We start from the raw sequence: 143698 nt of genomic DNA, 5'->3' as shown, positions 1-143698 counted from the left end.
GAGAGGTGGTCTGAGGTAGAAAAAAGCCCATCCAAGCAAAAAAATAATAACTCCTCCACTGCCAAAAGGCCAAAACAGTTCATTCCCTTTCTTTTGAGGCAAACCCAGCCTTTCCAGACCTCATCCCAGCTCGTGGGGGATGAGGAGCACCGAGCCCTCTTGCTGCAGCCGAGCTCAGCTCCCAGAAAACAACATGTTTGCACACGAATGCTGTTTTGTTGTGGGAAAAAACAGACGGCTCCAGCCAACAGCTGTCGCTGAGGAGGGGCTCTGAGCGGGCATGCGCTGCACTAATTACAGCCACGTAATTGTAACGAGAAGTGCTGTGGGAGAGCAAGAGCAAGGCGGAAGGAGGCTGATTTCTCAAGCCTTGTAGCGTGGGGTATGACCAAGCAGAACTCTCTCGTGGGTCTGGCAGGACAGAGGGAGGAAGCAAACAGGGCCCCATCGCCTCTGCGTTTCTCGTTAGCCTTTGAAGCTGCCGCATCTCAGTGAGCTCTCCACGACTCATGCCATTAGCTCTATTTAAGGGTTGGGGAGTGACATGTTTATCCAGACACTGGGAACAAAACACGCTCACTTTTTTGTTCAGTCTAGGGTATCTTATTTTAGTTTAAGGAAAACAGCAATGAGAGGAAGAGCAAATATAACTCCCCAGGAGACAGCAAGCCCACTGTGTCTGCCTCAGGAGGACCTGTGCCTTGGACTTCTGTAAAACTCAAACCACCGACGTCCTGCGGAAGGAAGAAGTCAACAACTATCCATGGCCATGCAGCCGACGAGGAGGGAAAGTCCAGAAGAAGCATTAACCACGAACAGGTCCCTGGGCTGGGAACCAGGAGATCTGACACTGCTTCTCCAGTCCTGGCTGAGCAGAGGTGTGGGTTAACTGGGAACAAGCCCTGTTCCCTTCCCACACATCTGCACCCTGTGCTGCTCTTTGGCTGTCTGAACCAAAAGCTGTCCTGGACAGGCACTGGCTCACTGAACGTACTTCCACACACTTACAATATAAAAACCAGACCAAGCCATTTTTATCCGCTGTAATGCTACCCACCTCTAGGAAAGCTTCTGCTCAGCTCCAGAGTTTTGGGGGCTGTTCCTACAGCTGCAGCAACTTGGCTTTTGTGGCAAAGAGGAGAAAATCTGGCTTTCCTTTGGAATCAGGTCATTGCTCGCTTCATGTCTAGTAAAGGTTGATGGAGAACTTCAGATATGTATGAGGATGCATGAACATCCCTTCACCTACCTGAAAAGGAGAACATGGGAGCTTGCACTGAAGATACTCGAAAAAAGGAGCTCACACAGAAGGAAGAGAAAGGCAAAGAGAGACCCGGGAATGAGCAGAAGGGAAGAAACTCTTGGACATTTTCTTGGATATGTTACATTGAAGGATTTTAGTTTATAAAACTACAAACCCTGGAATGCATCAGCTTTGAGGACATTCGATCTGAAAACAGCAGGATGCCTGTCTGTCTCCTTGATGCCCCACTGCCAGCAGGTAATGAGCTTGGTCACCTCACGCAACCCGTGTTGAACAACAGGAGCAGAGCATAGTTGCAGCACTCAGGAAACCTGCAGTCCTGGGGAACTCAGTGCTGCATCTGCTGAAATCGCTGTGCTGTGATGGGACCTGTTGCCCGGCGGCTATGGTTGAATGTGAGTGACAGGATTTGTCCCCTGGCACCAAGAATTGCTGTGAAATGTCCCCAGTATGACTGGTTCAGAAGAAGAAGTCTTTAAAAGTGCAGCTCCCCTCCTCCCTACCTGCCTCTGCTCCCTGTTTCTTGCTGTTGTACGTGGCTGGGACTCACCTGAGGGCAGGCTTGCTGTAGTTTCCAGCGTTCATACAAAGTCTAAAGTTTGTCTAATCAACAAGGTTTTCAGGGCACTGCAGGGCTGGATTTTCAAGCACTTGATGCTCACTGACATTTCAGGAAAGTCTGGCTCTCATGTAAGCACCTAATAAGGCTCAGAGGGAAGAAGGCAATAACACTAATAGCAGCAGCAGCAGTGATCCCTAATATGATGCTGGCCTCCTCCATAATTGCCTTTTCCCCACTTTGTTTCTCCGGCGCACCGACAAACCGATCGGTTTAAAAACGTCAGCAGCAAAAGCCATGCAAGCGCACCAGCTTGCTGCTCTGGGTTTGCTTTGCCTTGTCCATCAGGTCATATTCGCCCATGCCTGATAGCCTAGGGACATCACAAGTCTCTCGTCCCAAGTATTTCTCTCTTGCTCCAGATTGGGTTCCCAGAAGAGATGTAGACCTTGTGAGGGCGGTGGCCAAAAACCTGGCACCTCATTGCTCATTGCAAGCCCACCAGCATGGGACTTCATTGTGCTTGCAGGCTATGCTCCTGCCCGGGGCTCTGCAGCTGCCCCTGGTACTGCAGATACCCTTTGCTGCGCCTGTGAAAAGCAGAATAAAATGCTGGTGGGTGCTTGGAAAAGGGTCTCGTATTTTGCTGCAGAATATACAATGTTTTTAACAGCCGAATCCAGCTTTGCCACAAAATCTGGCTACAAGCTGCTGTGGCCAGAGAGTGTTGATTTAGGAGAAGAAAAGGCCGGATCAGAGACTGATGAGCTGAGTTCTTGTTTAATAGGAGAATTCAGTGTCCACGGCTTCCTTGGCTCACCACTCCGGCCCCAGGCTTTGCGGAAATCAGGCATTACTGTACTCCTGACTCTGAGGGGGCTTCAGCCCACATGCCTCACATACAGGCATGCACATCTGCTCCAGGGGCTGTGTGCATTGGCAGGGGGTTTGAGTGGCAGGGAGGCATGGCCGGGGTGTTCACACAATAGGGAGCCTGGGGCGTCTCACCTAGAGGTGCCAGTGTGAGCAGCAACAGAAGCTGCATTCAGGTGGCAGAGGGGCTCTCCTGGGGTGGCACTTGGGTCCCCACTGACCCTGGGGTGGGTTTTGCTTGGTTAAATAAATTTCTGATTTCACCATCCCTGGAGGTGTTCAAAAAACATGTAGATGTGGCACTTCAAGAGGTAGTTTAGCAGGCATGGTGGTGTTGGGGTGACGGTTGGACTTGATGATCTTAGAGGTCTTTTCCAACCTGAATGATTCCATGATTCTATGCCATCACCGCCTTTTCCAGAAACAGCCTGTTTTCCAGCTAGTGCTCCTGGAGCAGAAAGGTGTTTACATGGAGGCATCAACGTCCACCACCCATGGGAATGCTTGGCGAGGGAGGCAACTCCCACTCCCAGCATCTCTGGCTGTGTAAGACCTGCACTTGTGTTTGGTTTGCTTTCAGTGGCAACGTGGGTCCATGCAGGGTGCGAGGGTGTCACCACTGATGGCTCGGCCCTGGCGTGGTGAGGGCTGCTGGTGTCTGGTTGGCCAGGGGGTGAAGAGGTGCCGGCTGACCTTCTCCTCTGATTGTGTTCCTCTGCTCACTGAAGACATAATTTCAACACTACAGTTTCCCTCATGACCTTTACAGCTGCTGGTTTGAAATTATTTTTTGGCTTCTTGTCCTGGAAGGGATTTGGTGTTGGAGATGAAGTGTCTAAACATTTAACCCCTGTTCTCCCCCATCTTCTCCTTCTTTCCTTCAGCACCCAAGGGCCTTTTGTCTGCTCTTGCCTTGAGATGAGGAGGTCAGGTGAGTGGTTCAAGGTAGGAGGACCAGACCAAGGTTACAGCCTTACCTAGAAGATGCAGACATTGAGCTCTGAGTGAGGGAAAGCCCTCTGGGCTCCCCATGATCTGTGAAGGAGAATAGAGCCCAGAGGCTCCAGACCAGGGTGGACAACAGCCCTTGAAGATGTCCCTGCCTCCTATGGAAAAGCTGTGTTCTTTGCCCTGGAGTAGATAGAGCATCTTGGAAGCTGAGGAGCCCCAAGAGACATTCACAGTAATAGATGACATATCAAGGTCCCATCTAACTTATGTGAAACCCCAAGGGTGCATCTGTGATGGTTTGGTCTATATTGGTAATGCTACTTATTCCTGAGCTCCCTAAAAAGCTGAATTTCCCATTCCTGAGCTCCCTAAAAAGCTGAATTTCCCTTGAAATTATCTCCTGAATGTGTAACTTGAGTTCACCTTTGGGGTCCATTCCTCCAGCACTTTGTATGCCCTGACCTCTTGCTCCCCAGTCTGGCTTGTTGGTCTGTGATGGGACCTGTCCCCTTTGCCGAGCAGAAGTGCCCTGCAATTCCATGGTGGGCACAGGGTAGGCAATGGAGAAGTAAAAAATAGGGCAAAACATCTTTCCCCTCAGCACCCCTTCCCTTGAAAGTCCTCCCCACTCCCAGAAGCTTTCCAGGCTTGCGTGACTCTCTGAAGCGCTTTGACCTCCTTTTTTCTACCTTGGCGGACACTTTATTCGCTTCCTACAAAACTCATTGTAACTATGCAGGGGATGTCTTTGAAGCAGCAATCTCTCCCCAGGAAGCAGAGAGCTGCTGTCTGGCCATAGCAGACACAGGAAATGTGTACAAACACATGGAAAGACACAATTTCAAGCCATGAATTCAATCCAAGTGCGAGGAACTAACGTTTTTTGTGATGGCCCCTTTGTGCAACTGAAAGTCGCAGATGTAAACAACAGTAGTAGGCAGTGCTCAAGCAAAGGTTACAAAACCCAAGACATGATTATTGAAGCCTTTGAATGATCCATCAAAGGATGCAATATAATAATGTTCTTATACTCAGAACTGGGGGAGCTGGGAAAGGCTGTGCAGCATAGAAAGTTGGTTACAGAGGACTTGGAGGAGTTATGTGAACTGGGCAGGAAGGCAGACAAATGTGGAGACTGTTTCATGATGGTGATGCTGCTGCTTTTGCTGAGAATAATTAACACCATGAATGTATAGGTCAAAAAATGGTGACATGCAGGGAAATCGCCTGCTGCGTGAACAGACGAGATGCTTGGTAAAGTGTAGGTGCGAATGCAGATTTAGCATGCTTGAGGATAGAAAGGGAGCTGGAAAGCTTGCAGGCAAGTCTGGGCATCCTGATCTGCTAGGGCTTGCTGCAGGGTCTGTCCTGCACCTATCCTGGGGCTTGTCCACCATAGGGTCAGCAACCAGTGCGACTCCTTCTGCTCCCAGGGCCAAGCCCTGGTTTCACTGAGCTCAAGGAGAATTTGTTTCTATTGGATTCCACAAACATGAGTCATGGCACGACCAGAAATAGATATTAATGTCTGCATTGAACACAAACAGGGCTGCAGAGTTTTAGGTGTCCACCACTGCAAGTATTTGGGCTGCATGCCTTGGAGATGTACCTCAGCTATGGCTCTGCTCCCAGGAGCACTTCCTCGCCAGTGCTGATGTGGGGAAAAGGAAGAGTCTGAATGGGCTGCTTGGGGAGGAAGATCCGATTTAAAATTGGTGTTATTGCTAATATCTGTGGTCATTTTGCATCTCTGAGCTCCACTGTATAGTGTTCATTTAATTCCTGTGATATCCTAGGGACGATGGATAGCATCAGTAACCCTATGGACAAACTAAGGAGTGAGGCCTTTGAAGGGTGGTTTAGTGCGAGTGGGGCATTTTGATCCATATCCTACTGGGTACCATTGAGGACCAGATGCTGCAATTCAGAAAAACCTAGTTGTGGGGTGATACTCAGTTCTACTCCATCCCACATAGGAGTCTTCCCACCCCACCACAGGTGTCTAATGTACCTGCGATGGGGAGAAATGGCCTGTCCTGTGACAGGTACCCACTCGAGGGTCAAACAAATCATGAGTGTTTTCCCTGGATATCTACCATCTCAGCCTCATGGAGGAGATGCCTCACCTCCTTCCAGGCTCTCCATCTTGTCTGGTCTGCTGTGGGATGTGTCAGTGCAGCTCATCAGCCCATTAGAGATGGTTGCAGAGGTTTTTGGAGTAGGACAATGCACAGGGGAGCCCTGAATCTACTCAGAATGCACTGAAGGGTGACTGGGGCAACTGTGTGATGTCTCCAACAGTGTTTGCACAACATGAACCATAGAATGGTTTGGGTTGGAAGGGACCTTTCAAGGCCATCTGGCTCAAACCGCCTGCAATGACCAAGAACAACTTCAGATGAATCAAGTTGCTCAGAGCCCCGTCCAACCTGGCCTTGAACATTTCCAGGGATGGGGCATTGACCACATCTCTGGGCAACCTGTGCCTGGGTTTCACCACCCTCATTGTAAAAAAGTATTCCTTATATCTACTCTAAATCTACCCTCTTCTAGTTAAAAACCCTCACTCCTTTCCCATCGCTACAGGCCATATTAAAACACAAATTGTCCAGGACTGTGATTACCGCTCCAAGCTGCTTCTATGATATTAGTATTAAGAAATGATGATGATGAGAGCGATAAAACTGGCAGCAATGACAGCAGTGCATGATGCAGGACACGTCTTCTGGGGGGACGTGGAAAGGCAGAAGATGGCTGGAGGAAACAGGAACGTACAAACGCCATCTTGGGAGGGCTGACTTCGAAAGCGCCTTCCCTACACTATTTCCCAGCTGATGAACACAGAAGGATTTAACAACATTAACTCATTAAGGCTGACAATGTCCTGGGGGTGTAAAAGCAACAGGGCATCCTTGCATTTACATCTCCACAGCTGTTTTGCTGAGCGTTGCAGGGATGGAGACAGGGAGAGGTGTTTCGGAGCAGTTGCTTTTCCTCCTCCACGGTTCTCTCGTTTGCCAGGCAGACTGCGTCCGACGCAGAAGCTCTCTGTTGGTGTTGCATATTGCGTGGCCGTAGCTTTTTGTGCATGGGAGATAAAATGCCCACTGTCTAGCAGCTCATTACCTGTCCTTCGGCAGCATTAGTGGTTAACAGCGTAATTAGTTTCAGCGGCAAAAGGAGATTTCGCAGACCCAGGAGAGAGATTGTTAATCTTCTGGCATTTCAGACAACAACAAAAAGTATCAAATTGCTTGTTAGAAACAGCAGCAGAAATATTGCTTGCTGTTAAACAACTTCTAACTAAAACACTGGCCTGAGGTGCCTTTGTTGTGTTTGTGAGTTATGCTAAAGAATAGTGATTTTAATGTCACAAAACGTCTTCTAACTTCAATGGCCAGGCAGCCAAATGTCCAGTAGGATCCTGATGTTTGTTACTGCTTCTGGGTAGTTTGTTACTATGCAAATATCTGCAAAATACAGCGTTCAGGCTCAGCATCTGAGTCATCTCCCTGCCGCGGGAAGGTGGCAGATGTTATAGTGAGGAGAAGAACTGTGTCACTGTCCTTTGCTAGATGCGTGCCCAGAATTTGTCAGGTTGGGCCTTGAATCAGGGCAGGACATTGCAGGAATTGCTGTAATGCAAAATACTTGCTGAAACAGGTAATACTGTGCGTTTGCCATCTTCAGGCCTTCCTCCGGAGTCTGGGTGATGGTCATCCCTACCTTAGAGCTGGCAAATTGGAGCTCAGAGTAGGCAGCTTGCTTGATAAGGAAAACCCTTTGGCCAGTTTCTGGGTCTTAGGTCTCAAGGATTGGAGCAAAGACAGGTGGAAGAACACCTGAAGGTCATGTCCACGTTGTTGCAGACCACCTGGAAGCTGTCCAAACCATCGTTTGGTGTTTGATCATGACCCAGAGCCCAGCCCTCCTGGCCCTGGTTGGCAGCTGCAGCCAAGGACTGAATGCTCCAGGAAAAGCGTTTTCTGCTGGTGATGATGCAGACTTTCCTAGATTCGTGATGTGTTGGTAATCTTGTGAGGAACACCAGACGACTCACATTTCCAGACTGAAGAAGGTCACATAAAGTTCAGACAAGCTTTGGGCAAATACTTGAACTTCAGGATGTTTGTATGAACCCAACCTCTGACCTCGCAAGCCTCACGTTTTACTAATTCATAAATATTGAGGGACCAACATATGTGCGTGTGCATTGTGGAAAGATGACCAAATTGTTACAAGAACACAAACTAACAGAGATGAGAGTTCATTACTCTGGACTGTTGTGTCCCAACACTTGGCAGAAGGGGAAGAAACACTCTGGATCTAGATAATGCCTCCAGAAACATGTCTGTCCCTGAACAAAATGAGGTCTGTCACTGCTAGGACTCAAACAACTCAACCCCTTTGAGGAAACGGTCCCTACACCCTATTTATTGTCTTGTGTCTGAGTACGGCTCTGTCCCCCTGGGGCAATTTAGGGACTGTGTGAAAAGCATGCACATTATTCCTGAAAGCATATGGAAGACTGGCTCATTGTTTGAAGAGGGGAAGTGGATTTTGTCATCGTGGCAGTGAGCTGAGGATGCAAGCACCAGAACGCAAAGCTGCCCTCGGGGTCCAGCGTGGGCTCGAGGGGGTGCTTCTGGCTTTTGAGAGGTTGTGACTCTCCTCTGGTCCTTTGCCTCCTGTTCTGGGGGCTTGAGTCTCTCAAAATCAGAAAGCAAAATTACAAGCTGTTTGAAGGTTAGCTGTTGCATGCTGTGTGCAGTTATATACATGTATGTAAATGCCAAAGGATTGATAGAAACAGGGAAATGGAGGAAAAATGGAGTGGGGTTTGGTTCCATAGAATCATAGAATGGTAAGTGTTGGAAGGGCCCTTAAAGATCATCTGGTTCCAACCCCCCCACCATGAGCAGGACATCTTCCGCTAGACCAGGTTGCTCAAACCTCCATCCAGGAGCTCCAGGATCCTTGCAGGGCAGAGAGGGGGATGCCCAGCAGCATGCAACATTGGTGCCCAGGACCTGGAGACCCAAGGGCTGGGGACCAACCCCTCTGGCAGCAGCGCCTGCTCAGCCTGGCATGCTGCTTCCCAGCTGATTTCAGGTTCCTTGGCCACCAGCGCTCGCAGCTCTGCAGGAAAACTGTGCTGCATCTGGCCTTGCAGTCTGTCCACTGAGCTTGGTGAAGCGTCGCTAGCACGTGGCCATATGTGCTCATTCCACCCAGAAAGGGGTATGGAGATGAGAGGGAGAGAGATACTTCAATATGGCAAGTTAAAAACCCTTTCTGATGAGCCCTGTTTCCTGCTTTTCCACTCAAAAGCAGCGTGTGGGGAAGGGCGCAGCAGTATTTCCCGACAACTCGCTTCTGGTAGCTATAGAAACTTCAAACACAGCCACAGTAACAAAAATACATCTCTTCACTGGAGCTTCCTTCCCTTGTGGGTCGTGGCTTTTTGCCAACAGGAGCCACCCCAACCCTGGAAGACCCCAGGGAGCCTCAGCCTGGGGTTGGAAATTTTTTTACAGATCGGGAATGAGCAGTGTAATTTTATTATCTGGAAATGGAGAGATGCAGAGGAGAAGCAGGGAATATTGGTGACCGACTGGCATTGACTCAGGGGAGAGATCCACCCCTAAACAGTGCATTTATAACAGCGATGAGAGCAGTACGGCTATGAGTTTGCTACCAAATAGATGGATATATTGAAGCAAAAAGGCTGCTGGGAGGGCAGGGATGCCGGCGAGCGGCGGATGCCAGGAGCAGCTTGTTGGCAGAGGCCCGGCGGCAGCCTCCCGCCTGCGGGTCTGCCAGTCTGGTCTCTGGCTTGGATCCGCACGGCTTCGTGCCGCGCTGCAGGCATCCGAACGGCTTTCAGGCTTTGCCGCACACCGAGGGGCTCGGCAACTTGCTGGGACATGGGGAGGTTCCCTCCATCACGCCTGATGGGCTGAGATGTCTGCTGAGATGATTTGCAAGGACACAGGTGGAGGAGAAGGGGGGTTTTTTTGACATTCTCTGGCTTTTCAGGAAATGTGTGCTCATTGCAGGCAGGATGGTGAGTGGCAGAACCTCCCGAGACATCCATCCCAGCACATATTTCCACGTTCAGATGTGCTCGACAGCTCAGCAGCCCAGTTTTGTCCCAGATTAGGGGCAATATGGGGCAGAGAGACACCCGCAAAGTGCCAAGTGAACAACTGATATCATTGTTTGATTTCCCCCCCAACAAATAAATAGAGAAGCAAAGGCCTGTGATTTGTGAGCAACCTGAATGCCAGCAGATTACACTGCTCTTGATCTTGCCTGGTGCTGTGTGTGAAATCGTGGTGGTCCTTCAGCAGCCCCCTTGCTGGGAGCTGCCTTCAGCTGCTTGGGCTGGCTCCACAGCAGCAGACATGCCAGCAGACAGGGGGGTCAGCACAGAACCCCATTTTCTTCCCTTGCATATGGTTCATATGGACTAATTTGGTTAAAAGGGCACTTACAGCTTTTTGGGTTGGTTGGTTACTTGCTTTGCTAGGGCTAGCAGAAGAAAAATGTTTTCTTTTACCCTTGTAAGGGAATAACAGGCTTATTTTCTGTTAGCATGGACCCACTGCACGTGGATAAAGCTTGGGTGGGCTCCAGAGCAGACCTTGCAAGCTCGTTCTTCTGCTGCTGCTGGTAAAGAGGGAGTACCAATGGTGGTGGGCTTGCAGCGTATCCCACCATGTGGCTTCCCCTGCCAAGTGCTGCTCACAAGGGAGGGCAAAACCCTGGCCCTTGTCCCGCCATCCTCCCCGCTGCCTTGCAAAAGGTTCTGCCCTTCTCCCAGCCCTTTGGAAAGGTGCATCTTCTTCTTTCTCTTTAGGGGTATATGAAGTGCTGTGGGTCTCCTGGATCAGGGCGAGACCCTGGAGCAGGGTGCTGTCAAAGGAGGAGGACTACAGGGACCCCAGAAAAAATTATTTGGTAGGGCAGGAAGAGAGGGGAACCCTGTCATCAGAGTGGGAGAGGATCAGGTATGGACCACAGAGGACGAGGTGAAAATGTTGCAGGAACTGGTGTACGGGAGACCATCTCCCTTCAGCCCGTTTCTTAAAAATACAGCTGTTTCCGCAGGTGCCTGCAGTGTCTGTTCCCATGCATTGCTGCCCTATTGCCAGGAAGTTCTTCCTAATAATTTTCCTAATTGATGTCTTTCTTTGCTTCAAATAAAGCTGGCTTCCTCCTCTCATAGCCACAGCGGATGCGGAGAACAATAGGTACCATGCCTGCTCTGCCCACCCTGTGTGACGGGGACTGTTATCCTGCTTCCTTACCGCTGATGCCGACCTCCACTGGGAATGGAGCAAAGTCAGAGAACCCACCAGAGGGAAAAAAGCTACTCCTAAGAAGGGATTTGGAAAATAACTTTGCAAAAAAATGGTGGAAAGCAGCAACTGAATGAAGAACAATGTCTACCGCTGTTCCAGGACAGGCACAGCAGAATACTCATAGGTATCCACAGCACAGCTTTCATAAAATTAATAGAAAGAAAAGAATCTCATAACTGGCATTTCTGCGAGCTTCGGGAGTTAAGATGCAGCCGAGGGTGACCAGCATGACAGAGGAAAACCGTGACCAAGCTTCGTGTGCTGTGTCGCGTTGCTGCGAAGGGAAGGTGCTGCCTGGGGAAACCTCAGCCCAGGAACCCTTGGCAAGGGAGAGATCGGCTTTGGGCATCCAACCACTGATGTGAAGCTGCTTCTTGCGAAATATGCAGCTGACTCTATCCAATTATCACTCTGTCTCTGGGTAAAGTAGACAAAACCTGAGCTTGTTTGTTGGTTTGTTTTTTTTTTAACAGCAGATGGTGAAAAAGTCTGCAGCCCCCAAATCTTTAATCCTTTCTGCGTTGGCTGTTGCTTCCAGACCATGTCTGGTTGTGCTTTCCTGGACCAGCTCCAGTGCATCTGTATTATCCTTCAGCTGCGGTGCATCGCAGCGAGTCGAAGCGCTGTGCACAAGGAGAGGTGTCACCTCCCAGGCATGCACCCAAGGGTGGCCCTCGCGCCTGCCCTTTCCTTCCCAAGCAGCATCCCAAGCCGGATCCCATCACAACCTCCTGAGCTATTTTCTGGGGGTTAAAGACCTCTCCAAAAGCTATTCCCCAACTTGGATTTGGGCATGAGTTATCTGTTCAAAACACAGCTCTTTACTTCTCTGTTCTTACAGAATTTTTTCTAGCTCCCTCAAAACAAATGCCATGAATTTATTAAGGTTGTTTCTAATTATCTGCCTTCCAAAAACCTTGCAGTCCTCACAGCCCGGAGTTATCCACACACTTTATAACACACTCTTTATTCTACCATCCAGGTTGCTAATGTGAATTTTGAATAGATGGGGAGCGGGTGCCCCTTCAGATCCCCTCACAGCCTGGCAGGGAAGGTCTGAAAGCAGCTTGCTGAGCACAGGTTTTCTCCCCTCTGTTGTGTCCCCCCCTTTCTAACCTCACCTGGATCAGGTTTCCCTTGTCTGTTTGCAAAGTTGTCAGCCAAGACGGTGCCAGGAGCCTCCCTGGAGTGAGAATCTGTCACAGCTACAGCTTCCCTCCATCAGCCGGGCTGGTTTTCTTGTCAAAGAGTAGAAAGGATTGACAGGAATTTGCTCTTGAAAAATCCCTGTTGGCAATTTCTCTTCCCCTTATTTCCCTCTGATCTAATACTTCTGCCTTGCTTAACAATTTGTACCGGTAGCTTTCTGGATGCTGAGATCCAGGTCATGGCTGGGATGCTCTGGGCACTGCCCGAACACACCATCTCACTTGGGTCTTGCATTGCTGATCCCAAACTGGGATCAGTCTGGCACATTTGATTTACCAGCTCTTTTGTTGGTGAAGGCTGGAGGGGGACAAGAGATGCCTGCTCCCTGCGCAGGCTGCTGCAACACCAATAGATTTGTTCTGGCCCTGGAGGACAATCTCCCCGCCATGGAGGCAACGTGCTCCGAGGACATCTGGGAGAAGCTCCCTGCTTTTTGAGGATGTCGCAGAGCCTTTCGATGCGATGCCAGAGGTTAATTGTGTTTAGGTATTTGGCGCTTGGTAACATTTATGAAGGATGGAGAAAACATAAGTGACGGGCGTATGTTCTCAAATGCTCTGTAACGATGTCAGCCGAGGAAGATTTACGTAGGAGCTGGAGCATATGGCATGCTTTATCACCGCGATCATCTGCCAGGACATGTGCCGTCACCTAATTACACACCCACATTTTCTCTTCTCTGCTTTCCATCTTGCCTTATTTCTTGCAGAGGCATCAGCCATGGGTTTTTTAGATGGAGCATTGAGTGGTGCTCCATCAGAGTGGCAGGACATCCCAGACAAAGACAGCGGGAAGAGGTTGCCTTCCTGGGTTCGGTCTCCTCTCATGCTGGTTGGCGTCTGAGAGCTTGCTGAGGAGCTAATGCATCTCTTAGCTCCCATGTGGCTAAAATCCAGCTGGACTGACTCCTGGGGAGATAAAGAGCAGAGGATAAGAGCAATCGGAGAAAATAGATATCTACTTAACACGTCGCCAGTTCCAAGGTGACACAGTGTTCCAAACCATTCCTACATGCTTGTCTAACCTGTTCTTAAAAATCTCCAGTGATGTAGACTCCTTTGCTTCCCCAGCTAATCTACACCCCTGCTTAGCTGACCTTGTCATTAGAAAGATTTCCTCGAGTCTCACCCAAATGTGCTGCACTTTACTTCACCACTTCTTGTCCTACTTGCAGTGGACGTGGAGAACTGTCTCCAAAGGCCTGTTCTACCTCTGAGGACTGTTGGGAGGTCTTCCCTCAGTCTTCTTTCCCCATTTTTCTCAGAGCTTAAGTTAAGTTCTCTCGACCTCTGATAGTCTTTGTTTTACCCCTTTGGGGTCTGCCCAGTTTGCACCGTGCTGCGATGGTGCTCTCCAGCTAAGACCTTGCAAGTAAGCCATGCCAAAGGAAGGCTCCATGTGCCTTAAATCCAACATTTGTGTTAACTCATCCCGTTTTTAATAACTTTTTCAGGAAAGAAAAGATCAGTGGCTTCCATGGTCCCATTGTATCACTGAAGAGAGGGACAGACACTGCGGTGGAGAAGACAGGAGGATCTGCCCATCGTGGTGGGATTTCTGACTGCCTGCAACCGTGGCCTTGCAGTTTGGGAGAAAGTTTTTCCAAAGTGGGAAAGAAAAAATCTTTCATGATAAAATGTTTTGCACTTGGAGTCTGATTTCAGTGATATTTTCAGACCTGCTTTGTTTTCAGTGTGTCTTGTTTTGCAAGGATGAGGACATTTTGTGCTGATGGAATTGTTCGGCTTAATTGCAGCTAAAAGAATGTTGATGTTTATATTACGTGAGTATTAATTTTAATCTCCAGTGTTAATCACTAGCAATGTAAACAATGTATTGAGTATTATCTTTGCCAGGTTGTATTTGTATATAATTTAATATTTACAACAGGTGTTTAATATTTTATATTCTGTGATAATGTTTCTCTGTTATTGTTCATCAGGGACAGGAATAGAAATACAGACTTTAAATGGCATCGAGGGAGTTTTGATTAAACATCAGGGGCTTTTTTTCTTAAGGGAAGGGCAGCGAAGCACTCGAGCACTTTGCTGAGGGTGGTGAGGAACTGCTGTGACCCAAGAGTCCCCAACCCTGCTGCTGCATCAGGCCATCGCCCCAGTTCCCTTTTGTCCCCGTTTTCCCCATGGAGCAGGGAAACTCCAGAAGCAGCAGCCTGTGGGAGGGATTTCTGATAAAATAGCCCTGAAAACTCATAGATTTGATTGACCTAAGGGAAGTATTTTCTTTATTTTGCAGAAAATGAAGAAGATCAAAGGCAAGATCTGGACTGGCTAGATTTTGTGTTGATTGGGACTTTAGGGTCCTTGAAGTAGCTTCTAAATCAACTGCCCATAAAAACCACGGTCCAATTTCTCCTGATCCGAAAGTCACCTAAAATTTAACTGGCACTCCCTGGCAGGACTGAAGACCCCATATCCAAAGCTGGATGATGGCACGTGCCTGAAGATCAAGGCTAAGAACCTTTGCATACGAAACTGTTCGTACTTTTTGCTCATAAAACTGGCCCCTGTGCCTCAGATCTGCTGCGTGCCTGGAGCACCCAACCCAGGCACAGCATGGGAGCTGCGGTCATTGTCACCCGAACTTTGGAGGGCAGAAGAACCTGCTGTCATTCATCTGCTACATAATAACCTGAAGGTAGAACACTTAGTGGAGATGTCTAGTCTTCAACATACAAGATGCTTTAGATCCTGCAGGAACTTTATTTTTGCTTTCCAAACAGCAATGGCGTTTAGATGGCCGTGGCAAGGGAAGGACACCAAGGGATGGTGACAGTGTCTGTGGAGTAGGGTGTTGTGTCACAGGCTCTATGTTGTGAAAGCTTTGGGAATAAAACCACAAAAGATTCGTTTCTCAGCCTCTGTGTCTCAGCAAAGATACGTAACACCAGTGGTGAAAGCATTTATAGGCCTCAGGGAAGGACACGACTTCAATGGCATCCAAATTGCTGAGACACTCAAATTACTCTTGAAAAAGTTTGCCTCTTCTTCAGCTTTTTGAGAACTTCTAGAAGTTTTTCCTGCTGTTTCCTTACCCGCTGTGTCTCTGCTTGTGAGATGCCAGAAAATCACACCAAGCTGAGGAAACCTGGCCTACATTTCTGCTGTGTCCTCTAAGGCTCCGAGCTACGGCAGGACAACGGCCTTGGATCTGAAAGAAGGGCAATCCACCCTGTTTTCTTCAAAAATAATTTTGAGATCTCATGGAAAGAGTTATATAAGAACTAAACAGCATTATTATTTTTCACAGCTTAACGACACTTTTGACATTTTTTGACTTTCAAACTAGAAAGGTTTTTTTTTTTTATTATTATTTTCCTGGAAGTCATTTAGTTAAATTATATTTTAATAGTGTTTCAACAGACTTTAGTACAGGAATTAAAGTAGTCACAAGTTATGCACCTAAGCATTGATTTGCATTATATTTCCCCACAAAAAATATATATTCAGTGTTGCTATGAAACCAGAGGTTTTGCTTAGATCAGATCATTTTGTTCTCATGTCATGAATAAAGGAACTGAATGAACAATGCACCACTAATGGTTTTCACTTTAAGTCTACTTAAAGAAACCTTTCACCTCCCACACTTTCCAAACAAATAAGGTCTTTTTAAAATGGTTTTGGTAAGTTTAGTGCTCCTGCAAGTGCCTTCTGCAGCACAGCTGGGAGAGGCAGCGAGAGGCCTGCTGGGGCTGTGTGTTGGCCTGGCAATTTGAGTTTTGCAATGATTTATGCCTTCATTATCTTAAGGGGTGTTTTATGCTTATGCACCAGTTCCCCCATCAATAGCAGGGGACTCTGAGGTCCTCCTGCTCCAGGGTAGTGAGCTCTGGAGGGAGCCCAGTGTGGCACCAGGATGTTGATGGTGAGACGCTGATGATGAAATGTTGATAATGAGAATATAATTTTTGATCGAGTAGCTTTTTCTGGTTGCTTTTTTGAAGAAAGCTGTGGTTATGAAAGATTCACTTGACTCCTGGAGCTGGGTCTGTAAGGGTGAAAAAAAAGAGGTGCAATGCTGGGTTAATATTGCCTTGGGGTGACGATATGCCTGGCCTTGGGCAAGGCAGCCAGGTTCTCTGTTTCTTTTGGCTGCTTGTATATACGTACAGTGTGTATCTATATCTGTATCTATATCCGTATCTGTATCTATATCTATATCCATATCCATATCTGTATCTATATATTTATACATATATATAAAAATGTATTTATACATGTTGTATATGTAAATGTATGTGTATACTCTATAGCTCTGACAAAAATTTGTGAATATATGACACTATATATGTACATGTGCCTGTGTGTGCATATATATATACACACACTTTTATGTATATATATACACACACATATAAGCATATTCCTGAAAAAGGACTCAAAGGGAGAAAGTTTCTCTTGCTCCTATCCTCATTTATTTCTAATTGTGGAGATGGATTACATTTATATTATTTCCTCTAATCTCTTTTATTTAATACAAATGTATCTCTGTAAGAATTCCTTCTACAGAAGAACTGTGGGCAGAAAGCTAATTTAACCTCGGTACTGATTCATGTTCCTTTCCTGGCTGCAGGCATAGCAGTAATGGGCTTGTAAAAGCAGGTTTTTTGCAGAGACACCCCCCCCCCCACTCATTTCAGGGAGCAGCTCTGGGGTGGCTCGTGAACCCCCGTCTTTCCCCTGTTAGCAGCAGGAGGGTGGCTGTAAGAATAGTGCCTGTGTAACAGCCTGTGAATGGGAAGCGAGGTGCAGCAGCCAAAACTGGAATGAAAGTCTCTTTTTAGCTGCTGAACAGGAGATAGGAGTTAAAATATGCAAGTCCATGACAGAGCCAGAAAAATGTGAGCCTTGTTAAAATTAACCAGTGAAGGCTGTTCTCCATCCCTCCTCCGCTGCCGCTGCAGTAAACACCACGGCTCCTCCCCAAACAGGAGCTGGTTTTGGGGTTCACGTGGTGCAAGCGTTGACCCTGCCAACCTGAGTCTGGTGTTGGAGGCACTGAGTGCCGCAAGCTGCAAAAATCTCCCCAGACACCTGGCCTGGTGTGTGTATGTATATATATTTATTTTTTTTTTTTACAGGTCTCTAGCTGCTCGTTGTGCAAAATAAACTTTCAGGCTGTGAATTAAAAAAAAAAACCCACACAGAAAAATTGATTATGGGTAAACGTCAAGTTGTTTGGAGTAAAACGGTGCTGTCTGTAAAATCAAAATGATTCTAGGGCTCCTTTTGCTGCTATAGATATAAGTCATGTCATGAATTATCTGCTCCGCTAATGCGGCGCTCGTGGCAAATTTGCTCTGCTGATTTAGGCTGAGTTTGCAGGGAGCCTGAGAGCACAGCCCCGAATATTAACCCGGTTCCTACCACCGTTGCTTTAAAGAGGAGCATCATTAGCTACGGGTGGCTCATTAAAGCAGGGATGAAAGCAGAGGGCAGCTCAGAGCGAGGGGAATTAACCCAGCAAGGAGCAGGGTGAGGGCTGGACATGAAGGTAGGTGTAACATCCAACATGCAGGGTTCCAGCAGAAGGTTGGTGAGAGACATTTACAGGTAACCCTTCACATTTTGGGAAACCCTTTTTCTACTCAGGCAGCAGGATTTTCCAGGGAGGGAGATACCTGTGAGTAATTCGGGATAAACCCCTTGTGCTACATGTAAACCACAACTCCAAACGAGTTTCTTTCAGGCTCTTTGCAAATTCCTGCACTAAATTTCCAGTAGTTAAACTGGCGGCCTTGTACAGGTACAGAGAAGACAGCTAAGGGTAAGGTGTCCCCTTTCCCTTTTGCATCCTCAAAGACAAACTCCTGTAAGAACCTATCTCAGCTGTTGGGGCAGGAAAGGAGCACACTCCACGCCTTTCCCCTTGAAGCCAGTGCTCATTGCTGGCTGGTTTGGATGGGAGCGGGAGAGGGATTAGAGGGTGCACGGAACAGAGTTGTTGTGATCCAAGGGAACTTTTGCGTTGGTGACAGTGGGGTGTGATACACAGTGTGGCTGTTTATACCTCCACTAGGTTAAATTAGCACCGTTATCCCTTTGCAAATGAGTAGACATTGCCATGCTGCCTCTTAAAAAAACCAATTATTGTATCTATTGGGCAGTGCATTAAATGACACCATTTAATTACAGGTTAATTTATCTCTGAATAAAGAATAAAAAATATAAAATATTGCTGTACAGTATATTATTCCATTCAATTACTGCAAATCTCTGTTTGCTGCCACAGAGGAGCTCAGTTGGCAAGCTGGCCGCACACACCAGTGAGTGCTCAGCTTTTTCTCTCCCGTGCCTGGTGAATCAGCTCCAAATGCAGCCCCAACAGCCTGATTTCTGCCTTTGATGACCTTGCTGAGCTTCAGTGGAGGTGAGATGTTGTTCAGCCATCCCCAAATAACCAGGGCTGGGTTCAGTATTGCTGCTGCTGAGCCCTTCTGAGAAGATGCATTGCTGCGGGTGCTGGAGCCCTTTGCAAATCTTGTGCCATATGTGATGCCTCATCATTGGAAAAGCTCCCGATGTATTTCCATGGTAGGCACCACAGGACGTCATCTTTGGGGTTATCGAGGGAATCCCAGAGGAAGGCGATAGAGGATTCAGGAAGAGGTTGGAGCATCTTTAAGGGACGTGGGATGATATCCCAGCCTTACTGAGGTCAAGGAGGAGTTAATAACCAGCTTGGAGCATCTTTAAGGGACGTGGGATGATATCCCAGCCTTACTGAGGTCAAAGAGGAGTTGATAACCAGCTTGGAGCATCTTTAAGGGATGTGGGATGATATCTCAACCTTACTGAGGTCAAAGAGGAGTTGATAACCATGTCCCCGGCGTAAGGGTTTCTCCTGGGGCCTCTGGTGAGGTCTCCAAGGTTAACCTGGAGGGAAGCCAAGCTGAAATCCAACAGCGGCCCAGCATTTTAGTCCTCCTAGCAAAGTTACATCATGCCCCAGAAATTTACATTTCACAAAATTCCTTGTGCTTTCAGCCACAGAAACTCAACAAATGAAATAATCACGGGAAGATTTGCCAATCTGGCATAAATTTGGGCAGAAAGAGCTGTTGCTGCTAGCCAAGGAGAGATAATTTGCTGTCCGTGCTGCTAACCAGTTACAAGAAATGTGCTTATTTTACATATGTGTGACCAATGGACCAGTAAAAAGGGGCTTTAAAATAAATAAATAAAATAGCTACGCCTCTGACCATATGCTCAGCCTTGATGTTATGTCATGTCCCATTTAGCCATGCCACGTCTGAAGTCAGTGGCAGGAGGATGCATGAGACACTGCGACGGTATGCTGGCCACGGCACAGCAAAATCATCAGGGAGATTAAGCAATCCCTTCTTAATTTGAAAAAAGAGAGAGAGAGAAGATTAAATTATTCAATTGAATTTATAATGTCATTTCTGGCAAGGTCTGCCGTCTGACAGGGCAGACATGGATGCGGTGGTGTGCCACCAGCGGACCATGCTGCCTATCCAAAGGCAGATGCTCCCCATCACCACTTGGGTTCACGACACACCCTCGGCTCTCGCCCTGGCTTGTTATAGCCCAGCAGAAGAGGAAAGTGCCTGCAAAGTACTTTTCCATCAGCTTTAAGAGCTGGCAGCGGTGCTAAGTGCCCTGATGACGCGATGTTTGCGACTGCCGTCCTGTTTGCTCAGAGCTGTGCGAAGAGGGAGAGAGGATTTCATGGCTTTGGGAATACAGAGGGCAAACACTGGTGAAAGAATAACACTTTTGTGCAGCAAACCAGAAGATACACAGCTGCCCACTGGAAGCCTTTTATACATACGATAGCCATTAAACATGCAGTCACAGACTTGCAAAGTGCAACGTGAGAGGGAGGTTATTTCTATTATTATTATTTTCTGTGATATTGGGATCTTCTGAGCAGCCTGAAATTGAGCAAGAGGTTTAGGGAGGGCTGGGAAGTGGAGGCGGGCAGCGTTCCTGCTGCTTTTGCCCCGAGATACAAACCTCTCCACGTTAAAGATGTTTTCTTCAAATACAGGTGCCATCACTCCTTCCTCCCAGGGCTATGAAATAGTCAGACATGGTGTTGCGAAGGGGAGGAAATCTCTCTTTCCAGGGACTCCACCGGCTCCGTGGCAGTGCAAGCCCTGGCTCTAGTGCATGGCTTTGAGCACATGCTGAAGTCCTGGCGATTTTGGTGCTCGAGGGCTTTGCTGAACAGGTTCGCCTTAAAGATACATTTAAGGTTAGGCATTTCCAGCCTGCGACCTGGCACTAACAGACACATCAGCACCTGGTAAAGGGTTTTTCTCACCAGGATCTCACAGTGCTTCACAAAAGCAGAAGGAGATGCTGATCTGTTTTTAGCAAAGGGTGAAGGAAATAAGAAAAATGGCAAGAGAGAGGGAAATAAAAATAAAAAAAAAATTAAAATCAAAGGTAAAAAAAAAAAAGAAGAAGAGAAAGACAAAGAAAAAGAAGAAGAAAAAGAAGAAGAAAAAGAAGAAGAAAAAGAAAGAAAAAGCAAAAAAGAGAGAAAATGAAGACTGATAGTAGTTTTGCATGATGTTGCTTTCATGGTTGATTGGCAGATGCAAAAGATGTTGGTGACGGGAAGATCAGACCTAAAGCTTTAGGCCTCATTTGTCCTTACAAACCAGCTGGAAGTGTGGTCAGGCGTGAATTAGGAGCCCAGACTCGACTCAGTTCACACTCCAAGCGACTCAGAAACAGCCTGCAAAGGCTCTTATGGACCCAAAATCCTTCTCCAGCTGTGGAGAAGATGGTATAGGGTGCCATGTGGGCTGAGCTCTGGCTCCAGCAGCTCCGTGCTTGTGACTGTCTCTGAACAACTCACCAAGTGGGTTTCCTTGCAAAGAAAAATCGGTTTTCTTTCTAGATTTAGCACCGTTGTTTCTTTTTCTTCAGCCTCACAGTTTCTTTATCATTATGGCTGGGAAAAGGGAATGGAAATGTAGACACAGAAGAAACCTGACAGTATTTAGCTTAGCAGGGAAACTGGGGCAGTTTTTTGCTCTTAGATTCGTACCGCAACTCTCATCTTTATTAGAGAGGTTGACAACTGTGCTTATTTCTCTGTGTGCTATATCTACTGTAGTAAAAGGCCGTTCCCAGATGGCAATAGCTGGCATATGGGAGTAGACACATATATAAGCACCAGTACCCCCAACAGGAACTGTCAGTGGGCTGGTCAGGAATTCTTCAATTCTAATGGGGTGTGAAACGTCACGTGAAATGCATGCACTCAATAAAAATCACAGGAAATGTTATTTTCAAATGAACTCTTTAATTAAGTTTTTTTTCTTTAGTCTGAAAGTTTCACTTCATCCTGGAACAGCAAAAAAATCCAACACAGCTGATGTTAGCAAGGTGAAAAAAGAGTATTTGAAAACTGAGGGTAGGGAGGAAGAGATAATTTTGGTTGTAAAATGCTGATTAGCTGCTGGGATTGCAAAACCATTTGTTTGGGTGCTTTTGGCTGCAAATGCGTTTACCATGAAGATATACAACTGCACTCAACCTGGGGAAAACCAGGCTGGATGCCGAGGTGGCACTCCAGGAGGAGGTGGGGTGGGATAAGCTCTTTGTCCCCCAAGGCACAGACACAAAGCTGTCACAGCTGTAAGCTATCTTTCAAAGCAGATTAGATCTCCGGCTCTTCATTACCCTGTGATCTATAGGAAAGTGCTGGTGTTTGCCCGTTTGTTTTGCATTTGGATGGTGTCGATCACGTTCACACCTGGATGGGAGGTGAGCAGGGTTGGGAAACAGCGCTGTGTCCTCCTCTTCTTCCCCCTTGCCATGAATTTCTTCTCCTCCTAGTTGCAAATCTAATAAAACACAAACCCTGTGCGTTTTGCAAAGCCTTTAATTTAAAATACTATCCATAAATCCAGTCAGCTTTATTTTGCCACAGATGGTTTTTTATTTATATTCACTGCTTTTGCATTTTTTTCTGGGGTCTCGGCTCCGAATCCCCTTCGACCCACTGTCAGGGTTTGCTCTAGCGACCACATCTGCCCTCACTGTCCTGCCTTCCTACTCCTTCCCTGCACAAGTCCTTTCACACAGCCACAGAAATGTGCTATATATTGCCTATATACTATATATTGTCTGTCTGCTATATATTGTCTGCTATAAATGGTCAGTGTGCTATAAATGGTCTGTATGTGCTATATAGCTATATATTAGTGGACACACCAACCTCCGCGGAAGGCTGTGTTGTTGTTTTCCCGAGGTAAACAGTCCAATATCCATGCTGGCTCCCGCTCAGAACGTATTAGCGTATGGATTATGTGTAATGCAACCCATTATGCAACGCAGCCCGGATTACAGCCTGATAAACTCCATGTAAGCGTGAAGCTTTGCAAAGCCGAAGCCGCCTTTAGCAGCCCTGGAGTGATAGTTACCGACGTGAGGCTGCTCGCACATGGTGTTTAAAGGCTCAAGCCCCGGGGTTTTTAGCTTTCCATTTCCAAAAACCAGGGGAACTGAGCCTCCAGCCCTCCCTCCCTGGGGACACACCTCGGTACTGGGTGCCCATAACCCGGGGGGAGGTATCTGCAGTGTTTCGGCTCCTGGGGCATGGCCCGGTGGGGACGGACGAGGGTTGCACCTCTGTCTTGGGGTGCGATGCCTTTTTGCAGCATCTTTGGGTCCGCGGCGACCTCCTCCCTCCGCTCAAATGCTGTCCAATGATCCATAATTACACAGCTGGGGAGAGGCTTGCCATAAGGTTATGACGTCTGTGTGACCTTTTATTCCTTCTTTTCCCCCAATCCAACGACACTATCTCCTTTTCCTCCCAAGCTAGAACAGCGCTGTCCTTTGCCTTTTCGGAGTATCATGCTAATTGGGTTGGAACAGAGGCTTTCATTACCAAAAGCAATAGCTTGCAAATTGAGTGGCACCAAGTGTTTCCCTACCAAGTGCAGGATTATTTAATCTGATGATAGATTTTGAAGCAGGCAGTAGAGAGGGATGAGGATGCCCCACTGGCTCGGCCACAGGGGCTCAGGGATGATGCTGATTATCTGGGAGAGGGGCATGGGCAGCGCATCTCCTGCTTTTCAGGCAGGGTTTTGAAAGCCCAGTAGTTGTCAGATCTGATAAAAGGTGACCTGCTGCAGGAACCAGCCAGTGTCAGGATTTCCCGAGGCCGAGGTTTAACCTCTTTGAAGCTCTGTCTGTCGTGGAAAACGAGAGAACCTGGAATTTCACTGGTCATTGATAACAAGAGAGCTGGTGGGGATATTAATCTTCCTGCTTTCAAGGTTAAGCTTAATTAACCTCTCACTGTTAGACGCCAGGATGAAGCCTTGTGGGAGGGAGAGAGCGCCCGAGGTTTGCTGGTTTCCATCCCTGAGAGCAACGGGGACTTTCTCCAGCCCAACCTGCCCAGTCAGCCCAGCTGCACGTGGGATCTCTGTCTTCCCTTGCCAAGCTGGGGCTGAAGGACGCAAATGGTGAAGTCACTGATGAATATAGGAAAAGCAAAATTTCCTCTGCGGTGGGATTTGCGGTTGCCATCACCTCTCTGAGCTGGCGTAGCGAGGTAGAAGCTGTAGAGCAGATGCAGGAAAATATGCTTGGTCCAGGGGAAATACTGCTTTAAGCTGCTGTAGGGTATTAGGGGCATACAAAGCCGGGCCGCGCAGTAGGGATAGAAACCTCCGGGCTGTGCTGCACCCACAGAGCAAGAACTTTTCTAATCCCTGACCTCTGTGCAGCTAATGCAGGAGATTAAGGGAGCGAGGACAGATGCTCCGCTCCTGCAGAAACACCCGACTTGGCTGCTGTGCCACACATCGGGTTTTGTCCTCCTAGAGAGCTGCTATTGAAGATGGGGAGAGAGGGAAAGCAGCAAGGAATCATCTCTGGTTAATCAAACAAGAGCGCACACGTCTGCCGGGATCAGATCAGCCCTGCACGGGAACGTGAACGCCGCCGTGCTGGATTAAGCCCCCACCCGTCTCCTGCAGCATCTTGCACCGATACTGGCCACCGCCAGATGTTTCTGGGGAAGGTGTAAGAAAATCTGGGAGCAGTCAGAATCGCCCACAACATTTTCTTTCTGCTGCCTCTCTGCCCTATTTCTCTGCCAGGCAAAGGGACCTGCGGTGGCTGCTTTGCTCTGGGCTGCGGGATGGCCTCTGTGTGCTCAGGGACGGTGGGCGCTGAGCCCTGGGCTGTGGCCTGGGCTGTGCTGCTCGCTCCTGGGGACACCGCAGTGTCCCAGCCTTTTGTCCAGCAGCACGGAGACGGCGTTAGAAAGTCCAGCCAGCTCAGGGAGGGGAGCGAGGCAGTGGCTGGAAACTCTTTGCAGCATTTCTTTTGTGTTCGAAGCTCTCCCTGTCCCCCAGCAGCTCATACTCAGCAGGTTAAATCACTTTGCCTGCTCCTCCCGGCACTAAGCTCGCTAGAGGCAGAGCTGCAGCCCCTGCTCCATCCCCAGCTGCGGTCCCAGAGGACACGGGACAGGGATTTTTCCAAGCCGTTCTCTCCAGCAAAGGCAAATGATGGGTGAAGCCAAGGAGTGGTTGGTTGGGGACAGGCGCTGGGTCCCCAGCACGTGCCCCTGCCTCGGTGGATAACTTCAGCACCTTCGTAGCCTTAGGGCAGGACCTCATCTTCACCTGCCCCCGCTCTCCCTTCATTGCCCTCCTTGACACCTGGATCCTGTTGCTCTTTGCAGGGCAAGGGGCTGGTGCCCACTGCACTGCTGCAGACACGTCTTCTGTTGAGCCTCCACGAGCGCAGCCGTGCTGCAGGGATGCTGATTATTTTTTTTCTTCTCTAGAAGTAAGATCCATCTTTTCTTAGATCTGCAAGGCTAACTGAGCGGAGGAATTGATTACCATGGGCACAAAAAAAATTCTTATCTCTTTAAATCCATAAATGACTCACACCGCTGTAGTTACGAAATCCCTGTAAAGTCCCTGAGGTGTGTTCTGCCGGAGAGCAGAGGTGCTCGAGGGGTCCTTTCCCTTGAGAGACACCAAATCCAGTGAGCGAGGCCCCATTGCCTGACGCTTCTTCAGAGGGGAGCTGTGATTTTTGTCTTAAGTGGCTCCATGCTGCTCCAGCCAGCAGGACTTTTCCCTAGCCGTAGTGGTGGAGACCACAGAGGCAGCTCGTTTTTCGCTGGGGATGGGGCTGACGCGTGTGCATCTCAGCTCACCAGTGCCATTAGTCCTTGGTTCACCATTACCCCCTGGCCTGAAACGCACGGGACTTGCCAGACCTAAACAGGCTGAACGCAGAGATACACTTGATGACAGGAAACCCGGCACAGCAAAAGACCATGGTAGCTAATATACTGCATTTTAAAAGACTGTGTGTATTTTAATGTATGCATTTAATATTTTAAAAATGGATTTTAAGCTGTGCAAAGTAACATGATGAGAGGCACTGTCCCCTGACACATTGAAACAGCTCTGGCACTTACACTCTCCCTTTCGCCATGAAAGCCAGCACCCCTCGCTGACACGCGTGTGTGCAGAGTCGCGCTACACTTTTGAGCCAGACTTTGGGACACTTTGTGTATTTGTTATGAATCCCAGGCCATGAGCAATTGTTTCATTTTTTTCTTCCACAAGGATATTATCAGCAGCCTAAGTGGATGCTTTCTCCTCTTTTTTTTTTTTTTTTTTAATGTATCCTTCTTTGTGGGCAGAACAACAGAGTGAGCAATCTGCGCGCTCCAAACAAGATAATGCAATGATATAGTGGACCCCCTGCTCAGCTGAAGATTGCTAGATAATATATGGTATTCTGGTGAGATAATAACCCGAAATGGAGCGAGTATTTCTCCCTGCAGCGTTCACATCAAATACTTAAGGTAGCCTTTTGTGGCCAGAGAAGTCAGAGGTGATATCATATGACTGGAGAACAGAAAATACTTGAAAAGGGGGGAAAAAAGAGCTAGTCATCGAGATGATTTTGTTTTCTTGAGCTTGCGAGGCTGGGAGGCTGCGGGATGAAAGGGGATGGAGGGAATAATTGGAGTTATAAAGTGTGGGCAGCAAGCTCGCTGCTGGGTGAGTTAATGAGCTATATGAAAATTAAATCCCCGGCCGGAGAACTCTGTATGAAGATGCTCTCCCTTGTGTTTCTTCTTCTTGCTCGCTGCCAGCAGGTACTAGAAAACGGGATGCAGGGTGGCATGGGTGTTGCCATAGATGACGCCAGGCCAACCTGCTGTCACCCGATTCCTTTCTTTGAACAGGAGCAGACTTTCTAGGCAAGGGAAATACGGCGGCTGCGGTCTGCCCGCCTGCCCTAAAGCATCGGCCGTGTGCTGAGTGGAGATGACAGCGGGAGTTCAAGGGTTGGTGTTGTCATTGTGGACTGGGGAAGGGCTGGGAAAGCAAGGGGATGGGTTCGAGGTGGTATAAAACAGGGTAAGATGCCATATTGCAAAGGGTGAGCTCATGAGGTTGGGGGACGAAGCAGATATTCCTCTACTCTCAGGGGTCTTCAGTGCAAATCACAAGGAAGAGAAAGACCTCGGTGCATTCACAGTGTGCCACTTCTACGCGATGCTGCTAGGGAAAAGGAAAATGTTACCCTCAACCGTAATAAGCAAAATAAAAATAAGGAAATACTTAAGCACCCTGTGAAATGCTGAGGAAAATTCTTTGGGAATGTGCCACAGAGTTTTGTCCTTTGCTCCAAAACGACTGAGTTTGAGTCGCAGCAGGTGCAGCAAAGGGTCGCGGGGAAGGGCAGGGGAAAAGGGGCCTGTTTTAGGCGAGGAGATGAAAAAATATCCTCTGTGTTTGGCCAAGGAGGTTGGGAGAGGACATGATGCCTGTCTATAAATACAGCGGGAATGTAAACACCAGGGCGGGAAGCAAACTGATTTAACTCGAAGGGCGACGTCAGCAGAAAAACAAAGCGCTCTGAACTGGGCAGGAATAAATCTAAGCGGAGATCAGCACGCAGTTATAGGATCCTGGGACGACTGGGGCTAATAGGATTGTTGGGGGTGAAAGACCTCAAAAATAATTTTGAGGCAGAGCTTGTTAAATTGATGAAAGATCTGACAGGGCCGTTTCTGCCTGCAGCAAACTGGGGGCTGAGCTGGGAAATCCCTTTCGCTGTGTATTACCATGAGCTCCCTGACTTGCATCCACAGCATCCCGGTGACCCTGAGCTTATGGTGATATTAGTAGTTACTACTAATAGCATCAGATGATTTTTATTTTTTTTCCGTGCCTGTCCTATGCTATTTGCAAAAAAAAAAAATATTTGAAATATCTGAAAATTCCTCCTTGCACCAGGCTGGATGGGTATCAGGATTAGCACGGGGGCTTCCCGGCAGGGTCCCTGCTGTAGGTACAAAGGAGGAGCAGCAATCCAAAGCCACCCATCAATGAGCTCGTGAGGGTCCTGTGCTGATGAGCAGCGTGATAGAAATGCTGTCGTTATCCCCGAGCGCTCAGGAGCGTTGACGAGCCCGTGCATGGGTTGGGTGCGTGCCTTGCCTGAGCCAGCTCCTTTCTGCTGGGCTGGGGAGGTGAGCCGTGCCCTGGCGATGCTGGGAGGGCTCAGGGCTGGTTTTCAGAGCATGCAGAGGGTAATAAAACCAGCACAGCTTCAACTGGTGAGGCAGGCATGGACTGGAGGATTTGGAGGGGTCTGGACATTGCAAAAGCGGGGTAACCAGTGCTGCAGGCTGTGTGGTGCTGTGCCCCGGGGACAGGGAGGCAGCGGGAGCTGGGAGGGACCGGGATGAAGGATGCTCGTGGTGGGGGGATGCTCAGCTCTGCCTGGGTGAAGAATGTGTGGGGGCACAGCAAAACCTCTCTGAGCTGCTGTGTACTGCTCCTGCGATGGGAACCACAATATTGCATTAGTGCTTTATAAAGCAGTGGCCCAGAAATGGGTAAAACTGAAATGGGTAAAACTGACTTTTTTTTTTTCCCCTCAGTTAGTCTGAATATTTCCTGCAAGATGAGAGTCTCCAGCCAGATGAATCGTAAAGCCCTCTTGGTGCTTTTTGGGATAGGCCTTCGCAGGCAGGTGTGTGGGCTGCCAGCCACACTTGGGATTTTGGAAAGGGTCACGCAAGGGAAGCGGGAGAGGCTTGCCTGGGGGAAAAGGGTGTTTGTTCCGCAGCAGGAACAGACCTAGGAATGATTTCCCTATTTTCTTTCTCTTAGGCAATTCAATTTTATTAATCAGACGAGGCTTGCAGATCTGTTAATTCGTTGGACTGGAATACGCTTAACCTCGTGACGCGGGTGTTTGGATAAAGCGTTTGGGAGGCCGTGCTGTTTGGACACAGAGGGGTTTGCTGGAGCTTATGCGGGGTCACTGTGACCTAATTACGATGTAAGGGAAATGCTGGCTTTGTGGATGGGCTGGGTTTCAGATAAAGCAGGACGTTACCTGGGGTATGCTGTTAGATGTAAGACACAGTGTTAAATGAGCATGTAAATTAGATGGCTCTCATTATGAAAGGGCAAGTTTGATGAACGGTTCCTGAGAGCTTTCCCCAGAATGACGCCTTTGACTTCTGCTGCTCATCTTATTATGGCAGGACGAGGAGGCTGGGCAGGCAAGAGGGATAATGAACTGCTGATAACACTGCACGTTGGAAGAGCGTGGCTTTGATGCCGACAATTAAGAGCGATCTTTTTGCCTCTGCTCTAGTAAATCTGTGCATCATTGCAAAGTTTAGCCTAGCTCCTTGGGAACATGGCAAAACCTACCACTAGGCCCTGTGGGGGGTGAAGTTCGTGTAAAAGTTAAGGCCAATGTTGGCAGAGGTTTTTGGCAGGTCTCCTGTCTAGTGTCCTGCTGAGACTGGCATGGGCAAGTGAGTCTCTCCTGGGCGTATTTATGGTCAAACCCAAGTTTGCACAGAAAGCTTGTCCCAACATGTCCCAAATTTCTTCCCAGGAGCACCCCAGCACCCAGGGCTGCCACCAGCCATGGTGGGGAACAAGTCAAGAATCATCTCCCTGCGCTTGGCTATGTCCTCGGGATGAAGCTGCTGTTTCTTCCTGCCTAAAATAACCATGACTATTAAACCTCAAGCCCTAGAATTTCTCAGCCTGATGATATCACTTCAGAGGCATAAGACAATTCTCCTTGAGCTTCCTCCTTGCTGGTACAAGTGGGTTTCAGCTCAGGCTGTGCGTGCCCGCTGTGTGCTCCGGCCCAACTGAGCACAAAGGCAAAATCCCATGTATCTTTTCTGAACACCAACGGTTGGACAATCAGAGATGCCCATCACTTTGAGAAGCAGGTTACAGCAATTTTCACATGCAGGGGATCAATTTTGCTGAACAAGATGCTTTTTGTTACCATTCCTGAAACCAAAGATGAAAAGCTGGTCACCTCCTTTGATCTATCAGAAATACACTAACAGACAGGAGAGCTTTAGGGGTGAACAGACTGAATCTGTCTTTACAGGATCTGTGCTGGATCCCCCAAGCGAGGCTGCAAAGGGTTTCCCGAACTCCTGTGCTCTCTGGAAGAGGTATTAGGAACTGAGGCACATCTACAGCCAAATGTCCCCAGGTGATGTGGATATCGTGGTTCTCCTTGATAATTTTTCTCTGGGACAAGGAGGCTGATGCCCTGAGCATCTGTGAATATACTGGACCCAAAGCATTTTCCTTTTGGACTCGTATTGCTCTGGACCAGAAATGAAAAGCGGTCTCATGCACTCTCCATGCTGCTTTTCCTCATCTCTCCTGCACCCTTAATCTTTAGCTGTGGGTCTGTCGGGGCCAGGACCACCCCTCGCAGTGTGTCTGTGCAGGTTTAGGAAATGAGGTCCCAGTGTAGGTTACATCCCTCAGCAGGAATAGAAATTCTCTTAAGCTGGAAACTACATGAATAAACCTTTAAATCGCAGCAGACCTTATGCTGCTTTCCTGACTCTGACTACAGCAGTTAGCAGCCCTGTAATTGTCACTGTAATTGTAGGGGACTTGAAACCCCTGAGCCCTGCCAGGAACATAACTTAATCTTTTCTGAGATGTTGCTTTTGGGGGCTGAGCATGGGGATTTGTTCTTCTCACGGTGGCAGGGGACCAACCCTGAGCCCAGCACTGGCGGGGAGGGTCCAGGGGCTGCTGCACCCTCCCGGCATGTAACGAAGAGCCCAGGTAAGGGCAGGACATAAGCTTGTTACGGGGACTTATTCACCAGATGGACGAGCTGTTCCCAGGTAGATCTTATTTTTCATGAATATTCCATTAGCCTTATTTGTGCACCCTGCTTGCCTCCCCAGGTCGTGTTCCTTCCCCCATCTGGCAGAGAGATTGTGTTTCCAGCTCAGCCTGTCCTTGGCGTCACATTGCCGTCACTCCTCACCTCCCCAGCCAAAAACAAGCATCGAGGGAGGTTGGACTGCCTGGCTATGGCCATGCCAGACTACCCAGGGCTCACGAGAGGTCCCAAATGCGGCACTGGGTCACCATCCCTGGGCTAAGGGGAATGGCACTGGTCCCAGTGCTGGGGCATGGCTCTGCCATCCCCTCCATGGGTGCAGGCACAAGCAGCCCCGGGTGATATGCCATGGGGTGAGAGGGACTCTGCACCGGTGGGACACTGGCTCCAGGGACACACACATCCTCCTTACTTCCCGCAAAATTGGGAGGTGACAAGCGGAGAGAGTAAAACCATCATTAAACATGAATTAACCACATTGCCTAGAGAGGCGGGAGATGCCCCATCCCTGGAAATTCAAGGCCAGGTTGGACGGGGCTCTGAGCAACCTGATGCTACTGAAGATGTCCCTGCTCACTGCAGAGGGGTTGTGCTAGATGGCCTTGGAAGGTCCCTTCCAACCCAAAGCATTCTATAACTCTATGCAAGAGATGACTAAGGTTTCCGTATCTTCTCCAGGTGTGGTCTCCTAGCATTACAAAAAGTCCTGGGAGCTCGGAGCCACTGGCAGGGTATTTGTGAGCTTTGCAGCGTGTCGGCGTGTGGACAGGCGGGTGACACAAAACACCTCAACCTGCAGCACAGGGGAGAGGGATTTGGGGTCAGGAACCTGCTGGGTTCATCTGTAGCATCTATCAACCTCCTCTGAAAAACCAAAGCCTGGCAAAATCCCTCCTCCTGTGTCATTCTTTCTTAAATGTTTTCTGTCAGTACATTTTGTTCTCCATTTTCCTCGGTATGTACTGAAGTGGGAGATTTTATAATGATTCACAGTGTTCTGCCGAGCAGCTTCAAGCAGCAACCGGGGAGTCTGTTAAATAGGCATCCAGCCCGGAATATTTTGTACACTATCTAAATGCAGCGCTGTAATTAAAAGACATGCTTGAAATAAATGACAGAGAGCTCGGGGTTTGTTGTTTTTTTTTTTTTCTTCTCCTTTTTTTTTATCCCCAAGGAAGATGGGAAGGGGTGGTTGAAGTTGCACTGAAGTATCAAAAGGCACAACAAGCATATTTTGAACAAATAGTACCCAGCAACGCGGGCCGACGCAATTGCTTTCAAATGCTAGATGTTCGGTTATCACCCAGGGAACTTTCTGTCTGATTAAGAATAATTATTGCTGGCATTAAATCTGTTTAGAATTACTCGGCACAATTCATCTCCTATCGCATGCCGCTACCATATGCCTGGTTTGTTGAGTGGAAAAATGTCTCTTTCGTTCAGATAAATAATGCTTTGTAAATATTTAGAGATGAATGTTCTGGATCAGTGAGCGGCTATTTTTTCTCTGACGATAAATATGTGCAAATGAGCTTGGTTTTGGCGGCGGCTCCGTTCGAGGCAGGCACTGTATGGGGCCAAATTAATCCCTATGTAACTGCGCAGGGGCTGTGCCAAGATGACTTCCCATGGGGATGGCAGAAGGGACATTCCTGCTTCTGTGCAAGCGGGGCAAAAGCAACTCTTCTAAGATTTTATGTCTATTAGGGGAAGTAGCTGCAATGTCTTCCAGCCAGCTGTGGTTGCACGTACGTAGATGTTTGGCAAACACCATGAATTTCCCTCGTTCCCGCTGCCAAAGTCCCAGAAGGACCCATGGGGCACGGAGAAGGACACAAGAGCTTGATCCCACATCGTGTCCGGATCTGACCCTGCTCCCCAATGCCTGGAAGAAGGGATTGCTCGAGGAGGGGGACACAGCAACCTCTCAGCATGCTCTGGATTGCCGCAAGCCTGCCCGCCACCATCGTAGGCTCTTGGGGCTGGACGGGACTGTGGGTTACTGCTCCTGAAACTGCGTGATGGCAAGGCAGCCGATGCTTCGCATCTTTCCCATTTTTCACATCAAAAGAGCTGTGAAGAAACTGCTCAGCTCAGTGCCAAAGAACATATTTGCTGAACACATATAACCACCAGTACAGCTGCTCTGGCTGGGTCTTGGTGATTCACGGAACGGGAATACAGCGAGGGCTGTCAGAGGGTGCACAGAGTATTTAAAGCAATATGGTTTTCACATGTAGTGCTTCATCCAGAGGCTTGAAATGGGATGAAATCTCTCCCACCGGTAAGACGATGGGCTCTGAGAGGGGTGGGAGTTCAACCGGACACATCCCTCTGCTCCTGAGATGCCTCCCAAGGAGCGGGGGTCTCAGATAGCGTGTCCAGAAGATGAAGTTCTTTCCCTCTGGATATGCATAAGAGAGGAGATGCAAGTCCCAGGCTTGCTGGTCGTCTTCACTGAGGTCCTACCACCTCTTTGTCTCAGTCTCCTCTTTCCTCCAGGGAAATTAATACCGGCAGGAGATCTCAGTCCTGCCTGACTCGGGCTGACTGTCTCAGCTAACAATCTTTGGATGTATATTTGCTTTGCATTCGATTAAAACATGAAGGCAAACAACGAGCATTAATGAATGCATTCATTTATGGTGACAATACGTTTTTGAGTCCTCCAATTGATTTGCCGAGCAAGCTGATAAAAAGAGCAAACCTTGCATTATTTACTGCCCCGAGTCCAAACGCAATGTCTGAATCAACGAGCTTGTTTGCTTTTGAAAATTCAAATGAGGACGACAATAATCTCCTTTCCAGGAGGGCTGGCAGTCCCTGCAGGAGGGATTTTACCCACCGCTCTCAAAAAGATGTCATGGCTTGAGGCCAACCTGAAGGACCTGGTGTAACTCGTATTTCCTCAAGCTTCAAGGTCTAGCGCATACAGGGGCAGATGCAGGGTCAAGTTGCGAAAACTCGAAACCAGAGCAAAAAGGCTTCTGACAGCCAGCTGAGTCATCAGCTCCTCGTGGTTAATTAGACATAGTTCATAATTGAAGTACTGCGTCCAGCTCTGGAGCCCCCAGCACAAGAAGGATATGCAGCTGCTGGAGCGGGTCCAGAGGAGGCCACAAAGATGATCCGAGGGCTGGAGCACCTCTCCTACGAGGAAAGGCTGGGAGAGCTGGGGCTGTTCAGCCTGGAGAAGAGAAGGCTGCGGGGAGACCTTAGAGCAGCTGCCAGCGCCTGAAGGGAATCTATAGGAAAGATGGGGAAAATATTTTCAGTAGGGCTTGTTGCGATAGGACAAGGAGTAATGGCTCTAAACTAAGGGAGGGTAGATTTAGACTAGATATAAGCAAGGCATTTTTTACCATGAGGGTGGTGAGGCCCTGGCCCAGGTTGCCCAGAGAGGTGGGAGCTGCCCCATCCCTGGAAACACCGAAGGCCAGGTTGGATGGGGCCCTGAGCAACCTGGTCTAGTTAAGGATATCCCTGCTCACTGTAGGGGGGTTGGGCTAGATGACCTCTAAAGGTCCCTTCCGAACCAAAGCAATCAGTGATTCTATGATTCTGTGATTCATTCTACGATTCTAAGTCATTATTTACCTTTGAAAGCAGGGACACTTGGCTGCTCCAGCCTTTGCTGGGTGCAGGGCTTGGCTTTGATGTCTTTTCTGGGGATACCGAGAGGGAGAACAGGTGGGAAGTGGAGGCAGACGGCTTCTCGGGGTGCCTGGAGACAGAGAAAAAACAGAAATTAAGAAATTGGAGCCACTGGGAGGGTTTGTGTCACCTCTGTTGCTCCGGGTCTTCCTCTGCACCTTCCCACATGCAGCAGCAGCCGTAGTACGGAGGGGGATGAGCGGTGAGAGCCTGGCTGACTGGAGGCTGGATCAAAACCACCACTGTGCAGGTTAACAAAAAAAAAAAGAATAAAAAAAGGAGGACTAAAGAAATTCCTTTCTCTCTCTGGAATATTGAGTCTGCAGGCTGTGTCTATGCCTCCATGCTCACCCCAAGAGTGGATGAAGCAAACTCATCCTCTGCTTTCTGCTCCAAAACGCAACAGCATGTTCAAGCCTTGACCAAAGAGGCCATTACAAAAGCAAGTCAAAGCCTTGATTTAAACCAGCTTGTTTAAATATTTTCACTCTCCCTGTGGTTAGATTCCAGACTTTTACTCCCTGATTACTTTAGCCTGGAAAAAAAAAAGTGATACATCAGAGGGTGAAAAGAAAGGCCTGATTCATTGATGAGGGCACGGCACTGCTGGACACAGGGTGTTAGTTTCCCCAGGAATGCGTTCGGATCTTAAAATGCCCTGTAATAAATAAAAGCAACCAAGGATTGCCAAGGAGCAGGGGGGATGATTTTGCCTGACCTAATGAGTTACAGGATGCTGTTCGGGCTAGTGGTGTTCAGGGGATATTTCCCGGCTGCAATTAGCAATCAGTTATGGTTGCTAATGAATAGACATTTTGAATTATTTTTGTTCAGGATCCTGAAGGGACTTTGGGTTTCCTGGGTTCCCCCTCCCTACGCACCCGTGGCAAGGGGGCGGGAGGACCCTTCCCATCTTGTTTCTCCCTCCGAAGCAGTGGCTGCGCAGGCAGAGAGGCTCTGGGGCTGCGCTGGCTCCATGGCTGGCTCCTGCTTCACCAACATATTATTTATGGTCACTACTGGCTTCCCACTGCAGGCAGCTCCTGGGGTCTTTGGGGCATCTGGTGCTGCAGAGGTGCTCGGCGAGCTAAAGCCTCCCAGCCTGCTCACCTTGATGTCCAGACCCTTATTATCTTGCTTTTTTCTGCTGTCAGGGATGCGCCTGCAGGAACCCCTTCAAAAGCCACAAACTATGATGTCCAGGGAAGACACTGGGGAGATCTCCCTCACCCCCTACAACTGACTGGCACTTGTGTCCTTCTCCTCTTTCGCTGGTGATGTCAGGCCTGGCTGAAAGCCCATCATGGACATAAGTATCTCTCCAGGGCCATGGACCAGGCACAGGATCAACGTTTTTTGCAGAAGATGATTTTGAGGAGGAAGGAGGCAGCTGACAACACATGCGCTCTTTCCAAAGATAAGCAAGGGCGCCCCAAATAACTCCTTTCTTGCTGGCAAGGGGTATTTTTAACTAGCAACGCGACACAAAAATAACACAGACGGCTGGAAATAAAGGGAACGGCTGCTTTTCTGGGAGAGGGGTTTGCTGCCTTTCATGGGGAAAGCAAGAAGCATTTTTTCTGCAGCCCTCTCCCAGCTCTCCGATAGCCACGCTGTTCCCAGGAGGTGCTACCCATGGTGTTTGCATAAACATGGCAGATGTTTCTAAACGGCTGCTGTGAAGTAACGAAGCCTGCAAGGTCAGGCTTGGGTAAAAGCGGCTCCTGGGAACCCGCTTTTACACCTTGGCCAAGCCCTACCCCACGAAAGAAGCGGTTAATTTGATGGACGCATTTGTCCAGAGATATCCTGGACATCTGGATGCCCTGGCTAACGCTGTCAGAAGGCATAAAACACAGCTCCGACTCCGTGCCGCACCAAGAAATGACCTTTTTGCAACATGCCTGCCTGCAGCCTGCCCTCCCCATCATGCAGCAGAGCAGAGGCTTCCCTGGACCACGCCGGGAGCAGGGTTGAGCCTGCCCGTGGCAGGGAGAGGCCTTTAGCATGTCCTTGAGGGTGATTGGGGTTTTCTAGCTGTGATAAGAGCCTTCATGGCTTTGGGGTAACTTATGTACATGCCTGTCAGCTGGCTTTTTCCTTAGTAAAGAGCAGCAAACAAGCTGAGGTAAGGATGTGCAGCACGTGGGGAGGTCTTGGAAAGATGCTTGAACCCCCAGGCTACATGAGGCATGCAGAGGCTGCTGGAGATGCTATAAATTCAGGTGGAAAGGCAGGCGTATCCCCATGCAGGTACACGCACACACACGTGTATGGGCAATTAAGCCTCTCTAGTGCTTGCTTCATTTTGGGAGAGCAGTCAGGAAAAAGAGCAGTTATGGAGGAAAATCACAGCCCGTGCTCATGTGGCAGCCCTGTACCGAGGGAAAATCAGGGCACCAGTCTCGCTGGCCGCTCTCCGTGTTGCCGTGATGTGAGTCAGCTGCTTCCCTCCGCCTTCCCCTCCAGGATGAGTAATTCAGCCGTGATAACCTTTAACGAGTCCCGAGGACTGTCACAGCTTCATATTTAAATGCAGCCTTGTGTTTTATTAGCAGAGCCCAGGATGTGCCAGTATAGGAAATGTGGAGGTATCTGCTGGGGTCCTAAGACCCTCCAAGAAATGCATTCATTTCCTATAGCAGCATCTGCATTCGGTGGGGAGGGAGCTCCGTAACTCAGCCTTGCTGAAATTGCAGCAACTTCCAGTAAATCTTATTTGTGTTTTAATGCTTAAAATCTCTGGCGGCTCCGAGAGCCCTTGCCGCAGCGTTGCAGCACCTGGAGTGAGCCTTTGCCGAGCTGATCCTTGTGGTGCCAAGGCCGTGCCCAGACGGGGTGATCTGGCTGCAGCCTGTCCCTGGAGCAACCTGGCAGCAGCAGTAATTTGGTCAGAGACCGTGCACCAAAATGCACATTCCTGACTCAAAACTGGTCCCTTGGTTTGCTTAGGCTGTGGACTCTCTGCAGCACAGGTTGCCTTCTAGTTCCTTTTGTTTGGAGAGGTGTCCTGGCCCATGAGTGGGCTATTTGGTGGTTCTGGGGTGCAAACAATGACCCTAAGCACGATGGGCTGAGTCTGGCAGGTGCTGAGATTTCCCCGAGCAGATTCTGCACTGCAGGCGAGGGTAGCAAACTCATACCGAGCCCTCTCCCTGTCTGACTCGCACATAAAGTATCTATACCACATAACTGACGTGCCATAATTACACTCAGGTTGGTGAATCAGACAGGCAAGCAATTTATGTCAAGATTCCCCCCCCCTTGCAAATTATAATGTACTATAATGTCATTATAGGATTATGATTATGTCTAAGAAGTAGGAATTTTGGGTGCTGACAGCTCTTTTAACTTTACTGCAGTGATTTCTTTGCCTGTCCAGAGGCAAAGGCAGGCAGCAAAGTCATGCGGGGGGAGAGGGTTGTGTGAGTGCCCAGAAGGAGATGTCTTTTGGAGGTCAGGATGAAAGGAGCTGTTGTGTGTGCATGTCTGCTGCCCGGCACGGGAAGAGCTTGGTGGTCAGCAGGGCTCATCATGTGTCGGCTCTGAGGGTTTGTTTGATCCCCTGGGGTAATGCTCAGCCCTGTGTTGGCCATCACATAGACAAGGGATGCTTCAGGCTTTGAAGTCCTGGGGTTTTGTGGAAGTGTGTGACCATTCAAGGCAGCCTCTGTTGTGGTCCTCTCTAGGCCCACAAAGGGCCTAGAAAGATGCTGGTGGTGATGCAGACAGTGAAAAAGCAGATGCAAAGAGAGCAGGACAAGACGATAGACACAAGTGAGCTGATTTCAAACCACTCCTGCTCCTAGGTGACTTGCACGTGCTGGTCGTGTTGTGCCTCCCTCACGTGTTATCTGTCCCCAGAGATGATGGGCGTACATGAGCCATGTTGCTTGGCCAGTGGCAGGGTGACTCCTCGGCACCTTCCACTGCCCACAAGTTGTCCTGGTTAGCGAGAATAACACAGGTGCTATCTGATACATTAAAATATAAAAAGCCTTTTGGACACCTGGACTACACGTTGCCCAGACCTTCTTACCTAACTCAGTTCCTGTACTACCTGCAAAACAACCCTGCATGGGTTATTTAAATGTAAAGTTCATTTTTCTTGGGTATTGAGCAGTTTCAAAATATGAAATCTCAAAACCCCAATGCCAAATTAAAAAAAAAAGGGAGTGCTTTCTGTGATCTGCTGATTTTTTTCAGTGTCAATCTCAAGATTTTGGGGGGCTTGGTCTATATTTGAACAACTGCAGTAGGTAAGACTGGATTTGAAGGACTACTACCTGTACATTAAATCTTTGGTATTCAGTTATGTGTCATTTGTGCGAAAATTGAAGCCACCTTCTCCCTCAGATCTCCTGCTAATAGGGTTGTTTTAATTTGGGCTTGAAACTGGGGTGTGTAATTTAAGGACAAACTCCTGTGTTTGAAGCATTACCAAGCACTTCAAGCCACCCATCTGTGCTAAGGACTGTCCTGCCTGTGCAGAAGGAGGCAGCTGGGAAAAATAGCGGTCTCCAGAGCCAAACTACAGCTGGATGTCTCCATCTCAAAGAGGGGGTCATGTATGTCTATGTTTGAGTGCATGCTTGTGAAGATGCAGCATGTCTTTGGGAAAGCCTATTTCCCTGCTGGAACAGCAAAACCCATGGTGTTGGAGTAAAGAGGTGGGACAAGGGATCAAGCTAGTCACGCCCAGTTTGGCAGCTGATGCTACAGCTAGGATTTCTTCTCTGGAGATGTTGTCTCCTGGGCCTTTCCTCCCACTGCCTCCCTGAGAGTCTGCTAGGCTCCTTGAGCAGCAGAAGGAAGAGGAATAGGAGGAAGAGGGCTGTCACACAAGTGCTTGCTCGTCTGGGGATTTTACAGCACCTGTGCCAGCTCCCTGAGCTTCTTACCACATTCTTCTCCTCTGCAGAAGGATCTCACTCTGCTGCTGTGTGCTTTCATTCTTCCCCCATGGCTCCTACCTCACTCATGGAAGAAAGGTCCTACATCTACAGCTTTACCTCATCTACCTCTCACCGTGCAAGACACAAGAGCAACATAAAGCACATGCACTCAGCTCTGCTAATTTACTGTCCAGCCTGGGAACTCCGTGGTTTCGGGATGTTGCTGAGTTGTTTTGCAAGCGAAATAAACATCATCCCTCCAGGATTCGGGCTGATGGCTTTATTTTAGGCACTTTTCCCAAGGGGGAAATATCGAATCTATCCTTCAATTCTTTGCTGATACTTGTTCTGAAAAACAAGTTCTTTCTGAATAAATGTTGCTCAACTGAGTCATGGGGAGAAGAAATAGTCTAGTTACAGAGTCAGTTCCCATCTCTTGGGATTTATGTCACAGACAACGTCACTCCACCAGGATGTAGCTGCTGCGGGCACCTCGCCAGCGAGATAGGAAGTTGCATTTATCCTGCTGCGTGCATGCAGAACAGGTATCTTCACGATAAATCCAGTGCCAGCGCCTCACTGGAGGATTTCGTTTCTGCGGTAGGAGGAATCTCATTAACACGAACTTCAGAGGAATCCAGCACTGCCAGCCAGAAGACAAATGCAGCAGTGCTGTCGTCATTTATCAAATGGAAAACGACCTTTGCTATCCATTAGGACAAAATGAAAAGCTTTGGGCTTTAACTTTGTTAAGATGCACATGGCTGTCTCTTTCGATCTCGGAGTCGGTGCATTGCTGAGATTAATCAAATTGTGCATTTTGCTAGTGCTTAAACAGTATTGTTCCATAATTCAATCTCTGCGTGATTTCGAGACAGCAGGCAGGAGAATTACACTGAGCACAGCTGCAAAATCATCCCGCTGCGGTCAACGGCTGAGGAGGTAGAAGGGTTTTGGAGCCAAGTGCCAGCGTAGTGTTTCTAAATCGCATCGCTTGGATTCAAGTTACTTTTGGCCACAACTAAATATGTGTGTCTATAAAGCTGTGCGTGTATGCTTGGGAAGCTCAACTGAAGGAAATGGGTGCATCTCACTCTGGTCTGCTAGAAACCTCCCCATGGGAAGAGGGTGTAGGGATGGGTTTTTTTCTTGAATCTCACTTTGAAATATGCTGATGTCCCAAGGAAAGGTGGCCATGCAGAAGAGAGGGAGAAGGTGACATTGCTCTGCTGGCATTGGCCATCAGAGAGGGGGCCCACAGAGGGAAGTGGGGCAGGGCATGGGTGTCTATGTCTCTGTGCCCCTTGCTCGCCCAAGGGTGTCTGGGAAAGGGGCTGGCATGCCTGTGCAGAGCACGGCTGGAAAATCCTCTTTCTACCAGCTATTTAAGCAAGGCGTCTTAGGACATGGGTCACTCCTCTTTGCTCACACCTTGTCTCCAACAGTCATCTACCAACACAAATTCGGCTGTTCCCTAGGACAAGAAATTGGCTGGATGACTGCGTCCAAAGTGTTACAGTCAACGTCTCAGTGTCCAGCTGGAGATCTCTTCATGGTGTCCCTCAGTGGCCTGTATTGGGACCAGTGCTGTCCAATATCTTTACTAACACTATAGACAGTGGGATTGAGTGCACCATCAGCAAGTTTGCAGATGACACCAAGCTGAGTGGTGCAGTTGATACACTTGAGGGAAGGGATGCCATCCAGAGGGACCTGGACAGTCTTGAGGGGTGGGCCCACGCAAAATCTCATGAAGTTCAACAAGGCCAAGTGCAAGATCCTGCACCGGGACTGAGGCAATCCCCAGTATCAGTACAGACTGGGAGATGAATGGATGCCCCGCTCTGGTGAGATCCCCCAGGAGTCCTGCGTCCAGCTCTGGAGCCCTCAGCACAGCACAGAGCTGGAGCTGTGGGAGCGGGGCCACAGGAGGCCCCAGCAATGATCCAAGGGCTGGAACCCCTATGCTGGGAGGAAAGGCTGGGAGAGCTGGGGCTGTTCAGCCTGGGGAAGAGAAGGCTCCAGGGAGGCCTTATTGAGGACTTTCTATATATAAAGAGGACTTATAAGAAAGATGGAAATAAACTTTTTACCAAGGCCTGTAGTGATAGGACAAGGGGTAATGGTTTTAAACTAAAAGAGGGTAGATTTAGATTAGATATAAGGAAGAAATCTTTTACGACAAAGGTCATGAGATATTGGAACAGGTTGTCTAGAGAAGTTGTGGATGCCCCGTCACTGGAATTGTTGAAGGTCAGGCTGCTTTGAACAACCAAATCTAGTGAAAGATGCATGGCAAGGGGGATGGAACTGGATGATCTTTAAGGTCCCTTCCAATCCAAACCATTCTATGATTCTAAAACCTCACAAACATTCCTGAGCACCTTGGTCATCACCGCACATAGCCTGCACCCAAAGGCTCCTTGTGCATGTCTAGCAGCACTTCCCCTCCCTTTCTCCACATGAGCTGTCTTCTGCTTTTTCCCAGTCACAGTGAAGCACACCTCCACCCTGGTGGTGGTGTGCACTGATAACTTAGGACCATCTGTGGCCTGGACAACTCTTGGTGTTCTCACACCAAAGACGAATCTGTTTTTCTGCATAACCCATCCAGTATTTTTATTTTCCTTGCAATTCATAAGGTGAGGACACTTCAGTGCAGCAATGCAGGCAAGGCAAGAAGATGGTGGCTGAAACCTTCTTGTCTTCACCCAGAAGCTGCACCCAACTCTACACCCCTGAGTTTTCAGCCACTGCTGCTCTGCAGGAAGTCGGTTCCTGCTATACATCTGAGTCCCATTCCCAGCTGACCTCAGCAAAGGCAGAACAGGCTTGGAGCAAACCAAACAAACCCACAAGGTCCATGCAGCTGTCTGAACTCGATCTGGCGAAATCAGTTTGAGGTCTCATCTTACAGGTTTCTCCACGTGGTGGAACCGAAAATCTACAATTGGGTCTCTGGTTATAAAAACCACCGTGTTTATAGGTTGTAACCCAATCTGTATTTATTTCAGTGTAGTTCTGTGCAGAGGCTTTATATAAGCCTAAAAAGCTTTTTTTTCTGCTTAATGTATCGGCCTATTTACAAACATAAATTAAATCTAGTTTAGAGCACACGATTTAACAGGGCCTTGTATTGAAATAACAGCAAGCTTTGTGTTCCAGCTGGTGTAGCTCAGCTTGCAGATAAGACCATAATACTTTTGCCTATAGACAAGGCCAGAAGCAAGCATATATATGCTGGTAGCTTCAATGCAAAAAAACAAGAAAAAGCAATGACCACGAGTGCTGGAGCCTTGTAAATCAACTGAGCACCATCGGCTGATCTGACAATAGCTGGACAAAGAGCAGCCAACACCTCACTGGCAATCAATCCGTTAATGGACAGGTTTCCTTGTCTGTTCCTAGAGTTAATGCAAGTCTCTGCAAGAGAGAGGATCTAAAACGATTAGCTGGAAATGCATCCTTGTTTTGAGAAGGGGCTTTGGGAAGCGGCTCTTTAGATAGACTTCAGTGAACTTTCAGTCTGCTGGTGACACCAATGCAAATCACCTCAAAAGTGGACTCGATCCTGGATTTTTGTCTTAGCAAATATCATGGATATCAGTATAAAGGATGTGGCATTTATTTCTGGCTGCTTTTAATAAGAAAGTTTGCATCACTCAGCTACAAATCCATATGTTAAAGTCATTCCCTGTGTGGACCGTGAATACCTGGAGGAGCTGCGTGGCACCGGATCCAGGTCTTGCTCAGGCCCGGCTCTCCCCTGGGAATGCCTCTGCTCTGAGAAACTGAGCTAGGAAGCTTGAATGAGGAACAAGTGACTAAATATTGACTCAGGAAATACAAAGATTCCATTTAGATGTAAATGGAAAAGAGGGGGGGAGGGGGGTGGAGAAGGGGGAAGGAAACAGAAATACATAAAATAAGAGTCTGCAAGCAGAATTATCTCGTTGTGGAATCCGTTTTCCAGACTTCCCTTGGTGAGTTATCGGCAACACTCTACATATTTGTGCAGCCGGATAGCTGCAAGGCACACGTACATTCTCCAGTAGCAAATAATTCCCTTTGTCCTGATAACATCTTCAGCAGGGCTCGGCTGCAGCATGCAAGCGCAACGCACGGATTTTGCTCCGGAGGTGGGGGGGACCCAGCGTGCTGTTTGTCAGGCCGCTCAACTTCAAACTCAAAGCAAAAGCAATACATGCACCCAGGAGCGGAGGCTTTCAAAGGCACTGAGGTTTTCCCATGGGAGACAGGCACATCGGTGGCTAGGGGACCTTTAAGCACCTGCCTTCACCTTTCTACATAGTCTGCACTCAAGCAGTGAAGATGATAACCAAGAGGGGATGGGAGCGTTTCAATTCTTAGCAAGATGGTTCCTGGGTACCAGCTCCAGACACAACAGATTTTTGGTTATGGAGAGGGCTGGAGAAGTGACACAGGACAGGAAAGTATATTTATTTCATCTGGCTTCCTGGCTGTGGTTTGGATCTGGGCTGCTCATACGTTCCTCTAACACTACCAGCATTCAGACCTAAGATGGCGTCAGGTGTTGGTGCTGCCAGAGCCCGAACCGGACACTGGCCTTTCCCATGAGCCACCAAGTCCAGCCTCACCCAACTCATCTCAGCCAGGCCTGTCCACTTTTTCCATTGCTGACTTTTATTATCTGCAAGCAGACTGTAGGCTTATTGACAATTAAATGAACGTGGTCCAGTGCAGATCTGAGCATGGACATCAGCGCTGGGCTGCTTCTGAGTTAGCGCGATGATGGGAAGGTCTACTGGAGAAACTGTGAATCTAACAGAGTATCTTCTTTGCCAATAACACGTGGTGCACCTTGGTGTGAAGTGTCAACACTTCAGCATTTGCAAAACAGCGTCTGTCAGACCTCTCTGCACGAACGCTAATTGCTTATATGCGGTGAGGCTGTGCAGCCCAACAGACAGACCCAGACGACTCTGGACCTGGCCCAGCTCCTCTGCGCCCATCCTGCCTTTAAAACGCGGGTTGTCCATCGGTGCCACCCACCCGCCTTACTTTGGTCAGGGAGTTGTTACCCCTGGGTGTGAGAGTGTGTGGCTCCAGCAAGGGCTACAGCAAGTTGGAGTAGATCAGGTCTGGAAAGGTGGAGTTCACCCATCTCCCTGGCCAGCAGAATGAGTGCTCAGGAGGTGCGACATTAGGTTAAAACAATGTAACATCCGTTGGTTCAGCTTTTTACTTCTTTTCTGTTGGTGTCACTAACAGTAACTGACCAAGACAGAGTAGAGTACTTGGAGAGAAGGGTAACTGTGCTTTCCAGGTCAACAGTTTTTCTGAGCTCCAGTGAGATAATAAAACACGAAGGAGCAAAAGTCACATCTCTGCTACAAAGCCCTGAGCCCACGTCGCAAAATCGTTCCACTAGTAGGGGTTCCTCTGTGCAGATGTGAGGAGTTACAGACGTCCTACTCTTACCAAGCAGAAACGCCTCTTTTTTCTCCTCTTTTTTTTTCCATTTGCTGGGAAAATAGGGGCAAAGGCAGGAGTCTGTCATCCAGGTGGATGGGATCCAGCCACTGCTCCGTGCTGGAGGCACCAACACAAGAAAAATCAGTGAAAGAACTGAACCAAGGAACCCTGCTCCCAGCAAGCGCTGTTTATTCCCATCTTGAATTTTCCTGAAGATGAAAAACACGTTATCCTTGGAGACACAGCCCGGAGCTGTGCTTGCAAAATGAAATCTCTGAGCCCGCAGGCTTGCTGGGAAGCAGAGCATTGGCGATGACCGGTCGCAGCATGCTGTGCTTCATGGGAGCACATCTGCAGGGGCTTCGCTTCTTGCAGGGGTCTCTTCCTCCACGGTAAGGGAAAATGTGATTTTCCTGTGGATTTTTTTTTAGTGGAAGGCTTTACAGGCTGGGATTTGGAAGTTTTCCCAGTTTTTGCAAATAAAACTGTGAGTCTGTCTGTGGAGTGTTGGAAGAGGAATCTCAGGAACGTGGGAGCGTTCTCCCTGGAGCCTCTCTGGAGTTTCTCCTCTTGCTGCCTTGAAGTACTCCTAAAGTGGTGGTTGTTCTGTACATCTCCATGTGCTGGAAACAAAAGAAGAGCAGGACCTAACAGCAAATTTGTTTAAAATAGGCAAAAAAAAAAAAAAAAAGCAGGATTAGGCCCTGCAGTCGCAGAACAAAAAGAAGGAAATACCATACTCATATTCTGCACAGTGAGTGTAGGAGCAAATTAATACCAGCGGCCGTCCCTGCTTCAGTCATTGCAGTTTGTAAAAGACCTCAGTGCATCCCTGCATCCTGTTTTTATGTCACCACACAATGGAGGCCGTCTATCGGGGCAGCTCACCAGCTTCCTAACTCCAACGGGACTTGAGCAAGCTAAGAGATATTCAACGAGTTGAGATAAAAGGCTGTCTCCCAGGCTGTATATATTAAAATGAGAGACATCCCTTTCTTGTTGTTCCCCATCTACATGAAGGATATGATGACTAATTATAAAATTTTACGGAACAAAAGCTTACGGGCATTGTATTCCCTATTTTGTGAGTTAGGAGTTGCAGCCAGCTCAGGAAAGTGATGAACCCTGAAAAGAAGAAGTTTTATCTCCTTAACCAAGGACTGAAGCCACGCAGTACCACTGGTGGGATAATCTGTTTCCTCCAGGCTGCTGCCTGAAAAATGTCAAGAAGTTAAAGGGATTTGAGTAAAAATAGCAAACGACATCCTGGATGATGGGGGAAGGCTTTGCGTCCGGTGGGGAGCCTGGGAAAACAGGACGGCACCAGGCAAAGTCCAGCGCTGGTGGGGAGCCCAGCTCACAAGGGGACCTGCAGGCAGGGATGGGAGGAGGGCAAAGAAACCTGTGGAAGACAAAAAATCCAACATGGCCCTTTTTCTGAGGGAAACGTGGGGTTGTTTCTGCTTGTTCTTGCTACTCTGCCATGCGCATGGGGCCAAAATGAGATGAGTGCCAGGGCTTGAGCTGGCTCTCGGGGCTGGTGGGGTGGAGGTGGAGGGCAAAGTACCTTCTACTTCCCATGGCAGCACCGGTGTGCATGGCAGCCCCCCTGATTTATTGCACATGGGCCATGTTGGCACACAGGAGCTCCTGAATTTTCCTTTTGCATAGCAGTAGATGGGCAACACTGGCGACCCCGGGGATGAAGATGTGGGGACATCGAGAACTGAGTGGTGGCACTTTACCAGGGCTCGGTGCTGAAATATCGTCTCGGTATAATTGAGTGAAGAAGACTCAGTCTGTCCTCTAACAGCAAATTAAACACAACTTTGTGGGTTTGGTGGTTTGCTGGCAAGTGCCAATACAGATCCATATTAATAGCTCATGACAGGATTATTCTCCCTGTTCTTGGCAGGAAGGAGATCTTTGGCTTTAATCCTGCTTGTGGCTAAGGGAAGAAACCCAGCATGCCCCCCGTATTTACCGACAGCGTAACTCTTCACACCCAAATATCGCTTAAATCCCAAATTTTCAAAGATGACCCTGCATTAATCCGAAAACATTGGTGGGTGATGGGCAGAGGCAAGGATCCTTCACACATGTCCCAGCCACAGAGTTCTGGCTTCCTCATGAATAGATGCCCCTGCATGATCGTGGGCACTCATCCTCCCCCAAAAATACCATATAAGGTGTCAGGTTGTTAAATCGAGGGCTCTTTAAAAATTTGTTTATATCTGTAGTGAGCTCAGCACTTCAATACCTGAACGGGGGGAAAAAAGTATAGGGCTGGAAATAGAAAAGCAAAACGGATTTGAAGCAGTAGGTGCAGGAGGGCAAAGTTCTCAGCACACAGCCAGGTCAAAACCTCTTTGGGGGGTGCTTGGATGCAGGCTCCCACTGCACTAATCCTTTTTAAAAATCACCAGACTCCAGCCAGGGACCTCAGTGGTCACGGAGAACATATTTCAATGAAAATCTCCAAATCACACATGTAAACTAGTTTCCTGGGAAGCCCAGCATCCCGCCCCTCCCTTCGCTTGCAGCGATGAGGGACTGGCCAGAGAGGGTTCAAGGGCTTGATTTTGGGAAAAGCTCAGTTGTCAGCCCTAGCAGCTGAGCTTCACTGAATAGAACTGGCAGCATCACTGGAAAGAAAAGCAGGGTTTTTCTCCAAGAGGGAATTTTCAGAATTTATCCCTAACTGTCAAAGTTTTGACTGGCTATGTCAGAATTTGCTGGTTTCTGTGTGGGCAGCAGGGCTGGGCTGGCACTGGAGACTTTTGGACCGGCCAGTGCTGGGGCTGGGAGAGGACAACAAAGATACGTGTGTGCAAACCACCAAAACCTCCAGGAAAAACGAGGACAGCCTTGAATTTTTATAAGGAGGCCAGTACAGCCATCGCATTGTGCTTCCCACGGACCTGTGGACAATGTCCCTTCTCACTGTTACACATTTGCAAAGAGGAGGAGGGGAAAAAAAAGTCAAACTTTTGTCTCCTTCGCCTTGACCGTGCCAGCCATACCCTGTGGGCAGAGAGGAGGTGACGGGGTGGCCGGGACAGAGGGGACACCCCGCAGCATCGAGCTTCTGTCGCTGCATCCATCCATGCTGCACAGAGCCGATGCAAATTTTAGGAGGTAGAAATCTTGATCTTGACCTCACGCTGGAAACTGCGCAGAGTAACCAGGAGTCAAAGCATAAATAGACAACTACAAGGAAAATAAAAAGAAATCCAAAGCCCCCACGTTGCTTGAGCCTGCTTTAAAGTTCTCATGTGGCGTGAAAGGGAGACATCTGCACTTCTGTGTTTCCTTATCTTCCCGAAACCACAGAGGAGCATTTACGCTCATGCACACCAACATTTCTGAGAGGCAAAGACACAGTAAAATATTTAAATGTAGCGCCACGCTCAGTCAATGACCTTTCCATAATTAGAAGCTCTTTCTCTTTCTGATCATGGAAATGGCCTGTGGCTTCTGCCTTTGTTTTGCTCGCTATAGTCTCCATATGCTCTATTTGCATCCTGAAATTATCGATCGGCTGTGTGTCTCAAACGTAAGGATTTATAAGAGGTGATGGCAGGGTTGGGGGTCCCAGGTGGTGGGTTTGCAGGTCACCGAGGTTTTGGCTGCTGCAGATGGGATGAGTAAAGGGTTTAGTTGTGTAGGGTCTCGCTAATGAGCTGCAAGTTGGGCCAGTTCTTGAACGAAGAGGCTTCCTATGGCTCTGTTCCCATCTGTTCCCAAAAATCAGTCTAACAAACCACAAAATAACTCCCCGCTCGCACACAGGGCTGTCACAGCCTGTTCTTCCTTATAAAGTTGTCAGCGTGTTCCTACCGTCGGCTTCATCACGTGCCTGGAAATCAGTGGGTTTAACAGCCCGTGGAGAAGAAAATCGTACGTGTCTCTCTTTCTCAGAGCAGGTTTAGGATGCTCATCGTATAATCAGCTTGGCAGGGGGCTGTAAATGCAGCCATGGGGCCACCTCGCATTGTTTTCACCCTTGGGAGAACCGGAGGCGTAAGACCCTATCCTTCACCTATTAAGTCAATGAGATTCGCCACCAGCTCTACGGTTCCTTACTATCCAGATGTGAATTCATGAGGTTGCTGTTACTTTTGTGGATGCTTTCATTTGACTAAAACATCTGAAATGAGGAGTCCTTTATTCCAAAATGCAGATAGCGATTTTTATTAGCAAGTGGTTTCCTGTTCTTTCTATTCCTTCCATAACGCGTTTTCTGTTGCTGTAGTTGGATGTATGCTATATATATGATCACTTAGCAATGAATTCATGTTGATTTCTTTCAGCTCAAATGTTTTTTTCATTCATCTTGTGTCTCTTAATGGCAACAGCAGGTATATGTGTGCTCTTTTCATACAAAAAAAGTCTTGCAATCTTTTCATAGCTTCTTCTAGTGTTTCCATACAAAATCTTCCCTAATTTAACATAACTAGTAAACGTCAGCAGCAGATAACGGTGCCTTTTTGCTGTCCAGAAGCTGAGGAGCTCTCACCCTCTCCCAAGCTAACGCGGCTCTTTTGTTAGGGAAAGACATTATCTGATGAGGTACGAGGCATCTTCATCGCCTACCGATTCCAGCGAAAGCCAGTAGCAATCAGGGGGCTACCAGAGGTGCATTTCTCAGCCATTACCTTATTGCTGTGAAATACAGTTTCTGTCATCCATCTACTAAAAAGCCCATAATAACGACAACTCAACCAGCATCTCAGCCGATCCTGACTACAGCGAGCCTTTCAGCTTACAAAGCTAACGACTCACTAATTGCCCACACCGAGCAGGCGTAGGAGGAGTGACCGTCAATAACCATCTATATAGCCAAAGATCCCACGGCCAGGAGGAAGGCAGCGCTCGGGGTTTCGGGAGCTGCAGTTGCACGTTGGCTTAACAGGACATTGCAAGACGTGGTTCCTCTTCCTGCATCTTCCTGACATCTGTGGCCGACTGGTGGTCGGGTTTCTTTGGTGGAGTGCTTGGCTTTTATTTTTTTAAATTTTTTTTCCCCCCTCATCCTCAGGTTTCAAGGTTTCGGGGGCAGCGGCAACCTTTTTTCTGAGTTTATCCATTGCCTGGTTGAAGGCAGCCTGGAAGCTTGCCAGGAGCACCTGGCAATGCACTTAGTAAATTATAGTAATGAAAAGAATGTCAAATGCTAGGAGGTAGTTATAAGGCTTTTCTGATATATATACTTTGAAGGCCAAATGCTGCTTTTAACATATTCAGATATGACCTGGCACCTCTTTAACCTAACAAGATGCAGAGGAGCAAACTGATTAATTGTTAGGTCTTACTGCCGGCGAAGTCTGAACTCCCAGGTAGTTATTAACCGCGGATCCTATAGTCCTTAGCAAAACAGTGGTTTTCTTCTCTTCTAAAATCGTGTGCACTTATCAGTGCTGCAAAGACTGCAAAAGGCAGTGCTGAAGAATTTGGGGAGATGAGGTGAGGGGCCCCCGCCGGCTCCATGCGTTTGGCCATGGAACTGAATCTTGCTTGGGAACAGCACGGGCTGGATCGCGCTGGAGATGTGGAGGATGTTTCTGTAACCCGCTGATTATCTGCTGGCTGAACGGGAGCCAGGGGACCGTCTCTCCTGTCTAATATGCAATAATTTCTAAAATGCATTTCATTCTCTGTAGCGGCAAAATGTGAAAATGATGTTTAATTTTAAGTGCCTTTGTGGGTGTTCACGCTTTGCTGGTGGGTGAAATAATTCATCGCCTGCAAATTGGGAAAGTTTTGGGTCTGAGGTTCATGTTACTGACACAGCGGAGCTCCCATCACCCTGGTGCTCCTTGAGCTTCCCTCGTGTAGCAGATACCTTGGTTAGTAAGAAATGGTGGTGTGATACCAGCAGCTCGATGAGGCTTTCGGCACACCCAGGGATGGGTGCAATTAGCTGACAAGCCCGTGCACCAGGAGCCTTTTATATATGGGTTGGGATAGGGTAAACCAGAGCCAGGCTGAGACCGCGCACCTGAGCTTTGCACTTTAAAAGCAGAGCTCCTCTCCTACCTTACATCCTGCAATGACTTGGGTGTTTTCATTATGTTCAATGGGGGAACTCTGGTTGATTTATGGGATGGCAGAGTATCTCTTTGTGGATGGGGACCCGGCCATCCGGTCTTGAAGCTGCCCTCCCTGGGGGGGGGGGGACCATCATTGCCAGGAATGGTTTCCATAGTGGGATAATGTGGTCCAAGCCCAGGGAACCAGTATCCCCAGCTTTATCTGCTGGGATGTAGGTCAGAGTAGCAGAATTTCCCCTAAACTGAGTATGAGTAAATTACAGGGAAACTGTCCCCATGCTCTACCTCCCACCGCTGTGTTAATGTCAACTTCCAAATGGAGATGAAATTTAAATGGGAAAGAGGCAACATCTTGGAGAGAGAAAGTCCATTCCCAGATGAGCAACTGGTGTGGGGAGCTCATCCTGCAAAGAGGGATGTGGTGATTTGAGAGGGGACTCAGCTCTGGGCTGAAAGTCCTTGGCAAGGGTTGGAGCTGTGGAAGGACCCGGATCCTCCTGGGAAGAGGACAGGAAAGGCGATGCTGAGATTTGGGTTGCCAGTGCCTCTGATTTTGGCTGACACATGCAAAATACGTTTATTGCCCCTTAGCTAACGCAAGTCCTTCAGGAAAGAAGCTGCAAAGAGATCGCACAGTGCTCGTGCTCCAGGGAAGATGGGCGAGCTATGGGGCACAGAGCAGAGCGCTGGCTCTGCCCCATAGGAAAAGGGATCCGGACCATCCACCCAGAAGAACCAATGTCATTGGAAAAGTCGTACATAAGTTTCTTGACACATTTTATTTGTCTTTTAGACTTACATTTATCTCTGAGCTGCTCTTTCAAGAGAAGGATCTATAGTGACTGTAAAACCTCGGGATGTCTTTCTCGAATGGTAATAGCTCAATTAGAGCCAGTCATTAGACAGCTATGGCTAAGGTCATCTTCTCTTATGTACTTTACTTGGACATTTTCTTGCTGGGTCCTTCTATAACTCCTTGCAGTCAGCTTAAAATTTCTGGCTTCTCAGCAAACTTTCCCATTAGAAGTCTGCTGCCTGGCCGGGGCCCCACAATACCACAAAATCCCAGCAGCAGCCTCTCCCCACGGTGACAAAGAGAATCTATTTCTAGCCTTTGGTTTCTCTCGTAGTCAGCTGCTAATCCGTGAAGCCCTTTCTTTATCTCATGCTACTTTTATTGCTTTGACAGCTCTTACGGTGGCAAAGCTTTCATGAACCCCAGGTACACGATACACATTCAATCACCTCCTCCATCATATTCATTCAGTGCTTCAAAGGATGTGAATACGTTACAGACTTTGACCTCTTTCTGCCAAAAAGGTTCCTGTTGCCCTTTCCCCAGGGTCTCAGATCTGCCGAATTCATCCCTACGTATCCATATTTACCTATAATTTATTGCATTTTCTACTAATATGACTAGTGCAGGTCAGATCAACTCAGTCACAGCTCTCAAGCTTGCCTCTTCAGTAACCAGCATTAAGTTTGCCATTTCCCATCCACTGGGGACAAATAGTGCTAATTATTCATATAATTACATCTGAATCTCTTTACAAGTCTTGGGCCAGTGACATCTCACCCTGGCAACTTGCTCCTCTCTCAATTTAGCTGTTTTTTCCAAAATCTCTGTTGGTGACATTTGTATTTAAGAAGCTGGCCAGACACATTCCAAATAAAGAGGGTTTTGCTGTGGGAGCCTCCAGCCCCCCTCCCAGTGCAGACACATGGCTGGCCTGTTTACCCAGCCCACGAGGGTTTTATTTCACTCAAGACTTCTTCCACACATCCACTGCTTGCTGACTCCAGCAAGTCCCTGGTAGACTTTCTGTCTCCGCTATGTTTTTATGTGTGTTTTTATGCCTCTGGCAAACTGTTCTGCAAAATCCTTTTCACTTGCCTTATTGTGGTTTTATATTTGCCAGTGTTTACGCTATATTCTGTTTTCCTCATTTAGACGTAGCTTTTTGATGGCTATCTTTTTTCGTCCTAATAGCTGCCTTCACTCTGTTACTTAACTGCCCTGCTTTTAAAACATCCTTTAGGGTCTTTATTAAGGAGTGTTACATGTTAAGCTGGAGCCTATAACGTATATTTAAGCTGCTGCCATGATACTTGAAAGTATTTTATCCTTTCAGCTCTTCCATTTATTTTTTAATGTAATTTCCCTTTCTAAATTTTAGGCGTTACTGTGAAGCAAGACCATTACATGGCATGGTGGAAAATCAAAACAATAGCAGGTCCAAAGCGTGCAGGCAGCTTCCCAAACGTTGTGAAGAAAAGCGTATCTGTTTTAGCCCCATCTATCTTAGGCACGGAAACCTTGAAACACAGGACTGAAAGGGCCCCCAAAACATACTAAGCTCAGTTCTGCTTCATTATGAGCAATCACATCATATTTTTCCTGTTGTGTATTTACCAAATCTAATTTTACAACACAGAATCATAGAATCTTAGAAAGGTTTGGGTTGGAAGGGACCTTTATAAGTCATCTAGCCCAGTCTCCCTGCAGTGAGCAGGGACATCTTCAACTACACCAGGTTGCTGACATCTACAGCTCTTTCTTCTGCTACTTCCACTTGGTGGCTGCTCGAGAGCCTCAGTTAACTGTGAGCTGGGACATTCCAGCCTGAGAGATTTGCAGCCACCCAGGTGATGCTTGGTTCATCCTAACCTTGGAGCTGAGATGGTTTTTCTCCTTTTCCGGGATTTATTCCCTGCCCTGGAGCACCAAAGCCAGACTGCTGCGACCAGCTTTCCCAGCCCCCACCATCCACTCTGATGGCTGAACATAGACCTCATCCCACTCCTGGAAACCTTTCTGTTAACAGCAATAATGCAGGGCTGGTAATGGAAACCTTTATCCCTGTTTCCGTGCTGATCCCACGTACCGTGAGCTTCACGCGCCGTGTAAGCCGCAGGTATGATGCCAGGGCTATTGACATCCTTCAGTACTTTACAGTTCAAGCCCGGTCCCTAAGCCCTGGTTCATAAAAGCACTGAAGTGCTTACTCAGAGTCCAGCACATCTGTAAGTACTTTGCTGAATTAGAGCCTTATTAATCTTCCTGCATTTAAAATAACTTTTTATTACATTTTAAAAATAAATGGGCATGTACCATTTCTTCATGTTTGGGATTTTTTTGAACATTGATTTTAATGCTCTGCTGGCTTGGCTGGCTATCCCTCCCTCCAGCAAGCAGCTGCTCACTCTAAACCGGGGAGCAAACTCCCTCTCGTAGTGCTGATGCCACCGGGAAGGAGCTCCCAGTTATCTGCAATTCCCACTTCCATGGGGAGACCAACAAAACGTCCCCGAGGAGTCACTCCGAGCCACCCCGAATCCGAGACCGCAAGGCATTTTGAGTTGAAAAATAACGGATGCAGCTGTGGGTATACACTTCTCAATTAAACCAGTGGATTTGGGGAAAAAAAGCCAGCCAAGCGTTGCTTGCACCAGTCGCAAAAGGAATTTTTGGAGCTGGAGGAAATAGCGGTGCTGGGATTTGGGGCTGCAGTCTGTGCGGGACGGGGAGCCGTGCGGTGTACAGTAAAGCTGCGCCCTGCTCCTGGCTCCGCTTCGTTAGTCAAAAATTAAAAAATTAAAAGCAGATATCCAGTGCTGGGAGCAGTAGGTCCTTGGAAATGGCAATGAGGAAACCCACGCTTTGGGAAGAAAGCCCCGGTGAGGCTTGAAACCCAATTTGTGGGGCTGGGGCTGAGCCTCCCTCTTGGCTTGCCAGGCTAAAACTCCCTGCGGGGAGATGCAGAGCGGAGAGGCTGTGCGTATACAAATGAAGCATGTTTTCAAGGAAAAAAATAAGGCAACAACCCAAGAGGCAGGGCTTATCTCACAGTCTCCTGCCACAGGTACGCAGTGGGCAGGTGCCTCCTCAACCTGGTGCAGCTCACCCGCCTCCTATGAGTCCACGAGGTGCAAATATTCCCCCGTCAGTCCCGCTGGGCTCTTTTTTCCCAGGCCCGTGCATTTATTTTTCAGCAATGCAAACCAGTGCATTTTCCATATTTCCTTTTTTTTTTCCAGCAATGCAAACCAGTGCACTTTCTGTATTTTTTTTTTCAGTAATGCAACTCAGTGCATTTCCTGTATGTAGTTACTTCTGCACTTCTGTATCTTGATACAGTAAACGTGCTGGTTTGCATCAGAAAAAAAATGTGCAGGCTTGGCAGCAGTGTGCCCTGGTTGCTAAGAAGGCCAATGGGATCCTGGGGTGCATCAAGAGGAGTGTGGCCAGCAGGTCGAGGGAGGTTCTCCTCCTCCTCTAATCTGCCCTGGTGAGACCCCATCTGCAGTGCTGTGTCCAGTTCTGGGCTCCCCAGTTCAAGAAAGATGAGGAACTACTGGAGAGAGTCCAGCGGAGGGCTACGAGGATGGTGAAGGGACTGGAGCATCTCTGCTATGAGGAGAGGCTGAGGGAGCTGGGCTTGTTCAGCCTGGAGAAGAGAAGGCTGAGAGGGGACCTTAGAAATGCCTGTAAATATCTGCAGGGTGGGTGTCAGGAGGATGGGGCCAGACTCTTTCCAGTAGTGCCCAGCAACAGGACAAGGGGCAACGGGCACAAACTGAAGCAGAGGAAGTTCCAGCTGAAGATGAGGAAGAACCCTCTGAGGGTGACGGAGCCCTGGCCCAGGCTGCCCAGGGAGGTTGTGGAGTCTCCCTCTCTGGAGATATTCCAGACCCGCCTGGACAAGATCCTGTGCAGCCTGCTCTGGGTGACCCTGCTTCGGCAGGGGGTTGGGCTGGGTGACCCACAGAGGTCCCTGCCAACCCCCACCATTCTGTGATTCTGTGAAGGGTGCAGAGCCTTGCACTACTGAGACCCACCGTGCAAACCTCTGCACAATTTTTGCCCATTCGCCATGAAGCGAAGCTTTTTCTCATTAGAAAATGAAAAAGTGGCAAAATAGATCAGATCCTGAATGTCTTTCCTCATCCTGCCATCCCTGCGCGGGGCTGGGGGAGCAGCAGAAGATGCCATAAATCCAGCCACGTTAACGGGAGGTTTGACTTATGGCAAGCCCAGCTGAGCCGAGCGGTTGGGGAGCGTTTTTCGGACGAGTATGGGAGTTTGTTTACGCCGTGCAAAAGCTCTTGCTTTCGGGGGAGAAATGGGAGAAGTAGAAGAGAAGGCAGCCAGGAGGTTTGTTTTTCACACTTTTCAGGGCCGTATTTGTTTTCTTCGACAGTGACTTACAGCCCAGCTTTCTTTTCTATTTTGTTAGGGCAATAAAGAAGATAAATCTGTAATAATTCAGCTCTCTGTCTTTAATAAAATCTTGTCTTCTTCACACAGCCCCTGGGAAGATCTCCATTTTGCAGCCCTGCGAGATTGGCTGGGTTTTTTCATTTCACCTCTTCACCAGAAACGGCAGAAAAATAACATTACTGGGAAAATTAATAGCTAAATACAATTTCAGGCAGAGGGAAAGTTTTCTGCAGGAGGAGCAGGACTCGATCCTGCATCCGACGGTGCGGGCCCGGGGGATGTTTTTCGGGGAAGGCCAGGAGCAGCGTGGCAGCTGCTGCAATTATTTTTGTCTTTGTTAACGGGCTCCCGGCTTGGAGACCTCAAACAGCAGCTAATGAGAATTTCCATCCTCAATGCGCGGTGATGTTGAGCTAATCTTGGTCGGATTTGTGCCTTGGTCGGGTACTGAGGAGAAAGGACATGAGGCTGGGGGAGTGCTGGGGCAGACACCGAGGCAGTGACAGGCTGGGGGAAAGTCCTCGGAAGTTGCTGCAAAAAGTTTGGGGTTTGGGTTTTTTTCAAACCCCGCCGCCTTCTAGGGAATCACAGAATGACAGAATGGTAGGGGTTGGAAGGGACCTCTGTGGGTCACACAGTCCAACCCTCCTGCCGAAGCAGGGTCACCCAGAGCAGGCTGCACAGGACTGCTTCCAGGTGGGGTTTGAATATCTCCAGAGAAGGAGACTCCACAGCCTCCCTGGGCAGCCTGTTCCAGTGCTCCGTCACCCTCAGAGGGAAGAAGTTCTTCCTCATCTTCAGCTGGAACTTCCTCTGCTTCAGTTTGTGCCCGTTGCCCCTTGTCCTGTTGCTGGGCACCACTGAAAAGAGCTTGGCCCCATCCTCCTGACACCCACCCTGCAGATATTTATAAGCATTTCTAAGGTCCCCTCTCAGCCTTCTCTTCTCCAGGCTGAACAAGCCCAGCTCCCTCAGCCTCTCCTCGTAGCAGAGATGCTCCAGTCCCTTCACCATCCTCGTAGCCCTCCGCTGGACTCTCTCCAGTAGCTCCTCATCTTTCTTGAACTGGGGAGCCCAGAACTGGACACAGTACTGCAGATGGGGCCTCCCCAGGGCAGAGTAGAGGGGCAGGAGAACCTCCCTCGACCTGCTGGCCACACTCCTCTTGATGCACCCCAGGATCCCATCGGCCTTCTTGGCAGCCAGGGCACACTGCTGGCTCATGGTCACCCTGTCGTCCACCAGCACTCCCAGGTCCCTCTCCGCAGAGCTGCTCTCCAGCAGGTCAGCCCCAGCCTGTACTGGTGCCTGGGGTTGTTCCTCCCCAGGCGCAGGACCCTGCCCTTGCTCTTGTTGAACTTCATCAGGTTCCTCTGCTCCCAACTCTCCAGCCTGTCCAGGTCTCACTGAATGGCAGCACAGCCTGCCGATGTATCAGCCACTCCTCCCAGGTTTGTGTCACCAGCAAACTTGCTGAGGACATACTCTGTCCCTTCATCCAGGTCATTGATGAAGAAGTTGAATAAGACTGGGCTGAGTACTGACCCCTGAGGGACACCACTAGTTACCGGCCTCCCACCAGACTCAGCGCCACTGATGATGACCCTCTGAGCTCTGCCATTCAGCCAGTTCTCTATCCACCTCACTGACCACCCATGCAGCTCACAGTTCCTGAATTTCCCTATGAGGATCTTACGGGAGACCATGTCAAAAGCCTTGCTGAAGTTGAGGTAGGCAACATCCACGGCTCTTCCCTCATCTATCCAGCCAGTCATGTCATCGTAGAAAGCTATCAGATTGGTCAGGCATGATTTCCCCTTGGTGAATTCATGCTGACTGCTCTTGATAATCTTCTTTTCCTCCACTTGCTTAATGGTGACCTCTCAGCTCGCCTTTGCATTGCACAAGGCCTTGGTGTCCAGGCACGTGCCCCTAGATGCCTGCTTGCCCACCAATTTTTTTGACATAATTACTTGTTTCATCCAAATTTGTCAGAAATCAAGTGAAAATCTGTTTGTGCTTGAGGGCTGAGGGGGGTGGGCTTTCAGGGAGGGACCATGGGCTCAGGAATACCGCTGTCACCCACTTTCATTCCAGACTTATTCCTTTTTGTTTTTTTCTGAAATGAAGCTTTTTGAAGGAATAAAGCAGCCCTGGTGCAGCTTTGGAGGGACCTGCGACCCTGGGGATGGCAGTCGCGCCTGGAGAGATGAACAGGAGCATCAAAAAGCACCAGCTTTGTGAAGCCCTTCCCGAAGAACCAAGGTGGGAGGGCTTTTCTGCAGCCTCAGAAGATGACACCAGAGGGCAGAGGCTGGAAGCTGGCCTCTACAGCTCCTTCCTCATTGAGGGATGAGAGACCCGAGAGCCGCTGTTCCTTGGCCACAAGCGCAGAAGCTGATGGTGGCCCCGTCGCTGGAGACTGCTGGAGGCTGCGGGGAAGGCATAGGAGGTGGGTGGTGGTCTGGAGCCTCCTCTTTCCGGGGTAGGAGGTGGCCTAGGAGGTGCCTGGGGGGAATCCAGAGCACCACAGTGATCTAGAGCCACGGGGAGGTGTGTTGGTCTCTCCTCCCAAGTAACCAGCGATAGGACGAGAGGCAATGGCTTCAAGTTGCATCAGGGGAGGTTCAGATTGGATATTAGGAACAATTTCTTTACTGAAAGAGTGGTCAGGCCTTGGACCAGGGTGCCCAGGGCAGTGGTGGAGTCCCCATCCCTGGAGGGGCTCAAAAACTGTGTAAATGTGGCACTTCAGGGCATGGTTTAGCAGCCATGGTGGTGTTGGGTTGATGGTTGGACTTGATGGTCTTAGAGGTCTTTTGCAATCTTAATGATTCTGTGATTCTATGATTGAGAGCCATCCCCCCAGCTCCAGCAGCCCAGAACCACCCTCCTGGGCAGGAGGTGGCCTGCAGCCCCTGGAGATGATCCAGAACCTGGAGGTGATCTAGAACCTCTGGCCCAGGCAGGACCAGACCCTCAGGTGATCTAGAACCAGCCCCATCCCACCCCCCTCCCCAGGTCTAGACCCCCCTGGGGGCAGGAGGGGATCCAGTCCCTCAGGTGATCTAGAACCCCGCATGGTGATCCAGTCCACCAGGTGATCTGGAACTCAGCGCCCCCACCCCCCCCCCCGCACGCGTGCCGTCTGACCCCGCCCCCTGCTCCTCCCCCCGTACCCCCCCCGCTGCTCCCGCCGGAGCGCGGCCCCTTTAAGAGCGGCCCCGTCCCTTTTACTCTATGTTTACATAACACAGCGCGGCCGTACCACTCGCGGCCGGGGGGGGTGCAACGTTGCGCGGAAAGGGGCGGAGCGCAGCCGCGCGGAGCCCCGCCCCCGGCCGACACGCCCCCCTCGCAGGCGCTGAACGGGCACGGAGGGGGCGCGTCCGGGCAGGGGGGGGAGGAGTGAAGCGGTGGCGTCCTCCCGCCCTCTGCCGCGGCGAGTTGGTACGTCCCCCCTCGGCGCTCCTCCCCCCCCGCCGCGGGTGTAGTGGCCGTTGCCCGGCGGCCGGCGGCTCAGTGCGGGGCGCAGCGCAGCGCGGAGCCCGCTCGGGTCTGGCTGCCGCGGCGGGTGGGACGGCAGCGGCGGGTCCCTGCGCGGCGGCCCCATGTTTTCCCCCAGCCAGGAGGAGCACTGCGCGCCTAACAAGGAGCCCGTCAAGTACGGGGAGCTGGTGGTGCTGGGGTGAGCGCTGCGGCGGGGCGCCGGGGGCGGAAAGAGAAAACTTGGCGGGGCGAGCCCCCGGCCCGGTCCCTGCGCCGGCGGGGGCTGAGGGGGCGCGCGCTCAGCGCGGCTGAGGGCCGGCGGGGGAGAGGGCTGGGGGGGGGGGGGGAGTGCTGCTGTGCGGGTTCCTGAGGGAAATGTTTATTTTTCTGCGCTTGGTAGGGAGCTGGAAATAATCCGCTTGGCGTTACGTTCTTGCCCTGCTGGTAGAGCTCGGACGCCGTAGAAGCAAACGGAGGGGAGAAGCGTCTGAGCCGCGCTTGCCGAGCGACCTCGCGAACCTGGCCAGAAATGCTTGGTTTTGGTAGTTTGAGATGTAGGAGCGTGTGGCTGGTGGAATAATCCCCAGGCTGAAATACGATGTGAAGGTTTCGAGCCGGCCGCGAAGCAGAGCGGTTGCAGCCTGGCTGCGTTATTCAGCCTCCCCCGGAGTCTGTTACAGATTTGCTGCAAGGTCGTAGAAAACCTTATCCTGCTTTGTTAGGGGATTTGGGTTGTTTTGGTCAAGCCTTTTCGCACAGGGCTGCGCTCCCCTCTGCAGAAGAGCTGTTTGGATCTCCGGGAGCAGAAGAAAAGAGCAGTCAGGACTGCGTGCTCCCGCGTCCGACGCCGTACCATTTTTCCTTAAGGGATGCTAAATGCTCCTTATCACGAGACTGGGTCAAGATACAGTTACCATGGAATAAAATTCAGCTGTTACCGTGAACGTGGCGTCACTGGCACTTGAAAGACTTGAATTTAAGTTGGGTAACTTGATTTGGGGGAAATATCCGTATCAAACTAAATTTAATAAAGAAAGGTTCTTGCTGTTTCAGTCGTGGAGAGGGAAGGTAACCTTAGCTGTGCAACACTGTCTCTGACAATAAAGTCGTAGTATAATGTGGAATCTTTAATTAAATTAGCGTGCATACATTGATGTTGTGCTGCAGAGGCTTTCTCTGCACAGCTGGAAGCGTTTTGCTTTCTGTTGCTCTACTATTTTTAGCAGCAGTTGAAAGTACAGAACTATGAAATGTTTTGGCTCTGATCTTAACTTAGCCAATTCTGGTGTGCTTTTCCTTTAATATGGAAACGCGTTCATCTCAGCTTATCGGCTCTGCCAGAGGTCTTGGTCGTCACTGCTGTTTGCTGAAACATGCCAATAAAATTTAAATAAACTTTATGAGACCGAGTTTAGTTTTTATCTGAGTATCAGCTGCTCTCTAGAATTACTGAGGTTATATCTTTTGGGTGTTATATGTACTAAGAAAGCAAACAAATCCTCTTGTCCTTGTAGTAGAAGAATCGTGAACAAGAAGCCTGCAAACAGGCAGCTGAGTCTCTCTGGTCAGTATGTCTCAGCAGGCCATGCCGGAACTGCAGGGCATTGCCTGTCACAGCTTACCAACACAATGTGCTTGGTGGATGTGGTGGAGAAGTAGGCAGACGTGATGGCAGCAGTCCAGGAAATGCCATGACTTCAGTAACGACATCTTCCATTTTTGGGCTGAAGATTGGGGTTTTAAGATCCATTTGACACTTTAGGAGCTCATTACTGCGTTTCCCATCAGAGATGTCTTAAATGTTGTATCTAGTGGCATAAATAATACAAACATATTTCTCCTTTTTTTTGGTGACTCAGCATTTGTGATTAGGAACTCTTGGAACAGCTTAAGCATCTGTTCAGTATTCTAAAAAAAATTCTTAATACCTGTTTTGTATTAAAATCTTGTAACCTGAAGTTCCTTTTAAATAAGAATGACAATGTAAACCTGCTCTCCTCCCTGTAGGGAAACTGAGACCTGTAGACCGGCAGAAGTGTAGCATCGCAGGTCTTGTTACAACTGATTAAAATTGATAGAGTGACCTCACATCTAGATTTACAAAAAAAAAAAGTTGTTCTGAGACACGGTGTGTTGGTTTGTGTTTTTTTTTAAAAAAAAAGGCATTGATTGCAATGTTGATGAATAGCTTATGTCTTGAGGTGTAAGACTTTTAAATTAGGTGGTAAAAAAGATGGTTAACAAAGGAACTGGCATACCTGGCAGACTGCTGAGAGTTCTGTTTTTGACATTACAAAACTTTCCCTTTAATACTGCGAAGACAGAGTAAGAGCAGAAGATAAAGTGGGGTTGTTCTATACTTGACCTTTAAATCAAGGGAAAGGTGTTCTGGCAGTAGGTAGTTCTCCCACCAGAACATGTACCTTTATCGTCCCCAATAGTTGTGACTGCTTGTCTGCACGTTAATGTGATCCAAGGGTAAAGCCTAAGGCATTTGAAGTCAGTCGTTGCAGCAAATACATTTCTAATAACCTTCTGCAGGTAGTCTGTTACATATTTTCCGTCAGTGATGTGGCAGTGCATGTTTGGGTAAGATTTTGTCGAGGTTTACATAATCAATGTTGTAGTGAATAAAGACAGTTTATGTAAATCAAGCCAGACAGGTCAAGATGGCTGGTAAAGAGGAGATCATCTGCTTGTGTGCATCTGCTCGTAGCATCAGCTGTGCATAAAAGGCTGTGGATTTCTTGGTGAAGCAGAAACATTCATAATCTGATTTTTTTTTGGGGGGGGAAGCTTTATTTGAAGTCCCGTCCAAGTAATGGCGCATTGTATATTTCTTGGAACGTGGGGCTGGAGCGAGTTTTGAGGGAGATACACTCTATTCAGGTCCTTATTACTACATTCAGTAAGGGTATTAATACGTTGCCTTTGTTTGACTTGTCTGGTGGCTGGTTAGCGATACAGGGCGACTTCCAGTTAAGAACTGTGCTGGGGGAAGCAAATACAACCCCATGAGGTGTATGTCCTGTCCCCCTCCTCCCAGTAGCCCTGGGGTACCTTGGGAAGGGCCTGGTGCCCTTCAATTGCTTGTCACTTGGGAGTGTGTAAATGTATCTTTGTAGACTTTCTTAATGTTTAATGATGTCAATGGGTGGCTTTAACTTCTCGGAGAAGTCACTTGATTGAAATGATGTGAGTTGAAGGAGGAATACCAAGGAAGCGTAAGTTTTAGTCAATGGCTGAGTCAACTGCGGTGAAAGGGTTTTGTACCTGACATTAGATACTTTCAACATGGTGTGTTGCAACCAGTTCTGAGGTGTTTTGGATGGGCTTTCTAGTAGGGGTGTGTGTGTGTAAGGGTAATATTTCTTGCTAACCAAAGACTTCCATTAGCTACTCTGAATTAGCAAGGAGGCACAGACTGGTGCGTCCTCAGCTGGGGAAGACTTTGTCTTACAGACTTAATGGGTTTTGCAAATCTAGTAATTTTTTTTATCTAACTAGACAAAACTAAAGGTTGTTGTTACAATGGTCACTTTGAAATCACTGTCACCATTGTATGTATAAATTTTCCAGAGTGAACCATTAAAATAAATGAGTCGGTTAACTTACAGGCTGCAGTGCCCAAAGGAGCCCCTGTGAATTGTTATGTGAGCTTTGTTTAATGTGGACCGTTGGATATGCTTGAATAAACAGGCTGTAGTTCTGCTTAAATGTAGCCTTTTGAAAAAACAGAATAAAATTCTCATTTATGTTTACAGTGATGAATTCTACAGTAACCTTTGGGAAGTTGTTCTGATTAATGGACTACTTTATACTTTGAGCAGATTTAGATTTTGAAACGTCTTTTTGTGTTGATCTGAAGGGACCTCCATTTTCAGACTTCTGTTTCTTATACAAGGTGTTCTCTGACAGATCAGTTGCTCCTTAACCAGTACCTCCTTAATGAGCTCAGTAAAGTTCCTGAAGTGTTTCCTACTTTTAAACACATTTCCAGTATTTAACTTACCTGTTTGGCTTTTCATGGAACTCTTTTGTTAATCTCTTGCTGTGCAGTTCAGGAGGAAGCTGATGGGAGTTTTCCAGTAGTGTTGACAAATACAGATGCAGTATGGTGCCTGTGCTTGTCCTTGATAGCTGTTTGCATCTGTTCCAGGACTGAAGGCAGAGGGAGGGTTGTCCTGGCTATGGCATTAAACTGGGGATGTGTGTTGCCTTTATATGGATTTGCTGCTTAAACAAAGCTCCAGCTTGATATCGATGATTCTGTAACTTTCTGCCCTGTATGGTATAGATATATTGGTGAAACTGCTTAGGTGACTCAGGTTCTGCTTTTGAGCCTTATTTAAAAATGTACTTTAGGCGTCACTGAAAGGAGTGCCTGTAGCAAATAGTAGTAGCCACCCGTTAAATACGTTCAAGGTCATGATTCTCTCTGAGTATCATTTGCTTCAACAGTCATAGCTGGAAGGCTGCTGTTCTGGAGAAACTGATTTGTTTTTTTATTTGATATTGACAGTGGCTTCTTGAAGGCTTTTGTGTCTTGTGCGTAGTTTATGATGGATCTTATGTGCTGCCTATTGCGAACACGTGATCAGTGCCAGTTCAGAGCTTGCAAGTAGATTAATCAAACACCAGAAGAATTGTGTCTGGGTAGAACATTAACTGCAATGTAGAAAAAAATTAGTAGAAAGGGTTGTATTTGAGGAAAGATATGTGGGTTTTACAGTGAGTGCTTGTGTATGTCTGGATAGAGCAAAGGTTTTGCTTTGTTTAAGTTAAGAAAGAAAACATAGCTGAGTTGGATCTCTGCAACTATCCTGTTTGTATCCAGTGGTAGACTTTATTCACAGCATCTCAATACCGATGTAAAATCAGAGAGCAGAAACTTCAAACTCTTGAAGCTAAAATCTATATTTGTTGGAAGAAAATCAGAGCATCAAACATCTGCATGTTTAATGCTTGTTATAGAAAGAAAGCTGAGTGCATTCTGTGAGTTAAATTGTAATCCCCTGGGCACATACAGGCAGTAGGTTATACTTGTATAAGTGGAAGACTTTATTTTTTTTCTTAAAATATGGAAAACGGACTGTTTACTCTGAGTAAACAAGTCTGAGAAGTGCAAGACTTTGTTGCCTTGGACTGATGCAGTTCTCATGTAGAACCAAATAGCTGCCCGTTTCCTATCTTGTCAGAATCAGGGATGCATAGTTTTCCATTTTCAGCTGAAATTTGTAAATGAGTAGATACCGTGAGTGTCCACTTGGTTCTACTTTAAAATATGTATACAAACCTAGAAATTACTTTCTAGGCTATTAAGATTTGTTTGTTGTTTCTGAAAGCAGCATCTTGCTTAAGCTGTTTCATAGTTCATCTTAATAGCAGGCTGTTTTTCCACTGTGATTACAAGGTTGCTTGAGAACAGATTTTTCCTGAGAAGTCAAACTTTTTATTATGCAGTTCAAACTAAATTAGGGCTGGTTTATACTCCTTTATTACGGAGTTTATATTGCACTCTAACTTGGTCAGTCCTTATTCCTCAGTAGTGATAGTATGCATCAACTTGATACTTGGAGAAGGTGCAACCTTGTTTTCCTGGACGCTTAAGCTGGTGAGAAGCTGTGTGAGCATAGCGTGGCCCTGAGCCTGAGCTAGCACGAAGGTAGGGTTTGTTAGTTCAGAGTACTAGCAGGGACATTTTATGACTGTTTGCAAAATACTGTAGGCATGCCTGTAGGCAACAGCTGTTTAGGTAGGCTGAAGCAGCCGTTGTCTTGTGCTGTTTTTCTTCTTGGTGTTGTCTGCACGTTTTGGTTCCGAATTTGTCCTGCGTATCCGTGATGAGTATGGGTATGAAACCTTCCAAAGGTGACTCCTCTAGCATGTTGTATGGTTGCAGTCTTACTTTGCGTTTAGCAGAAGTGCTTCTGATGATGTCGTCTAGAGTTGTGTTTGGTTACTCTGCACTTTCAGGCTTACGGCTTATTTGTGCTGTGGTCAGCAAGGCAAGTGAAGTAGAGGAGGATTCAGTCTGAGCTCCCAGCTTGAAGCAGAAACTCTGGTTGTTTTCCAGGTGTACTTGGTGCTGTCAAATCCTGTTCTGCTTACAGTGTCTGATACCCTAAATCTCATTTGTGTTGAGGATGCTTTTCCTTCTATCAACAAATATCCTTATGTTTGTTCTCGTTCTGTCCCAAGGTCACTACTGAAAAGCTTGCATGTGACTTGTCACAAGCTTAAACCTGGAGGGACAGGAATGGGGATGCTGGCATAGAGAACGTGCCTGCTTCCAGAGACTTGTAAGGCAATGCTTTTCGTTTTGTTTGATTTATGAATATACCACTAAATGATGCCCTCACATTTTTCGCTTTTATCACTCGCATATGCTAATACTGTGTAGAAGGGGTCCTGCTTTTCTTTCAGATGACTTGTTTCCTTCTTGACAAGATGCAGTTCAGAATTTTATGCCACCCTTACCCTTGCCTCATATTTTTTGGACATCTGCTGGTGTAGCTTGGTGCAGGTTAGTACTGGGTCTTCAGATCATAGCATCATTTGCATACTTTAGGGGGCCAGTTCGTAACTTCTCTGGCAAACTGTAAGTAGCATCTGGGGTTAGACTGTTTTGATCCTATTACTCGGTGGCCTAGAATAGGCCTCAGTCCTCATATTAAGCGAACAGTAGAGTCAAGAGCAGTAGAGGCTTCCGAAGCAGCAGATCAGGGTGCTTTGAGGGCAGAGGAATAGCTGGAGCAGTGCTATCCCAGCCCTTCGCTGTGGTACGCCATCGTGCATCCTCTCTGGATGTCCAGACGTGCCCCTTCTGTGGTATGACTCGTACATTTAACCTTGTAACGTGACCTCCTGTGCCAGTGTTCTCTTGCTGGGCCTCTGTGTACTGTTGGTGACTGTATAATGGGCGCACTTCTGGCTATGCTATTTAAAACCGAACAAAGACTGGGAGAGGGGAAGGGTGGCAGGCAGTAAGCTGTTTGTGGGTTTTCTTAACATCTGAATAGGCACCATGGCAGTTCAGGAGGAAGAGTAACCTGTCTTTAGGTTTGACTGACTCTTTGAAGTAAACAGCTTTCTGCTGCCCCTCACGTGAACAGCACTTGTTGGCTAGAGTTAGTAGAGCTTAAGATACAAGAAGACAGACCTTACACGAAAGCTTTGCACAGCGAAGCCTCAATAGTTGTAATGTAAGCATTCAGTCTTTGAAAACTTGTTACTGAGGGGCTGTGTGGCAGGAGGGCACAGCTTCTTAATACGGTTGGGTTATGAATGGTGTGTGAACAAGGTGTCACTGGGCTTATGTTGTCTAGGTTTGGCTTTTACTTGTTCTGATTAGTATAACTTCTGTTCCTAAATACAGGAGGCTTCTGAGCAGTGTATGCAAGTATCAGCAGTTCTGCACTGGAGTTTTGCTCAGTTCTTCCAAGGCTAGAATATGAAGTCCTGTGAGATCAGTCAAAACCATGCATGCAGCTTCATAGTAGTGGCAGTTATTAGCTCATGGTGAAGAAAGAATAATTCAGCTAAAAGCTTTCCTCTGTTTCATAACAGAAATATCATATAGACAAAAGATACTATAAACAGCAGTTGTGAAAATGGATACAGACAGCATTTACAATGCTGAAGAGTTTGTTTTATTAAAACAAAGTGGTGTTGAGATGAGCTGAATTTGATTAGGCATGATATGAAGGTGCTGACTGCCAAAGGACCTATTAGGCCTGCTTCTATCAATAGCAATTTGTTTCGCTTGTAGGGAGGGAAAGTAAGCAAGCACTGTTTTTTTTTTACTTCTGGAAGTGATTTACTTTAGGTGGTTTTTTTTCCCCATAACAATGTTATCATATTGGACTTAAGCACACTGCATATCCTGACCTCCATGTAGATAAAAACTAGGATGCTTGAAGGAGGATGAACTAGACATGGGACTGTTCCTAACCTAATGTAGCAGAAAGCTTTCTATGCTAGGGAATGGTACAAAGGCCACATGTGCCCTTATAAAGTATTTAACAGTAAAGATAAAATGTTCATCTGTCATTGCTTGTATTAACGATGATATAGCTACATTACTGTGTAGCAACTAATTGTAGTAAACAGAGGTAAAAGCAGCCAGTTGCACAGTGAGCCAAATACAAACTTAAAATGTGAGTTCACTACGCTCCCTCCCCAAAGGAATGAGGACAGGCAAGAGAAGTTAGAGATAGCTGGCACATAGTATGTTAAAAAGAAGACCAAGAAACATAATAGTCCTCTCCTCGTTGTAATGTTAATTCTCCTTTTTCTTCTTTACATCCAAGGAATTGAGGACAATGGAGAAGCATTGGCACAGTCTGTATCTCTATTTGATAAACACTTTTGGAAGACAATCTTCATAATGAACTATAGTTGATGCATTTAGTAGGATTTCAAATTACTCTTCAACCTGAAAAATGTATGCTGTCTTTATTTTGGAATTCTGTAAGTTCATAAATTGTCAAGAAATAATTTTATTTTTCAAACTGGATGGCTTTAGTACTGCCTAAATGAACAGGTAGGCTTCAAACTTACCAGGCGTATCCTCTTAAGGCACGTGAATGTCATTGATGAAGACAAAGTGGTTCTGACTGTGAAGACAATTAATCAGTGTATGAAAGTAAACTAAACAAATAGAAGCATATAAAAGCTTAAATCTCCTCTTGCATATTAAAAACAAACTGGAGACCAAATATGCAAACTCTCTAGCACGTGCCTTTAGGAAGAGGGGAAGAACTGTTTAGTCTAGACACAGAAGTTAATGGGCTGAAACTTTCATATAAGCACAGCTGTATTTCTTCATGTGTGACAGCATGACTTTATTTTGGTCATTGATGGCTGATTTAGCAATGGTGGAGTCATAGCCTTTGAAACAGGAGTAGTTTGCACATGTCCTTCTTTCATAGGAAGGACAGAGGTGTTGAAAGATACCAAGAGCTGTAGGGTTCCTGCTGCCCTGCACATCCTGTGGCAGGATTCTGTAGCTCACAGATGACTGTGGGTTTTATGGATCATTAACTAATAAACCAAAATATTGCTGACTTCCAGCTTGCCTTCCTCCTAGTCCATGCTTGACCTTTGAGAGCAAACAGCCGTGAAACTCAATACTTGGATTCAGAAATCGTTTTGGCGTTGGAGAGGAATCTTTCAGACTAGATAGGATTCATTACCTTGTAGTTGTCCTAACCTTTCTGCTAACAGACATGTAAGACCTACTTTGAATTACTTCCTGAATCTTAAAATTTGCTGGAACAGTTTCCCGCTGGATCAGGGAGTGAGTTTTGAATTCATGAGTATATTGTGTGGCCTCTTGTTGTAGGCTGAGGGCAGAAGTCCTGTTTGAGAGCCACGCGTGTGATGGGAGAGGTTGCAGTGCCTTGCTGCAGGGCTGCACCCCCTCTGGCAGAACATCAGTAGGGGCAGAGGGTTGCTTCATAGAAGTGTTCGCTAGTCTGCCAGAAGATTTAATTAAATGGGCCGTTAGTATCATGGTGGTTTTTGCCAAAAAACTACCAGCAGACTGGACAAATGTCACAAGCTGATCTTGGGGCAGATCTGTGGAGGCAAGCTTTGGTTGTCGTGAGCAGCTGAGTAACTTCTTCCATCAGAACTAAATCTGGAGAAGGCAGTTTGGCAATAGCCAAACAGATCGGGCTTGCATGGCTTTTTACTCCTCTCTTGTTTTTAGCTGGTCTTCACTGGACGAATGAAAAGTCTGAGACATGAGAGATGCCTTTAAACGCCACTGGCAAGCCAGCTACCCTTGGGACTGTACCGGCGTTCCTAGAGGTTACCAGAACATGCTTCCATGGGCAGTGTCTGCAAGCTGCAGGGCTGTAGTCTTCCTGGTTGTGGTGAGACTTTGTCCTTAGGCACGATGTCTTGCTGAAGGTGCCAGGGTAGAGACTGCAAGCTACTCATTTGTTTTTAGGGATGTGTGCTGCATTTTTTTTTCCACAATTCCAAAACCATTTCTTAAATAACCCTTTTTGTTAGTGAAAGCCTTAAAAAAAGGCTTAAAGCCTTTGACAGTTTTCCCCAAAGCTCCAAATATATTCTTGCTTTTGCCTTTGAGAGATAAACAAGCCATTGTTTTCAGTATTTTCACAGTCTGCTTGTTGTCAGAGCAAAAAATGCCTTAACTTGACTTTTTTGTTTTGTGCCTTACTCTCAGTGTTTGAGCACAAAATACTGCTGTTATATTGCTGGCTCAGCCCTGCCTTATCTCTTTGGTTGCACAATCACACTTCCAGCTGCAATACTTGACTGCTATATATTTAGCTTTGTTGCAAGTTTGGAGTTTCCAGCAGGCAGCGGCTGGTGTAATATAGCAAATACCTTTCCATGTAAGGATGCAGGAAGTCTACAAAATATAAAGTACATTTCCCTCTGTAAGCAAAGTTAAGGCTTAAGTGATTAGGAGGGTCTAAGTCAAGCTCAGCGTACCCTCCTAGTTTATGGTGTGCAGTGTGACTTTAAATTCAGTTCAGGAATTGCTCTCTGATCATATATTGCTAGTTTGCACCTTAAACTCCTTGGAGGAGGCTGGCTTATATTGAGGCTTTACCTGCTGGGAATCTCTCAGCATAGAGAGAACAACTGTAAAATAATACTTTGTTAAAGGGTAAGGAGATCTTTCTGTGGCAAAAGTGATTTGCTCTATATCCTCTGGGCATTTTGTAGACAGCGCAGGCAGGGAGGAACTGGATTTGGGGCTGGCTAGATTTCAGTTGCAGACTCTATTCAGACCCAAGCCAGAAAGAGTATGGGCTAGTTTGTGAGTTTTGGGCAGAGGTGGCAGTTGAGAAAAAACAGGTGTCTCAGTTTTGTAAACTGATGAAATTTGTTAGGAATATGTCTGGTGGTAAAAGTGTGATGCTTTGTGCTATGTAGAGTTAGAGAAATGCATTAAAGATCAATTTGTCATGCATAGGTCAAAGGAAACTAAACACTTATAAACTAAAAAAAAGGTAGATAAGCATGTATGATGCTCTTTAATATTCAGAAAATAGGTGTATTCATTTGTAAAAGCAACAACTTGTTAAAACCTGATGTGCAATGTGACTTGACTTGTGTATGAACTAGCTGAATGGTATGTAAGTGTGAGCAGTCTTTTGTTTATTTAAATGAAGGCAACTTCCCACCTGTATTCACAACTAAGTCTAAAGTGTGGTCTGGTAAGGGATAATCTAAACTTTTCATTTGCTTCCTTCTTCCACTCCTGGGTTTTGCATATGCTGTTGCCCTTTTTCTGAGAAAGAGGAGTTTTGTTTGATGTACAGACCTATGCAGAGTGTGACAGCTGTTGTCAAAATTGAAACAATAAGTGGTATAGAATGCAGTGTTTGACAGGATCTCTTACCTTCCTATTGTCTTGGGTTTTGTTTTATCTTTCTTTGCTTTGCAAGAGCAAAACTCCAGATAATGACTGTTTAGATGTGCAGTTTGTCTTAGCATAAATTAAGCCTAGCTGAAATCTAGAGAAGTTCTGAACAAGTGTCTGCTTCAAACTGATTGTGGTGACTGTAGAACTGCTTGGAAGTATGGAAGTGGTGTGGGATAAACTGCTTAAGGATGTGATGCCTCTTTGAGACCGTGAAGGGAGGATGTTGGCTAGGAGCAGAACAAGGCAGTCAGTTTTGGAGTGGTGACCCAAACAGATGAAGTCAGATGTCCGAGGTAGTTACTGCTTCCGGCTGTCTTGGCAGTCGTCTTGCTGGAGGACGTTGCATCCTCAACTCTGCGGACACAATTAGCTCCTGATTCCAGTTGTTCTCCATCTGCCTCTGATGAATACTCTGTGATTTGCTGAAGGATGTAGTGACAAGTGAGGCTGTAGTCTGTAACTGGGAATGAAATATGTCGCTGAACTGAATTTATTCCAAAGCCTCCTGATGCTGTTTGAGCTCTACTGATGAGAGTCTGTAAGATGAATGAGCCCCCCACATGCCTTGTTAGACATTGGGGAATCCATGTGACTATGATTCTCACCGCTGAGGAAAAGCTTCAATTGGAGCTGTCACCTCAGTAGACAAAGAAGGAATCCAACTGCAAGGTAGGTACCCAGAGGAAATCACGCTTTGCTGGTTTTCTGGCTGTGAAACTCCTTGGTTTTTGATTGTTCTCTTTGTTGCTACAATTTCTTGTTCTCTACTGCATGCAGTAATGGTGGGATGTCAACTCTGAGTGAACGGGAATGGACACAAGCATTCTGGCACTGCAAGTAACTGTGGGGAGGAGGTGTGGATGTAGAAGAGTGGTGTAAATCCCCAGTGGCAGCCTGGGCCATGCCATAAGGTCTGTCACAGGTGTTTATGAAGAAAACTTCGGTATAGTGAGTGGTCATTGTGTTGTCTGCACAAGTCAGCACAGTGCCTTCGGATGACAAATTCTGTGATTGTTTTTGGGGTACTGGATAAGCAATAGTATGGAGTGCTTTGTAAGGCACTTTCTATAGAACATCGGTCTTGTGGTGATATGTACCTTTGCTTCGGATCAGTTTATCTCTGTTTTTTCAGTGGAAAAAGATATCCCTGAAGAATAACTTCAAGTGCCTGCTTTTCTTAAACTAGCTTTTGGGAGGCATTTTGAACACAACCTGAAACTTTGTTTTGGGGATTGCAAATAATGTTCCATGTAGTTTAGCAGCCTCATACTTCTGACTCTCATGTATGAGCTCAGTTCAGGGCGAAGACTAGTATTCTGTGTTACTCAACATAAACACTGTATTTTCTGGACATGATAAGTCTCCCTTTCCAAGTGGTTGTAAAATAGCCTAGTTGAGGATTTTTGTCCTTGGCCACAACTCTGAAAGGAGAAGTCTGTTTGGGATTTGTCCAGAAGTGAATGCTTCCCTGGTGGACTTCAGGCTTGTTCCATTATAATGAGCAGTTCCAGAAGACTTACTTTTGAGTTTTACAGACAAAGATATTGAAACAGGCTGATGCAGTGTGAATGTTCCTGTACATCATTCTGATCTTCGGCTGCCCCCCAAAGTGGTGAAGCGATGGCATCTCTTGCCCGAGAGATTTCTACGTAATAGAAACAAATGCTATAGCTCTTTTCTCTGCTTTTGATAGGGCTGGAGAAGGAAAGTAACACAGTTGTGGGAGACCCTTACAGATATTCTTATGGGTATAATGCCAAAGTATTGACAGTGTAGCAAGGAAATGTGCTCTTTATTTTTTTTAAAGTGTGTGTGTGGTATCTTTAACTGGGTGAGGGAGAAGAGGTAGGAATTTGAGTATGCACAAAGCCCACATAAAAAGGAGATAGATCATGTGTGTACTTGTGCATCCTCATTCACTGGGAGAGGAGTGGGATGAAAACTTCTTAGCATCGTACTACTCCCCCGTTCAGTTGCAAACAGCGTGTCCTGGCTAAGGTGCCCTTATGGAGAGTGATGTCAGGTATAAAAACTTGAGGGCAAAAGGGAATCTCTTGAGCCAGCTGGCTGTAATCAGTTACCTGAGTTCTGTGTCTCTGAACTAGCACTCTTCAGCCATGCTTTGGTGGGGAATCCACTTCCAGTTTCAGTCTTGGGCTCGTGAGCTTTGTTTCTACAGCTGAATTTCCGTTTGGCTTGCAAATGCTACTTCTAAGTCTGGTAATACTGTTTGGAATTATAGCCTGTACTTTAGGAAGCCCTGCTTTAAACAGATCTTCTGTTGTCTTGGTCTGGTTTGCCCCATAGGGCATCCTTGCCTTTAAAAATCAAAGAAATGTACATAAATAGAGAGAAACATATGGAGTGGTTTGTTTTTTGAAAGCTGATGAACAAAAATAGTAATAGTGTGCTGACTGTCTTTGTGGGTTTTGGCTAAGAAAAAGAGCTGAATTTCCAAAGGAAAAAATTTGAGGGAGAACTAGATGTGGTTTTAAACTTCTTTTTTGTCCTACAAAACAGTGTGCCACTTGTGTGCATTACTTAATGTCTGCTGGAATGTATAAATGCAAATTTTATGAAACTTCAGTTTGTAGAGTAAGTAACCAGAAATAGACAGGCTGGATTAGCACTGGAAATAAGCTAAGTGAAAATTTTGGTCCTCCGGGAAACTTGACCTCTGTAGAGCCTTCAGTGGGCCTTGGGGTTTCAGTGGCTGCATCTATCTACGAACACAGTCTTGCACAGTTACTGTGCAGAAAACCGTGTCTGAGGATGACGTGCCTGCCCATCTGGAGACAACAGTAAGGCAAAATCTCTTGTTCAAGCAGTTGCTGCAAGAAGTTGCCTACTGAGATTCTAGAGATCAGAAGCTTGGAGCATCTGGAAATGAAACACTTGAAAAATACATCACTTCAGTGACTTTGATTCGTTCTTAGTAAGTGCATGCAGACGCCTCATAATTTTAAATATTTGTGATGGTGTTCTGAGACCTTTAAAGGGTCAGTGCTTGTTCGTGATAAGATTTTGGAAGTCTTCTTAAGGGAAGAAAAATCTCAAAATTTTGTGGGTAGAAGTGCGAAACAGAAACACTTTGCTGTCTTAATGCTATATAGATCAGAATTAGTTTTGCTAATCAGCAGTAAACATTGAACAACCTTGCAAGATCTTTTCCTGGCTGGAGGTGACTGATTAACTTTGTTATAAATTATGATAAAAGCAACACCCAAGGTCGCTGTGAATTAGTAAGTTGTCAGGGTGTTTTAAGTCTGAAGAAGATATATCACACTGCTGCACTGTTAATTTCTGGTTTATTAAGATTTAAAATAAAACAACAAAAACAGCCTATAGCTTCAGCTGTGCTGTTATGCTTGTGTACTTAAGGTTCGTGGCCTGCTCTGGTAGGTTTCAGGTGGTTCTTTAAAACTGAGTATGAAGAATAATTTATCCTGTGTGGTTTTGAGGGCACGGAACACACTTGTTACCAAAGAGTAGGTACTGCTTAGCTTCCTTGCTAGCTCTTCTAGGTGTAATGGTGCAGTGCTCTCCAGACTTCTGGTGCTGTGCAGTTGTTCCAGCCTTCAGTGTGTTCTTCATGTCTTGCTGGTTTCATTTCTACATCTATCTCATAGAATACCCATGCTTTTCTTTTTTTTTTTTTACATTGTTTGGAGAATAGGAATTAAAAGCAGGAACCTCTGACAGTAACTCACACCGAATACTACATGCTAAACGTAACCACAGGATGATTCTCAGCTAGGCTGGTATGTCTCGTCCGGCTAGGTGGTAGTGGAGCAGCCCACTAAGGTAACCTCCATCTGGAGACTTTCAACCTGGAGACCTTGCTGAGTCCTAGAAGGTGGAAAGGTAACTCTTTGGTTCTTCTCTTTACTTACCTGCTTTAAATCTGCTTGGAGGAGGCTGTGTGGTTGATGCTCTTTGCTGTTAACTGCTTGTGCCTCTCTACCACTTTATGATGATGCAGTACCAGTGATACTAAGGAAGCTGCTGTGTTGAGAGGCTGTAATGCTTGCAAGTGCTGCAGAGAAGGAAACCCAGTTCTTCATTTTCTGTTTCAGAGGCAGGCATTTGGGATTCTGTTAAGCAGTTGGGATTGAACAGGGAGCTGTGCATTTGTAAGGCTGTCTTTCTCCTGGGAACTGAAAAGGATGTTAAAATTGATAGGATTTGACACAGATGTTGCAGGTCAGGATACAGTAGAGTGCTTCACTTTCTATTCAGTACACTGCCTGTGAGATCACCTATACTCACAAAATGGATGCAAATCTTATCTTTTCCTCTGTGCTAAATGACACTGGAAACTGGAACGAACCTAAAAAGATTCTTGTCATGCTTGAGTGTTTGAAAAAGCTCTAAGTAATAGACATCCTGGAACTTCTTGTCTGTGGAATCACAAAAATGGTGTTACAACTGCTTGTCTTTGGAGGATAACTGAAGTTATAAGAAAGCTATCATTGTTTCGTATGAAAATGTGAACTGTCAAATACCCCTTGATGGTGTTTTGGGGAAAGCGTTTGACTGCTTAGGAAATGAATAGTCTGAATTGTGCTTTTTGAATGGTCCAAATGCTCCTTTGAATTAAGTGTAGTTTCTCTATAGTGTTTAATGTAGTGAAGTTTCAGATGTAACATGGTGTTCCTACTATTCATTCCTCAGACTAAAATTTGAACAGCTTGCTTTTGCACCTTTGAGCATGTATGAACCACAGAGACAGGTTGGGAGCATGTTTGGTATGTCAGGGCAGGTGTGTTTTAGGTCTCTTGTCCCTTTGCCTTGTATGAAGCCTAATTTGTCTTAATTTTGAATCTTTCAGCCTTTTTTGTCTTGTATTTATGAGAAGATTGTGAACTGTTTCCATACAAAAGCATGTGGATCCTAAGCCACTGGGTGTTTTGGATAAACTCAAAATCCCTTTCAAAGGAAAGTACTATGCACAGCTGGTTCTGATGCAAAGAGAAAGAAGTGAAGGAGGAATGCTGTATATCTGACTTGTTTTGAATACTGTAAAACCTAGATGTCACTTCGTTTGATATGGCATTTTGTTAAACTAAATAGATAGTTATCAGAGAATTTCAGTGCATTTGCCTAGATTATAGATAGTTCTCAGATGAATAGCATTACCTCTATAGTATGAGAGGTTTAGGGTTGGAAAGAGGATTGACTAAACATGGTGCTTTGCCCGCCTCTATGCTCTTTTATCTAGAATAAAAAGCATGCTTTGAAATGAACCTGATTAGTTTATACCCTGCATTTTGCTGTGCACTGGCATTGTTGGTTTTATGCGGTGGTCAATGGTTTTAGTTGACAGCTTTGGAGATGGGCTTAAAGCACTGAATAAAATTGCCTCCTTGTTAAATGAATGCTGGGAGGAGCAGCAGAATGTTGGAAATGAGGATTGTTATGGAAGTCATTATGTGAAAGAACAGATTCCCTTACCCTTTGCTTTCTAAAAGAAAAACTCCTTGCATTCTAATGCTCTTCTGGCGTATTACTTATGTTTGAATTGTTATGATAGTATGTTAAAGTAGGCGTTGGGGGGGTGGGGTGTCCTGTTAAAGGTAGCTGCTGTTTTTCCCTACTAGTACCATGGTTATGGATGGCTTCTAAGAAATCTGTGTTGTAAGTGAGACTATAATCATTCCTTTCTCTGGCTGCAGTGCTTAACTGGGCTGCCTATATAGATTTTCAGCTATTAAGTTGTTTGGAACTGTCAGGTTATTTGACTGCTTTAACTGAAGCTTATCCTGATGCTCTAGCAGTCTGCATCAGCATGCTTGTTTAGTCTCTTCTAGAGTATTAGCTTTTAATCAAACACTTGTGCTGCTTGTATAGTTGTCTTGCAGAAGCCTATGCAGCAAATATCCTCCGTTACTGCCTCTTGAAGTACCTGTTTCCACGTTGTCATTAGCACACGCAATTGAAGATGTTGAATTTCTTTAATTAAACTGAGGTTGCAATTCTCGTGGAAACTTCTGTAGAATCTTACATCTTTCAGAAGTGGTGACAAGGGTCTGCTGTCTTTGATTTCACAAAAGCAGAAATAACAAATTATTTTCCAGAAAAATAATCTGGGGCAAATCACAAATCACTTGCTAAGAAAAATATGGTCAAAGAGAATTATGAGAATTTGCTATAGTAAGTTTCTCCTGCCTGGTAAGAAATAGCAGCTAGTTTACATGAGTGTCAAAGCTATGCCCCTGACTGGGTCTCAGTCCTCTTATGTTACAAATAGTTAGAGTAATAAAGCCCCGAATCCTGTGACCCTCAGTTTCAGACTGGTTGCTTTTGCTACTTTGTTTCTGTATTTTTTTACTCTATATTTTTTTTTATCGCAGCAGTGAGGGGGAGAGTATCAAAATAGCAGAGAGATTTGGGACTTTTGAAGGAAACTGGATGTGTAGTGTAAACAAAGCTGATTAAAAGCAATTCTTACACAGCTGATTTGGTATTTGCGAGCCAATAGCATCCTTTAACTTCTTGTATAGGATAAAGTTAATATAGATCAGGTGTATATTTTCTTGACTTGCTTATATTACGTAAGCACTATTATGTTACGGTTGTTATGTAGCTGGGTAGTTCTGCTGATGGTGGAGGGAAAGTGTGGGGTGGAATAGTTCACAAAGCGGCCTATGAATTAATCTGAACTGTAGTGTGCCAGATCCTTTTATCACTTGGTGGGGGGAACAGGAGGAACCCATGGCAGCCAGAAGTGGGCTTCCCCCTGCTCAGAAACAGGCTTCCCCCCCCCCCCGAACCAGAACAGCAACCAGTTCTGTTCCAGAACACCGAGGGAGAAGTAAGGTCACCCTGGAGAACCCCAGTTACTTCACATGTGATTTCTTGTGCTGTTTCCAGTAGATAAGGTTCTACTTAATTTGTATACCTCGTGGAGGAGGGAAGTAGGCTCTAGCTTTTCTGATCTGTTGTAGGTGCCTCTGAAAGATATATATTTTTTTTTTTTTTTTCCCCATGGTGTGTGTAACGTTTTAGCCATGTGTTAATCTAAGCTATGCTTCTGATTCTGATCAGGAAGAGGCTGGCTGTATTGGAATGTAAAAGCACCATAGGTGTAGTATAAAGCTTTTCGTCACGCTGAGTGCTAGGTTCCTAATGGCAGCAGAAACAATTAGGAGCAACTTATAAAGGGTGGCTAAAAAAAATAAAGATAACCCCTAATCACTAGCTGGTGATGCAAATCTCTCTGGAAAATCTGCTTGATAACTATAGGGGTTATCAAGTCAGACTGCATTTCACTGAACCACTGCAGCCTCTTTGAAGGCTCTAGGGCTGTACAGGTAGCAGTAAACTGGGCAGGCAGTGCTAAAATTTGGTGCTGGGGAAGTGAAGGCTTGTGGTGAACACACAGGATGGATTACTATGCCGATGAGTATTCCAAAAGTAATGGAAAAGGGAGTGATTCCTAAAGTGTTTTGTGAGAGTAAAATGACTTCAGATGCAAGTTGTAAGAACAAACACTTGTTTCAAAAAAAAAAAAACACCACCCACCCAAAAAAACAAAAAAACTGATTATAGCCACAATTAACTACTCCAGTGTACCTTTCTCAGGCATAATCAAATTCACAGATGCAAAACCATTGCACTGAATTGGGGAAAGAGATGAGATTATTTGGGACTTGGGAGCTTGCTGGCTTGGATTTTCTTGCTCTACAGGAAGACTGCTTTATTAAACTGTACTACTGGTAGTGATTAGGAAGCATTTATGCGTATAGAGATGTCTTAGCCAGCAGAGTCTGAGGTGGGACTCTTGTCTTTCACTCAGGACTTCCTCCAAGGTTGCATAAAGCAAAGGTCTTGAATCAGTGGCTCTTGTTACTCAAAGGATGGAAGCCCTTTGCTTATCCATGAGTTACTCATTGCTATTAGTTATTATAATGGTAATTTAACAAAAACTCTACTTAAGGCTACTTTAGTTTGCTGCTGTGACTTCTTAAAATGTTTTCCTTCAGAAAGAAAGAAAAAATCAGATGAGAATCATGTCTTCTAGCATATGAGCCTGCTGTGAAAAGGAAAAGAATAGGTTGTTTAGATCCTTTGCTGGATTTGGCAGGAGGTCAGGAGACTTGTGTTGGCCTGAATCTCCCTTGCCGTGAGCATGGGGAGAGTTTTAACTCTAAAGACATTGGAACAAGGTGGGGAGGCCTGGATTTTCCAGACTAACTGAAAGGGAAGTGTCATGGATGGACTGGATCAAGCCCTTGAGTTGGGGATGGACTAGGTGACCCCTTGAAGCTCCATCTGGCTCTGTGTTCTGTCGTTCTGTGATTGGCCAGCAACTGTGCACTTTGCCAAAGGCACCTGCAGTGCAGTGGGGAAAGGACATCTATGGAAGACAGAGGGGAACCCTCTGGCCAGTCTGGACTTGTTGAGCTGCTTGTTGAGTGCCAGGGGATGATGGTGATGGGGACACAGAGTATCCTCCTTCCAGCCTCCAAGAAACTTCAATGTTAAACGTTCTTGTTGTAATCTGTTGTAGTTATCTGTGAAGCACTGCAGTGTTGGAGAAGCAATCTTGCATTTGCTGCCAAAACTTCACCACAGAGCAGGCTGATGATGAACGATACTTCTGGTGGTGAAGGCTGCTTCTGAGACAGAAATTGGTGCATGTAATAATCAGCTGGAGATAAGCTTAGGCTCAAATTCATATGGAGTTTATATCTGTGATACTGATACAACGTACCAGGGAACAGAGTTCAAAGGAGAAAATAAGCCAGTGCTGTCCTGTTGGTATGGAGGTACTACTTATCTTTGCTTTTGCTGTCTTCCCAACGAGACTTAAGTTTGAGAATAACCTCACTGTCCTATTTCACTGAAATTCTCAGATAATTGACAGACAGGAATTGCTTGTTTTATCTAGGTCTGATACAGAGATATGTATCTGGAATAGATAGTATCTTAGAAAAAGAAAATCCCAAACCATTGAAGTTATTTTGCTGAAATAGTACATCAGTTCTCCTAGATACAAAATGAATTGTTCAGTATGATGCAAGAGGGGTAGTGTAAAGAGTATGAGATACTGGCAGTGATATTACGTAAAAGGAGACACAAGTTCACTTATGCAACATTGATGACAAAATATGTTGAAGCTTTCTGTTTTCATTTTAGTATAAACTGGCATGTGGCATTTTTCCTTTTAATCTGTGTTCAAGGGAGTAAGTGTTGGATGCTTCAGCAGAAGAGGCTTTTCCAGTTAGTCAGGACTTGAGCATACAGTCATGGAAAACTGTGGGGCTGGGTATTGTGAAGATGCATAATGCATCTTTAGACTTCTGGTGTTGTAGATGTCATGATAACTGTAGACTTGCAGTACTTGCAAAGGAATCTTTCCTGCCCTCTGTACCATTTTTCCCTTGTTGCTGTTATAAGTGCTTCTGTGGCTTTGCAGTGAACCAGAGAGCAAGAAATTGGTGTGACTTACCACTAAATTTAAAGCATAAATCTGGTTTTGTTTCCCTCTTCATGTGAACCAGGGAGAGAAGTAGCAGGAACAAACTAGCAAATGAGAGGCGAGGCTGCTGCTTTTGGCAGCCATGTTGGCCCACACTAGTTCAGTGATGGTAAATACACAGTGTAAGCACAAACTGAATTTTTGATACATGCTGAGTATATACTACTGTATGATACCAAACATGGAATCAGAATGTACTTAAAAGGAAGAATATACTCCAGCCTGACTTCACAGTGAAAGCTGTTGCTAATACTTCTGCAGCTTTATTGTTTTGCCCAGCAAAGGCGTGCTTTCTCTCACGCATTAGAGTTATGATAACAGCCGAACGGTAGCATGTCATCTGTTCAGAGCTGAGTCTGTGAAACGGGGTGGTTTCCATCTAAAAATGGTGAGATGTGCCGTAGAAATGTTTGTAGTAAGGAAAGCGAAGTGAAGTTACTCCTTTTCGTCCAGTGGAAATACTACCCGTGAAAGTTTATGGCTTGTTCAGTTTGTAGTCTTTTGGGAGATAGGTTGCATAAGTATGGAGAAGTCCTTAAATTTTATGATAGCTTGTATTTTCATGGCATTGTAGAAAAAAAAAATCAGCTGCATGCAGCAGCTTCTGTGTCTGATAGCTAGTAGATATTCCCCTTAATTTTGGGGGTGACTTCCTGAGTTGAAAGCTAACTTTTTGAGGTGCAGGTCAAGGTTTTTAGAGCTCTTGTCTGAAATAACAGAGGTCTTGTTTATTCTTTGCCACTGGCTAAGCCTGATTCCTTTTAAAAATAAAAAAAATAAAAAGCTCACGTAACAAGCCATCCCATAAATGGTTCAGAACTTGCTGATGATCTCTGAAGTAGTCAAGTAGATTAATTCGAGATTTCTAGAAACTAGGAACTTGCCGTGGTGTTCGGACTGTGGGAGAGAGCGTGTGTGGTCTTGCTCTCCAGACAGCAATGAATCCACGCAGAGGAGAGACTTTCATTACATATCCCAACCACGGGAAAAACTTCATTGGAGTTTGCAGTTCATTATATACCAAAGTCCTCAGCTGTTTGATGTAAATCTGTAGGAAACTGGTTTTGATAATTATGGTGCCCATAGCCTATGCCAGCACCACTCCCTTGTTTGCAAGGAATAGTGCTATCAGAGATAATTATCCCACGAGGTTTCATAATGGTAGTTGTCCTAGTATTGTTGTCACTGAGAAGCATTTGGAATAAGTACAGGGCTGCTCTTACCACATGCATTGGTCTGATGTTTTGGAATATCTGGACAACTTCAGAAGTGCCCTGTAGATCTGCATGTGAGCAGGATGGTCTCAGAAATGGTCATTCTGTCTCTGAAATTTGATTTCTCCCAGTTCATTTTATTAGTTGGAAACAACGTTTGTTCTAGGCTGTTTGGTGGGATGGAGAGTTCCAGCTGCAGGTTCTCTTTGGTAGCGCTGGCGATCTTGCGAAGCAAGAGGTTGGCACGCTGATGTGCTGGTCCCTGAGTTGCATCAGGCTTCTGGAGCTACTGGAAGGGTGCAGGGAGAAGAGAAATGGGCCAATGCTTGTGGAGAGAGGTTGTGTGAAGATTCAGCAGGGAGGTTGGAGTCTCCCAGCATTCAGCGATGGGGAATTTGTGGCCTTGTTCCTCCTCTTCCAGTGCGGTCCCACTCGCTGCTCACCCAGGCACTGCTCAGTGAAACAGTGAAGAAAAATGAAGGCAAGGAGAGGGCTGCTGCTCTCACTATCACTCCATGTGCCTGTACTTGGAAAAGCTGACTTGGTGAGGTGTGGGTGGCCGTGCCCACGTTCCCCTTCCTGAATGCTGCGATGTGCTGTGTCCGGCGGGACAGCTCTGTTCAGAAAGTCTGGGCTTGCCAAAGGAGCGAGCATGGGTCTGCTGCCTCGGGAGCAGTCTGGGCTGCGTGCTTGTTAGGACAGAGACACCGACTGGGTGCAGGTCCTGTTGTGGCTGCTGAGATCCCATGGCATTAACGTCGATTCACTTGATACGCAGGTTGTTTCGGCAGTGGCAAGGGAAGGTGTGGCCCAAGTGCCACGGGCAGGGCTGGTTCGGGGTGAACAAGGTGGGAGTCCTGGCCCAGAAAAAAAATTATGGCGTCGGGCTGTGGAGAGGAAGGAGGCAAGTTCTCTGACCCTCTTTTTTTTTTTTTTTTTTTTGTTTTTTTTTCCTGTAAAACACATATATATGCCTTGTATGCTAGTGATTGTCCTGGCTCTTTTTACCAGTGTCAGATCAAATTAAAACCTGCAGGCTTATAATTGAAGCATAACAAATAGTAAAACTACCACTCAGTTCATCCTACCCTTTTGTACAGATGAAATTCAGAAATTGGCACAAAGAAAACCTTCATGAAAACTTGTCAGTGCTAATCAGGATGAGTGAATTAAACTTTCGCTTTGCTTGTATTTCCTTCCTATTTAAGGTTTCCAAAAGGCCTTTTAACCTTGAGCGGCTTCTTTCTTTCTCTTTTTTGTGAGATAATTAAATCCCACAGAAACCTGAAATGAAATCAAGTAGCCTTTCCCAGTTACAATTGTTTTCTGAACATGAGAAAAACAAACAAAATAACCCCACTAACCTGATCTTAACTTTCAGGGGAACTATGTAAATTCAGTACTACTTCACAGTTATGCAAATACGGAAAATTTTAATTACAGAATATAAAGCTAGTGACGATACTGGTTATATATTACTTCTGAAGGAGTTATTGCTTTCTCAGGTTTTCGGATAAAAATACTTGCAGAAGGAATGTTGTCTTCAGGCAAGTTAGAACTTGCTGGCGTATTCATGGTAATATAGTGTCTTTGAAGGAAAGCATGTGTTTATACCTAGGAAGATTCAAGCTGGAGAATAGAATCATTTGTGTTTTAGGGGCTGGTATTTATGTTGCCTGTGGATGATACTGATATATCTTTCTAGAATTGGTCTCTTGTGAGAGGACCCTCTGTGTTAACTGAGGGCTACCCTTCTCTTGTGCAGGGTTAATAACAAGTTTCCAAGATACAAGTAGGCCTGGCATGAAATAATAGTGATCTACTCCTGTTGTTTTTCTGCTGTGTTGGGGAACCTCTTTTAATATTTCAGAAAGAGAAGTAGTCTTCCCTATGAAAATGGGGGTGGGAGAACAAGTTCAATTGTAGCCCAGCTGAAAAGCTCTTATTGTCTCTAGCATCATGTGTTAAACATATATTAAAAAAGTCTTATTTGATGTTCTAGAGTACTTAAATTGGAGATTGTTTCAATCTTAAATCTGTTCTTGTTTGTACTCTCAAACATTCAGCAGTCCTGCAATTCAGATTGCTGGTATTTAGGCACTGTGCATGTGGAGTTTTAAACTTTCCTGTGTGACACCAGGTGATCGTTGCCTGAAGTAAGCAGTAAGCCTGCTGCCAGGCAGTGCTCCAGAGCCTGGACAGAGAGACCGCTTGCTTTCATCCACTACCTGTTTCTTGTTTCTTTACAAGAGGATACAAGGCTCTCCTAGTGCCTTCCCTTGTTACACAAACTAGTTAGTTACGTATACGGAATGTAATAAGGGGGTTTAAAAAAAAAAGAATTCTGGGTTACTGCACTGCTTTTCCCCCTCAGCAATTGTTGAACTGCTCTTGCGACCAGAGCAGTGAGTGACAGTTAGCCTTCTGCAGCGCTGCAAACATGTTATTTTGGTCTGCAGATAGTGTGGTGGATGTAGAGCTGAACTACTTCTAAGTGTATCATCTCTAACCAGATAATGAGTTCTGAAAACTTTTTTTAACCGCTTGTGCTTTGCAGGGAGTTAGTCACCTTTAAATATTCCTCTTTTTTTCTGCTACTTTTCCTGACTGCGATGTTAGCTTTTAATCATAAAGACTGTAGGAGAGGGATATATGTGGTCAGTATAGAATAGATCTCACCAAGGAGACAACTGAGATTCATAAGTGGAATAGAATAACATCTGTAGTCCTCCAGGCAAAAGTCTGAAATCTCTGAGGATCAGGAGTAGAAGGGGTTTCTATGCAGTAAAGTAAAGCCCTGGGAGATCTTCATAGACCAGCTGAAAGTTGTGGAGAATGTTACAGGTGACAGCATCTGCTTGTCCTACATCTTCAGGGTGGAGTGGCGGTGAATTCAATGCTTATGCATTGCAAAGAGGTTTCCAGTCAATTCCTTCCCTGAGGAAGAAGCTGTGTCCCGTTGAGGCTTAAGGCTAAATAATTAAACCATTGGGTCTCTGCCTTAGGAGAGAGATGAAGGAACTGTTGAAGGCTACCATGTTAACACCTGATAAAGGAAGTTATTATAAAGTCTTCGGCTATGTTCACATAAATTAGAAACACTTGCATCCTCTTTCCTTAATAATAGATGAAGCCTTTAGGATTAGAGTTAAAAAAAAAAAAGAAAAAACTCTAAAAAAAAAAAAAAATCCCAAGATGTAAATAGAGTAAAATTCCCTTTCACTTAAGTTTGACTTGCCCCTAAATTACTTTGTTTTTTCCAGATCACCCTTGTTCTTCCTCTTGTCTTCTCCATTTGTGCATGAGTTGTGGGGGAGGGGATGGTAAGGTAAATACACTTTTGAAAGGCATGTGCTGAAATTGCAGAGAAGACTTAGGATTTGTTCTCCCAAATTCCTTTAATTCTAGAGGTGAAAAAGTATTTCTGTGGCTGAACAGCTGAGTATTTCATTTGTAGTTGAGGACCTTGTTAATGATGAATAAAATTTCAACCATTGGTTGGGAGAGAATGTTTGGATGCTTATAATTCAGGAAACAAAATTTACCATGGTTGTGTTACTGTCTTTGGTTTTGCCCCTTTGATGACATCAGGATATTGTGACCAAATTGCTGCTCTCCTTTTCTGTATTCCAAACTAGTGGTCTTTCATGTCAAACTTTCTTTGGTTATTTCTAGGTATAATGGATCCCTCCCTAATGGTGACAGAGGACGCAGGAAAAGCAGATTTGCCCTTTATAAGCGACCTAAGGCAAATGGAGTTAAGCCCAGCACTGTTCACGTGATTTCTACTCCCCAAGCATCGAAGGTAGGTGACAGTGGTGCAAATCCTGGTTTTCTGATGATCCTAGGTGGAGATCAACTCTCGTATTGCTGCCGATTTACCGTGCTGTGAGTTCATTCTGTGATAGGCACATATACTTGTTTTAATGTAAAGTCTGCAGTGGATCTTCTTTCTAGGGATATATATATCTTTAATTTTAATCCTTTTACCTGTTAAAATAGTTTTTAATCTCAGACATGAGATAATGTGACCTTTCTGCCCTTGTTCAGACAGCTGACTTTGTCAATGCTGATGGTTTAATCTGAGCTGTAGACTATTCACATGATGTAAATACAAGAAGTACTTGAATTTCTTTCCCACTGGAGTGTAAGATTGGTATGTCTTCCTCTTCAGGAAGATAACTGATGTGGTATAAAAAAGTTAGTGATCCCTCTGGGCCTTTCATTTTTCTTGCTAATAATGGTTTTGTGTATATTTCTTCACTTGAAGTCTAGTGTAGGTGAAGGAGGAAAAGCACTAAAATAAATCTACTAACATAGTAATATATTAATGTATAGAACTGTCTGGGTTAAAGTTCCGGTGGTGGAACATATTTCAAGCTACAGAAAGCCATCTCTTCTCTCAAACCCTTTTTCCTGGAAGCAAGAAGTGACTAGAGGTCTGGCCAAACTGGATGGCGAGTTTCACGGTGACACTCAAAATGGGGTGGTTTGTATGAGGTGTACATCCCTTTTACCAAAATATATACTGGAGGGAGGGTACATACAGTATTCTCAGGACTGTGTCCAGCTATGGAGCGCTCAGCACAGCACAGACCTGAAGCTGTTGGAGCAGGGCCAGAGGAGGCCCCAGCAATGATCCGAGGGCTGGAACCCCTCTACTGGGAGGAAAGGCTGGGAGAGCTGGGGCTGCTCAGCCTGGAGAAGAGAAGGCTGCGGGGAGACCTTAGAGCAGCTGCCAGTGCCTGGAGGGGCTGTGAGAGAGCTGGAGAGGTGCTTGTGACAAGGGCATGGGGTTTTAGGACAAGGGGGGATGGTTTCAAGCTGAGAGGGGGCAGATTTAGAGTAGATACAAGGGAGAAATTCTTCACTGTGAGGGGTGGTGAGGCCAGGGCCCAGGTTGCCTAGAGAGGCGGTGGCTGCTCCCTCCCTGGCAGTGTTAAAGGCCAGACTGGACAGGGCTTTGAGCACTCTGGTCTGGTGTAAGGGGTCCCTGCCCATGGCAGGGGGGTTGGTCCAGAAGACCTTGAAAGGTCCCTCCCAATCCAAAGCATTCCATGATTCTGTAAGTATGTTGTCTGACTTTGACCCAGAGAAGAATATTGTTTAACACACAGTATAGGATTATGTTTTCTTCTGTAATACATACCATTCACAGTGTACACCTAAACTTGTCAAAATATACCATGTCAGAGCTTCCTTTTTTTTTAAAGATTGTATAGGGCCTGCCTAGGGTAGATAAGTATGTAATCTTCTGGATTGTGTCTGCAAATATTTTTCAGTGTTCCTATTCTCAACATGAAAACATTTGTGAATTAAATCTTCCTGATGAAATCAACCTTCAAAGTGGAATGCCTGTAGTATATGTTTGTATGTTGGTAGCTCTGATTGCTTAAAATGTAACAAATGAAAAAAATGTGTTTTACATAGCTGATGGAAATATACACGTTTGCACTGGATGATCTTAAGCATTTGGACTGCAGATAGTATTTCAGCATTTGAGTTGCAAAATATTTAAACACCTGGCAAACACCACAAGGTATCTGGTTAATGTTCATCTGCGTTGTTACTGCAGTGCACATAAATTGTGTGCTGTACAAATTAGTGTCCTCACAATGATAACATAGGTTCCGAGACATGAAAGCCCCTCCTTTGAGGACCTGGACTTAGGTAGATATGTCAGGTTGAATGTATTTTGCACTTTCTCTGAACCCTTGTAAAAGAGCTTTTGTGTATTTATACTGTTGTCTGGGGCAAGGCTGGTGGACGTGTGCCAGAACAGCGATGCAGTGGATTTGAGTTAGTGCTGTCTTGGATACACAGAAAGGACATGTGCATTTTAAGACTCTTTCGTAGGCTTTTCTAACATCTTAAATACCAGAGCCTAAATGTGTTTTACTAGGAATGGCTTCTGCGTACCACTTCTGTAAATGATTCCAGAAACACTGGCCAACAGAGAAAAGAGTGAGCTGCTTTGTTCTTAGAAAATAATGTGCAACTTGACCTCAAAAGTTTCGTTCTGCTCTCAGGCTTTCACTCCAACTCTCACTTAAGATGAACCAGTAGGAACTTGTGCTGCACAGGATATTAACAAGTTTCCTCCCTTTACATCCTTCCTTCTAACTTTTCAGATACGAGTTCTGGTTTGCTTTGCTTGTTCTATCACTGTATAAACGGAAGCTTTGAATAGAAAGAAACGTGCTCTTTTCAGAGTACTGATGCTTTTAGGGTGGTGGATTTAGCAGAAGTGGGTAAAGCACTGACTGTCTCCGTTTATTTTGTCACCGCTTGTGGCATGGGTGCTTGAATAAGGTGCGTAGCTGGTTTTGTGCTAATTCCGTTAATGCAACAGCTCAAGAACTGTAACTGTCACCAATTTTAAGTTAGTGCGTCAGCTTGAAAACTGCAATAGATGGTAAGAGGATGCTTGTCATGTTCCATTGTCCCTGCTATGCAGGTGTCAAGGACAGCTGGAGCAGCAATGGAGCAATGCTTTCAGTAGTAAATTTAGCTGAGCTAATTGCGTATGAATCAGTGCCTTTTGTTTTGTTTCCACTGGAGTCTTGTTTTTTGTCCCTCTGCGTTCTGGAGGTGCTGAAGAAAATTTAGAATTGTTTGGCCTTCTGAGGGTATATGGGTATATCTGGGGGGAAAGCACTGCCTGGAGTAAGAAGTCACAAGTTTTTTCAGAGTATTCTTAAAATGTGCTTGCATCTCTTCAACATTATGTACTCAACTTCAAAACCAATTTTATTAACTCTATGCTTAGGCACCATTCAGGCAATTGACTAGTGTCCCCTATTTCATGAGATTCAGATCATTTCTCTGAGAGACTTTGGGAAGTGTGAGAGTTTTCATTAACTGCGTATGAACCTTACTCAAGATTTTAATAATCCGCTTGGCTAGAGTAGAGTTTGTTTCAAAATCATCAAGTTACAGGAGAGGCCATTCCTTGCGTTGACTTGGGTCATGATGGAGAGGAAGACTGTTACCATTCATGATCATCTGATCTGTGAAAACGTACCTCTGACTACCAAACTCTTAGGTGTAAGTTTGCTACTAGCTCATCATGACATAGCTAGGATTGCTGATTTTTGTTTTCAATCTATTAGAGCTATTTAACAAAATCAAAAGTTTGGCTGAGTTGTCTTAACCGTTGCTTTCACATACAATAGTTAATGCTGTGGAACTGAAGTCTAGGTCTGCTGGTCTCTGAGATAATGACAAGGCTTACTTCTGCAGAAATTTTCCAGTGAGTGCTGAACTTTAAGTGAAAGGGGGATGTAAGTTTTCAGAATAATCGCCTGGGAATAACGGGATGCTAAACTGGAGTTCACTGGGTTGGGGTGGCAGGGAGGATTTGGGAAGGTTTTTTGAGGTTGTGTTGTTTTGTTTTGCAGGTTTATGGGGTTTTTTTGACCTGGAGTATACATGTCTGATTGGGGGGGTGGATTTGGGGGATTTTTAAGGGTTTTTTGTATTTTGGAGGTTTATGAGGGTTTTTTTGGCCTGGGGTATACATGTCTGACAGGGAAAGAGATGTCTGTAACTGAAAACAAAACTGGCTTAATATTGCTGTAGAATAATATTTGGGGACAGTATATTTTTCTTACAGACCTTAAGTAGGTGAATAATATGCCCTGTCTAAATAAAACTGTATGATCCCAATTTCTGCTAGGAAAAGATGTTCGTCTTCCTGTACACATCCAGTCTATTGATTCAGTGGGCCATTAGGTTAACACTTTCCCCCATTGCAAACACAGGTGGATCTTCATTCCTCCTTCCTCCACTTCATAGCCATCATTAACTCCTTGTTGGTGGTTGATAGTTGGAGGAGCTCTTTTTGTGGAACCGTGGAGAGAACTCCCCCAGTTCCATATGGGGGGATGCTGGCAGCTGGTATGAACAATGAGGTTGCTGGTGGTACTGAACACTCAAGTCATGTAATCCCCTGTGACTCTAGGTATGTATGCGTTTAGATTTTTTCATTGGTTTCTAATGCTTTGGGATTACTTCTGTCAGTGTGAAGGCTAGAAAAATAAAGAAGGAGCTTCATGTGCATTTGAGTTACTTAAGTATGACATTAGGAGACATGAATTGTTGACATTAGCCTTCCAGGATTCCCTAGGATTCCTCTGGAAGCATGAATGAATTCTGTTGTAACAGCATGTACAGTATTTGAGACCTCCCAAAGTACTGAGTCGGTGGACAAGAGAATATAACTAACAAGTGCTGAAAGTACTCCTTTCTAACAAGTGAATGTTGTGCTTTGATACCTAAGGACTTGCATTCTTAATACTGACTTGACAAAAGATTGCAAATGCCTTTTGAATTGCTGTAGACTACAAAACCCCCACATTTAATACATTTTTAGGGTGGTCTGTGTTGGTATTTATTATATCTGCCTTTCTTGGGATCAAAGTTTTCCTTTGGTAACCTGTGGTAGATAAAGACAACCTATTTTCTCCCCTATGAAATTACTATTTCAAGCTGACTGGGGAAGATCTTGCCGACTTCAAGTCCAATTACCTGCTGAGTCGGCTTCTGCTTTGTGCTATCACAACAGCAGCTTGTATAGTCACTGGCTGGGTTCCTGCAGCTCAAATCAAGTTTCATGCTGCTACTGGAGAAGAACAAAATGCAGCCATACGAATAATTATTAGGTCGGGGAGAGAGCTGCAATTTGTGCTTTGAGTGATGAGAGAAAATGAAAGTATAGGATTCTAGTGATTAGTTGTCTACTATAGATATTGCATCTGCTTTGACATACTTTGTGAATTTTGAGTAAAAGGACCAGAAATTCTTTTGGCGCTGACAGCTTTTTGGTGTTCATTCTGGATGAGAGCTGTAGAGCTCAGCTGCTGTCAGGAGGGTGCTGTGTCTGTCAGTGGCTTTTCTCTTTCCTGTTGAGCTTATTTATGGTGTAATCAGTTCATGGAGCACTAATTTGTTCTGAAGTAACTTAATCGCACAGGTATCTTGAGAGTCCCGAGTTGTGCAGAGGCAGCTTTTTTTTTGGCTCATCAGACAGTCTACTTGAATAATAGTTTCCTCAGTGTAGAGTGTCCTTTTCTTCTATTAAATGTGCATCATCATTGCATACTGAGTCTCTATCCCTTTTCCCTTGCAAATAGTAGGGAATGGTTAGACAGAGGAAAATGGTTAGACCCATTTCATTAGTTAGGGCTTAATAAATAACAACTGTTACTGGGTTTGAAGCGCTCCTTCCCGAGCTTTTGGGACCTATTGAGCAGAATGCATGTCAAAGGTTTTGGAAAATCATTTTACAGTGTTTTCTAACAAAAACCAGATGTTTAGTGAAGGAATGGGGATTAAAAATTGCAGAGGACTACAATTATTTTTTTATGACTTAACCATTGTTTTTTGTTTTCATGCTCTCCCTTCAGAGGGTAGACAAAAGATCAGAAAATGCTTTCCTTGTAAACTCTGTTTAAACTACATCTGCTAGACATCAATATTTAGAGCAGATTCTACTTGGGTTTGGGTGCCCTTTGAAAGCAGAGAAGGTGCGGTGATTACCAGGGCTAGTGTTAAGAAACTTCGGAGCCAGGCTGTGTAACCCACCGCTGCGCAATACCTATCGGTTTGCAGCTTCCTTTACCCTCTCAGAAATGACCTGGAGGAGTGAAGCCTTGTGGAAGCGGAGAGCTAGAAAGACTATCTCAGCTGAGTTTAAAATTCTGTAGTGTAAGGTCAGATGCTGCAAACCTTTGCTGCCCATCAGGGAATGTCCTCAGTTGTTTGTGGCACTGGAAAAGCTACAAGTGGGATTTGTACTGAAGGCAGCAGAGCCACTCGTTTTGCTGAAAGATCACAATTTCACTACTTTAGCTTCATGTAGCACGACTTGTTTAAAACTATCTTGTCCCAGTCTGACCGATTTCTGCATGCTTCCCCATCATTCTGCAGGATTTAGAGTGGAAATTTTGGACCACCTACTGTAGTCGTGCAGCTCTGTTCTGTCCTGTTATGCATTTGTTCTGTTTGGACTCTTAATTGGCTGGAATGGGTCTAGTCTTAGCAGTGCATGTCTCCTGAGAGCTGGGCTGGTCTCGGCTTCCTAAAAGTTAGGAGAAAACCCAAACCTGGTTTTGGATCAAATGAAGCTGCATGGACTGGGTGTAATGTTTCTGCCTGCATGGTGGTACTGTCTTTTGAAGTTGCTGTGGAGGATAACACATCACTGCAAGTTGGCATTACTAAGTGAGAACTTCTCTAGAACATTAAAACGTGATGACAATCTGCTGTTGTGTTGAGGTGGGTGGGTGGGCTGTGCTGCAGCGCAGTTATGAACAGCCCAGTGACTATAGGGGCTCGTATACGACTGTCAGAAGAGTCTGGGACTGGTGTCATCTATAATACAGGAATTCTTAGCTGCTGTTTTGGAAACATGCTTCATTGCATGGGACGACTTTGCACAAGTCTGAAGTGTGACTTTCCTGATAGCTTAGAACTGCAAAGCCCCTGTAGAGAGAGGTGGTTGGATTCTAGGCGGGTATGGAGTGTAGTTTTACAGCAGGTATGATGCAGAGAGCCTGTCCTTTACTGAGGCTTGTACCACAGAAGTGTGACTTTCATGTTAGCTTTGAACTGCAAAGCCCCTCTAGAGAGAGATGTTTGGGTTCTAGGTGGGTATGGAGTGTGGTTTTATAGCAGGTATGACACAGGGAGCCTGTCCTTTACTGAGGCTTGTACCACAGAACTGAAGACACATGTTCTGGCACTATGAAAAGGCATAAGGCAGCATGTGTCTTATTCTTGTGTTACCTCACAGAATCACAGAATAGTAGGGGTTGGAAGGGACCTCTGTGGGTCATCTAGTCCAACCCTCCTGCTGAAGCAGGGTCACCCACAGCAGGCTGCACAGGACCTTGTCCAGGCGGGTCTTGAATATCTCCAGAGAAGGAGACTCCACAGCCTCCCTGGGCAGCCTGTTTTTCTCCCCTCCTCCCACAGAGGGGTTTCATTTTTTAAATGAACCTAAAAGTTCTTGGAGTATTTGTTGCTAATGATATGTATATAGGTCATTTTTGCTTAAAAGAAAGTGTGGTGACAAGGAACATGCAGCTAATGATGTATGCACTTTTCCTGTTACCTCAAACTGTAATGTCCAAAAGAAATTGTCTTAAATGAGTGGAATGTTGTGTTTTGGAAAAATCAGGTAGCATATACTTAGTTGCAGCGGTATGGAACAGCTCTCCTGGAACAGAGGAGTTGGAGCTGCATCAAAGAGTAGATGAGACTCCTATGCTCTAAGGCTTTTTTGAGAGGGGCAATTATTTTGGAAACACAGAAAGCAATTCAGGCTGTGGGCCACCAGTAACTTTACAAAGAAACAAACAGCTGCTATTCCTGTTATACAAATTAGAAAATACTTATTTTCTAGAATGCTTTGAGATTTTGTTGATGGAAAGAACAAAATCTAAATATTTCTCTTTTTGGAAGTCTGTTATAACTATATCTGTAAAATGAATAATGTCATCTGTTCACCAAGTGAAGTACTGGAGGGGGTGACTGACTTGTGACAAGATTCCTTTCCACTGTTTGTAGGTCTCTTGTCTGAGATGTGTTTATACTTTTTTAGATGCAGGTCTACTTTGTTTTGGGATCCTGCTGTTTTGCTCCTACATGACACCAAAGACCTCACAGAGATTTTAGGAGAAAACAGGGAGTACTTTGTCAGGAGGGATCACAGAATCACAGAATGGTAGGGGTTGGAAGGGACCTCTGTGGGTCATCTAGTCCAACCCTGCTGCCGAAGCAGGGTCACCTACAGCAGGCTGCACAGGACCCTGTATCCCCAGTAAAGTGTTTATGGTGATGCTTCATTTGTTGAATGCTCCAAGCTCTTTAGTGCTGCATGCAGAAATTTTTATCTGTGTTTGGTGGTGGTAAGAGCAATTCAGATTTCTTTAGCACTATGGGTTTGCTTCTACAAGATCATTATCTTTTTTTGATCATCTCATGAGCTGTCCTGCCATGTAAACAAGCTTGTCTAGCCATTGGGTCTACATTAGAGTTTGTACTTACATGACCTCTGTGCAAAGACTGTGTGTGTTGTGTACAGACTTGTCTTTAAATTCTGCATATGTCTCTTGTCCACAGTGATTCTGCCAGTACTTCAGGAAGTGCTGGACTCTGCAGATGCCTGGTGTGAGATAATGTATGTGGTAATATATACTTTGGCCTTCTAATTTCAGTAACAGCAGATGTCTATCGCTTTGACTTGAGGAAGCTCATTAAAGGCCCAGCACTGCCAGCTTGCTTGGTTGCACAGCACTCAGTTTTCCTTCAACTCCATATCAGTGTGAGCTCAGAGTGATCTCTCCTACTCTGAGTACACCACAGTTACGGAATGATGGATGCTTTCTCCTCTGTTTTTAGATATTGGCAAGCAAGTAGGGGTATCAGTCCCTGTCAAGATGAAAAAAGCTGTGGACTGGGTGCACTGAAGTCAGATTCGCATATTCTCCTTGGAACTCTCACTCCAGTGACCACTGGCCTGGCATTTGACTGGTTGCTCACAAGAACATGACCAGTATCTCAACAGTGATCTATCTTGGACTGGGATTACCCAGATGTGTTGCATGCTCAGCCTTGGATGTTGACAGCTACCACTTCTCTGGTTTGAGATTTCCCTGGGAACTAGTCCTGTTTTCTAGGTTTACGATACTGAGACATAGTTTTCTTCCTCTTTTGCCCAAACCCAGAGTAAGGAAAGGGGAAGCAAACCTGTGTTTGATTTTTATTTATTTAGCTTTCTTTCATGGTTCCCCTGTGACCAAAGGCACTTCAATTTCAGGGGCTGTTGTATAGTTACGTGTAGCTGCACAATTCTGTTTCTTTTCCCAGACTTCTCAACTGATTGGAGGCTTAGATGACAAAGCACTCTCCATTCACAGCTTGAGTAACTCCTGTGTTTAAAACAGTACTGTTCAGTTTCAGTGAGGGATTTTGTTCTCAAGCAGGGGAATTTGAAAAGAACCTGGAACTTTCCTGGTGATATAAACCATTCCTGCAGAATGGTTCAGCTCACAAGATTGGCCTTAGTTACACATCACCAGCATAACACAACACTATTGCTGAAATATCTAGCTGCTGTACTTGGAAAAAGCTGTCCTTTGCTTACGTGTGGACTCTGGGAGACTGTTTCCCACAACTGGGTCTTTGAGTAGTTCTGCTTGGAGTCCCTCTCTGTATGGGTGGACATTAGCTGATCACACAGATAACCAGCCACCCTCTCTCCCTTTGAAGCCCTTTCCCTCACAGTATTTTGACTGTGCGCCTGTTTAACATGCAGCCTCCTCCTGAGTCCACAGACTTCCAGAAGAGATAATTAAGGAGATCGTGTGGTTGAGAGAGAGTGAGGGAGAGGTGCGTGTTTCATGTTTGAGGTTTTAGAGTGCTTGGTCAGTGTTATTAAAGCAAAAATTTTTATCTGTACAGGAATTCCAGAAAAGTTTGTGAATGGTCAAAAAATCAACGAGTATGGATTGATTTCTCTAGTTTGCATGTGTGATGGCACTGTACTTGAGATATCCAAACCTTAGTAGTTTTGAATGTTCTACAAAACAGGCTGGGAGGAAATATTGAATAGGACAGTGACTGCAAACCCACAAAACCTGGAAGGAGAACTGAAAGGAATTTTGGGGGGACTTTGTGGATTACTTCTGAGTGCTAGCCTTCATTTAATGACATTTACTTTTATAAACTTCAGACAATAGACTACTGTGTAACACACGCACAAATTTTTCCTCCTCCCTGTTTTCTTATGCTGCCTTTTGGTTTTCCACACCACTTTCTGTCTGCTTCAGCCCACCAAAGAATCTTCCACTGCTGAAGGTCAGCAATAAGGCAGTGCCTTGGTGGTCCAGGTGGGAGGCAGGCAGGAAGAAAGCTGACCTTGCTTCAGCATGCTCTTACTCTGTTCCAGATGAAAAGCTGGATTATGAAACTTCTGGTAGCTCAAAGCATTCTTCCTAACTCGTCCCTCCCCCTCAAAGCCTTCTTAAATGTTACTGTTTGGTGTTTTGTTGCAAAAATTGACTCTACTGCTGCTTGAGTGTAATAAATAAACTGCAAGTCAAAACAGAATGTTGGCCATTTTGTGTGAGAGACAGCCCGTGTTAAATATCTTAAAATACCACTCTTGTGATCTTGACTGTCACTGGGAAAGTCTAGGGCTAGTTTCCGTGGTTAAAAATATCTTGGTTATTTGGTGTTGTGTTTAGTATCTTCGTACTATAGTAGCGGATACTGCTGGAGTTGAGAGTGTTGAAGTGTCATTGTGATGCATATGAAAAACGGGACTTTTCCTGAGGAACTTTTTTTTATTTTCTGGAAATAATAGAAAAGGATTTCGTAAAGGAAAGAAGTCGCATATCTAAGTTCCTTTGGATGTGTGACTTTACCCAAGGGCTCAGGTGGAATGTGACAAGATCGGGCTATTGTGTTAAGGTAGCCCCATTTATTAACCTTATTCAAAATTTCTACAGAAGTGTTTTTGTCAAATACCTATGTCATGTACATATTTAGATGATGCAGCGTATGTTCTGCAGACATTTTTTCTAAACTGGATTTATGGGTTTTACCATGGAAATATTTTAGGGATTGGGAAGAAAGAAAGCATTTCAATTGTTATTTAAAGAATACTGGAATTTTTTGACAAATAAATTCTAGCATTTGATCAGTGAATATAAAACTTGTTACAGTAACATTTGGGACAGAGTTCATTAAATAACCCTAAACAAGGGTATATCTTCTGTACCTTGTACTTTGTCCCAATATTGGATGTTGGACAACAACTGCTTCTTTACAATCCATGATTAAAACCTTTTGGCAGAGTATTTTCTTCCTGTTTGCTGCGGGGTTTAATTCTGGACCATCATGTTCAGAAGGCTTTTTCCTGGGGAGCAGGTGTGAGTGACGTCCCCAAATCCTGACAGATCAGGCTGCACCTCCCCTGCAAATGGTAATGATAAATAAAACTACATATATGCATACCAAATACAGATGACAAGAGGGCACACCATCATATAGCGTGGCAGTATGAATGTGCAGAGTTTTGTTTTCAGACTGTAGTTGTAATTTGTTTTACTTGGTAGCAGTGGAGGTAACCACGTTGAGCCTTAAAAGCACTAAACCACTTTAACAGGAGTGCAGAGGCACCCTCCTAGGTCGAAAGACTGGATGTCTTCAAATCTGAGAGAAAATTTTGGAATGTAACAAGCAGTACCTCTGCCTCAGGTAGGACTGCGGGCTATGCAAATACTGAGAAATGATAGTTCTGCCTCAGCAAGCAAACGTTAGAGCTTTCACGAAGCCATAATCCTTTCTGTTCTAGTGTTTTGCCACATAATGCTTAGCTGCAGTATTGGTGGCAGAGCATTAATGTGAATGAGATGATCTCGTGATACCCAAGCAGTATTGCTCCCAGCTGTAAATGTAACAGTCCTGCCAAAAATTGCTCTGAATAAGCCACTTTGCACTAGATTAAAACAAAACACCCCACCAGCGCTCAAAGGTAGATACAGCGGAGATAGTCCATCACTTTGGCAGCGTAGCTGTTCCATCAGCTCTTGCTTATGGAGGTCACTGAAAGCAGTTTCATGGCTGGTAAGGCTGGGTTTGAGTGTGAGACTGACACCTGGGCTGACACACTTGCGGTGTGCGTGCAGACACTGAAGCCTTGTCTGTGCAGGCTTAGTCTGTATGTCAGTGGAGTCTAAAAGGTGCCTCAGCTGAGCAGCACTTGCCTGCTTTAGAGCAAATTGGTTTGGTCAAGGCTACACTGACTCAGTAGCAGCTTCAGTGCCTGATGCATATGGTAGGTTATACCAACTGAGGTATCTTAATTGCTCATTTAACCCCAGCTGAAGATGGCTCCAGAAGGAACCCTAGCAGGTTTGGGTACAGTGGATGTTTGACATTTTGGGAGCCTCATGTAATCTGTCATCCTGCAGTAAATTTTCTGCCAAACACATAAGGAGAGTCTGCGGAGTCATTTTTTTTTTTCTGTACTGTCAAGGTTCAGCTACTCTTTGTTTTGAAGTCAAGGAAGTCTGCTGCAAGGAAGCAACCCAGAGTCACTTGTTATTTGTGCATAGCTCTGTTCATATTTGGGGCTGACTTTTAATAAAGGCAGTACTTCCTTGGCTTTCACTTACCAACTTGTGAATTCAGTTGCTAGTGCTAGTAAAAGTTGATAAATCACAGATACTTCAATTCTGCCTAATCAGCCTGTTCAGTGTTCTGGGATTGCCTCAGCCTCGGCTTTCTCAGGCTTGATTAGCAGGAAGGAGAGAGCACTTAAAACACTTGTTACAGTACATAATGTCTCTTCTGTGTCATTTGTATAACATTTCCTGTTGTGTATCAGTATGTATTTGAAGGCCAATGAAGATAAAAAGTAGGTTTTCTTTAAAATGAAAACCTCCTCATTTGAATATTAAGGACTCACAATCTTGTTTCAATGACTGGCCAAAGTCTTCATGTGAATTTGACACCATGTTTTGCTGCTTATGCACTTCCTCTGTCTTGTGTTTTTTTTTTTTGTTTATGCATTAGTTTAAATATCATGCTCCTCTGGTCAAATCGGTAACTAGTGTTAAAGGAAACTTGCAGCCCTTTTTCACGAAGCGTCGCAGATGCATTTAAATCTATTTGTTTAATGCCTGCTGGCTGTCGCCAGGATGGTGTTTGAATGCTCTTTTATGCAGACTCGTGGAAGATTTGGGGTGGAATAAAACTCATCATTGATGGAAATGGCAAATGTAACTTTGTTAACAGCAAACAATTGCATGTGGAGTGGAAAGGCCAAAAATGTACTGAACGTCTTGGCCTTGTCGGTGCTGTATTGCTGTAATTTATGATCGTGCCTTGCTGTAGTAATTCTGTTAATAGTTTGTTACACTGAGTGTATGTTTCCCTTCACACTAGGGGGAAAACACCTTGCCTTTAAAATAGGGAATGTGGTTATATTAAAGTGCTTTTGGCAGAAAATCAGATTGATACCTTCTGGGGCAGGCTGTCTTTCTGTTGAGTATGCAGGTCGGTTGGTTGTATGTGTAACCAGACTTGCTGCCTGATGTGGTGTTTGGGTTAACAGTTGTTAGGTTGGGAGTTAGTGCCTGGCTTTGCCAAGATTTTAAAGCATATAAAACTGAGGGGATGTTGCATTCAACTCTTAAATAATTGACATACAGGAACTGGCTGTGACATAGTTTTGGATGAATGGATTCTAATGACTTTTTATGAGAATGACATATTATGTGGAAATAAGCTGATAAAGAAGCTTGCAGTCTGTCTCTTACCTTATGCATAATCTGCTGCACATCTTATGAAAATAGATATAATACATAGCCTGAAGAGGGCCTTAGATTTAATTGGTTTGAAAGGATGGGTTAAAGCCCTTCTGCAGTTATGTTCCCTCCCAACACACCTTCCCACTCCCATCCCCTGCCAGTTACCCATCTTGTGCTGCTCCTCTACTCAGTGCTCTTTTGTCCCTGGTAAGTAAGGGACACCAGGAGTCTTGAGGCTGTGGGGTTTTTTTCCTAGCTGGCCTGTGATAGGGATCCATGAGATGCCTTTGCTGAGCTTTTTAGAAAAACATTGCTAACCATTTTCTTTTTGGAAAGAAAATGTTAAAACTGTACTCGTGGGTTTTTTAAAGAGAATTTTCCTTCTCATTTTGCATTTAATACATAAAACATATATGCACTGTGCTTAGCACTCACTACTGTTGTAGAGCCTTGTTCCTACTGGAATACGTAAGGTAAAAATAGTCCAGTATGCTCAGAAATTGTGAGACTGTGTGTCCTAGTTTTCATTTGTACCACTAACACTTGCACTGTGTCAATCCATCACTCCATGTTGGTAGCATTTGATTTTTATTTTTTCCCCCGGATTGGCAAAACAAGAAACTTTGGTTTTGCCATAGCAAGTTTCTTTCCTTGTTTCTGAACACAAACTATGGCAGTGTAGCAACAAAGGGAGGGGATGTGTTGACAGAATATTCACATATAACATTAGCTCTGGAAAAGATATTTGAATAATCTAAAATCTAAAACTACAAATTGTTCTCCTAATCATTTGTTATCAGTGCCGTGTTCATGAGAGCAGTTCAGAACACTGCCAGTTGTGGCTTAAATCCTAAAATCTTTGAATCCTAGTTTTGAATCTTCACGAATAAATAGGTTTTAACTTTATAAAGCAGGAAATTGTAGGATTTTTATTCTATTGCTGTTTGGTCATGTTTCTGTGAAGTGGAATCTTGGACTAATAAATGTGCTTCTATAATTAGAATATTAGTTACAGTAGATTATCTCTTTATTTCACTATTTTATACTGAAAATCAGTACTTTATGTGCTTTGCTAAATGAGATGCACAGAGGCAGGCGTTAAAAATGACATGTTACAGCTGACTTCAAACTCTTCTGCTGTTTTTATATTTTCCTTGGTACTGAGGCCTTTCGCCACTGAAGGGAAAAATGTAGGATACATGCTGTTCTTTCATAGCTATCATTTCCTCAAAACTATTATTTTGCTTGGAAGCTAGGCTGAGCAGAAAGTGTCAGTCATCTGTCTGCGTGTCTAGTGGCAGAACACTGATTTGTGATCTCCTAGTGTCACAAATAAAATGAGTCTTTCCAGGTCTGGACAGAATTTCAGCTCGTTTCTCCTGTAACGCTTACACTGGAGAAACTTCATAGTAACAACTCAGCTCTTTTTCCTCCAGGAAGAATGTCTGTCTTTTATTCTTACAACTTAAGCGCATTGTTCTTCTATGAATGCTTTTTCCATAACTGCTGTGTGGGGTTTTTGTATGGTTTTAACTGGGGGGAAAAAAAAAAATAATTAAAAAAACTTGCATTAGCTTCTGAAATTGTGTTTGAACTTCCTAGCCGAAGTTAGGTTGATGTGCAGTGATACAAAGCTGCAATTATCTCTATCTTTGTACTCCCATGGGGCTTCATTAAAGTGCCTCCTTTTAAGCTGCTTCTGTTTCCTGGCACTGTGAAGTTCAGGATTCAGCAGACACAACAAATACGGTTTTTTGTGTGTTGTATTTCATACCTGCAGATGGAAAATTTAACAACCCTGTTTTGCTGCTCTTGTAGAAACAGGAGAATCTGAGTTCTGACGGACCTTCTAGTGTCTAAACCTACTTGTTTGGTAGCATTGCAGCAAGAGTATCAACTGCTGCATCAGCTCATTCACTGCTGTTGATTGAAGACAGGGATAATTGCATCTCTGAAATGGATTTAAACTGATGTATGTCTAATATTGCTTAATACTGTAACTCTTAAAACCTTATGCTGTAACAACAATTTCATGATGGGACAGTCTGTCTTTAAATAGGCTTTCCTGAAGCTTTAGGTTTGATAATCAACCCTGAGGGCAAGTATTTAATGCTTCAGACCTTCTGGGCCATTAGTTATGCATTGTAGTAACATTGTCCTGTTCAGGTAGTGCTTTGTCTTTTTGTAACACTTAAACCTTCTTTCATTTGACAATTTTGGCTATCAAATCAATGGTTGAGCCTCAGCACAGGGCTGTAATAAAGATGCATTGGGTTATGGACACAAACACTGTCTGATGTTTGTGCTTTCTGCTGTGTAAGAATATGTGTCAGTAGGGCACCTGGTATTTCAAGACCCTTTAAATGATTAAACTCAGTATAATTCATATTAGAATTTTGTTATTTACAATTAAAAGCTCTTTATTTGCCTATGTATTTTAGTGGGGCATAGTTCTTTTTCCATAGTATATATGGTGATATCTTTCCCGGCATTAAAGTATTGAGTGCAAGTCGGGAAATGAATAGCTTATACATGCATTTGTAGCTCCTTGTTAAGGGACCGTCTATAACCTTTTGAAAAGAATGTGCTATGTCAATATCTGCAATTCACAGTAATCTGTCTATGCCTGGAAAATGAATGTTAACTATTGTTCAATATGTATTTTTAGAAACAGAGGTGTTAGGGGGTGGTCTATCAAAAATATTTTTCGCAAAAGAGAATATGCCAATATATAGATTTAGCACCATCCAAGTCCTGGTTTTCTCAGAAAAATGTACTGTGACCAGTGAAAATTAAATATTCTAGTGTTTTGCACTGTTTTGTTCCATTTGGATGGAAGACAGGACTGTATGAAGGATGACCCTAACTTTCTGCAAGTGGGATGGTTACCTGGGTTGAAGAGAGTTCAGAGCACCCAGGAGAGCTGTTTGTGGTTAAGTGTGTTAAGCAGCGTATGTGAGAAACTCATTCGGCAGGTTCTAGTCCAAAGAAATTCCTTGCTTGCCTACATAATAATAAAAAGAATCTCTGTAACTCGTCACTCTAGAAGAAACTTTCTTTGGCACTTCTGTAACTTGCTGCTGATTTGTGTAAATGAAATGCTGATACAATAAAGGACTCTTTCAGAAAGCGTGTGGCAAAGCAGAAAGGGGGAATGCAGTGTTCTAAACTACTTACTTTCCCATTCGCTGAGGAAGGGCCGGGAGCATAGCATGGGTGCTGCGATCTAGTTCTTTATCCATTTCAGTTAGATGAGGCCCCTTACAGTATCTTTCCTATAATTAAAATAATGAGGCATTCTTAAAGTTTGTTAGGAGCAAGAGAGAGCCTGGCTGTGTTTCCTTCCCAAAGGTAGGTGGGGATGAGAGAGCTTGCGTAGCAGTCCTGCCTCTTCATCACTATTCACACAGGCTTGGTGCCTGTATTTGGGGAGGAAAGCAGAACACTGTGTGCCTGTTCACCAGGGGGTTATGAAGTGAGTCCTGGTCTATTGAGTAACTACTAGGAAAAACACTTTTAAATGGGTATGTTTCCAAGAATCCAAAGTGGCCAAGGAGAGAGCGAGCGAGAGCGCATGCTGGGTTTGTAATTGATTGCTGGTATTAGAGCAGTGGGGGAATTCCTGGAGAGTTTCAATGGTCCGCTAAGAGCATGAAAAGGTAAGCTGGATGATTAGGGACTAGAGCTGAATTTCTTCTAACTCCATGTAGAGGATGGGAATACACTGCTAGTGAACACAATTCTGTGGATAACGTGCTTTTGTCAATCTCCTGATTTATACAGGACCTCGGCATGCAAGCTTGTCCGATTAATGGTATCAATACCCTGCTGCATAGAATTCTAAACATGTCACTGTGGTTCAGCTGCCTGCTGCTAACAGTCTAACTGTGCAGTTACTATGGTGAATGTGTGGAAGCTTACACGTTTTTACTGAGAAGGATGAAACAACTGCGAGTGTCCCACAGTATTGTGTGAGGCTGTGAAGTGAGAATTATGTACAAGGATGGTACAACAGGTGATTGATGGTAACTTGTGTATTGCATTTTCCTTATTCTTGAAGATTATTTTTTTAGTTAATGATATTCTGCTATGAAAAGTCAAGACCAGAAAAATGGGAAGGAGCACAGTGTGGTATTATCTTAACCATTATCAGCTGGCTATTCATTTAAATCTTGAGAAATTATTTTTGAAATTTAAATTCCTGAGCTGAATACTAATAGGATTGCATAGAAGTAAGCAATTCGCTGCATTAAATGCATCATATGAAGAAGAAAATTTTTTTAAAAAGTAATACCTCATCCCAAACATACCCCACAAGCTTCACTTGACAAAATTCGCAGCAGTTCAACTGTCAGAAGGGTAAATAAATTAAAGGTGGATGCACAGAGTTGTCTAAATGGCTTGGAGATATGGGCTTTTAAAAAAGGTGTGTTATTTGTAGTCTAACTATAACCAAAATACTAACAAAGCTAAATATTTGGAGGGTTTCAGCAGGGTCTGTATCTCTTGCAACAGAGACTGTATGTTGGAAACCAGAGTTTTCTACAGTCATTAGAAAGGAGTAATAGAATTCTTGGCTTGGATGAGACGGGAAGTAGTAGGAGTAGGGGAATGGTAGCATTGTGTAGTCTATGTTGATGAGGCTGCTTAGTGAAATACTGTGTGCAGTTCTGCTGTCAAGGTTTCAGAAAGATTTTGAAAAACTGGAGAGGATGCAAACAGGAGTTGTAAAACTGATTTGAAGGAGGGAATAGAGAGACTCTGACTTGTATAGCATCAGATGAAAACTGGCAGCTTAAACTAGCTACTCTGCAAGTTACCGCAGCTCCTCAAGAAATTGCCATTTCTGTGGCAGAAAGTGGCTCACAAATTTGCTTCTGAACTGCAGCGAGTGCCTAGCAATTTTAACTTGCTGCTGCACGAAAGCTGAAGCTCCTTGAACAGTCTGTTTTGCTTCTCAAAGACTGTTGAGCTGTGTTAGTGTGCGTCTCCTGCAGCCATGAAAATACGGGATCCCAAAAGGCATTCTGTTCTACCAGGAGAATCCATAACGAGAGCTAGGTGCTGAAGCCTGAGCCAACTCAAATGGGAAGCTCTTTAGGACAATAGTTAACTATTAGAGCCAAGCTAGTGAGGGGGATGACTTGATATCTTGATGAAATCAAATTAGCATGGAGCAGATTGAAAGATTTTAGCCAAACATGGTGTGCTTAAAAATCGACACAGGAATGACTGGATGAAATTGGAAGATATCTGGTGGGGGGGAAGGTGAAGCTGATGAAAAATCTTAATTGTCATTTCTTTAACTCTGAATTACTTAGTGCTCTTTCAGAGAAATTAAGTGCACAAAAGTGTGTGGTTATTCTGAAGCAGATGTTCACTGTTTTCTTTACAGTCAGGGTGGGTGGTGAGGTAAGCTGTGTGGCAGTAACTATGGTGCTGTCTTGAGAATGATGGAAAATGTTCTTGTGTGTTATAGTAGCCACTGTTTGCAATGCATGATACTGGATGTAGAGGGTAATGGGTGTTGTAAAAACAAATGAGGGCTGTTTGTGAGTAAGTGCCAAAATGGAGACTCCTTGTTTTTAGATGTAGAAAATGATAGTGCTTACTGAGAGAGAGTAGTGTCTGTGTATACAATGTGGATAGAAAACCGGGGAAGCATTAGCCTTGAAAGATTAAAGGAAGATACGAGCTTTCTTGCTCATATGTGATTCGTAGCTTCAGCTCTGTCTGCAGAGGCATCATATCGCAGGGAAGGAGGTAAAGCCCCTGCCTCCATGGATGTGGAGAAACCCTCACAGCTGTTGGGACTTACTGTTTGTGGAGCTTGTTAAGATAAAGCAGATGCCTGCTGCCTTTGACAGAGTAGAGATTTGAGAGGTTATTTGCTACTCCTGTACAGGCTCAATAACAAAATCCAATACCAAAAAATCCTCAGACTGAAGTTTCCATTTAATCTGCGGAATTGTAAATTTGGACTGTTACTGTATGTAGTGTAGCAAAGTGGTTTATAATCAGCCATAAATTTTGGTTTATGTCTTCCGCCATCACTTTAAATCCCTGTTCTTAACAGTCAGAGGGCGAATCTCTGGAGTGAAAATAATTTTACATCAGTTGCCATGTACAGAAACTAAAAGGCCAAAATGATACGCTTTGATAAAAGGTGTTCTAAATTATTATTATAGCTATTACATATAATAAGTAATAATAGAGGTTGATATAGGAGGATAGGTTAATGTAGCTGAAAAAAACCTTTTAGTTGTGAAATGTTTTCTACATATTATCTCACTTACTAGGCTTTATGTTAATGAATGAATGCCATTATCCTAGGGATTTAATAAAGCATGGCAGAGTCAATGCAAAAATTAATGTTTTGATAGGACAAGACCTGCTGAGACAGTAAGTTGTTCAAAGTCATACTGCAGGTGGGGAATGCATTCAGTTATTGAGACAGGGACTAAACCCACCCCTTGCGTGTTTGTAGAACAACTGAGTAGGAGTTCCTCTACAGTTTTCTGAAAGTAATTCTCTAAATAAAGCTAACTATTTGTGCACAATCTGTACATAAAAAGAATTTTTGTGTTGGTATTGCACTCCGTGTGTTCTGTGTTTCTCCAACAATGTGATGTTGTTCAGTAGTTGATTTAAGGATCAGTGACTGTGTACTAGCTTGTTCAGTGGTTGTTCTGAAAACTGATAAGCTTTTTTCAGTTGTAGTTATATTAAATGTGAATCTGAATACATTCTTCAGTTATATCGAGTTTGAAGACATTATCTTTTTCTCTGGATTTCCATTTATTATATCTACTCAAAAAAATAATTAAGAACTTACACATTTTTAATCTCGAATTTGATCGGGATTGCCATTTTCCTTTTGTTGTCATTAATTAGTCTTCCTGCTGTTTTTATAGCTTTACAGTTCACACCTTGTGAAAGAATCAATTGGTTTCAGTGCAGATTCCCATATTAACTGTCCTTAAATTACTTTTTTAGCTCAGCACTGTGGTGACTGATCAGTTTTTGCAATATGATCTTCACGGTCACTGCTGTTTATTTAAAAAAAAAAAAAAAGTGTTTATGAGAGTGTTACGGAGAGCAGCCCTGAGGAGAAGGACTTGGGGGTGCTGGCTGATGAGAAGCTCAGCGTGACCCAACAGTGTGCGCTGGCAGCCCAGCAGGCCAGCCGTGCCCTGGGCTGCATCCCCAGCAGCGTGGGCACAGGGCGAGGGAGGGGATTCTGCCCCTCTGCCCCACTCTGCTGAGACCCCCCAGGAGTCCTGCGACCAGCTCTGGAGCCCTCAGCACAGGACAGAGCTGGAGCTGTGGGAGCGGGGCCAGAGGAGGCCCCAGCAATGATTCAAGGGCTGGAACCCCTCTACTGGAAGGAAAGGCTGGGAGAGCTGGGGCTGTTCAGCCTGGAGAAGAGAAGGCTGCGGGGAGACCTTAGAGCAGCTGCCAGTGCCTGAAGGGGCTGTGAGAGAGCTGGAGAGGGGCTTGTGACAAGGGCATGGGGTTTTAGGACAAGAGGGGATGGCTTCAAGCTGAAAGAGGAGAGATTTAGAGTAGATATAAGGGAGAAATTCTTTACTCTGAGGGTGGTGAGGCTCTGGCCCAGGTTGGCCGGAGAAGCTGTGGCTGCCCCCTCCCTGGCAGTGTTCAAGACCAGGTTGGACGGGGCTCTGAGCACCCTGGGCTGGTGGAGAGGGTCCCTGCCCATGGCAGGGGGGTTGGAACCAGATGATCTATAAGGTCCCTTCCAAACCATTTGATGATTCTATGATTTTTCTACTGCTGCCTGCATTAGATCATCTGATCACTTATTTGTAGATGGTTTGCTCCAAGGAATCCCTATGGCTGCTTGCTAATTCACCCATATGCAGCTGACTTCACTTGCCATTTGTACATTCAGTATCCTGAGGATTCCTTTAGATGCTATCCAGATATTCCAGAAATTTAATGGAAGTTGATTAACATTTGACCCCAAACCATTGGATTTCAATGTTTTTTAATTGCATACTATATGTAATGTGATATATATGTTTTTGAAATCATGCAACAGCTGTTGTTAGCTATTTGGTCAAGAGACCATAAAGTGCAGATAAGTCGAGGTGAAGGTGGGTGCAGAAGACAGGGACAGTGCAACTGATTTAGATGATTCTGGGAATGCTTTTATGCAGCAGCTCTCTGGAAAGTGATGGTGGAGCTTTTTGGCACAGGGCTTGCAGAAAGGAATCTTTTATAGAATCACTGATATTGGAAAAGAGCCTTAAGATTTCTGGGTCCAACCATAAACCTAACACTGCCAAGTCCACCACTAAACTATGTTCCTAAGTGCCACATCTAGACATCTTTTAAATACCTCCAGGGATGGTGACTCCACCACTTCCCTGGGCAGCCTGTTCCAATGCTTGATTACCCTTTTGGTGAAGAATTTTTTCCCAATATCCAATCTAAACCTTCGCTGGTGCAACTTGAGGCAGTTTCTTCTCATCCTGTTGCTTGTTACCTGAGAGATCAGGGGAAATTCATCAATGACCTGGATGAAGGGACAGAGTATACCTTCAGCAAGTTTGCTGATGACACAAACCTGGGAGGGGTGGCTGATACACTGGAAGGCAGCAAGACCTGGACAGGCTGGAGAGTTGGGCACAGAGGAACCTGAGGAAGTTCACCAAGGGCACGTGCAGAATCCTGCACCTGGGGAGCAATAACCCCATGCATCAGTACAGGCTTGGGCTGACCTGCTGGAGAGCAGCTCTGCAGAGAGGGACCTGGGTGTCCTGGTGGATGACAAGTTGGCCATGAGCCAGCAGTGTGCCCTGGCTGCCAAGAAGGCCAATGGGATCCTGGGGTGCGTTATAAGTATTGTGGCCAGCAGGTTGAGGGAGGTTCTTTGCCCTGGTGAGGCCACATCTGCAGTACTGTGTCCAGTTCTGGGCTCCCCAGTTCAAGAACGATGAGGAGCTACTGGAGAGAGTCCAGCAGAGGGCTACGAGGATGATGAGGGGACTGGAGCATCTCTCCTACGAGAGATGTTCAGCCTGAAGAAGAGAAGGCTGAGAGGGGACCTTAGAAATGCCTCTAAATATCTGCAGGGTGGGTGTCAGGAGGATGGGGCCGGACTCTTCTCAGTGGTGCCCAGCGACAGGACAAGGGGCAACAGGCACAAACTGAAGCAGAGGAAGTTCCAGCTGAAGATGAGGAAGAACTTCTTCTTCCCTCTGAGGGTGATGGAGCCCTGGCACAGGCTGCCCAGGGAGGTTGTGGAGTCTCCTTCTCTGGAGATATTCAAAACCCGCCTGGACGTGGTCCTGTTCAGCCTGCTCTGGGTGACCCTGCTTTGGCAGGGGGTTGGACTAGAAGGTCTCCAGAGGTCCCTTCCAACTGCTACCATTCTGTGAAAAGAGATCGACCCCCACCTTGCTACAACCTCCTTTCAGGTAGTTGTAGAGAGCGTTTTCTGAAGTTCTTATCTGCAGTATAATTTTTATGCTGGAGTCATCAAAGCTCAGAAACTTTTTTGAATGTTGGTCTGTAAAACATAACAGCTAGTGTGTAATAATTTCATGTGCCAAATAAGCTTAAAAACCTGTGCAACATGAATCATCAACAGACTAAGCTTCAGACCCGGCTGTGTCGATGCAAGAGGTTGCCCTTCAGACTGCTTACTCTGTCAAAAATGCCTTTGATGGTGGGTATTGGCTGGCTCAGCTGAGGGATCCAGACAGGTTCAGGGACTCCACACAAGCTGTTCCGTTGGCAAGAGCTGTGGTCGTGGGCTGCAAGGAGTGAGCGAGTAAGCAGTGATCTCTCCAGCTGTATGCAAAATGTGTAGGTGTCTATACCAGTGCTCTTTAACTGGCAGCCTCCAGCTTGTGTGCTGCCAGCAAGGGAAAACAATGAATGTCTCACCGGCAGTCAAAAACATTAAACTTGGGGCAAATTGTTTTGGAAGTTCACAGAGCTGTAACTTAACTGCAGTGCGGTGTCGTACAGGGGAGTCTCGCGGGTGCCTCGCACTGCGTGTGTGTAGTGCTGCAGTGGAACAGAGGTTAAAAAATGAAATATTAAGGGGGGGAGGATGTTAGGTTTTTGCCTACTTCTTACTGAACTTGTAAAATAGTGGATGGTGATGTGGTTTGATTCTGAAACATCAAATATTGCTATTAAAACTGTCAAACATACGTTTGTGAAGTCTTAAATGTAAGCAGTAATCTTGTCATTTATCATCTTTATTTGGGCAGCCTAATAGTACTGAGTGCTGAATGCTTACTGTCACAGAACTGGGTGACATTCGAAGCTCTACCAAGAGAGCAGTTCAATGCAGCAAAGATTTTTTCCAACTTGTTAAAAGCTGGTTTAAACAACTGATTTAAGAAATCAAGTCTTATAAGACACTGAATTAAAAAAGTGATTTAATTCAGTGAATACTGGGAAACATGATTAGTATTTATGTGAAGAACTTGTACGCAGGCATGCTGGGGAAAACAAAAGCTACTTGAAGTGCATTTTGCTGTATGTAATGTCATAAGCCTTCTGTATTATCCATGTAAGTATAGACTGCTTCAGCCTCAGAAGCACTTGATATTCTGTAGCCTTAATTAAAACCATGCCTTATTTCCACTGTATTTAATCTTAACTGTGTGTCATTAATATTGTTTCTAGCATTTATTTCATTCAATATAAAACTCCAAATCCCGTACATCAGTGGCTACTAGTCTGTATTTTTCACAGCATCCTGTAATTTTGCTACTGTAACTTTATTCTGGTGCTGTACCTTTAAAAAAAAAAAGTCTTTTTGACTGTATGTTCAGATAACTAGAGCTTTATTGCTAAAGGGACACGTGGAAAAAATGTGTTAATACAGGACGGAGTTCTGCCGTGCTTATTTCTGAGAGAACCTGTATGTGTGTTTGGGAGAGGGAGGGAAACAGGTCGTATCAGTGGTAAAATCATGTTGTATGAAGTGCATGGCTTTTGATGAGCCGTTCTCTTATCTAACATTACATATGAATATAAAGCGAGTTGCCTGTAAAGCTTGCTTTAAATTTTAATAAACTGCAGAAGAGATAAGTGGTAACTTGTGAATAGGAGTGCATCTAGCACAGCCTGCTAAAACCAAATTCCAGTATTATAAATTTTAAAACAAATCTTTGTGGCTTGCATTTTTAAGCTGGCATGATAGATTTAAATTTTAGGGAAGCTGGCATGATAGATTTAAATTTTAGGGACATACATTTTCCTTCCTCCCTCCTTTCTGAACCGTTCTTACTGAAAAATGACAGAAGATTGGGATTTGGGAACACAATGAAAATAACAGGAACTGAAACCAATAGAGGCGACTAATCCTCTAATTACTTTCTGTGAACACTGGGAATTGTGTTGCAGAATATCCTTCAGTACAATCTAGACTAGGCTAAATTTATTCCATTCCAAAGCTATAGAGGGAGGGATTTTGCTGCCAACTCAGAATAGTAATGGGCTGTGCTGGTTGTTATCTGATGGAAAGGAAACAGATGTGGCTACTCTGTCAAATGTGTCTTCAGGCTTGAATTTTCCTGGGTATGAATTTCCTGGGTGTTAATTGCCCTATGCTCACCCTTTCACACCCTGGCTTTTGAAATTTAGCTAAAGGACCAGGTAGCTAGAGCACTCTGATCTGGGGGGAGCTGAGAAGGGGGTGTATCTGCAGCCGTGACTGTGTGGGACAGACCTACAAAAGTTCTCTCTGGTTCCGCTCTGATATCAAAAGCTGTTCAGTGGCAGATGTGACCCAGATTTTGGCTTAAGTGCTCTCAGACAGTTCTTTTGTACTTGCTTTACTCTGTAGCACGCTGTCGATGTTTAATTTGTTCCCCATCTCATATTCCACACTGAAGTTAGTAAATAGAGATGCCGAGGTTAAATATCTGACTTTCGGTTGAACCTCCCTATGCTAGTATTGAATGTATTTTGTGAACCTAGCTGTTAGCTTGGACCGTAAAATTTTTGGATTGACAGCCAGGGACAAAACATTCTGATAAACGAATCATTAATTTGATTGTTAAAGCTTTGTTACATTTCAGGTGGGTGACTGAGAATGAAATACGTAGTTGTTGCTTTCTTGCTGTCCTCAACTTGCAAGATGGAGCGGCAGTGCTAGTTACTGCATGCTCCCAGAGCCATGCCATCTGCTGCACGAAGACATGCTCTGCCTTTTTTTCCCTAGATAATTAAAAAAAAAAAGTCTGGGAATCAGGGCTAGAGTTGTTTGCAATTCTGTACAGCTTCAGAGACAGCACTTGGAGGGGCTTACAGCTGGTTATGTTTTGAAATGAGCTTGGCAATGGCACATGTAGTGAAGAAAGCTCCTTCCTTCCCACTTGTTAGCGAGCTGATTTTTCAACTGCTGTGCAGCCGCATAAATCAGGATTGCATTTTGTCTGCTGTTTAGTGTGTTCTTGTTGACTTAAATCACTTAAGTAGCTCAGAGTTCAAACAAAGTGTGTGTGTATTTTTTAAATATACTAAGTTGTGTGTAAGGAATGTAAGTTTTGAACTTGACACAGGAAGATGCTTGGTGATATATATAAATGATAACTGGAAAGATTAGAAATACTTTTGTTTACTGTGGACTCATAGGCCTTTAAAAAACCCCAAAGTGATCATTTCCCACATGCAAGATGCATGCTATGAACTTGCATGCTGTTTTTGCTGCTTGAGCGTCGGCGCACCAATAGCCTGCTGGTCAGACCAGCCACCTTCATCCATGCAGGAGACAGATCCTACAAACGTATCCTTCTGTGCCTTCCACCTCCAGAACATCTCGCAGTAAGGATGCTGAGTTCGAAAGGTGTGCTTAACTTGCTTTTTCTCTGAGAGCTGCTGTCGGTAATGTTTGTCCGACGTGGTTCAAGTACCAGCTGAACTATTCTGCAGGAATTTTTCTTCTTGTTGGTAGTCTCCATGAAGGGAAATGCTACAAAGTCCAGTTTGTGGTGATGACTTGTTGCAATTTCTGTAACAATCTCAGATCAATAGAAAAGAATATGATTGCTTTTGGGTTTGTTCTGTCAGAGTGCTTTCCAACAGGACAATACTCTAGCTATAGTGTGAAGTCTAGAAAGTCCCTTGTTGGGCTTTATAAAACGCAACTGCTTTCTGTAAGCACTAAATGGCTTTTTGGCAAGAGTAAGTTCACTTTTTTTTTTCCTTCCCCCCCTCTTGAGAGATTTTTGTGCAGCTGCATAACAGGTCTGTTAAGGTAACTGTCTGGAGAGTCTTTGACTGTCTTACTGTAAAGTTGATTTGTGTCAGATTGAATTTATGGTTTCTGGAAGCTGCAGAATGATATGCAGCTTCTCATCTTGTTATTATGTGCCTTCCTTTGGCAGGCAGACTTGGATTGGTGCTCGTGGGTGCTTTGATTCACAGAAGCATTCACTGCTGATGCACCGAGTGTACGAATCTTTCAGTCTGTGTATTGATAGAAGCCCTTGAGGGGACTTTATCACTGCATTTTTTTTGTCTGTTTTTTAGTTAAGGATTCTAATTTGTGGCTATTTTGTGTGCTTGGCATATCCAAATACATAAGTGTAGCCAGGCATCTGCAGCTTTTGTTCCTGATATATGTAAATGAGTCGTAGACTGTTGGCACCAGAATGTTCAGCTACAAACACTGTTGCATCCTTCTCTAATTACTGATATTTTTGTGGGTGTATCAGGAGTTTTGGGGGATGTGCTCCAGCTGCAGCATCAAAATCATGTTTATGCCTTCATGTTTAAATTTATAGGTTTGTAGTCTGCCAGAAGAAATCCTGTGCTTAGTGAACTAATACCAGAAGTTTTGGGGTCAGAAGTGTTGCTGTCTGAAAGTCACACATCAGGGAAGGTGTTACTGGTCTTCAGTATGTCATTGTAGTACGGCGAGCATCATATTCAACACAGCTCTTGGCGTAGCAGGCTTTTTTCAGTCAACCATTTCATCTCTTTTCTCTCTGAAGCGGCTGTAGCCGAACTGTAACTTGTGCAAAGTCTCTTCTAGTAGACTGCTAGTTGCTTCAACTTCTCTGGTTTTTAAACGAGAAGGTTTCTTAGGCTTCTTTGCTGTGGAGATTAGGATAATGAGAAGACCTGGTGGAGTAAATGGAGAGTTGTAGCATGACAACTACTTCTTTTTTTTTTTTTGTAAAGTGTGAATAAATTTTTGTTGGCTACCAATACATGAACTGCAAAATTTAGAGAAATATGCACGTACTGATGGTCTGAAGCTATCAAAAAGCAGTCAAGGTGACCTGTTGAATAGATGAAACTGAGTGCAGGACAGTGATAAACGTATACGTCTCCTGGGTTTCTAAAGCGGGTGAAATGTGTCCTCAACACAGGACTACAGCAGGCAGCTCCGGAGCAGTTGCAATAGAAAGTGTAGTCGCAATGTGCAGGCAGTATTTTGCCCAGAGGAGCAGTCTGGAGTTTGAGGTAAATGATTTATGCTCTGAGTAGTTGATGTATCTGACACTGCTGCAGCTTTGTGTTCTGCCTCTCAGCTGTCTCTCGCTCTAGTCTGCTTGGGGGAGGAAATTTAGCAGTCTGACTCAAGGAGGAAAACTACAGACTTGATTTCAAAGATGGATGAAAGATCAGTTGCAATATAATGTTACTGAACACAGATGGAAGAAAATGGAAAGGGAAAATAAAAGTTTTAATGGTTAGAAAAGCTGAAAGGTGAGGCTGGGAGGAAAATGATTCACGGATTAGATAAAGTGTTGATTCATAGCTACCAAAAGTTTGCAATTTACACAACAATTCCTGAGTTACTGTATCATACAGCTGTGGCTGTTAGTATAAATTGGCACCTATTTTGAGCTGCTTTTAATACTTTGAAATATTAAGTGGAACAACTTGGGTTGCTTAACTGGAGCTGGTCAGGAGCGCTAGGCATGAGGCAGGACTTGGGTCTAGTAAGTGGCTGCAGCAACGATGGGTTTGGCCACCTAACTTTAATCTAGTCTAGTTGCAATTTAGTCAACACCTGCTATGCATTTTGAAGATGTGTTTGAATCCTCACTTTTGTCTGAGGAGTAGCCTACTCTACTCTATACCCCGGAATAACAGCATGCAGTCAAGTGGCTGTCAACCCCAACCTAGCTGTACAGTAGTTTATCTAGAAATACTTCTGGATTGTTGCCTCCTTACTTGTTGCAGTACCCAAAATAGAGAATTATGTGAATGGCATATTTTGATGCCTCTTCTGGAGAAAGGGCGGCACGCACTGCACTGCATTGGCTGGTTGTCTACAATTGCACACCAACACAAATTCAGCAAATGGAGAAAATCATTTAACATCTGTCTATTGAGCTGATAAATGGTAAATTGCTGGAGTAGTAGCACACAACCACATGTGCACTTGTAGCAGATGGCTTTGATGTATGCTAGAGACAAATGTGTTGGCCCTTCTTCCCCCTTCCCCTCAAATCTCCAAGCTCAGCATGAAAGGGTACGTAAGAAGAAACTTGTGAATGCTTTGAAAGCCATAAAAGCTTAAAGTGTAAATAAACTGGAGTATTTACTGAAACTGTTTCTGTATAGGTACTGAGCCTGTGTACTGTGAGTTCCAGGGGAGGTGGTTTGCATTCGGTGGATTGAAGAGTTACACATTGACTAGTTCCAAATCTGGGATTGCAGGCAGTGCCACACATAGGTAGTTTTAAACTGTTTCTGTAAATGTCAAGTATCTGTTGTCCAATTACTTGTCACATGTATTTTTAACTTCCCCCAGTCTGTTAGTGCTTGGATCATTTATAAATGAACAAAACTATCTGAAACCAATAAGGAATTTGTAATGTTTTTACAGTTAAATGGCATTTTTCAGAAGGCAAGCATTGCTCGATTCAGGTTACCACGTACTGAAGAAAAAAAATTGCCTATAGGTAGTTGCAACAATGGTATATAAATTAGATTTTGTACACAGCATTTAGTGACTATTTCTGACAAAAAGTTTTAATTTCTTTATGGTGGCAAATTCTTTTACTTTACCTGCATTTGCTGACTCTTAGAATTATAGAATCATCTAGGCTGGAAAAGACTTTCAATATCGAGTCTGACTGTTAACCTAACCCTGCCAACTTCACCACTAAACTACGTCCCTAAGCGCTACATCTACACATCCTTTAAATACCTCCAGGGACGGTGACTCCACCACTTCCCTGTGCAGACTGTTCCAGTGCTTGATAACCCTTTTGGTGAAGAATTTTTTCCTAGCATCCAATCTAAACCTCCCCTGGTGCAACCTGAGGCACTTTCAGCTTGTGCTGTCACTTGGTACCTGGGAGAAGAGTCTGACCCCCACCTCACTACAACTGTCTTTCAGGTAGCTCTAGAGAGTGATAAGGTCTCCCTTCAGCCTCCTCTTCTCCAGGCTAAACAACCCCAGTTCTCTCAGCCACTCCTCGTTGTCTACACACTTCACCAGCTTCTCTGCTCTTCTCTGGACATGCTCCAGCACCTCAATATCTTTCTTGGAGTGAGGGGCCCAAAACCAAACACAGCATTTGAGGTGCAGCCTCACCAGTGCTGAGTACAGGGGCATGATCACTGCCCTTGTCCTCGTGGCCACACTATTCCTGATACAAGCCAAGATGCTGTTGGCTACCTTGGCCATCTGGGCACACTTCCAGCTGTTGATCAACACCCTCAGGTCCTTTTCTGCTGGGCAGCTCTCCAGCCGCTCTGCCCCAAGCCAGTAGCGTTGCCTGGGGTTGTTGTGACCCAGGTGCAGGACCTGGCACTTGGCCTTGTTGGACCTCATAGAGTTGGCCTCGGCCCATCGATCCAGTCTGTCCAGATCGCTCTGCAGAGCCTTCCTACCCTCGAGCAGATCAATACTCCTGCCCGACTTGGTGTCATCTGCAAACTTACTGAGGGAGCACTCAGTCCCCTCATCCAGATTGTTGATGTTAAACAAGACTGGACCCAAAACTGAGCCCTGGGGAACACCACTCATGACTGGCTGCCAGCTGGATTTAACTCCATTCACCACCAATCTGTGGGCCCGGCCACCCAGACAGTTTTTTTTACCCAGCAAAGAGTGCACCTGTCCAAGCCGTGAGCAGCAAATTTCTCCAGGAGAATGCTGTGGGAAATGGTGTCAAATGCTTTACTAAAGTCTTTTCCTCATCCACTAAGTGGGTCAGCTTGTCCTGGAAGGAGATCAGGATAGTCAAGCAGGACCTGCTTTTCATAAACACATGGTGACTGGGCCTGATCACTTGGTTGTGTTGGACGTGCTGTGTGATGGCACTCAACATGATCCGCTCCATCACCTTCGCCAGCACCGAGGTCAGGCTGACCGGCCTGTACTTCCCCGGATCCTCCTTCAGGCCCTTCTTGTAGACAGGTGTCATGTTTGGTAACCTTCAGTCAACTGGGACCTCCCTGGTTAGCCAGGACTGCTGATAAATACTTGAAAGTGGCTTGGTGAGCACTTCCACTAGCTCACTCAGCACCCCTGAGTGGACCCCATCCGGCCCCATAGACTTGCATGTGCCCAAGGGGTATAGCAGATCACTGACCATTTCCCCTTGGATTATGGGGGCTTCATTCTGCTCCCAATCCCTGCCTTCCAGATCGGGGGGCTAGGTACCCTGAGGTCTTGTTATTAAAGACTGAGGCAAAGGAGGTGTTAAGTACTTCAGCCTTTTCCTCATCCGTTGTCATTATGTTGTTCCCCCCCCCCCCCCCCCCCCCCCCCAAATAAATTATGGAGATTCTCCTTAGCCCTCCTTTTGTTGCTAATGTATTTATAAAAATCTTTTTTCCTCTTTTTTACAGCAGTAGCCAGGTTGAGTTCGAGGTGGGCTTTGGCCCTGCTGATTTTCTCCCTGCATAACCTCATGACATCCTTGTAGTCCTCCTGAGTGGCCTGCCCCTGCTTCCCAAGGTCATAAGCTCTCTTCTTTTCCCTGAATTCCAGCCAAAGCTCTCTCTTCAGCCAGGCCAGTCGTTTTCCCCACTGGCTCATCTTTCAGGACATGGGGATGGCTTGCTCCTGTGCCTTGAAGGTTTCCTTCCTCAAGAATGTCCAGCCTTCCTGGATGCCTTTGCCCTTCAGCACTGCATCCCAAGGGACGCTGTCAACCAGACCCCTAAACAGGCCAAAGTCTGCCTTCCAGAAGCCCAAGGTGGCAGTTCTGCTCAACACCTCCTTACTTCTCTGAGAATCAAAAACTCTTGTCATTTAATGATTGCTGTGCCCAAGACAGCCTCCAGCCATCACATCACCCACAAATCCTTCTCTGTTCACGAACAACAGGCCCAGTGGGGCACCTTTCCTCGCTGGCTCACTCATCAGCTGTGTCAGGAAGGTCTCTTCCACACACCCCAGGAACCTCCTGGACGTTTTCCTCTCTGCTGGATTGTCTTTCCAGCAGACATCTGCTACGTGGAAGTCCCCCACAAGAACAAGAGCTAGCGATCATGAGACTTCTTTCAGCTGCTTATTGAATATTTCTGCCTCTTGATCTTTTTTGACCACTTCCTAATGCTCATTTAGCTGTCAAGAGAATACTGATAGCTGATATATTAGAGACAGACAAGGTCTTAGTGTTGGTATTCAAAAAAACATGCGCATAGATGTTGTTGCAGTTCTAATGTAGACACTTGTTTATAAGGAAAAGAAGGAAGAACGTTGAAGGACAGGCTTGTATGGACTGTGCAGGAAGCAGATGCAGACTTGTTCAGCAGCTGGGCCTGTGATGCTGATTGGTAGAGTCACTTCAGCCCCTCCTGTAGGGATGTAAAGCCTGTAAGGTGTCCACGATAGTGTCTCTTATTTTCTTTGTAAAAGGCTGGAGGGAAATTACATATAATAGCTCTATCAGTAGCCAGAGCTCAGTGTAAATTGTCAGTGTTATTGAAATCTAGTGTTAGAGAAACAGTAATAATGGTCAATTACTGTTGGGTTTAAGTTGAGCCAGAGTGAAATTGCCAACAGTCTTTAGTTAATATTATATGAATTGACATTTGTTATAATCTGCTGGGAAACCTCCTAAGTGGACACACTTTTCAGATGTGGGTAAAATATCAGTGTGTCATGATCATGAGCTTTTGTTGTGTTTTCTTACGGTAGCCTAATGTCTGCTGGCTCTGGCAGCCAGTCTGTCCAAAAATCCAGTGGAAATGTGATGTGTTCTTTGCTTTAAAAGCATTCCTTCCTTGCTAGTTAAAGCTTCTTTTTAAGTTACAAAATCTTTTGTCTGACATCCCTGAGTGTTGCTTGTGTTCTCTTTTTGTAAAAGAAATTGAAGGCTGGCAGCCAAGTGAGAAAGCATTTAACTCATGAAGGCACTGCTGTCATTAATTTTAAACACGTCGATGTGGTGTCGGTCAGTGTGACTACCAACAAAGAAAACTAAAGTGTTCCCATAAATCATTTTATTGTCCTAATCCAACCTAATTAACTAAACTAAAACTCCTATTCTAACGGAGCAGCCCTTCCTGTGAGACATCTGCCTCTTTTTCCTTAATGGATTTTAGCCTTCCCTTCTGCTATAGTGCAGAAGTGTTGGTAACTATAATAATGTTAAGTCTCTCCTGTGAATTTTTTGGGAGCTAGCTGGGCACAAGTGGACTGTGAAGTTTAAATTTGCAAATGTAGAGGGTTTGTTTTCTTTTCTTGGAAGCACTGTCAACGGACCAGAAGAAAGTGGCAAAATCTCCCTTTCTAGAAGTGGATTAGGCCTGATCCCTGCAGGCTTGTAAGCAGCTGCCCGAGGGCTGTGCGAATTTTGGGATCTGCTTCTCTCATTCACTGACACACTCCTTATGCAGAAGGTTTGACCTACTAGTGCAAAGTTAATGTGAGCTCCTGACCTGTTCTTGAACTCTTGCGCAGAAGGTGACTAAGGGGAATGAGCAGCTTTATCAGTGTCAGTGTGTGGGAGATGGCTGGGGCACACCAGAAGATGCTCCTCGATAGGCAACATCTGGCTGAGTGTAGATGTGAAGTCTGTGTAGTAGATAAATGTAGACTCTCTTACTAAAACAATTAGTATGTTGGTTTTTTATTTGAGGGGGGTTAGAACCCCAGATGTCCATTGCAAGCCTTTCTTCAGGTTTGATCCTTAAGTGAGAATATTTGCTGTTCCCTTATGTGTGCTGTTGGTCAAAACAGTGGCATGCTTATTACAGAAGACAAATCTTAAGAATACACACTAGTTCATAACTGTGTGCAAAAAAGGGGCTTTCAGAGCTCCTGAAGAATAGCCCATAAAAAAGGAGTGCAAGGAGAATGGGGATTTTCTTGTTGCACGTGGAGAAATCCAACACTGGTGCAGTTAACCTCTTGAAAAAGAATTCCATTTTTACAGGCTTTTTGTAGACTCTTGCAGAAGGGGTGGCCTACTGCCATTTTGCCTCCTTGTAGCTTGCCAGTCGATAATGGTGTTTCTGGAGATGTGACTGACAGTAATCTGTCATTGTGCAACCAGAAACCGTTGAAGTTTTTCCGACGAACTGACCTTTCTGCTCGCTTCAGGACAGCAGCTGCCAATGCTGTCTGTGGCTCGGAGGGCAGTGGCACTCAGTGCAGTGCAGGCTCTGGGTAACGCTTGATGTTTGCAGACCTTTGTGTATTCTTATTCTCTTTATCTGCAAGTTGTTTTTATATGTGGGGTGAAGGAATTCTACTTCTTCACTTCTTGAAGTGGTGGTAGAGCTGATAGCAGCTGCCTTTCCAGGGGGATGAGTGGAGAGCAAAGAATTCAGGTGGGCTGGGATGTTCCAGGGGCTGGCTGAGTTGCCGCGTTGCTGCTGGGGAAGCAGCCTCCGTTTGATCTTAGCTCCTTTGAGACCTGATAGGTTTGTAAGCTTGTAGCCTTTAGCAGCTGCTTTAATTGTGAGTGCAGAGTGCTGGAATGAGGTTTTATTCTCAAAACGGAGACAAAGGAGCAAGAATGAAAAGTGTGTGTAAGGAGGCAGGGGGAGAACCAAGGCCAAGTGTAATTCCAGGCAGCGGGAAGGATATAACTGAAAACTTGAACTACTAGCAAAGCTTAAAAATAACAAAATGATATGTGCTTAGGCCATGTTAGTGTGGGGGTGAGATAGTGGCGCTTCTCAGATGCAGCTCCTTTCAGGCTCTGATAACTAACATATGGCAGCTTTGATGGCCTGAAATCACTGGAACACAAATCGCCAGGCAGTGGGAGTAGCTGCGGGGTTTGCTTTGAGCGATGGGGAGGAGAGGAGCCTTCCTGTGAGGGTAAACTGGCTCAATGTATAGCGAGGCTTGGAGCTGCTGCACACTGTCCTCCAATGTGAAAGCCCTATGGAGATGGATGGATGGATTGCTGTGCAAACACGAGCTCTGTCTTGGAAAGATGCTGGGGGAATCTGTCCTGTCCTGCCAAGTAGAATATGGCACCTCAGGTTTCCCTTCTATGGCATTTGGACTTTTTAATATCCCACAGCCCCAACATGGACATGGAGTCACTAGCAGTGGAATTATTCTGGAAAAATCTCTTGCTGCTGTTATTTGTTCCCTCTATTCCTCCACAGGGTTTTTGTCAGTTAGTCTCGACTTTGTTATCTATTTCCTCCAAAGGGAATTACTTGAATTCATATAAAACACACTGTTGTGTAGACAGCTGAATTAAGCTAGCCTGTATCTCTCCACCAGCATTCCTAATGGAGAAGAGATGGCATGTGCCTGTAGCCAGTCTGGAGCCACATGTTTCCGATTTGTTTGGCATGCTCAGGCCATGTACGTTAGTGAGGTTTTTCCAGCATTTGTTTCTGTCGGGAACTAATTTAAGTGTTGCTTTTTTTTCCTGTGCACACTTGCTGATTTTCATTAAACTTTTAAAAACCTAAAAGCTATGAGAACTGCTCTCAAATGAAGCTGATGTTGGTCTTCACACTGAAAAGTTTGGTGGACTCGGAGTACGAGCTTTGAAAATACACCCTGTTGCTCTGGCAGCCTTGGATGAAGAGATGGAGGTAACATTTAGTGCCTGGTTTTTGTTCTTTTGTGTTCTTGTTCCTGCCTGGAAGGTGCAACTGGTGGTGTTCGGCCTGAAACTCTAAAGTCATCTGCTAGAACTTGCAATGCTGCTCTACGGCTTGAGATTCAGGGCTTTTCTCACAGCTTTAATCGCCACAGCAGTGCAATGATGTGACAGCATCACGTTTTTTGGGGGGGGAAAATCCTATGGGTGGAAAAAAAGGCTAGGAATCTGAATGCTAAAAGCAGTAAAAAGGCAACCTCACTATTTTGGTTGCTACAAACCAATTTTAAGGGGGTTGGGGCAATCAGTCTCCAGATGTTTTTGTGATTTGTAATACTACAGTGGTTCTGTAGCTCCTCAAGCTGTCAAAACCCTTCATGATATTGCCTGTGGCTGCATTCCGCTTGTAATACTGTTTTATCAAGATATTTACCTTTCACTTGTTGAAGTCATTGCGACTAGTTCATAGTTCTTAGGTTTTGTGTAGTTCCTGAAATACTGTTACTTTTTTTTCCTACTTGGAAGTGGCCAACTGCGTTAAGACCAGCAATTAAAATGCCTGTAAAATGTCTTTGAATTGTAGCAACATTTGGTGCTGAGCAGACTGTGAGAGCACACAAGTTGAAACATTTCTAATAATATTCTTAGCTTTTTGAAAAATGATTACACAATTCCAGGAAATGAAATGAGGCATTTCACACTGAGAATAACTGGGTTGAAACAGTGTAAAACAAAGAGGAGGGGAAATAACATGAGGAAGAACAGTTGGGAGGGGAAAGGAACACACACAGAAAAGCAGAAGGTTACGTCCTACTCTTAATATCTCAGAGGAGATACTGACCCTGGTAAACCGAATGGGAATTAGTAATGTATCTAAGCCCTAGTTCTGTAGGCGTAGGACATGACCTTACTAAGTAATTCTGGAAGTTCTTACTTTTCCCCCCTTGTTTTTTCCATTGGACCTTTAAACTTTCAGTTTTGAGTCTCAGCAATGTTTCCATTTTAGCCAGGATCTTGTCTGACAAACATGTAAGCTTCGGACAGACATCTGCGCCTAGGAATTTTACCCGGTTGCTGGTGGTCAGTGCTTCACACACTGACTGGAGCTGAAGCCAGGACCGTCATGTTAAGAGTTGCTGGTGGGCCTCTCCTCTGTTGTATCCTCAGCTGCAACACAGTTTTGTGGAAGTGAATGAAAATTTTGTGTGTGAAAGCTACTACTTTCTTGCATTTGAAATGATGATATCTGATAATAATATAAATTGATTATTGCCATATTATGCCTAAAATGCAAGGTGTAACGGTCTCCTGTTCATCACTTTATTTCATTTATATTCCAGGAACACCCGAGACCTGCTCAAGGCTCAAGATCCCTTTGTTAGTTGTCAAAGATGCGTAGAGGAAAAGCTCTTGATACGTGCTTGGGACCCACAGTTCAGTGTCCCAGTAGGTCACAAAGTCTTAGCAACAGAATTTGAGTTGCATCTCAAGATGCCGTTTGTTCTTGCAACATGGTGTGTGCCAGTGCAATGGTTATTACAGAATGCTGTAAATTGAAACTGGGAAATTTAGAATCTGCATACTGCTGATTACCAGAAATGTTTACCTCGCTTTTCAGCTGTTGCTACAACTGTTGGGAGAAAGTCAGGGAAACTAGACTGCACGGCTTGAAGTTTTGTTAAAAGCTTCACGGTGGGGAAAAAAAGTACTGGAAGGGACTGGGAAAGGTCATCTTGCCCAATCCTTTGCCTCCAGGTATTATCACCTAAGCCTACATCTTTAGGAGGTGTTGGAGCTGCTAAGAGCTTTCTGCGAGAGGCGTGTTGTAAAAGTAGTCTCTAATCAGTTGCTGTAAAAGCACGAGGTTTACAAAAAGAATTCTTCCGTTATGTTGTTTTCAATAATTCCCTGTTAAATACTTTTGCTAACCCTTAGTAGGCTTTTAGTGTGCACATAGGTGCTTTTGGTAGCTCCAACATTCCGTCAGACTTTTAATGATTGTGTAGTAATTGATCTGTAGCTTTGGGATCATTTAGACTTTCGTGAGAGATGACAGACAGATGAGCAGAACTTTAGTTGCTTAGTTGTACCTATCTGTGAATTTTCTAGGTGAAGGGCAGCATGAAGGAATGGAGCTAGTGAGGGAACCTCTTCTAGAAAATTACCCCCCTTAGCAGAAAACTGGAGAAAGCTTTAATTAACCTATTAATTCAGTACTTAAGCGTCTGCAAAGTGTTTTCTGAGCAGCAGCAGTCATTAGCTTTCATATTAGTGTGCAGTTATATGGACCTTATTACATATACTTCCCTGTTGGCCAATAGATTTAGTTTCTCATCTGGTTTCCCCCTGCCCTGAAGCTTTTACCAGTGGGTTTACATTGTACAGCTAGTGCAGTTACACTTTGACACCGCTTAATCATTGGAAGGGAGTGTTTGTCTTTGAGAAATGATCATCAGTGCCACAAAGATATTGCATGCTGAGTCTCAGAGGTTCTGAAAGCATTGCTATACCCCTTCCTATGGCTCTCTGCTGTGGCAATGATGCTCTGTGTTTGTTTGTCAAGGAAAGCTGGTTCTTGCTGTTTCTTTCCGACTTTGGACTGCTCTTATGTTGGGGTGATGTCTCTGTTGCGTTCTCTGAAATAGTTTCTGGACTCGTAAAAAGACAGCTGACTTCTTGAAAAAGGCACCCTAGAGATGTAAACCTGGGAAGTCTGAACAAGTAAAGAATTCTGTCTTAGATACAGCAGAATAACAGGTGTTTTCCTCTTCTAGTTGTGTTTTAAATACTGTTTAGTCTTTGCAATATTCATATCTGCAGAGATCAGTTTCCTTTGGCAGGTAGTAAGAAGTACCCTTTAATGAGGAAAAACAGGTTGAATGTGCTCACTCTTTGTCATGATTTATATAAAATTGCTAGGGTTTTTTTTTTATATGTAACTAGAAATCTACTTAACTGTAATGATAACCCTGAAATCCTGGCACTTTTAACTGGAAATCAATTGTGTTGCTCACTTGCTTTAAAAAAACAAATAAATGAAGGAACCCTAAACCCCAAGTCTTTGCTGGGGTACAAGTTCCTATAAGGGTTAGGAATGCAACATAATTTCAGAGAGAAAACCATGTGTTTGGAGTCTATGAGGATGGTGGGTATTGGGTGCCTTTGAACTAGAAACAAACAAGCGCGGCTTGGGGTTTTCCATTAAAAACAAAACAAAAAAACCCTATTGTATGTGTTTACCCAGCCTTGTAATAAAATGTTATGATACACTGCTTTTCCTGATCATAGTAAAAGTGTTTATATAGTGAAATGAATTTGATTATAATATTTATGTGGAAGCTCTGTATAATAGACCTGTTTTTTATTCAACAGGCAATCAGCTGTAAAGGTCAGCACAGTATCTCTTACACGTTATCCAGAAACCAGACTGTTGTAGTGGAGTATACTCACGATAAAGATACAGATATGTTTCAGGTAAGACTCTATGCAATACATGCATTGATTTTTTTTTTTTAAAGCAACATCTGGAGCCACAGTTCTGCATTATATTCTTCTGGGTATTTTCTGTGATCTGTGGAACTTTTGTGGTTGAACCTAGTTCCGTTAATATGGGAACATTTGAAATTTTGCATTGACTGCTCTTCTCAAACCAGAGCCAGCATCTGTCAATGTCCTTACCGCTTTCACTGTACTCTGCTTTTTCTGCAAGGACAGTGTAGCAAGTGTACAAATAGTACTAGAAAGAAATGTGTGCTCGCTTTGGATTCACAAATAAGCACAAGAATACACTTGCCACCCTCCAGTTAATCAAGTAGCTGGAGTAAAAAGGAAGTGCATAGGAGTAGGACATGGGATGGGGAAGGAGGGAAGGTAAAAGTGAAGGCAGGGAGGGGAATGTGGGAACTGTGCACTAAAGGAGACAAACTAGTGAGAGAAAGGTAAAGAAAACTGTTCCTGAAGGGTGTGCAAATATATCAAATGGCGTAGGGGACTGCGCTGAGTTTCTCTAGGCTCCCATCTATCCAGCGTGTTTTCCCTTTCCCCTGTATGCATTTGTGCTTATCTGTGTCATCTATCATTGTGGTAACCTAAGTTATTTATCTTGTGCAATGCTTATTCTTATGTATAATAAGAGAGCAGAAATTCTGTACAAACTTAGACTTTAAGCCTGGAAAAAAACAAACACAACCTTTTCCAATCTAGACTAATCAGGTCTGTCTTGTCAGTGACCTCTGTAATTAGAGCACCTTATCATGAGTTGTTCTCCTCCTCTTTCACATTTAGAGGTGTCAGCGGTTGAGTGTTGTGGACAGAAGAGGAAATGGCTCTGTCAAGATGTCTTTGCTTCATGTGACTTCTGTTTTTTGCTCTATAGAAAATTTTCCCAGTGTGACTTTGGAACAATTAGGTCCAAACAGGACTTGATTAAAAACAAGTTTTGTTCATTTGCTGCTGCATGAAGGATTGCGTAGCCAGAGTGAACTGAAATAGTTTTTTCTATGTTGACTAGAAAAAGAAAAATGTAATCTATCCTTTTGGGTTACTGTGTGATACTTGTTTATCTCTGCAGGATGCTCTTGTGGCTTGAGTAGCTCCAGTGAAACTTTTTCCTGCATGGAAATTTTGAAAAGCTATTTTTGAAAGTTGGAATTTTTCCACTTCTTGTGTACACTAAAAAAATGGGTAAAGAAGAGTTGCAGAACAGCTGCTTTTCTGGTCGTATTGTATAGACAGCTCTTTTCTGGATTGCATGATACCCTAGTGGCGGTTACAGCTTTTACTTGGGATGGGGATATTGATAAAGAATTAGGTAGGTTGGGGTGTTTAGCTGTCCCTCTAATGAAATCTCATAGCCTGAGGTGAGGAGAAGCAGCATAGGCAAAGCAGTGCTCCACAGACTGCGCTTGAAGTGACCCTTGTCTAACACAGTAGGTTAAGGGAGCTAATTAAGGATGCTTTGGATCTCTAGCAGGGCTTTGGCTCAGTGAGCAATGGGCTGGTTAAGCGTCGTGTAGCCCAGCTGGCAAGGTATCTTCCCGTGCTCCCCTCTGAGATCCACTGATGCTCGGTAGAGGAGCAATTTGCACAGGGTAGTACACTGAGACAGCTTGGGCTGTACTGCCTGACCCAGAGACCTGCTGCACTTCCAGGGCTGGCGTGCACATCTCCTACACTGCCACTTTGCAAGCACAGATCATGCTTTCTTCTTCTAGGAGCTCTCAGGTACCTGGTGAAACATCACAAAACTTCTCATTTTGGCCCATTTACTATTTCACCTGCGAGAGGCTGCCTATGGTTCTGGCAATTACCTGCCATACACTTGTAGTCACGTGACTGGTTTGGCTTGCAACAAGTCATACTATCCCATCTTCATAAAAATAAAACTTTGAGCAGCATCTTGTGTTGGCAGAGCATTTCAGGCCTTATGGTGCCCCCTCAGACGGTGAATGTGTCTGGGTTAAGACTTCTGTGTTGCTAAATTCCTCTTTTCAGTGCAGTTTGTTTCTTCTACCATAGGATGTGTAGACTGTCATGCTGGGACTTGATCTTGCCTTCACCTTCAGTGCTGTGTCCTGGTTCGTGTTTCTACTCTCTGTGGCTGTCTGAGGATCACACTCCATACATCAGCCTAGAGGGGCTCAGAACTGTGAGAACGGGAAAAAGAGTAGTCTGGTAGAGTGTGGCAATATTTTGCCACTCAAGCGATGACAGACACAAGCTGAAGAGGTTTCCATTATTTAGATAAACCATTAGATTTTAGTTACTCTCAGTAGTCTGTGGGCAGTCAGAGAAAAGTTACTTGAGGACTGTTTTGCGTGGCCCTGTAGTACATGATGACAAATTACATGCTGTCTCTTGATCCACAGAGTAAAGTCTTGCTGTTGATCAGGCATCACCTGGATAGACAGTCCTTGGAGTTTGCTGTTTTCTTTTCAGATGTATCTTCCTGGTTTTTGTAGAACGCTGGCAAGGATGTGGAAGCTGAAAAGGGAAGGATAATGCCTGGACCACAGGATTGTCTTGGGGCTTGAGGCCCTTCCTTGGCTGCTGATAACATGTATCAGCCTCAATCTTTCCCTATGTGAAATGGGGTAGTAGCACTGCATGACTTCACTAAGGTAACCGTAGTAAGGAATGTGAAAACCTTAGCATGGCAGTTGTTAGTAACACTTTAATCAGTGGGGCCTGAAACAGGGAAAAGGGAGAGCAGAGATCTTTGTTTTCTTGCTCAGGGTACCATTTCTAACTTGTGAGGGCTGAATTCACTGGATTAGAGCTGATTTTCCGTGAAAATAAGGGAGATATATAGTTCACAAGAAAGTTGTTGCCTTTTTCCTTCTTCCACTTTGAGTAGTCAGTCTTTTTCTTGGAAGGAAAGTGTAAGGAGTGTTGTGTTGGTGACTCGTATTCTGCAGTTTTTCCAGAAACAAACAGGAAAATTTTGAAGACTACAGACTCACAGCAACATGTTGTTTTATGCTTTGCAAGCTTACAACCAAGAAAAGAAGCATGAGTAGATACTTATCAGAAGTGAGGCACATGTGGAAAATACAGCGAGACGATACAAGGGGCAGTAAGGAAATTCAGAAGGCTTTGAAGAGCACTGTTGAGGCTGTCTAAATACCATTTTTTATTGACATTTTCCATAACAAAAATACCATATTTTCATGCATGTAACTTGGCAGTTAATAAGTGGTTCAAATCGCCATGCATGTATTCTGCCTGCCCCCCACGCAGATAAACATCATTTTGTTAACCTTGCAGGTCATATGCATTTTCAGTGGCTGCATGATGAAGTTGTACTTGTTCTGCTGTGGAGAGTGTGTGTTCTTTTTTTTTTTTTTTGTCTTAATGTAATTCTGTAGTGAAATTAGTGTACAAATGCTACTTGATAGCTTTGTCTTAGTGACATCCAGATCAGATTTCTTCATTTAATAACAAAGAAAATGTACTAATGTGCTCCATCTGGCATCTCCTAAACTCTACAGCATCTATATGCTGCTAAAAATGAAGATTTTCTTCAGAATTTAGTAACCATTCTTTTGATATTGCATTGGTTGGAGTAGAACCTGTTGCTTCATGGTTTTGTTAGGCAAGAATGGGTTGATTATACCTGTTTGTACCACTATGAGGAACCAAAATGTGTAGCCAGTACGCTAAATAACTACAAGTTTATAGAAGAAGCAGGTACATTCAATAAGAAGAATTGATTTTTTTTTTACTGAAGAACAGCCGTTCAGAAGATGCATGGTCCAGTTCTCCCTATCATTCCAGTGAAATTCTGTTGAAACCGAGGAATCTGCAGCTGTTGAATTATCTGCTGGCAGGTTGTCTGGTTTTGCCTTGTCTCAGGAGTGAGCGTTTTTAATAGCACTTCTTTGACAGTAGACACTAGAAGATTGATTGACTGCCTGGCTTTTACACAGCTTTTAACAATAACCTGTAGTGTAGACAACAGAAGCTGTCTTACACATCAGTTGGGAGATTTGTGGTTTGTTATTGGAAGTAACTTAGTGAAATAATATAGAATAAGACACAGTTAACAAGAAGAGTCCCAAAATATAGCCTAAAATTACTAAAAAGAATAAAGTATTCTGTGATATAGACGAAAATGGAAGAAAAATGAGTCATAAAGTCTGTAAAGAGTAGCTTTGAATAATGGAACTAGGTCTGTAGTGGCTGTAGTCTGACTGCAACATCAGGTACGTTAAAATTTTTGGTGGGTAAATGTTGGTATTGTCAAGTTCATTTGTTCCTGAGGGGCTTTCCTTTCTGATGATCTCAAACACAAAATTTTCAATTGATTCAGAGCATGGGAAAATTGTCTTGTTTTGAAGGCCGCTGCTTATAATAATTTCTAGTGCTGAAATGTAGCACAATACATAGGACTGATCCTCTAGAAGGCTTTTTCAAGAGGAAAAAACAACAAAAGAAAACCAAATGCTTAAAATACTTAATGTGGTATAGATGTACTTGTGACACAAATTAGATATATAAATAAATTACTTTTTTGCCTAAAATATTACATGTAATTTCAGAGATCTCAGAAACCATGTAAAATCTTTGTATATAGATTTTAATGCTTATATCCAAACATACTCAGATTTCATGTTGACTGGTATGATGTGAGGAAGACTGGGAGCAAACACTTGCGTGTTTTGTCATCCTTTAAGAGAAAATAAGGCAGATTTTTCTTTAATTGCATCTAAAAGCTGTGAGTGATCTATTTCAGAGACTGCAACAGGCAGAAACTTGTTATGAACAAATTTATTTCATTTTCATTATTGATTATCCTGTCAGAGACTTTGCGTGCAGATGGAGAATAGTCGAAAGTTATGAATCCGCTTCCTGCTGCTGGTTGGTGCTGACTGTTAGCAGGACTTGCTTTGCATGGGAAATAGAAGCCTGTTAGAAATAATACTGTAAAGGGAAGAAGAATATAGCTCTGTAAGGTTTAGCTTCAAATTGTGAAGTTACATAAATCAGAAATGTCCCATGTTACATAGTTTCTGACCTGTCTCTTGGGTATTCTAGCAGTCACTTTCAGTGGAAAATTGAAGCGCATACTTTTGATTAGGCCTTTGTTAGTATTTCCTTGGCAATTCTTCTCCACCAAGCTCATCACATTTTATAGTTGGGTTGAGACCCGTGATATGGAGAAGGTAACTGGATATGTCACTTCAGACACGAATTTTGGCCTGTGTTTAGCGCTGCAAAGCAGAACTGAAAGCCGAAGAGAAGTATGGGAGAGATCCCTGTACTGTTGCTATCAGTTCAGTTGTGACAAGGATTAAGTATTGATACTATCACTTGACTTGTGAATAATCTTTCTTTACAGCAAATTTAGTTTGCAGAATGTAACCTCTTGGGGGACAATGAGATCGTGTTTAGTGAGAGAGTTATTTTTATATAAATGTGGATTCCTGACATTGAAGGTAATTTCATGTGAAGAATATTCTTAATTTTCGTCTTCACAAGGTGTCTATAAAATTAATATTCTGTTCCACTCCTTGTTCCTTGGATCAGCTTTCCCAGTTATGCTCAAAGTTGGTGTAACACTAATTTGTCTGCAGAAGTATTGATAAAGTCTGATGGTATCTTTGATTTGCAGTCAGATCCCTCCGTCCATTTTGTAATGAAGTTTTCTGTTCCAGATGCCTAGATGTTTCCAGTTTTAGAATAATAGATGGCAAGATAGAAACGTATTTTTGTCTGCTGATTTGCTGTGTTTTATTTCTGCTAAAGAAAGTGTTTAATTTATTTAGTCATGCACACGCATGATTAGGAATAAATTTAATCATATTTTGGGTTTTACCTGAAAACTCCTCTATTCTGGAACTACAGATTGTGAAAACGTGAAGGTGGGTAGCTTTTTTGTTATGATGTATCAAAATAACCAAGTTCTGAGTGTAAAAAAAAAAAGTCCTTTCTTTTCATGGCAAATTAACTTGGAACTAGAAATGTGAATAAAACTGGTCATTTCAAGCTAGTGTTTTCTTAATTGACAGAACATAGTGGTAACTCATTTGCGGTGGTTGGATTATGAAACAGCAAGGTGATACTACTTTCATGCTGCTGACAATGCTCTATCAAACCACTCATTGCAGCTGTGTTAGGCAAGCATGTACATCAGTTGTAGTGAGTGAAAATTTGTCTTGCCCTCTCAGTGATGTATTTGTGCCTAGGACAAATGTGAAAATACAGATTAGTCTCTGGTTGGATCTTGCCATCCGAAAACTCAGTAGACAGTAGTTTACTGATGGCGTCAACATTAACTTGGCAAAATTGTGTCCTTAATGCTTGATATTTCTATGGCTTTTTCAAATTATACCATTATCTTGATTTTTTTGCAGGTTGGGAGGTCAACAGAAAGCCCCATAGACTTTGTAGTTACAGATACTATTTCTGGAAGTCAAAATAATGATGAAACCCAGATTACGCAAAGCACCATATCCCGTTTTGCATGCAGGATTGTTTGTGACAGGAGCCCACCATATACAGCAAGGATTTTTGCAGCTGGATTTGACTCATCTAAAAATATATTTCTTGGTGTAAGTAGTACTAATATTTGTTATGTACGAGCAAACTCTGGTTTTTATTCTGTGTTATTTTCAAGCCCCAAAATTCCCTTGTACTAGTTGTTGATAACTCATACTGTCGTTAGACTTTTATTACTCAGCATACCAGCTGCAGTGTTAAGTAGAAACTGCAGTTTTATGCGCCTGATTTATTACCAGCATGGAGTCATGGTCATAACTGTCTTTAACTATAATGCTCTACTTTAGTAACTGCTAGTGGATTTTCTTTAGCTTGGTTTGATATATTCCTGATACTCATTGTGCATAAGCCACTGTTGCAGTTCTGAGCGCTGAAGACTAAGGAGCACATCAGCTGCATTACGGATAAGAATGTGCCCACTGCAGTGGTGTTCTGCTGCGGTGGCTAGGAGTATCTGTGCTACTGACCTTTGAGGCCTTTACTCTTACATGACCTGCAGTCAGAGGCACTCAACTGAGTTAAAAATATTAATATTACTTAAGGTAGAATAGTAATTGAGAAGATGCATAAGCAAAAGATGTTACTGTTCTGGCACAAGGTACTCTTAAAAATGCTTTTTTTTGTAAATCTGTCTAGACACTGCTGACTGGTGAGGAAATGTTGTATTTTAGACAGTGCTAGTAAAATTTGAGTGTGTAATATTTTAGTCCATAAACTTTTAATCAAACTCTTTCCTGGGGTGGTTGTCACATGTAGGAAAAAGCAGCAAAGTGGAAAAATCCTGATGGCCACATGGATGGATTGACAACTAATGGGGTGCTGGTCATGCATCCAAAAGGAGGGTTCACTGAGGAGTCCAAACCGGGAGTCTGGCGGGAAATCTCAGTCTGTGGTGATGTCTACACCCTCCGGGAAACCAGGTCTGCTCAGCAAAGGGGGAAACTGGTAAGCTGAAAGTAACTGGTAATTAAAACAAAACAAGGGATACTTGTGTTTCCTGGCATTGAATGGAGGCAGTCATAGGGTGACTGTCCCTGGGTAGTGGGCACCAAAATGATCTCAGTAGATGTGTGTCACAGTAGATTCTGTGCTGCTTATACAGGAGAACGCTTTTTAAGTTTTCTACTCATGTCACTTTTCCAACAGAAATAGCATAGAGCATAAAAGCTAAATAAACATTGCTCTTGAATCTCCATCTCTGAAATGTTCCCCTGGGACATGGGGACATCTGGAAGTTGCTGCATGGGGAGCTGTCTTTCGCAGTACTGTCTTCAAAGAAAGAGTCCACTTGCATGCAAAACAAGTTTGGATAACGCAGCTTCTGTTTGATTTACTTGCCGCTAGGAAGAAAAGAGAAGCCCTGCTGAGTATATTCCTGTTTTATCCTGTGAAGCAGGATGGGCTTTGCCTTTACCAAAAGCAAGAGATTTCAGCTGCCACAGAAACCTGTGGCATACGTAACCAGGAGAGAGGTTCCCGTGAAAGAATGTGTCCACTTTTCTGTCGAAGATGGAAGGGAATTCCCATAGTGCTCATTCTTTCCCCTTCCCAAGGGTTGTGGAGCCTAGAAAGAAGAATTCTGTCATCACTCTTCCTTCTTCTCCCTGCCCTCAAAGCAAAAAAGACAAACACCACCGCACAGAAGTAGCCCAGCAAAGTACACAGCCAGCTGTATTCCCACTCAGGCAGATGAGCTTTTCCAGAAGTCCTCCTTGTCTCTGGGTAGGTTAGAATGCTCTGCTGCCTGCAGAGCTGGAAGAGCCTTCATGGTTCATTCCTTCTGCTTTTTGTTAGGATTCGAGAAGTGAGAGGGTGCTCAGGGGGTGTCTTCACTGCAGCTGAACATGCCCTGCCTCTTTTGTAACATTATCACCCCACTGCTAGAGTTTAAAGACTGAGAAAGGGTGCATGGTGGAGGGCAATATTCTTCTCTTCATGCTGGAGTTGCTTTTCTGCTGCTACCTAGAGTTCCCATTAGCTGGGTGGTGTTACAGAGGTGTCCCACATGCTCGCACTGAACTGACTTTCCAGCTTTGCAGAATACTGACTGCTTAAAGGAGTTAAGAAAATGAAGTTTGGATATTTTGTTCTGCTTTCAGTAGACAGCCTGTGGTACATAAATTGCTTTGTCACTTTAATGGTGGCAGGCAAGCGTCGCCTCGGGGACTGGGACAGATGATGTTGCAATTGCGCCCTTTGTATGTGGTTAGCAAAACACCTTTTTAGTGCTGCTTAAGAAAGGCAATACTAAAACAAATAAATTCCCTTCTCTGCATTCAAAATGACTTGAATTCTCATTTAAACAAAATTGCATGGCACACTGCTATTGATGTGATCAGTATTCGCTGATTGGGTTCATAAAACCAAATGCACACTGTATAATGAATTGAACACATTGCATACGAGAAAGCTTTTCGCTTTGCTGTTTGTGAAGGAATTGTCTGAAAAGTACGTCAGATCAAGGCTTCTCTCATCCCTACTTGAACTGCCAAATTTTTCTGCTGGTTGGACTGGGTGACACACAGAGGTCCCTTCCAACCCCTACCATTCTGTGATTCTGTGATCTGTAGTCTGTTGTACCATCTAGGTGTTTTGTGTGAGGATGATCCACAGTTAATCTGTGAATTTAAACTGGATTAAAATATAAATGCTAAATTGATTGTCATTCATAGTATCCTTAGGCAGACATGATAATTTCATGTGACCTACTTAATGTCCAGGGTATTTGTTTTGCCTTTGTGGTCTTTTCTACACACTTTCTGTGTATAAAGCCAGGCAGTAAGTCTGTTTTCCTCCTCACTTTCATAAAGAACCTTTTTAATATATATTCATCACTACTGAACTGGTAGCAATAGCACAAGTTGCTTATATGTTTGTGACATTAAAATAAATTAAAGACTATTCCAGCAAAGTACAACGTGTGTTTGGCATAATCCCTTGAAAATGTTGCAAGTACCTGTGTTTAGTCAGATGAGAGAAGCCTTTAGGCAATGCACAGTGGGGCTGTATTTGCATGGAATGCCTCATTACAGAGCCAAACTAGTTGGGGTTGTTAATTGTTCAGAACTTCAGCCTGTGTGGCTTTAGTTGCAGAACCTGTCACTTGAGAAATTCAACTGGTAATTCACTCTGCTGTAGTGATAATCTATAAAAGTACCTGTGCCTGTAGCTAGTATGGCATTTGTCATTTATCCCTGACGTATCTGTGGCAGTGTTTCACTGATGAGGTACGCTGTGGGAGTTCATGCTTCTGCAAAATGCTTTACACTTGCCACAAGCCCCTGAGTGGCAGGACAGCTGGTCTGTCCTGGGTAGCAATTTTTAGTCCAAAAAGGATAATTTGCTGTATGAGCAGCCTCTGCCAATCTACGTGGGCAAAGAATTCCAGGGGAGCAATCTGCTAATACAGCCCTTAGGGAACGGCAGGTTTCCTCTTCAGTCTGTCATGACTTACCTTAAACATGAGAGACATACAGAGAATCAGTGTTAGAGAAAAAAAATAGCACTTTCAGAGGTAGGGGGTATTTGTGAAGAAGTTAGTGATTACTAGCATAATAACCTTTCCCAAAGAGTTATAGGAAGGAAAACTGTGTATAATAATTAGTATTGCCATAACACGTAACACTTGCAAATTTAGGACCTCCTGTACAAGTACAGAATGAGACCTGTGCTCATTATATTCTTAAATATATGATAAGAGACAAGAGGTGGATTCAGACAAATGGGGGACAAGGAAACAATAAGACAAAATTAGGTAGCATGCTAGGGTGGGTCATGATTTGGTGAGAATGATGACACGTTTACAGAACTCACTTGTCTGCAGAAGCTCTCGGACTTAACTCCTATCCTTGTGTCCTACCACTAGGTAGAAAATGAAACCAACGTCCTAGAAGATGGCTCTCTCATCGACCTGTGTGGAGCCACCCTTCTGTGGAGAACGGCGGATGGACTGTTCCACACCCCAACTCAGAAACACATTGAAGCTTTGCGCCAGGAGATCAACGCGGCCAGACCGCAGTGTCCTGTTGGGTTAAACACATTAGCATTTCCCAGCATCAACCGTAAAGATGTGGTAGAAGAGAAGCAGCCTTGGGCATACCTCAGCTGCGGTCATGTTCATGGCTATCACAACTGGGGACATCGCAGTGACACAGAAGCCAACGAGCGGGAATGTCCTATGTGCAGAACCGTTGGCCCCTATGTGCCTCTCTGGCTTGGCTGCGAAGCAGGCTTTTATGTGGATGCTGGTCCTCCAACTCATGCTTTCACCCCCTGTGGACATGTGTGCTCTGAGAAATCTGCAAAATACTGGTCTCAAATCCCGCTGCCTCATGGTACTCATGCATTTCATGCTGCCTGCCCTTTTTGCGCAACACAACTGTCCGGGGAACACAACTGCATCAAGCTAATTTTTCAGGGTCCAATTGACTGATACCACTTTGCAATGACCACAATAACATTTTCTTTAACAATTTACTGTGAAGATTTTGCCACTAACTCTAGATTTTACCTTTTTTTATAATGTTATTAATAGGGTGGTAGGGTGGGGATGGGGAACCGACAAGGAAATCGTGAGGGACCGTGGTGGAATGGGATACATTGATACCTGGAACTTGACAGATATCAGTGGTGTTGCATGCTCAAAAGCAGCATATTCATGAAGTCTTCTTGGTCAAATTGTAGTATATTTGTAATCTTTTTATTAGTACCCTGGATCCGAAAAAGGTGTCTTAATGATTTTTTTAAGCTAAGATTTTTTTAATGGAAAGGTTTTTTCTTCTGAACTTTGACAAGCCTTTAAAACCTATTTTTCAAATCTAGAAGGAACATACAGAATGTAACTGTCATTAATTTGCAATATAATTTAACTTGAATAGTTTCTCAAGGAGCTAATACAGAATGTGTGGACAACCATAGGTGAATGTTCACTAGAGATAATTGGATATGTAAGAGAAAAATTAGCTGCCTAAATTGTAGAATATAAAAGCTATTAAAATATCTATTATGGTGTAACACAGCTGGCCAAAAAGGCATCAAGGATTACTTGAAACTGAGGAAATGCTGTTTGCATTGATTTCCTTTCAGTGTAATAGATATCCGCTGTTCATTATGTATGGTATGTGGCTGATTTTTTTCCTTTTTTTTTTTTTTTTCCCCATTTAACCTGCATCTGGTGAAACTGCTTTACTTTTTTACATACTTAGTTCTGGTTTTTAAGCCGATGTTCTGTATATGTGTAGTCTGGCCTTTTTATTTCTGCTTAACTGAGCTTGCCCTAACCACTCCTTGCATGGCCAGGACCATTGGGTTAATTGAGACGTAGCAAGCCTTTAAAAACCGCATTAATGAAGGGGTGGTGCTGCAGCAAGAGGGAAGGTTTAGGTACAACTTATGAAGAACTCACTGACGTAGACCTGAATTCAGGGAAGCACTTAGTTCGTGTTTAAATATAAGCCCACAGATGGGCCTGTTCAGATTCTGAAGTGCTTCAATGGATTGTGGTTATATGCTGGTTTGTTTTGAAATGAAAAAATAATTAAAAATAAGTTATTATTTAAGCTCGCTTACTAGCCAAAATGCTGTAAGGAGAGCATCGTTTCTAGTTCAGCTGAGTATTTTTGTTCAGTTTTCAACTTGCTGCCATCTGTCACCTTTTTTTTGCAGATTGAGATGTGTTTATATCCTTTTTTTTTTTCAAATGTTTGCAAATCAAACAACATTCAAATGTAATCAAATATATGCACCAGGGTGGTACATCTGAAGTGGATCACTTGAAATTCCTGAGTTTTTAGGAGAACTGATAAATGTTTACTATGGAAATAATTAAATCAGAATTTCATATGAGATGTACCGCACCCACTGTTAGTTTCATTTCATACAGAATTATAACTCTTTGATTTGTGGTTTGTTTTTTTTTTTTGCTTGTGCTTTCTGTACTCTTGGTATCTGAGGTATCAATCTATCCAGGTTTAAAAAAGAAAAAAGAATTTGGGAGAAAATTATAACGTCTCCAGATGAAATTGATCACTCAAGCTCAGTTCTGTTGAATCAACTATAGCTTTTTGCTATACTTGTGCCCTTTGTATGAATATATAATTTATATGATTTTAATATATTCTGTATATAGATACTTGAATTGGCCTGTTCATATTTTGGTTGTAAAACTGTTTTATAGTTAACCTATAAACATTTTACATGTCCCTTGCCAATGGTGATGGGATGTACTTTTGTCTGCTGCTGTTTTTAATATAATTTTGCTGTATAAATGTTCAGCATTTGAGTAATTTTAAAATAGCTTTACTTTTCTTTTTACGCTTTTGCTGTTACAAAAGAAATTTTTTTTTTCTGCAGCATCTTCTCTAGAAGTCCCACACTGTACAGTTTTTGTCCCACTCAGTGATTGGAAATAGGATGAATCTTGTTCAAGTAAAACTATATGCTTCTTCCTAGTGCCTTTTCAATGAGATCCTCTTGTGATTCCGTATTCCGAGTCCTTACTCCCGCAAGACAACCCTGTGGCTGTTTGTGCTGCAGAACGGCAGCCCAGCCAGCTTGGGAAGAGACGCCTTTGGCCTTCAATTCCTTGTTGCGGTTTCTGTCATCGATGTGAAGGTGCCTCTTCCTTGTTTCTGTTTGGTACAAGTTCCTCAGGTCCCATATGCACACTGCAGAGTTATTTCTATTTAGCATATACCTCATCTGCGAGAGGCAGGCTCACCTCCACCTCGTTCTTACTGGACTCCATGCAATCCTTAACTTTGTTTCTCTCACAAGAGATGCTATGAAAACACGCTTTCAGGAGATGTTCTTGTTGAGTTGAGGCTGCGGGCCACGTGTTAATGCTGGTGGCCGGAGGTCCTGAGCTCAAAGTGCGACGGCTTCACAGGTCTGGGGCGGCAGCTCCGTCGCTGAGCCGAGCTGGTTGGGACTTGCACGCGGAGTCTCCCTCTGAGCATAAACGGATTGTAAACGCGCATTTCCTGGGTGTCTCCGTTATTGAGCTTCTTTCCTTTCTTCTGTTGCTGGTGCAGTTCAACTGCTGCTTCAGGGCTTCGTGCAGCTCTGCCCTGTGTGAAGTGAACACACAGTGCTGGAGGCATCCTCGCTGCAGACAGTGGCACGCCATCCGGCTCTGGCGCGTTTGGCTTGCGCGGGGGGGACACTGGCCAGTGGTTTGTATCCGAGGGAAGCATCCCTGCGAAAAGACTGTGGTTTAAGTGAGATTTTTTTGTGTCTTTCACTGTCAGCAATTCTGTATAATGCAAGAAGTACTGCAGGAAGGAAAACTCTCCTCTTACCTGGGAAACAAACTTCCACAGTCCTTTGCATGAATCCAGGTACTTTGCCGCTAACCAGTATTCAAATCTAGGGCGAGTCCCGCAGAGCTGGATTTACTGGGAAGGCAGAAGAGTTTGTAGCATTATTTTTCGCAAACACTACTGCCACATCTGCTGCTCTGATCAAATGATGGACCATTTGGCTGCTTAACCCTCCTCTCCTTCCTTCATCTTGGTAAACACACACCTTCACTGCTGTGGTAACTCGATAGGAGAAAGTAGTTTCTGGATAAAGAAGACTGGTTCTGTTTGGAGTGGGTAAACTTGAGAACCACCCTCAAACTTTGTTTTGAAAGTTAATTTCATGATTTCAGTGTTACATTTCTTGCATACCATTTCAAATGCTGGCAGTGTATTCTGTAAGGATTTTTTTCACCCGTTACTGTTGATTCTGTTTGAATGCTTCAAAACCGGCTTTGACTGCGTAACTTCTAGCAAAAAGTATTCTTCTAGTCTGATCTTTAAAAAACAAAAAAATCTGTCATATCCATGCACGCTGGAGCTGTAACATTTTCCTTTTTCCTGGCAGCTTTTTGATAGAGTGCTGAAGTCTAAATAGATGACTGAGTGGTAAGCGTTGTTCTTATTTTGCATCGTGGTCCAAGTTGTACAAAAGACTTAGCATGATACTGTGTTTTAATCACAAATTTTGTTCAAGTGTGGTCGCTTTGTGCCTCAGGGCGCAGTAACAACACAGTACTGGCAAAGTAATTAAAGGAGGACTTTTTTTCTTTGCGAGGGTGGGAATGGGGCTCAGAAGAGACAAAAGCCATTGTCGGGCTGGTTCCTGTAGGGACAGGCACACCTTGAAGCAAAGGCACGCCAGGACCAAATCAGAAATGTGAGTGTGGTTGTTCCCGCTTTCAGACCTGATTCATGCTCTAGAAAGGATGCTCCTCGGTTCGTTAGGAAGCTCTGGGCTGACATGGGAAAGCTGTGATCTTCCCAAGAAAAACAGTTTTTGGTATTCTGATGGCAGTTCCTGGAATTTGAAGGTTCTGCTTCAGATCCTGGCCAGGGAGCGGACGTGCTGAGTGTATCATAATGAGAAGCTGCAAGTCTCTGCATAGAACTTAGCTTGGTTTTTAACTCCACGCACCACCCAAAATGAACTGTGGGTTTCAGCTGTGGTAACTCTCCCTCCAGTGCTGCTGGCGGTAGCTGATCTTTCTGCTCACCGCTTTTATCTTTCTTCTGGAAGTGGAAGCTTTGCCGAGGTCGTCATGGTTCTGTTCATCTGGCTGTTAGTCTTGATGCTTTTCTGGGGTCAGAGAACTGGTAGCAATCTGGCCATCGTGAGAACTGCCAGAGGCTTTTAAATACTTTTTTGGCGTTGTAGGAACCCTGACCTGGCTTGACTCCTGCTCTTGCTTAAAGTTGAGTTGCAAATATGCGTTTGAAACGAGCTGTGCTTGTCTGCTCTTTGTAAAGGAGCGCTCTGGCACGCGTGGGCGAGCCTTGCTTCCCCGAGACTGTTGCTAACGCTGCCTTGGGCGCGACGGGGAATTGAGGGGTCGGGCTGCTGAGGGGGCCGGTAGGAAGCAGAAGGCTGTTAGACACATGAGCTGAATAGCTGGGGACAGCCCCGCTATCTGCAGAGTTCTGGCCAAGGCTTCCTCCTCCTCCTCCTGGTTTGCTCAGTCTTCAGCCTCTTGTGAGTTCTTGGCTCCTCTCATTTTCTATTTATCCACGTAGTTGCAGGTAAACAAGTAAATATATCTTGGAAAGAAAAATAAAGCAAGGAAGAAAATTAAAAAGATACCTTCAGGCTTGCTTATCTCTTCAAGGAAAGCGTAAATTGGAGTTGCAAATGTCTTTTGCAGATTTTCTCATTATTCTGACTTTTATAAGCACTCTTCACAAGTCTTCATGCTTGGTGTTGTGAATTAAAAGGAGAAAAACTCAGAAGGTAAGGATGATTTTTTTGGGGGGTGGGGGGATGGAGAGGGGTAGTTCCTAGGATGAAGTCGCAGTAGTTGTTCAGGCCCTGTGCAAAGCCCGTCCCGTTGGCTGCAGCACTTGCTTTCGTCTTGCTACGACAGTAGTCAGCCTCGACAGGTAGTAAAAACAGAGCCTTACTTTCTGTCTTGATCAGAGTTTTCGTTTATTGATAGCGAAACACAAATACAAGTTGCTTGGACAACCGAACTACAGAGGAAACTGGTGGCTGCCAAGATTTCCTTTTGATGGGGCGTATTTACACTTTCCTGGTGGGCAAGGGAGGCTTCGAGTCGGCTGGAAGTCCCTTCTGCTTGTGTCGCGGTGGGTAGGGATGGGTGCCGCTGTCCTCTGGGATCAGATACCTGATGGAGAGCCCCTGGACATGGCACAGCCGCAGGGAAAGTCTCGTTCGCACGAGCCCTGTACGATGGAGAAGCAATGTTTACCTTCAAACAGTGTTAGCAGCTGTTCAACTTCTGGGTATATTTGTAAAATTGGTCTTTTCTACACCATGTGAAATGGACTGAAATAATTTTCTTTGCTGTTGTACCTGTGGAAGTACAAGCCATTTTACAGGAGAAAAAACTTCAAAAAAAAAAAAATTAAAATATTATCTCAGTATTGTCGCTGACTCCTTCAGTTGTTTTTTTTCCCTGCTGGTTGGTTGTCAGGGTTTAACTTTGATTTGCAAAAACATATAAATAACTTCAAAAATAAACAGGTTCTCTTACTCTTTTATCCCCTTTCTTCTACTCCTCAGTGAACAAAAACCGAAGCCTTTGAGGATTCTTAAGTATTCAAGGCAGTGGAGTCTGTTTGGGTGTGAGTGCCCTGAAATTTCAGTTAATTCCTTTCCCTGATTTTTAAATTGAACTGTTTGTTTTCAATGCCAACTGCCTTCTTGCGGTGTTAACATAATTGCGAAATAAAAGCAATTTCCAGGAATAACATGCTTTGTGACTCTTAAAATTAATTTCCATAATGGTAATTCACTGTTTTGTTTGTGTATTCGTCCCTTTTTGTATGCAGTCCCTGTGAGTACAGAAGCATCATTTTTAAAAATGAGTTAAAATGAATCGTCTGCCTTTTTTGGTAAGTAGGAAAAAAAAAATGTTGGCGTGAGCATAGGAAAGGGAAATAAGGATATCAGCAACTTTCTCTCGAGGTGGTCGCCTGCCAGCTGGCTATTGGCCTGCCTCGTCATGCAGGAGTGGTGAATACTTTCCAGGGAAGATGCTCCCAGGCGAGTGGGAGAAGCTTTGGATTGTTATTCAGGGTGTTCATCTGCCAGCAGAAGAGCAAAACCTCTCTGCTCCAGGACCCTCTGGGACGCCATCGCTGTAGAGATGTGCTCAGCCTGGTCTCTGAGCAGGGATTCTGTGCGTCCAGGAAAGCAGCGCCCGGGTGCGGAACGGCCGCTCGTACCTGCCCAGAAGTTGGGATGACGCTGGTTTTTTTTTTTTTAAAACATCTGGAGGCAAGAAGCAGCTCCGCGGGGGAGAGGTTTCTGCTGATCCTTGGAGGAGGAGGCGAGCATCAAGGGAGGAACGAGGATGGAGGAGGAAGGGAGCACTCGAGCTGAGGTGGCTGACTTCATCCCCTGAAAGCCTGGCAGGAGAAGTGTCCCTGCTCAGATGCTGCAGCACCCCTGTAGTACCCCTCGGTGGTAAGCTCTCATGGGCTTTTCGTGCAAATTGTGCGGATATTGTATCGCTTCTAGCAGGCAATACCACAAGTTTGTTTTTTAATTCAAACCTACAGCTTTCGGTCCGTTCTCAGTTCATTTTATGCAAGACAACGGGACCAAACTTCGTCCTCACGATCCCCACTTCCCTTGCTGCTTTTCTCCTCACTCTTCCGACTGTCTGATGAAGGACACTGTGGTCTTTTTTCACTCCCTGCTGAAGAGAGCATGGATTCCTGCCTCTGTGTTACGTGGCTGTAAAACTTCACTTCTTAAGTCACTGCAGCTTGCACTGATCTTTGTGAGAGGTTTCCAGTGCGTTTGTGATGGCTGCTTTTCTCTCAAGGTACTGCTGTATGGATGCATATTTTTAGGAGAAACTTAAGAAATCTCTTTCATGTAAAACTAAGGCAGACAGAAGTTTGACGCAGGTGTCAGAGCCTGCTATTTCTTTTCAACTGCTGAAAACTCAAGATGAGGAAATACTTCACAGCAGAAAGGAATTCAGCAGAAGCCCAATTCCATCAGTGCTTCAAATTATGTCTATGCATATATATGATTGTATATGTAAAGAAATGCATCTTGTGGAATATTTGCTTTAAATGCTGTATTCTTAAGACTCCAGTTGAAGCAGGCTGCAGAGGCAGGGACCCTGGAGTTTGAAGTGACCGGGAATTTGCCACTTCTGGTAGAAATTGCCCTCTGCAAGAGCAGCAGAGGGAAGAAGGCTGTACTGCAGTCTAAAACTAAACTTGGACTCCCTCGGAAAAGCTCCCTGGGAAAGCTGCTTTGCTTTTCCCCTCCCATGGTACACAGACGTCGTCTTGTCCTGTTTGGAAACCCTGAACTCTACCCAAATCTTCAGGTCCATGCAGAAGGAGCATTTAAGAGCTGCTGTAGCTACAGGGGCTGTGTAGGCACCTAAAGAAAAAAATAATTAACGGAGCCCGGGGGAAGGCAGCAAGTCAGCAGGGAGGGCAGGTCTGGCTTCTGGCTTTCTCCCGCAGTACCCCTGGGTTGGACGTTTTTCATTTCCCCTTTCCTACCTAAAGAATAGGAACTACAGGGCTACCCGGCCCTGCTTGGAGGGTTGAGACAACAGTTCGGGGGTTTTGTGAAAGAAATCTGCCTTTTGGCTAAAGGGTTTTATCCCTCCTCCCCACAAGCAGAAAACAAATGTTTTCCTTTTTTTAATGGGGATGTTCCCCGCAGAAACCCGCGTCTTCCTTCATGTTCACCCTCCGTGGACTCCCAGGATTGCTGTCCCTTCTGTAAGATGTGTTTTCTCCCTCCCTTCCCATCAGGATATACCACCTCAGTCTGCTGCCTGGGCCCTTCGTATCAAGATCCTCCTGCCTTTCCCTTGGCTGGGGAGAGTGGTGCTTGTGTGGAGAGCCAGCCCCTCCTTGGGAGGAGAGCCAGGAGGGTCGCTTCAAGCCAGATCAGGAGCGGCTGGGGATTTGAGCTCATGTAACTGAACATGTCTAGACAGCCAGGAGCCTCCTGTGGAGACAGCAGCGAGTTTTTCCTGATGTACAAGGAGAAATCTTTCCTCCCCAAGACACGTGTGGGCCAGATGTTCTCCCTCGCCTTTACTGCAGTGACCCGCGGGCTCCCAAGCTGCGTGGACAGCGAGCAGCGAAGGTGGGCTCCCATCCTCCTACCCAAGGTGAGGTTCCCCAGGCAGGGGCACGCAGCGAATGCACAAAGGGCTTGGATGCATCAGGACAGACAAGAAACACGCAGGGAATCTGGGAAACTTCAGGTTTGGTCTGTCCGTGCATGGTTCACCACGGAAGCAGTAGGTCTGCCGTGTCCTGGGTAGGGCAGCCTCGCTGCAAGCCGTCTGGTCAGAAAGCGCATGCCAAGCAGCTCCAGCATATGGAAGCACGCAAATATCCAAACCTCTTTTTTTCACTTGGTTGGAATTTGCAGGCAGAGGAAGAGATTTATATAAAAATCTAAGCAACGCCTAGCCAAGGGGCGGTATCTGTAGCCTCAGCGGAAGTGTGTTGTATTTAAGGCAAAGGAGTAACTTGCTTGTCTTCACCCAAAGCATTGTCTACTCCAGTTCCCAGCGAAGCTGATGTTTTGTTGGCCTGTGCCCACAAATGCAAT

At 44.9% G+C, this 143698-nt stretch overlaps 1 protein-coding gene across 1 annotated transcript; it reads left to right on the top strand.

Annotated features, from left to right (window-relative positions):
* The first annotated feature begins 59247 nt into the window (after positions 1-59247).
* PELI2 (pellino E3 ubiquitin protein ligase family member 2) lies at positions 59248-137079 on the top strand. The gene is made up of 6 exons (XM_075427049.1): positions 59248-59397; positions 84985-85114; positions 123992-124093; positions 130474-130671; positions 131375-131563; positions 134484-137079. The coding sequence occupies exons 1-6, from the start codon at positions 59321-59323 to the stop codon at positions 135048-135050; spliced, it is 1263 nt and encodes a 420-aa protein (XP_075283164.1). The 5' UTR covers positions 59248-59320; the 3' UTR covers positions 135051-137079.
* The last annotated feature ends 6619 nt before the right edge of the window (positions 137080-143698 follow it).

This window comes from Opisthocomus hoazin, chromosome 7 (genome assembly GCF_030867145.1).
Source record: "Opisthocomus hoazin isolate bOpiHoa1 chromosome 7, bOpiHoa1.hap1, whole genome shotgun sequence".
Classification (NCBI taxonomy): Eukaryota; Metazoa; Chordata; class Aves; order Opisthocomiformes; family Opisthocomidae; genus Opisthocomus; species Opisthocomus hoazin.
This window is presented reverse-complemented; position numbering and strand designations above follow the sequence as displayed.

Bases quoted from the DNA above. Each gene is read 5' to 3' on its own strand.
- PELI2 (XM_075427049.1), top strand. From the start codon at position 59,321: ATGTTTTCCCCCAGCCAGGAGGAGCACTGCGCGCCTAACAAGGAGCCC. The intron at 124,094-130,473 runs GTAAGACTCTAT...ATTTTTTTGCAG, and splicing joins AAGATACAGATATGTTTCAG to GTTGGGAGGTCAACAGAAAG. The intron at 130,672-131,374 runs GTAAGTAGTACT...TGTCACATGTAG, and splicing joins CTAAAAATATATTTCTTGGT to GAAAAAGCAGCAAAGTGGAA.